This window comes from Phacochoerus africanus, chromosome 12 (genome assembly GCF_016906955.1).
Source record: "Phacochoerus africanus isolate WHEZ1 chromosome 12, ROS_Pafr_v1, whole genome shotgun sequence".
Taxonomy (NCBI): domain Eukaryota; kingdom Metazoa; phylum Chordata; class Mammalia; order Artiodactyla; family Suidae; genus Phacochoerus; species Phacochoerus africanus.
Genome location: NC_062555.1, coordinates 73,640,064 through 73,761,959, shown reverse-complemented (window position 1 = coordinate 73,761,959; position 121,896 = coordinate 73,640,064). Strand labels below are relative to the sequence as shown.

The 121,896-nt window shown below is 58.9% G+C and overlaps 1 protein-coding gene across 1 annotated transcript; it reads right to left on the bottom strand.

Annotated features, from left to right (window-relative positions):
* Positions 1-8,240: 8,240 nt before the first annotated feature.
* Positions 8,241-112,478, bottom strand: ADARB2 (adenosine deaminase RNA specific B2 (inactive)). The gene is made up of 16 exons (XM_047754654.1): positions 112,305-112,478; positions 111,970-112,099; positions 111,716-111,844; positions 111,348-111,618; positions 111,203-111,293; positions 110,955-111,027; positions 110,693-110,776; positions 105,265-105,351; positions 99,838-100,712; positions 49,419-49,533; positions 41,763-41,931; positions 39,256-39,407; positions 32,947-33,115; positions 22,629-22,810; positions 12,471-12,649; positions 8,241-11,383 (listed from the first exon to the last, which is right to left on the bottom strand). The coding sequence occupies exons 1-16, from the start codon at positions 112,476-112,478 to the stop codon at positions 11,207-11,209; spliced, it is 3,057 nt and encodes a 1,018-aa protein (XP_047610610.1). The 3' UTR covers positions 8,241-11,206.
* Positions 112,479-121,896: the final 9,418 nt, after the last annotated feature.

The following is a 121,896-nucleotide window of genomic DNA, read 5'->3' as shown; positions in this document are numbered from 1 at the left end:
GGGGCTGGCAGGTGGAGGGCTGCGGGGTTCAGTAACTTGGCCGGGGTACCAAACAGCTGCCTCGAGTGTTTGGAAGGTCACGGTTTCCTGATCTTGTGGGCGTTTGTCAGGTTCCTGGTCTCACCCTGGACTGTGCCCTCCGGTCCCAGACGAGCTGCACGTGGGCGGAGAAGGCCTGGGGAAGGGCAGGCACAGCCCTGCCCACTGCGTCGGGTCCCACGCTTAACGGGTCTGGTCTTGGGCGAGACCAGCTCTTCTTGCATTTTGAGTCTTCATTCCCCCCTCGGCCGACTGCCCCCTGCCCTCAGAGGCCCCCTGGCCCAGTGAGGCCCTCCGTGCTCTAGGGCGGCTTCTCTGGGACCAGCCCGGCTCCTGGCATGGACCCCTCGTGCCTCGTGACAGATGAAGATGCCTGAGGCCTTGAGCTGCTTGACCTCACGTCCGGCTCACCTGCCGGGTCTCCAGCCCTGGCTGCTCTGTGGGCTCCGGCTCTGCTCGTCCCACCCGGGTCAGGATGCGGCTTCGGGGCCAGAGGACAGAGGCACGCGGCCCAGCAGACTTCAGAGCGCAGGAGCTGGCGGAGCTGTGTGGGGGCGTGCTGCTGCCTGTGGACGAGGGACCCCAGGGATTGGTTTAAAAAGAGGAAACAATCAACTATTAAAAAACATATGCAAAATAAAAGTAAAATGAAGAAGCTCCCCTGGCCTTTCAGCCACAGTGCGCGTTCCGGACGGCGTCTGGGAGCAGCCCTGGCCCCAAGTCACCTCGTGCTTGAGCGCCACTATGTTAATAACAATGTTAGAACATGAAAGAACAGAAGCTCCTAGAGATATCATCGCTCTGAAAGGTACTAAACTACCTTCAGAGCGCAGTACACCCTGTCTGCACAGCAGTGCTTCACTTTGCATGTCCGACCACCGGCAGGCCGTCCGGCGGCATCTGCGGGGGACAGTGCCCCGCTGGAGTTAAGACGTAGAAAGTCACCGGGACCCAGACCAGCCCCGTCTTTCTTCTGACCTTGTCACTCTCCCGATTTCCCGTATTCATCACCCTCCCGCCGTGGTGGCCTGGGTGCACCCATGAGAACATGGGCATGGAGTCTCACTGCAGGTGCCTTCAGCCTCCGTGCTGCTTAGAGACTTGCCTTTGGGGACAGGCTGTAGGGACACCGGCTGTGGGGACGTCGGCCGTGGGGACATCAGCTATGGGACGCGGTGTGGGTCTCTTTGGGCCGCCTGGGTTAGCTCTGGCCCCTCCACGGCCGGTGGGCGAGGGCGAGGCTCTGGCTGCCCCCTGGACGAGATGGGCTGTGTTCTCAGGGTGTGACTGCGGCGAGGGGAGGACCTGCGCCCTGGGGGCGGGGAGCCGCTGTCCCCCAACCCCTGCATCGGTGCTGCCTGTTGTCGGCTGGGAGCTGGTGGGGGGCTAGGAGCAGCGCACCCACCTCCCAGCGGCTCTGGACCGCACCGTGGGGTGCCTGGTGGGTGGGTGTCCTGCCCGCGAAACTGGCGCGGGTCACCCCGGGCCGCCTTGGCGTTTTCTCCGGGAGGGCCTGCATCCTCACGTCGCGCTGTGGGGGCGGAGCTGGTCCGGCCGCCGCTGTGACACCAGCAGGGCCGAGTCCAGCAGCCTCCCTGCAGCCTGGCAGCCGGTGGTCTCTCTCTTGCTTTGCGTTGCCTGATTCCTGACAAGCCTGGAGGTCTTCTCGGGTCCTTCCTGCCTGTGCCTCCTCCTCCTCTCTGACCTCTCTTCCTGTTTTTGGTTTTTGGTCTGTTTCCTGTTGGCTTGTGCTTTTCTTCCTGGTTCACGGGTAACCCCTTGTGGATTAGACATGTTATACGCGAAGCCACTCTGTGGCTTTAAAAAGTTTTGATGCAGTGAAATTTCTCAGTCCTTCCCGTCGTGGGTTTTGTCTGCTGTTTCTTATTTCAGCAGTCCTTCTGCTCCCAGGTCCCGGAGGAAGCTCTCTGTCATCTTGCAGAGGGTCTCATCCTTGGGGTATCAAGCGGGATGAGCGTTTGCAGACAGCGCGAGGTTGCCGTGCAGTCTCACCTCTTCCGTGTGAGCCTTCACTTGCCCCTGCACCAGTGACCCGGCTGGTGCAGCCTCTGTCATTTATCAAGTGGCCGTGCGGTACCTGGGTCTCGTTCTGTCTGGGCCTCTGTGCCGGTCCATTGTCTGTCTGTCAGTGTCTGTGTCACGATCTTAAGTCGTTGAGCTTTATGTAGATCTTCATATCCAGGAGGGCAAACCTAGAATTTACAAAAGAGAAGCCTTTTGGGGTTTTTGATTGGCATCTCATTGGATCTGGGGATCCGTGCGGTGAGGTGAGCATTGACAGTTTAAAATAGTGTGTGTTCCCAGACGTGGACTTGGGTCACGCTCGTGTACTTAGGCCTTTTTAAATTCTTAATGATTCTCAGTAAAGTCTCATAATTTTCTTCGTAAAGATCTTATATGTTTCCTGTAAGAGTCATCCTTGGGTACTTCATTTTTTTTGCTTTTTAAAGCTGCACGCGCAGCACATGGAGGGTCCCAGGCTAGGGTCTCATCAGAGCCGCGGCTGCCGGCCTCCGCCACAGCCACAGCCTCGCAGGACCTGAGCCGCGTCTGCCACCGACACTGCGCTTGCGATTGGTCTGGATCGCTCTTTCTCCCTGACCTGTGTGTCTGTCTTTGACCAGCCTCGCATCGTTCTGGCCACCCGGCTTTACATCTGGAAACTGGTAATATGAGTGCTTTGACTTTAACCTTTTTTTTTTTTTGCGTTTTCTAGGGCCACTCTCGCGGCACATGGAGATTCCCAGGCCAGGGGTCCAGTTGGGGCCGCAGCAACTGGCCTACGCCAGAGCCATAGCAACATAGGATCTGAGCCGCGTCTGCGACCTACACCACAGCTCATGGCAACGCCGGATCCTTAACCCACTGAGCGAGGCCAGAGATCAAACCTGCAACCTCAAGGTTCCCAGTCGGATTCGTTAACCACTGCGCCACAACGGGAACTCCTGACTTTAACCTTTTTAGAATTGTTTCGAATATTCTAATTGCTTTGCTTTCTCACTTTTATCTTATTTTATTTCTCTTTATGGCTGCACATGGAGCATATGGAAGTTCCCAGGCCAAGGGCTGACTCCAAGCCACAGCTGAGACTTTTGCCATAGTCGTGGCAATCGTTTAACTTATGTATGTTTTAGAATCAGCTTGTCTAAATCTGCAAAAAAATAAAAATAAAAAATAAACCCTAACTTGGGGTGGGTCTCTGCCCACATGGCACCTGGGGCCCCCGGGGGCAATGGCTGTGCCCCTGGGGGGTGTCTGCCCGCTCCTGTCACTCCTCCCCCAAGCCCTGCACCCCACTGAGGGGCTCCTCTGATGAGGTGCACAGGTGTGTCACCCCCAGGCACAGGTGGGGCGCCCGCTTTGCTGTCTCCCACCCCTGGTCCTGCCAGCCACTCTCTGCGCTGCCATGTCCTCCTCCAAGCTCTCAGACACCCAGGTTGCCCCCGACACCCCAGTTCTTTCACTTGTCGGCGGTTTCCAGGTCTCACAGCCCCTTGGCCCGAATCCAGCACTACTCAGGTTGCTCCCGCTCCGGGAGGTGGGGTGGGGGGTGCGTGCGGTGTGTATGCAAGCTGGGGGGTGAGTACTCCATGCCCACCATCAGCCACGGTCTCTGCTGCAAACCCACGCGAGGCCCACAGGGGCGGGACTGTCCTTAGGACTCTGCCCTGAACCCTAGGGTGTCTGGGGCAGTGCAGCTGCCACCGCCCCCTCGTCCCGTCCAGCTGCCGGTGCACAGCACAGTCAGGAAGGTCAGTGGATGTGTCAGGTCTGGTCCTGTACAGTGTTGGTGGCTTTCTCTCCAGCTCCCTGGACACTTCCCCCCCTGCCTGCCTCTTGAATTAGTTCCCTGATCTGAAACTAGTGTTTATAAACCAAGGTCTCCTGGAGGGGGGACGGCCTGCATTTCCCGTTGCTGCCTGTAGGGGCGCTGTGCCCGCCCCCGCCCCGCCCAGGAGAGTCTGGGCCTCTGCCCCTCTCCCTGCTCTGCGGCCCCTGCTTTAATCGAAAGCACAGCCGTCCAGCGGCTAATGAGGTCCGACCCGGCGACAGCTCTTTCGCTTGTAGACGTCGTTTAATTTCTTTTTAAATTGCTTTGTGTTTGGTTCTGCCGACGAAATCCCCTGTCAGCTCCTTGGGGCCAGAGATCACGCACGTATTTTTTATTGTCTCCAAGGATGGAGGACAGCGGCTTGTGCGTAGCAAGGCTTGGTAAATAGTCTTAGTGGAGAACCTGGAGAGCCGTTCCCGGGTCCCCTCCTGGAGACAGCGGGAAGGACGATTTCCAGGCGGCAGAGCCTTCCCCGCTGTGGGCGTCTCGGCCGGGATTTACCCGAGGTCAGCTCTCCCCTTGGCAGGCGTATCACACTGAGGCCCCATGACGCTCCTTCGCCATCGCGTGGAAAGATTCTGTTACTGAAAGATCGGACCTGGGGGTCAAAGGCAGCAGGGCTTCGGGCAGAGCTCTGGGCCACTGCGTGTCTTCCTGATGCCAGAGTCGGCGCGTGGAGTAGGCTGGGGGCGGGGAGGGCTGCTGGGGGTGGGGCTGGATCCTTGGACCCCAAGGCCTAGGTCCCTTTCTGGAGGGACCCCGGCCCAGCACAAAGTCGCCTTTGTTTTCTGCGTCCGGAGTACTTTTTCCTTTGAAATGCAAATTAGTCCTTGCTAAGGAGCTGCGGGAGACCTCGGTCACCAGATTTCTGCGGAGGGGCTTGGTGGCTGGAGGGGCGAGGGCGGCATGAAGTTCCTGCACAGGTGCCAGGCCTCTCCTTCAAAGAGACACTCAAGGCAGAGGGGGTGGAGGTTTGGAGGTCTGCGAAGAAGAGAGGATGAAAACCGGCTGGCACAGCCAAGGTGGCGGAGGTTCCCCGTGGGAGCTGAGCCGCCTGTCTGGTCATAGAAGCCATGAGCTTTCTTCCTTGGCTCGGGCTGCACACGCTAATTTGGGAGAGGCGGCCCTTCCAAGTCGTGCCTTCCCCAGCGGGGGCGGGGGTCCTTGGTGGGAGGTCACCGTCTGCTGGCCTCCTGCTCTGCTCTCTCTCTGGGAAGATGCGGAGGCTCCTGGCAGCCACTGGCCTGGGATGCCCCTCCCCACCCCCACTCCCGGCCCTGGACGGTCGCCTTCATCCCAGGCTTGGCCAGCACTGGCCTTGGAAACACCCTGGACAGCTCTGCAGCCTGGGGAGGGTCTGCTGTAAACACGGACGGCTTAGCCTCCTCCCTCTCAGACTCGGAGGATGAGACACTGAATGACGTCTGAGGCCTCCTGGGGCTGGGCCATCAAGGTCATTACTGGCACATGCTTCCCTTTGCTGACGATGAAAGGGCTTTTCCGGGAAGCTGGCTCGGGAGGTCACGCCTTGGTCGTCCAGTTAATCAGTTAAAGGAACCCGAGTGGACACAGCAGTGACAGGTTAGCGCCTGGCCTGTCCCTTGACCTTCAGCCGTTGTGTGGACCCACTAAACCGGAGGAGTCCGGGTACTTTCCTTAGGAAATGAACTCAGCTGAAAGCTTTTACTGAGACATTATGTCCTAAACTTCCTATTTTGTAAAGAAAACTCTCAGCAAGAAAGCAAAATACCACAAGAAATGAGGCAGTGCTGCAGGTGAGCCAGGCCGGGACGGTTCGGGGAGAGACGCAGGCCCCCTAAGTGCAGAGGGGCTTCCCAGGAACCGGGGGAGGCCCCCCCGCGTGCGAGCCCGCGCTGGGGACCCCTGACTGGGGGGCTGTAAAGAGCTCTGACCAGGAGCCGGGCCGCCACTGCGCAGCCAGGTCTCAGGGCTGGGGCGTTGGGACAGGTGACTTCCGAGGCATGTCACAGTGGGGTCGTGGATGCTATTCCACATCCGTGGCATGTGGAAGTTCCCAGGCCAGGGACTGAGTCGGCGCTGCATCCGCAACCTACACCACAGCCACGCCAGGTCCTTGACCCGCTGAGCGAGGATCGGACCGGCGTCCTCATGGACACTAGTCGGGTTCGTGACTGCCGAGGCAGACACAGCTCCCTGTCCACAGTTATGCTTCCGGGTCTCTGCTGGTAGCTGTGGCCCCAAGCGTCCTCCTCGCTCGTGGGGCAACTGATGAAAGACTTGAACGGGGGGAAGCTGCCCAGCCCCCCGACCCGTGACCCCTGACCTGAGGGTGGGGGAAGCTCCGATCACCCGCCTTCCCCCCCCCCAAGATCTCACAGCCTCCCCGTGCCTGTTGGGAACTGAGTCTAGACGGAAGCAGGTGTAAGAAGTCCCCGCCCTGCCTGGAAGGAATGTGTGTTAGGATCCCAGACTCTGATGGGAGAGCAGCTGCAGTCAGCCCACCTGCAGCCCTGGAACCACAGCACGCCAGCCGGAGCGGTGCCGTAATTCTGCTCCAGGCCTAGGGTGATGGGTGACATAGTGTGGTCCCTCCCGCCAGCCCTGGGGAGGCACTGGACGTCGTTCGGAGACATTTGAACTCTGGGACGTTTGCTGCGTGGTTTTCTGCAGAACTGCTGGCCGTGCCTATCCTCACATGCAGACTTGGGGGGACCGTTCAGAGCATCTTAGGTATTTGCAGTGCTTTTCAAAGCACCCAACAGCCCCCAGTTCCCTTTGGGGGCGCCCTGGGCACCAGGGGAGGAGGGCCCAGCAGTGAGGAAACCAGGCAGAATCCACAGGCATCTTCACTCCCAGCCCCCTGGCACCCTGTGTGGTTCGTTTCCAGTCAGTCCACGGGGGCCAGAACCCATGCACAGACAGAGCTGTTAGAAGACAAGAGTTTTGTCGTGGGCCCTGCCATTTCCTTGAGGGGGGCAGAGCCTTTGTGGGCTCCGAACCCCTAACTTTGCTTGATGAAAGAGGCCCAGCACTCCAGGAGAGCAGAATGGTACTGGATGTTTTTATTCACTTAACAGAAACATTCCCTTATCAGATTTCACTGAAGTGCAATTTACAGAACTTAGAGGCAAATTAACATACATAAATTCATATTTTAAGGTTTTGGATTTTTTTTTTACAAATATTACAAATGTACACGCATGGGTACAATACTGCCATTCAATCATGCTTTTTATGTACATACTTTCACTTAAGAATTACTATTTATTAAGTTCATTTTGCTTAAAAAATGCTGAATATTAAGTGGGCACTGCTGGGCAAGTTTTTTTCTTCCTTTTTTACTGACACGTATGCTGCCGGGTGTAGGAATCTGGGGCCTGCCTGGAAAGAGGCCCCAGAATCCAGGTCACTTGTCTTCCTCTTTGGAGGGTGTTTCATTCCAGCCAATTCTGATTCTGAAATGAGTTGGGAGCTAGGCGGTCCCTTCTGCAGGGGCCGCTGCTGTCAGCACTTCCCTGCAGGAGTGATGTTTGGTCTGAATGTCCAGAGCTGTGGCCTCCGTGTCCCTTTCGGTGGGCGGTCAGGCTGGACAGGCTCGGGGGCCTGAAGGGACGCTGGCAGGTCTTCTGGACAAGAAGTCACAGGAACACACCAGACCTGACCACAGGTCAGCCAAGTGGAGCTCAGGGCCCTGGACTCAGTCGTGCCAGGAGTTTAGGGCCGGGAGGAGCTGGAGAGGGAAGGGGTGGCCCCGGTGGCTCTGCTTTTCCGGTGCCCACGGCCCGCATCCCGCCACCCGTTTCTGTTTCTCCGCCTCCCCCCGCACCCCCTCCCCCGCCATCCTTTCCTCCATCCGAGTCAGAACTCGTGGGTCATTTGGGCGGGAGCCGAGCGCGCCCAGCGGTCCCAGCACCAGCCCTGCCGCGGCCGCGGGTGAGTCAGGACCGCGGACAGCGGCGGGCACCCGGAGGCTGCGTGGCCCCCCGCCTCCGGGGGCAGGGCGGCGCCACCCCAGCGCCTCCCGCATCCCCCGCGCTTTCGCTCGTTGCCTCCACCCTCGCAAGACTCAGCTGGGCAGCCTTTGCCGCCGCGCAGGACCGGGCCTCCCCATCCCGGACGGGGCCAGGGACGCCGCGGCCGGCGCGGAGGCGCTGCGGGCTTTGCTCAGGGCTGAGGAGACCTCAGCGCCAAGGGGTCGCAGCGGCCAAATCGTGGACATAAGAAGAAAGAATCCCCCACCTTCCCTTTGGTCTTTTTAGAAAGGGGTGTCCATTGTACTGGGGCCAAGTAGATGATTTCATTTGAACGGCTTCTTAAAAAGTGGGTGTAGAAGTTTCTCTAAATTAAAAAGTCTATTTAGGTTTCAAATGTCTTTTTAATTTTTTTAAACAAGGTACTATAGACACATCTTGAAATTTTTAATCTAAAAATAGGATTTCATCAAAATACTCTATTCTATTCTGGGCATTGATATACCATGTGTTTGCTGTTTATGGCTCTCCAGACGTGATAAACACTCTACCAAAAAGAAAAGAAAGCATTTAACTTTATTGGTAAGAATAGATTCCTTTGAAAAAGAAATGCTGTGTCTGCTTGAACAGTAACACAAGGTGACGGCTCTGAGGGACAGGGCTCTGAGGGACGGGACGCAGGGCAGCGGTGGGAGGGGCAGGCGGAGCCAGAGGAACAAAAGCAGCAAGACCCGCAGGCCCTTTGCTTGGCGAACACAAGCCCGTAGCTTTGCGTCCACACATCGCTGGAGTCCACGTGCTGGGGGCGGGCCACTCCAGACCCTTGGTGGCCCGTCCCGTGGGGGCTTTTCCGCGGACAGCTGCCCAGGGGACCTTAACTGGCTCCCCCTCCCCCGGGGGGGAAGTGGCGCGCACCCGGGAGGAGGCAGAGGGGCTGTGCACGGGATCTGGCCGGCTCTCTGCCCAGGGTGGGTGTGCGGGAGGGTGGGTGTGAACGCGGAGCAGGGGGACAGGAGGGCTGCTTTGAGGCGATGCGGCCGCCAGCCTCCCTCTCGTTGACCCTGTCCTGTCAGGGCGACTCAAGCAGTTGTCCTCTTCACAGAGGCAGGTGCAGGGGCGCAGGCTCCTCTGGGTGCTGGTTCACCCGCTTTTCCTACTTAGAGGATGCGGGTGGCGCTGACTCCGTGGGGTGGCCCCCGGGGACCTTGGGAACAGCGTGCGATGCACCTGCCCCTGGGCCAACCCGAGCCAAGCCCACCAGCTGCGCCAAGTACCCACTGGAGCCCCTCTCAGGCTCTGGCCAACCCAGCCCTGCTCCCGGCGGGATCTCCGCCCTCTGCGTCTGCAGCCGGGGTCTCTCCTCTGCGGCTCCGTGTCTGTTCCCGGCTCGCTCGCTCGCCCCAGCGCCTCTGGCAAAGCTCTAGGCCCTGGACGCCAGCCCGCTGCACTGGGCAATCTCCTCTCCCACAGGCCTCCCGCAGAGCCCCCTCTCTCCTGAGAAGCACCCCCTGACCCCACAGACGGGTCCCCACGTGGTGCTCATGGGTCGGGGCGGGGGGGCGTTAGGGTGCGGCTTTCTGCAGAGCAGACGCTTAGGTAGAGGGTGTTTGGGTGGTTCCTGGAGCCGGCGCCTCAGACCAGAGTGAACAAGTAGCCTTGGCCCAGACCCCGTGGGTGGGTGGGCGCCATCCGAGCCCCCAGAGCAGGTCCTGAGGGCTGGGCGCATGGGGCCCATGTGCGGTCGGTCCAGCCCACGTCTCTCCTGCCGCCTCGCTGCGGGAGGAGCTGGTCCCTGAGCACATGGACACGGCGGCAGCTCAGGGCGCTGTGAGCTGGGCTTCCGGCTCCCCTCCAGGCAGGACGCCACGGTGCCTCCGGCTTTCAGAGACCAGCGTCCAGAGGGTGGACACACCAGGCACCACCAGCCTCCAGGCCTTTGCTTCTCTGAACGTCGTCCTAGGGACACGTCAGATGATCAGAAACTAACATAAACTGAACTTTTGATCCTAGCTTTTGTACGGAATTAAGATTTTATTTCCTCAGTTTTTTATGAAAGATTAAGAGGGGTCATCTTTTTGCAAAAGCATTTTCAAGCTTTACCAGTTTCAGACTCAAAGCTCTACCCTGAGGTTGTCTGCCACTGCGCCTGTTTTCTCAAAGAACTTGGGTGATAAGTTTGACCTTATATTAAACCCTGGGAAAAGTTTCTCTCTCCACAGTTAGTATCTCTGTTTCCTGTTCTTTTGTAACAGACACCTACAGTCCTTTTGTTTCACCCTTGCCCCGAGCTAGGAGCTCTGAGGTCCCGTTCCTAATCGTGGGGGGAGGGGGGGGGCGCGCAGAAGTGAGTTCTCAGAGGTGAAACAATTCAAGTTGTATGACCCTGGGGACATTACAGAGGCTGCATGAATGGCCTCAGGGGCCTGCCCTCACCCTGAGACGCCCGTGCCCTGCTCTGCGCTGGGGATCTGAAGGTGGCAGAATCCTGCTGCTTGCACTCTTGCAGTTGCTTTCTGTGGATTTTCTGTGTTGTGCAGGGTTGGGGGTGGGGGGGCTCTGGAGGCTCCTTGGCTGCCAGGGAGGCTGAGTTTCTGTGTTTCTTTCGAGAACTCAGTTAAAAGGGAGGACTTGGTCTAGGGGCTCAGTCTCCTGATTTCCCCGGGGGACCCTATGAGCTTAGACCGTGTTCACGGTTGGGTCATCGTCTGCCAGAGAAGCAGCATGTCCAGCAGGGAGCTCCGGGGCCGGGGCTGACCTCGTGACCCTCCAGGGTCCAGAGGTGGTTTCTTCCCGCCCCAGGCCCGGGGGCTTCAGCCTCCTTCTCCCTTCCCGCTGTAGGATTCTTTAATGTCATGCATCGCATCCCAAATCCTTCTGGAAGGAGGTGGAGTAAAAACTCAAAGAGCAGTGAACATGGTCACGCGTCCTCACCGGCTTCTTTGGGGAGGAGCCCATGGCTTTTCCCTTCACTGTGGCTTGTCCGTACACGCTTGTGCGGGAGCCCTGCACTTGGTAGGCGTGTGGCGGGAGGGGAGCGGGTTGGGCCTGGTTTCTTCTCACGGCAGCACCTTGGCACCACGTTTCGAGGCGGCCACGCAGCCCCTCCAGCTTGAATGGAAACTCGCCCTGGGACGCACGGAGGAGAAGACCCTCTGTGCCCTCGGGTGGGTGGGGTGGGCGCCTGGTCCTCGTGGCCTGTGAGCCACCTGAGAAGCAGCACATCCCTCACTCAGCCGAGCCCTGGACACGCGTTATTTCTGCAACACCAAAGGAAAACGCTCGCACAGCCCAATCCGTGCCCCACGGCCCACCACACGCTGGCACGGCCTCGCTCGCCCGCGCGGAGCCTGGGTCCAGGGTCTCACAGAGTCAGTAGAAACTGCTCTTGCTCCGGCGGCTTCCTCACCCAGGTGCCCAGACCCGCCTTCTGAAACGCTCGGAACAGCTGCTGTTTGACCGACTGGTAGGTGCGGGCCCCCAGCTTGGCCTCGCAGTACAGGGAGGGCGCGTCTCCATGGCTTGGGATCCGTGCGCTCAGCTGTGGGACAGAGCGCGAGAGGAAGTGAGCCCCCGGGGATGGGCCCCCCCCAGACCCCCAGGACATGTGGGCTCCCCAGCCCAACGGGACAGCGAGCAGCCTGAGCAGCAGGCAGGGGCTCCTGGCCCCGCCGGGTGCTTCTTGTCTCCGCCCTCGCCCCGCACAGGTGGCAACGGTGTGGCGCTGTCGCCTGGGCGAGTTACCGTGATTCTTCGTGCCCAGAAGTGTCAGGTTGTGCACTTTAAACCTGCTCAGTGTTTAGGTCATTTGTGCCTCAGTAAAGCTGTGACAGAGACATGTCTCTCTTTCTAGTTTGACCTACTGGTAAGTTAAATCTCATATAAAATCCTCCCACCAAAAAGAGGGGAGTCCTGTAGAAGCCCCCGGTTCCGTCAGCAATTCTGTGATGCCCAGACAGCCTGGTTATCAGGGAGACTTCGCTTCGCAAGAGGCGGGAGTGGTTAACGGAAAAATAACCCTAACTTGCCTACTATTAGAGACACAAGCTGTGCGCGTTTTTCTTTCTGGGGGGATCAGGGGTTCACACTGGGGTGGGGAGGCCGGGGAGGACCGTGGGGACGCGGAAGGCGGTTTCGAGTCTCCCCGCCAGCCCACCTGGAGGACAGAAGCTGTTGTTTGACAACAGAACCTGTTGTCAGGTTCTAGGTGGACCAGGCCCAGCTTCCCGGCCGCACGGCAGCCTTGGGTGTGGCCAGCAGGGCGGGGGCCGGGAGGCCAGCCTTCCACCCGCTGGCCAGTGGGTCTCTGACGCCCACTGCCATGTCACTGGGGGGGAAGCTAAGTCTTGTGAGCACCTGTTTCCTTAATTCTGAACTGGAATAGCACCGACTCAGAAGCATCCTCTGCTGCCACAGCTGTTCTCCAGTACGCTCCCTTCTCCCCTTTCCGGGGCCGCAGCTCAACCCTGCAGCTGGCTGGGGGCCTTGCTCGGAGGGGCCGTGTGTGAAGTCCACGGGGAGTGGGTTAAGGATGCGGCCGGTGTCTGTGTCATGTGTCGCCCTTGCTCTGACCAAGCTTTTGGGCCCCTCCCTGTGTCCAGTGGCCCCAAGGAGCCAGCGCCACTGACCTTGCCGTGGAGCCGTGCCCACCAGGCAGAGAGCCTGTGCTTGCATAGCCGGGAGGAGCGGCCGCAGCTCCGCTTCCCAGTGGTGGCATCAATGACCTCCACGTCCGCGGAGCCCACCACCCAGTTCATGCTGAAGTGGGGTGACTTCCCAGGCTGGCGTGCCTCGGCCTGACTCACTCCTGCCGAGAGAGGAACCACGGTGGCGGGCGTGAACCCTCCTGGACCAGGGGGACCCGGTTCACCCGGGGTGGGGGGATGGGAATGACCCGTCTGCGCCGGGGCAAGGGTCCCGTCATTCCACTGTGAAGCTCGGTTGTGCCAGCAGCCCACTCCGGTGGACGACTGTGCCAGGGCAGTGCTGTAATAACTGAGCTCTGCCCATTTGTTTCCTGGACCAGAGAACCTATGGAGCCACGTAAAGGCCATCTGAGAATGTGCCGTCATGAGGCACTTGCTGTATGCCCGGCTGTGCATGTATGAGGTACTCGCTGCATGCCCTGCTTAAGCACTGCCAGCCCCCAGGGGTCCAGTGGGGTTGGAGAGAGAAAAACCCAGTAGAAGCGAGAGGTCTGAGGGTACAGGGTAGCTGAGCAGGGGCCGGGAGTGCGCCCTTCTAATCCTCGTGGCCACCTGCTCCGTCCTCTTGTGGCCTCGGCCACATGCCCTCCATGGTGGGAGCCCAGGTCGTGTTGGGTTCGCATGAGCAGAAAAGGACCTTGGTATCGTGTTTTTTCTGCCCATGATGCTGTAAGACACTCAGGCAGAAGCTACCACGCACCCCGATTCTTTCTTCAGCTTCCCCTGGAGCGCCCCCCACCCCGGGCTCCTCCCTCCCGAGCTCCTCCCACCCACTCTCGGCTCCTCCCCCGGGCTGCCCCCTCCCCAGCTCGCCCACCCTCCCGGAGCCCCTCCCTCAGCCCCTCCCCTCCAGCCCCTCCCTCCGCCTGCTGCTCCCAGGGGAGGGCGCGCTCGGGTGGCAGTGGGGGCCTGCCCAGGCCACAGCAGCGCCCCTCGGGGTGGAGAGGCCTGTGTCCCAGGGTCCGTGGGGGCCTGTGGCCGACGCCCCGCGAGGAGCCAGCCCTGCGTCGTGACGGCCGGCCCGGGTGCCTTCCCTGATGCGCCTTCTCTGCGGCCCAGAGCCCTCCCCCTGTCCTAGGGTCCCCCCTCCCAGAGGCTTCACGGGCAGAGTGCACAACACCTGCGTCTGCCGCCTGTGCAGCCTACTGCAGACCAGTGTCGCCTGGTCCCCTTCCCCTGGTCATGGACGGGCAGTGCCTGGTGCCACTCCATCCATGTTGACTCCTTCCTTTTCCCTAAAGTGACCCTGTGGCCGCTGCCCATGCTGGGAGCCGGGCGGGGGAGCTGTGGACAAGGTCTTGGTGACTGGGCGCGAGGAGAGGCCGGCGGTGCTCAGAGCCACGTAGCCAGGCTCGCCAGGCCTGCCCCCTCCTTCCCTGCCCACCGCTACTCGTTCCTGTGGTAAATGCTTCAGTTACCACCGCTGTCACCGCAGGCACCGCTGCGCCTCTCAGGAGAGCAGTGAGAGGGACCCGCGATTTGTCCCTGCAAAGGCCTTTCACCTCTGCTCAGTGGCAAGGATGCTCACTTTGAGAAAATCCTTTCCGCCTTTTTTAAAGCAGCACAGAAGAGACATGGCAGCCTTGCTTTAGCAGTAGTGGACCTGCCTGACCTCAAATGTCGTTTGCATTGCTCACGCCCGCTGCGCAGGACCTTCGGGGAGGCGGTGTTTAACTTGCAAAACGAACGAGGCAGAATCCAGGCCCGCGGAGTCCTGAAGTGGCAGGACTGGGAGGGCTGCTTGCTTTCTACACCTGTTGGGCCTCGAGGGCTCGTGGGCTTTTGTGCGCATACACACCCACCCACACCCACACCCACACACCCACACACGCACACAGACATACACCCACACCTACCCTCGCCCTGCGCGCACTCTGCTGGAAGAAGCAGGACTTCCTACATGCACGCTCGGTCTCGGGTAACTGACTCTAGGTTCATGGCGTTCACTCCTTTCATTAGCACCTCGTCACCCTAATCCACGGTGACCTCCTGGCTCCTGCCTGGTCCAGGGAAATGGGCAGATGGCGGTGGAGGCTGGATGGGGGCGTTTCAGGCTGCAGGTGGAGGCACGGACTGCCATCCAGGGTGGTTCTAGGGGGCCTGGGGGCCGCGTCGTCCTCACCGGAGGCTCCCCTTCTTTCCTGGGACAACAGGAATGCCACCTGATGTGTGATCGTAACTGACTGTGGCCCGGGTTCCTCAGAGTTTGGCACCCATGTGCTCACGGGACGTGGCAAAGATGTGAAAGTTCCTCCGTGCAGGGGAAATCTGAACGTTTCCTTTTCTAACCTACTAATGGCATGGCTCTTGGTCCCGGTAAGGAATGCCCGTCTTTCGACATGTAGGAGACAGAGGGACTTTGGCAGAATATGGTTGATTTTGTTTCAGATTATACATTTTCACTGCTGCTGTAGCCAAATGTAGTCATAAGCCAGGTTTCGTCCTGGACGAAAGTGGATATTTTTCACTGCTCTTTGTGCTGCATTATCCATTTGGGGTGTTTTTCTTACACCCGAAAACACACTGAGCATTGAGGGAGGCCTTCTTCTCTCCGAATCTTGTGTGTCCTCATTTTTTTTGGTCTTTTTTCTTTTCTTCCCCCTCGTTTTTCCCCCCTTTTTTGGCTGCACCCGCGGCATATGGAGGTTCCCAGGCCAGGGCTTGAATTGGAGCCACAGCTGCCAGCCTACACCACAGCCAGCAACGCCAGGATCTGTGCTGCATCTGTGGCCTAATGGCACAGCTCATGGCAACACCGGATCCTTAACCCACTGAGCAAGGCCAGGGATCGAGCCCACATCCTCATGGATACTAGTTGGGCTCTCAACCTGCTGAGTCACAGTGGGAACTCCTTCCCCCTCATTTTTAAAGGGCATTTTCACTGGGTCCAGGATTGTAGGTTGAGATTAATTTTCTACCAGCATTGTAAAGACCTCATTTCCTTGTTTTTTTTTTTTTTGTCTTTTGTCTTTTTTTTGTTGTTGCTGTTGTTGTTGCTATTTCTTGGGCCGCTCCCGCGGCATATGGAGGTTCCCAGGCTAGGGGTTGAATCGGAGCTGTAGCCACCGGCCTGCGCCAGAGCCACAGCAACGCGGGATCCGAGCTGCGTCTGCAACCTACACCACAGCTCACAGCAACGCCAGATCCTTAACCCACTGAGCAAGGGCAGGGACCGAACCCGCAACCTCATGGTTCCTAGTCGGATTCATTAACCACTGCGCCACGACGGGAACTCCCTCATTTCCTTGTTTTTGTCTCCCAAGAATCAGCTCTCAGTCTGATTTTGCTCCTCTGAAGTTGATCCGTCTTTTGTTTTCTGACAGCTTTTATGATTTTCTTTAGGTCTTTGTCTTCAGCAATTTTACTGTGAGGGCAGGTCACAGAATTCTTCTTGGGGTGCGAGATGCTTCTCGGTTCTGTAGATCGCCACTGGAAAGCTCTTCGTCCTCAATATGGCTCTGGCCCTGCTTCCTCCCTTCTTCTGGGGCTCTGTCTACACCTGCGTTCAACTCTCACCTGCCGTCGTACTTTCCATTTTCCTCTGAAATGGATAATTCTCTGTGTCAGCCTGGCTGGGCTGTGGCACCCAGATGCTTGGTCAGACACCTACAACTTATGTTGCTGTGTGGGTGTTTTTAGGTGGACAGACGTTTCCATCAGGGACTTTGAGCAAAGCAGGGGACCCTCCATGACACAGGTGGGCCTCATCTAATCAGAACCAAAGATCAAGGTCCCTTGAGAGGAAGGGATTCTGCCTCCAGGCAGCCTTTGAATACGACTGCAACAGCACCTCTGCCCAAATTTCCATCCTGCCCTGAGACTGGAGACATGCCAGCCCAAATGATCACATGAGCCAATTCCCTAAGATAAATCTTCGTTCCAGCACAAAGTTGAATCTGACCCATTGGCTCTGTTCTCTGAAGAACCTTGGCTAATAAACCTTTGCTCTGTTTCTGTGCCCATTCTGGATGTTTCCTTCAGAATAATGTCCCAATTTACTAATTCTCTCTTCAACTGTGTTGAATTTGCTACTAGGCCTGTCCTTTTACCCCACATGCTCTGTTTTCTCTCTTTCTGAAGTTCCCCTTTCGTCCTTTTTTTGGATTCCACCTCTCCCCCCCACATCGTCCATCCTGCTTTTTAAGTATCTTTTACCCTGTTGAGCATAGCTGTATGAAAGTCTGTGTCTGAGAACTTTAATCTCTGAGGCTGTGGGTCTGTTTTTATTGTCTGTTGTTTCTGCTGGGTTTTGTCAATGTGGTCTTATATCCCCTTGTGCTTGTTTTTGTTTTGTGCCCTTGTATTCGCAAATTTTCTGTGGGATTGTTCTGATCTAACTTGTAGTGGGACCATCTTGGTCTCAACTCACAAGTGGAGATAATGTCAAGCTGCATTTACCTGGGGTTGAAACCCAGTACCGACTTGCTTTCTGCGTGCACTGCAGCTTCGATCCTGCCTGTTTCCTGAAACCGCCCTGAAAACTCTTCCCCAAGATCTGCCTGCCACCCTCTTCTGCTTCCACCTGTCCTTCCTGCAGGATGTGGCTTGGATGTTGCCCTCTCCGTAAGAGCCTTCCTGACCCTCTAATTTAGAGTTAGGGTCACTTTTTAGTCCCTGTTGGCTTTATTTTTCTGTAAAGCATTTGCATTTTGTCTATCTCTCTTTCTATTAGAATGTACACACCTTGGGGTATGGATTTTCAAATATTTTGTTCACTGCTCTCTTCCCAGTGCAGAATTGTGCCTGGCACATCAAAAGTGATCAATACATATTTGCTAAGTGATTAAATGAGTGCCTCGATTATGGTCAAGTTCTTAATGTTTGGATAAATTAAAATTATTGACAACAGGAGTATTACTTGAAAGGCAAAATTCTCAGGAGCAGTATAATTAAGTTTGGTGTTCAATCCTTTTATGAAACAATTCCTTAAAATCATGATTTCGTTAAAATCATGGTGGAAATTAAATAAAAATATCCAAAAATTTTAAAAGAACTCCCCAGAAAACTAAAACAAGATTTTCCCATAATTTAAAATTTATCGTAGGCTGTGGTCCATCTGATTGCTTAGGGAGATCTATACCAGTGTATGGAAATGTCTTATTAAATAGTTCTTTGTTGAATCAAACTTTTTTGATCTTCGTGCAAAGATATTAGGATTATTTTATTTTTAGGTTATTCTAGAAAGATCTACAATGATTGTGTTTTCTATGAAGAATTCCTGCAGGAGCACAGGAGGATAAATTCCTCCCTCTAGGACAAAGGTGCCTGCTCAGGTATTTTTTTGATCCAGTGAGCTGTATCCTAAACATTTACACAAAAGTTATGGTTTATAATGTACTTGTGTTTTTGGTCACTTAAAAATAATATTACAAATTATGTTGCATCTGCATAAAAGAAAGCCATTGCTGCTACCCACTGGGTTGTTTTGCAGGATACTATTTTTTTTGGTCTGCCTCCACGGCACGTGGAAGTTTCTGGGCCAAGGATAGAACCTGTGCCACAGCAGTGACCCAAGCTGCTGCAGCAGCAATGCGATCTAGATCCTTAACCTGCTGCACTGCAAGGGAACTCCTGCAGGGTACTATTAATGATAATTAATTTCAGGAATTTCTCCTGAACAAAAGAGGCCTGACTCCATGTCAGTTCTATGGCTGAGTGTGACCGTGTTTTGGAAACTTTAACTGGCACAACAATGAGGACGAAAACGGCGCAGTCGTCCCCGCTCTGCCCCCCTTGCGGAGATGCGTGCAGCATGCAGCGCCTGTGGTTTGGGGCAGAATTCACAGGCTGCTGCTGGACATTTCAATAAACATCCAGCTTCCTTCTGGCAAAGTCAGTTGCTTAGGAAACATGGAGGTCTGAAAAAAGGCTCCTAAAACGCCAGCTTGTCATTTCTACTATTTCAGGACGTTATGTGAAGCAAGACCACTGTCATTCTTCCCTGTCTGTCGCCAGTCCTGTGGCTTTCGTCACATGAACGCCCATCAGGACTGGCAAACAGCCCGTGGCGCTGACACCCGTTCCCTCTGGTCTGTCTCCGACGCTGTCTTCCTTGCCCAGACCCCGACCTCGTGAGGTTTGTCTTCAGTGTGGACTGGGGACGGTCAGCACTGAAAAACACCTGCAGAAATGCCGTTAACGCGACCAAGAAGGTCCGTCTCGGCCAGGTCGCCTCCTTTGTTGTGAGTCCTTTTCCTGAGGAAGGAAAATGAGAGTTGAGGCTTGGGGTCGAGGGAGCAGGTGAAGCCAGGCCCCTGGTCTCACAGAACAGCCAGCTCGCCTTCTGGTTCACTGGTGTTTCTCTAACACGCTGAGTGTTCCCAGCAGGTCTTTGTCAGTTGCCACTGTCACCTTTTTTTTACCTACGGAAAACCCTGAGCGAGGCGGGAGGTGGTTCCTTTGCGGAAGGAGCCCTTGTGGGTCTGCCGTGCAGGGTTCACGCAGCCGGACTTGGCCCCGCACCTGGGTTCCGCCTGCAGGTTCAGCTGGCCTGTGTAGACTATTTCAGGCGCATCTTAGAACACCGTCCTGGAACCGTGTCCGTAGGGGTGTCTTTACCAGCGGGGCTGCCCCCGTGAACCCGGCCTTCCGCGCGGCAGGATCCTGCACCGCGCAGGCCGCTCCCTCTGGGCTGTTGTGCAAGCTGCCCTCCAAGGGCCTGAGCAGGTCCATGCGCTGCTCACCTCCACCCCTCTCAGTCCTACTCTCGCTTCTTTTTTTGGCTGTGCCCCTGCCGTGCGGAAGTTCCCGGGCCAGGGATCGAACCCATGCCACAGCAGCGACCGTGCCAGATCCTTAACCCACTGTGCCACGAGGGACTCCTCTGCTTGCTCTTCTGTTGCAGAAAAGCCTTATGATTTCCTTTTAAAATCTGCATGGTGGGTTTTTAAATGCCCTTCGAGGGCTACTAAGTTGCTGCCTGCAGGCGAGACTGAGGTGTAGGCCTGTTTGCAAATCTACGGCAGTGAAACCCGTGGTCAAACAGGTGTCCAAGTGTAGACAGACAGATGCAGTCGTGGGGGTGCCGACATCACTGGGGGCGTGGGGGGCAGGTGCTTTGCCGTTATGTCAGACCCATCAATGACTTCGGGTGGCTCTGATTTTCTATAATTGGGTTTTTAAACAATTCCTGCTTTTACACTTACAATTCAAAATTCCTGTTTTAGTCTATGTTTATATGTTCCCAGTTGAACATGTATATTAAAAAGAGCATTGAGGAGTTTCCTGGTGGCTCAGTGGGTTAAGGATCTGGCATTGTCATGGCAGTGGCTCAGGTTGCTGCTGTGGTGCGGGTTTGATCCCTGGCCTGGGAACTTTTGCATGTCATGGGAATGGCTAAAAAAACCACCATTGAGAGAGTTCCTGTTGTGGCGCAGTAGAAACAAATTCGACTAGTATCCGTGAGGTTGCGGGTTTGATCCCTGGCTTTGCTCAGTGGGTTGGGGGGCCGGCATTGCCCTGAGCTGTTGTAGGTCGCAGATGCGGCTTGGATCTGGCATCGCTGTGGCTGTGGTGTAGGCCAGGAGCTGTAGCTCTGATTCAACCTCTAGGCTGGGACTCTCCATATGCTGTGGGTGTGGCCCTAAAAAGCCAAAAAAGAAAAAAACCAGAAAACAAAAAACAAAACGTTGAGAGAGGAACAGGTGCCTGGGAGGAAAATGCCGGTGGTGCCCAAAGGATGCGCGAGAACAGCCGCTTCTCAGGGCTTCGCGAGGGTCTGCGGGTTTTGTTTCTGAGGGCTTGTGGTGTGGGATTAGGTTTCCGACTAGCAGGTGGACGTGAGCAGTGAGGCGTCCCGAGAACTGGATGCGTGGAGCTGTCGCGGGACGCCATCCACGCGCGACGCGGGAAGTCCTCCGATCTCTAACCTGCACGCCGCAGAGCTGCGCGTTTGCTTTGGGCTCCACACCGGGACCGCTAGGTCTTTTGGGGGGGGGGGTCCATCCAGAGCCGTTGCTGCTGTTCAACCACAGGGAGGAAATGAGCCTTCACCATTTTAGGAAAGAACAGGAGAAGGAAGAGGAAAAGTGAAAGAAAGAGGTCGAAACTGGGCCCCAAGGGATAGCTTCTTGGACTTAGGGAAATTGCTGACCAGTGAAAAGATGGCTCGTTTTGCTGACGTTGACTTTGGCCTTTCTGTCCCTCACTTGACGACAGTGAGTCAGGAGTGAGCGCCTCAGAGACGGGCCTGGGTCTCGGGCTCCACCTTCAGCTCCCAGAGGGTGGATGCTGAGGCCTCTTGAGCGGGGCCCGTTTCGCACCATTAACTCTCAGGCGATCAGGGGCCGTGCCGTGTTGCCATGAGCCACAGCGGGGTGGGTTGGGAGAGCTTCAGTTTCTGGTCACACCGAGCTGGTTCAAATCCTTGCTCCACGGGGGTGGACAGAGCGCCCTGGCCCTCAATTCCCAGAGTCTGTTTCCACGAGGATGGAAGGAGATAACAAGTGCTACCCGTGCGGCAGGTGCATGCCTCACGCTTGACGTCCACAGGGACGGCTGTCCTGTTGTCAGACCCCTTCCCTCAGTGATGGGGCCGTCGGGGGCGGGGGCAACTGTACCATGCAGACCACGCTGTCCTGGCCGTCACCTGCCAGGCTTCAGGTTGGGCCCCACAACCCTGGGCACAGCAGGGGGGCAGATCCAAGGCAGCTGTTTGTGGCCAGGATGATGGTGAAAGAACCCCCCATGGCGGGTGGCCCGAGGTCCCGGGAAGGGCGGTGGCGCCCGAGGTCCTGGACTACCTTTCCCAGGCCTTGCTGTGGCTTTGCTGACTCGCGGCCACGTGGAACCTTACGTGGTCCGTGGACTGGGCAGAGGGCCCTGGGTCTCAGGAGTAAAGAAAGGCTGGGGAATTCCCGTCATGGCGCAGTGGTTAACGAATCTGACTAGGAACCATGAGGTTGCGGGTTCGGTCCCTGCCCTTGCTCAGTGGGTTAACGATCCGGCGTTGCCATGAGCTGGGGTGTAGGTTGCAGACGCGGCTCGGATCCCGCGTTGCTGTGGCTCTGGCGTAGGCCGGCGGCTACAGCTCCGATTCAACCCCTAGCCTGGGAACCTCCATATGCCGTGGGAGCGGCCCAAGAAATAGCAACAACAACAACAACAACAAAAAAGACAAAAGACAAAAAAAAAAAAAAAGAAAGGCTGGGATGTGGCCCCGTAACACCAGGGCGGTGGCCCAGACCCCTGGCACCTCCTCTTCACCCACTGTGAGCTTTGGGGTCCCAGCTGCTGTCTCTGGCTGGTGACTTGCGGATGGAGTAAGGAGCCGGGGGCGGCCTGAAAGCTGGCTTGACACCCTTCTCTCACCGCTGCACCCGCGGGCACCAGCACTGCCCCAGTGTCCTGACCCAGAGCTGGCCTAGAACCCCAGGAATAGCCCTTAGCCTGATGCCGGCCCTCCGGCCGCCCTTGCATCGTCCTGTCTTTGTCTTCTGGACCATCTGGTCTAAGAGCCGAGCCAGCAGGTCCTGGATCTCAGCCGCCCTTGCCCCCACCCAGCTCATGGCCACGCATCCCCTCCAGAGGGCCAGGCGCCCCTCACAGCCGTGGTGACTTCCTTCAGGCCCCCAGACCTGGATTCCAGGAGGAAAACCCTCCTCCTCCCTGTAGAACCGGCCAGTCTGGAGCCAGGCGAGGCCCCTGACTCCCGTCCTCACGTCCACCAGGCTGGTCTTCAGATGGCCAGGCTGTGTGCGGTGGCCTGGTGGGGGGGGGGCTGGTGTCTGTCCCCATCCCCCAGGGGGTGGGGGGTGCTCGGGAGGTTTGGTGCTGGGGTCCGCTTGGGAGTGCGCTCCTGGGTGGGTGCTCACACAGGAGCAGGTGGAGGCAGCGCGTGGCGCTGTGACCCCCGAAGTGGACTCGTGTGTTTATTGTTGTTATTTTTCGGGGCCCTGGGGACCCTGCCCGGAGGCACCAAGGTGACGTCGGACTCGCTCCGTCCTGCTACACGGTCCCCGGAGCGCCGCCTGCTCCTTGGTCCAGAGACGCCCTGCGCCTTCTGACCTCCCAAGGGTTTGGGCGAGTCTTCCCCGCCAGCAGGGTCACCCCAGGGAGGTGGCGTGTGGGGATGGCTCTTACCGCTGAGGAGGGGCCGGTTGTGCCGGTACGAGGCAGGCAGCTGGCCGACGTCCTCCGTCCTGCGGCTCATCACCCGGGAGAGGTGGCCGGTGTGGCGCAGGCTCCCGACCACGATGCTGTGCAGGTACACGGGCTCGATGAAGTGGCAGAGCAGCGCCCCCTGCAGGCCCAGCACGTTCCACCTGCGGGAGAGGGCGGTCAGGGGCGCCCCTGCGTGCGCGGGGTCCCCGGGGGTGGGGCCGGGGGCGGCGCATTCGTGGACCGCGGACCCTTCCCTGGAAAACAAGCTGTCAGAAGGAGCGGTGGCCTGGTCCTCTCTGAGGGACTTGAAATCAGGTGAAAAAAGAGACACTCCCGGTGAGTGTGGTGTGTTGTTTGTGGTAGGTGGGAACCGATTTCTGTTTAGGGAAAACACATCTCCTGCCTCTCGGGTCCCTGGGGTGGCCTGACCTCGGCCCCGAGCGGAGGACAAGCCCTGCTCTTGAGATGAATGCAGCTCTGGGTGGGGGTTTGCTCCTCCCGGCTAAGAGGCGGGACTTTCCCCCTAAATTTTGGGGGTACGAGGTCACACGTATCTGTTACTTAAGACATCGTTTTGTGGTTTCCACTCTAAACACCAAGCTTAAAATCAGCCTCCCCAGCAGCAAGCGTGATGCAGCTAATTTCGTCCATCATTGTTCTTTTCATTAATTAACGTTTCTCCACTGTTGGAGCAGTTACCGTGGGGCCTCCAAGCCGTGCGTTCCTTTTCATGATTAATAAGGAGTCACCCTAGCTCCCTTTCCTGAAGCAGTCAATTAACACACAACTCTTCCCATTAATTACCCAGCGCAGAACCCAGCAGGCCCTACCTGGAGAGTAGTCTGCTCGGAGAACCTGTGACACCAATTGCCTTAAAAAGTTCTCTTTAAATTTTATTCCAAAAACAGGCAATTTAGCTGGCGATATTAATTTGCCTCGGAAGCATCGAGGTGAATGAGAAACATCTTTTAATCTCATGCAAGACGAGGCAGCCATCTGGCGGGCGAGGGCTGGGGGGCGGGTCCCCCCCGTCGGTGCAGGCCATTAAAGTAATGTGCTCACCCACATAAAACTCAAGTGGAATATAAAAGGCGATATTTATATACAAACAATTTAGTCCTACAATTTAAACCGTCATTGGTTTTATGAAACGTTTACTTTAGTCTATCAGATTTGCATAACTTCACTTAAAAAAATAATTGTGGTCATTTGTGTGAGTCGTCGTGCGTCTCCCTGGAAGGGGTGGACGTGGTCTGGGCTCGCCTCTGAGCACGCGCCCGGGCGGAGGCCGGGACGTGTCCTCAGAGCTGACCTCGGGCCTCTCCGCTGGGCGCCCGCGCTGCCGCCCGACCTTTGCCTCCAGCTGCACTGGACGGGCCGGGCTGCGTTCTCGGGAGCCTGTCTTTTCCCCACTCTTCGCCGAGGAGTTAGAGGATTTTCACAAAACCCAGGTCTCTGAGCTTTTCCTGGCAGGCACTGCCGGCGGTTTTGAGGGCAATTGAGGCACTGGGCTCCTGGCCTTAAAGCCAAGACCGGTGCCTCCTGGCGGCACCGAGGAGAGACCCAGGGGTGAGGGGAACCCCCGTCCGGCAGCCCCTGGATGGCTCCTCGAGGCGCGCGAGGCTGGAAGGTGGGCCGAGGGAGGCACGCGGGTGCAGAGGCCAATTCCCTGCGCGCTCGGCGTTGAGGTTACGCCTCACCCTCTCCCCCCGGGACCGTGAGGCCCCAGCACAGTGGGTCTGCAGTCCCGCACTGGGTCCGGGGTGGGGACGGTGGAAGGGCTGTTTCTTGTTGCGCACGGTTCGTGACTCCTGAACCCTCCTCGTCAGCTGGAAGCAGAGAAGGGGCGGCTTCCCGCCGATGACGAAGCCCTTCTTTCTTTCCTTCGGGCCGCGCCCGCAGCACACGCAAGTTCCAGGGCCAGGGACCGAATCCGAGCCACAGCAGTGACAACGCCAGGTCCTTAACAGCTAGGCCACCAGGGAACTCCTTTTTTTGAAAAGCTCGTCCCCACATGATGCAATGAGTATTCCAGAGGGGACACCCCTGTGCTGCAGGCTGTGCCCAGGTTGGCTTTGAACAGAACTTGTGGAGCGTGTGTGAAGGGCTCTGATGCTGTGGGGTTTTCCAAAGGACAGCCAAACGCTGCGTGTGGTTCCCTCCAAATAACCTTTGCAGTCGAGAGAGAGTCGGCTCTCTCCTTGCCCGGCTGCAGGAATTTAAGTTATTCAGACAACGCATCAGTAGGACCAAACGTCTTCCTCGGTATAAACCTGAAGTTTTCAGGACTGAATGGAAAACGCCTCTTCTTTCGTTCAAACAGCCAATATCACTGTCGTGTTGACAGAGAAAAAAGTCCCATGTCTAGTTTTCATTGTAGATAATCCCTGAATACACATATTTTTGTCTGTCAATCACTCAAATACCGAAGATACATGAGGGAGAGATCTCGGACGAGGCTTCTTTCTTTAACCAGAGACCCGACCTCCAGGCCTGGGGCACCGATGGCAACCATCCCAGGACGGCCCCCGCCCCCGCCCCCTGCGAGGCTCCTGCGTGTGGCTGGGTCTGAGGCCACACCCCACGCTGTGGGTGGGCGGCTCGTCTGCCGGGCTCACCCCGCGACGCGGCTGGGGAGACGTGGCCCCCGTGGCGGCGAGAGCATCACCGAGGCCCAGGTTTCCTTCCGTCCCGTGTTGTCTGTGGGCAGCTCTGCCCGTTACCTGAAGGTGCAGCCACACCCCTGCGGGAGGCCCGAAGGCTGTGCTGGACTCGCCAGGCCAGGGCCGGACCGAGTGGCAGGATGGAGTGAGGCTTTGAGGCCCAGCTGTGGTTGCAGCGCTGGGTGCCTTGGGCTCGTCTGGCGGGGCGTGGGAACCTCCAGCTGCTGGCGCCCCCGAGACGCTCGGGTTGGCTTGGGTGCAGCCCCCACCAGTGTCCTCAGGGTGCCTGGGCAGGTCTAATGCGAGCCGGGGGCCAGGGCTGGCTGCACAGGTTCCGGAGCCCCAACTTCAGGTCACCTCTGAATCCCGACACCAGGGGCAGGGTTACCCTGGCCACGCTGCTGCCACAACAGCCCACACCGAGGTCCCCGAGCAGGGCCAGCACCTCGCCACCATGGAGACTCCCTGGGCACCCACCTTCCAGTCTGCCAGCATCTTCCTCGGGCTTCGTGAGCACAGGAACGCCGATGGCGGCTCTGGGAGCTCACCGTGTGGACTCAGTAAAACGCCAGCGGTGCACAAGCAGGGTCATGAGAGGACCGTTTGCAGGAACAAGTCACAGGAGCCAAAAACTGGACGGAACTGAACCGCCTCTTGGAAGGGCGTCGGTTGCTTGAATTAGGTCACATACGTGGACAGAACGTGGTCTGACCGCCCAGGCTGTCCGACCTCGGGGTCTGCCCGACCTCGGGGTCTGCCCCTCTGCTCGCTCCTGACGTCCCCCCTGCCGCCTGCTGGCCGTGAACTGGTCAGGTTGGGGCGCTTGCTGCCACAGAGACAGTGTCACCTCCCTTCCCTCACCTGTGCTGTCACCTCCGTGGCCCCCCCGGGGGACATGCCACCGTGCCATGGAGGATCCTGGGGCTCCACGCAGGGGCGCCTGGCCCATGGCAGCGCTAGGGTGCTGTCCTGGAAGTGGGTACCCTGTCCAGCCCTGCGCACCCGGAGGCCCAGGGCAGAGAGCACTCAGCTTCTTGGTTCCAGCCCCGAGAGTGAGGCCACGGCAGAGCCCTGGCCTGGACACATCTTGCTATGGGCCCGAGATCCTGCGATGGTGTGACCTGTGGCTGCGGGTCACGTGTCGAGAGTCTGTGCGGGTCCTGCTGACATAGGTGACCTGATGGGTGATGCCGGGGTGGCCGCCACTGCGGCCTGTGAGCGCCCAGGCCCGTGGGGTCAGGTGGAGTCAGGATGGTGTTTGTCTTCAGGTTACTTTCAGCTGGAAGACGTCCCTTCCCGTCACACAGTGAACAGGTCCTCTCTCCGCGTGACCCTCTGGCTGGCCCACACCCAGCGAACTGGCCAGTCTGCACCCAGGAAAGCAGGCTGGGGCTTCTCGGGAGGCCAGCACCATGGCATCAGGCTCCAGGGCTCTTTGTTCCAGCCTCCCGCTCGGGTTGGGTCCTGGCCTTGGGGGCGAGCGTTGCCCAGGCCAGGGGCGGGGGCTGCGTCTCTGGGGTCCCACCTCAGCAGCCACCAGCTCTGAGCCCCTCTCAGAGGCACGGCCTCTCCTTCCTGTGACGGACTCTGTTGCTTGTCTGTTTACTGGAGACACCCCGTCACCCGTTCTCACTCCTGCGGGGACAGAGCGGTGGAGTGGAGCTGTGGGCACGCTCCCGGGTCTGGCCTCCCTGTGCCCCGGGTCCGGGTGACACCTGTGCTGTTGGGGAAACATCGGTGGCCTTGTCTTTTGCCGCTCAGCCGCGCTCCTGTTGCCCTCGACGTCCGCGGACATCCGCGAGGTCTCCTGTCGCCTCGTTTCCAGTCCGTTTGGCAGAGATGGTCCTTCTGAGTGTCTGGGGCGTCCGTGGGCTGATGCGGATCTGAGCGGCCTCCCAGCGCTGCTGCCAAGATGACGCTGGAGAAGCCTCGCCGAACTTGCCCCGCGGCGCTTCCATCCCTGGAGGTCATGGCAGGTTCCCCAGAGGCTGCAGGCGAGGCCCGCGGTGTTCTCTGAGGAGGAGCAGTGATTCTGAGCGATGCCCAGAACCTTCAGGGCTGGGGGTTTGGTCAGCAGTTGTGCATCTCGAGGTTGGAAACGTGAACGCGCTCCCACCTGGTTTCAGTCGAGCCGTAGGTAAAATCACCTGGCGGCCAGTGAACCTGGGGGGGGGCTCTCCCCGGCTGGGCAGGGCGCGGGGCCGAGAGCCCCACCCTCGGGGAGGGACTCTCCCCAGCCTGGGGTCTGCGAGCCAGAGGCCGGCGGTGCCCGTTCCCCGGGGAGCTGCCGTCATTTCTTAGAGTCCATTTTTATGGAGAAAGCGTTAATCTGTTCCTTTAAAGACGCTGCAGTCAGTCATCAGGCTCAGGTACTTAAAATTAGAAACCACATCTAAAGGGACATTAGTTCCAGGAGATTTAGATTTTATATGCACTCAGATATTGATTTTTAGAGACAAGAGCAAAACTCCCTCCCTGGTTAACCACCCCCCTCCGGAGGCCGGGGCGCTGGCCTGTCGGTGACAGTTCAGATCAGCTTCTCACGGCCAGACACCCAGGGCAGGTCCCCGGGCACGTGGGCGGCGCGTGGGCGGCGCGGAGACGCACGCCTGTCGCTGTCCTTGGCTCAGAGAGGGGTGGGGCTGGGGCTCTTTTACCTCTGAGCTGAAGGAAACGCCCCTGCCCACGGGTGCGATAACCCGCCTTCAGCTGTGGTTTTGCAGGTCGGCTTTCCTGGCCGTCGTGGTTGTGGTCGCTGAACAGCCCACGTGGTTTGGTTCCGTCTGCACCAGCCTGGGAGGGCGGGGGCATTTTAGGAATTGATTTCACTGTCACTGTATCTGGCGCTGTAATTTTTCTGAGCCCACACGAGAGGGGCTGGAAGAATCCCACGTCCCTGGAGGCCATTCCACAGAGGGGGCTGAAAGCGTCCAAGTTTGCTCCCAGGCCTGGGGCCCGGGGAGGCTGGGCCTCTGGGCCCCGGAGTCCCTCACAGTCTCGACAGCCGTCCCCTGTGCGTCTGTGTGACCCCGAGGCCCTGGGGCCTCTCGTGCAGGTACAGAAGCTGCGTTCAGAGCCGCCTTCGCTTCCCATCCTGGGCTCAATCCCACCTCCTAAGGTCATACAGTCACACTGCCTGGTTCTGGACACAGGGACGAGGCAGCTCTTGGGCAGCCATTCAGCCCGTGCCACCTGCTGTGGGGCATTGGAGTATCCCGCTGACAGTTGTTTTCAAGAACGCACTGTCTGCCCTGTCCCAGGGACTCCGAAGCTCCACTTTGGGAATATAGCCTAGTAAGCACTCAGAGATTTGGAGAAAGCATCCAGTGGCGTTTTGAGGTCGAGACTCAGGCACATCCGTTGGAAGCACCCAGGTAACCAGCAGCAGGAAGTGCCCTTGGCGTGGTGCCTGCATGCACATTCTCAGGACGTGAAAAGGAGCCTGAGCACCGGGTCGGACTGCACGAAACTGCTCCAGGCAGCAAGAACCTGACATCAGGGAAATGCGTGCAGGGAAGAGGTCGATGCCCACGTGGCCCGGGTGCTGCTGCGGTCTGTCTGATGGGACGTCGGCTCGTGGGCTTCCTGCCTTCCCACGTCTCCCAGTGTTTCCTGTTGTTTCCAGCAGCAGGTATGAGGCACGGCCTGGTCACACCTTCCTTTCACCTGGAGGCACAAATGTGCAGCTGCAGGTGGTGTGTTCGGGCCTGAGCCACGGTTTCTCGGTTTCTGCGGTTTGGTTCTGTTTGCGGAGGAGCTGTTCACCTCGGCTCCCCCACCTGCAGCGCCCCAACCAGGTTTCATCTGCAGCATGGAATTTTGCACCAGGCTTTAGCTAAAATTTCCTTTTGGCTGAAAATCTCACTTTCAAAAGAGTTTCATGGCCCAAGAATTTTCCTGGCAATTCCAATGGCTCTGTTCTGCACAAAAGAAGTCAGATTTTGCTTTCCGCTCTGTCAATATCAACTTGTGTTTCAAGGAAACCGAGTAGCTGGCCTACTCCAATTGAGGCCTCGGGTGTCTTTTTCCGTCAAAGGGAAGAAAGCTCTCACTGTGACTGTGCCTTCTGCCCGCATTGGACCTGCCGTGTGGGGCGCTTGGAGCAGGTGCATCAGACTCTGCAGCCACCCAGAGCCCAGAGACGTCCCAGGTGCTGCTTCCCCCCGTGGGTGGGACCATCACCACCCCCCATCGCGGCAGCCCGGGTCCAGGCGTGCTCTCGGACCCCGTCAGGGCGCCCTGGGGGCAGGCCTGGGCTGGGCAGCCTGAGCCCGGACTCCCTTGTCTTTGAGGTGAGTTTGGTCACCATGACATCACGTGACACGGCAGCCTTTCCCCGTGGAGGCACCTTGACCACTGACGACACTGCCCAGAGTCTCCAGCCCAGGTGCCACCCTGTCTGTGCTCTCGGGTCCTGGGCGGGTCCTGCCCCACTGCTGGGCTGTGTGAGTTCTGCTGAGCATCCACGGTGGCCCAGCACTGCCCATGTCCACGTCTGCACAATCCTGCCGTCCCACTCAGCGCGCGAGATGCTCCTGAGAACCGAAAGGCCTCCGAGGAGGCGTCACGCTGCCCACCCCCCCATAAAGGGCTGGGATGGACAGGGGAGCCCGTGCCCCCACCCCGCTCCCTGCAGATTGAGCGACAGTGGCTTCAGGGTCATAGCAAGTCCAAAGCCCTGTGGAGAGGGCCAAGGAGAGGCCGCCAGGAGGCTAGGTGACAAGCCCGGAACTGGGGAAAATGACTGGGGGGTGGGGCTCCTGGAAGAGCTTCTCGACGCTTCACGGCCCGCCCCAAACCACGAGAAAAGCTCCAGGCTTTCTGTAGCGTGCTTTGCGGTGACCCTGTCTCACAGGTAACTTTGTGAAATGATTCCAGTTGCCATTGGTGGCATCCCGCCCTCCGAAGAACGCGGCTGGGTCCAGCCTATCCGGGCTCGGCTTCCGCGTAACTGATGCAGGGTGGTACCCAGGCACTGGGAGTGGGAAGCACTGCAGTGGGCGGGTTGCTTGGGTCTTTTATTGTAACTGGCCCAGCTGACTCTCCGTGGACGGCAAAGGGGCCGGATGCACGGAGAGTTACACCTCCCGCTAGTGGATGCACTTGCTCTGACTTAATTAAACGAAACCATTTCATTCGTTTGTTTCCACTTTCGTACCTAAAAGTCTCATGAAATGGCTGATGAGAGACGTGCAGACAGAACCCAGACTGTGAACAGAGTCTCCGTTACAGGCGCGTGTGGCCTGGGCCCCGAGCGCACCTGGGACAAGACCCTGGACAGTCCCTGAAGGAGGACCCGTCGTCGTGGAAGGTCACAGACACCCCCTGACGCTCGCGGGCGGAGCGAGCGACGGTTTAGCTCTGGCGCCAAGGAGGGCAGGAGTTGGGGCGTCGGGCTTTTAAAAGGGCCTTGGGTTTGCTTTGTTTACGCGTCCCGCGCCGTCCCCGGGTCTTGGAGGCACAGCAGGGCCTGGCTGCGGTCACGGTGCAGAGACGGCGTCGCCCGGATCCTGCGCCTTCACGGGGGCTTCGGAGCAGAAGGACCGTGACTTGCGGAGGAATCCCGAACCCCCGGCCGTGCGCGGTTTGGCGCCCCTGCTGCCTTTGTTTTAATGGAACTTCGCGTGTGAGCGTATGTAATTCAGGGTTTAGTAACTGCTGTACCCGACACCTGACGTTCCCAACGGCCTGAACACACGAGCTCCCCGGGTACAGGCTTTGCGCGCGGGTCCCGCAGGCCGGCCCGGCGGCTCCACGCCTTCCCGGCGCAGCCTCCCCTCCGCACACGGAGCCCGCTGTCCCCTCTGCGTGTGTGTGCCAAGGGCCCTTCCCTTTGACCGGTATGTGAGCCCCGCCGAACGTCCCTTCTGGATGGAAGAGGAAACCGACGCGCCCGTCCTCCAGCGGGTGGTCTGCGTGCTGCGTTCCGCCCCGCCGCGCACCCCACCCGCTCGCGGTCCGGAACCGTCGGCGTCCCGAGCTCCTGCCCCACACGCCCGTCTCGGTGCTCCAGCAGCCCACCCTTGGCGAGACCAGGCGGAGCGCCCCCAGGCCGACGAGGTTGTGAGGGAGCCGGGCCTCTGCCGGACCCCGAGCTGCTGGCGTCTCGCCGCCAAGTCCATCGTCACGCACGCGCGGCCCCGCGTGGCGGCACCGGCGACCCCCGGGGGCCAGACCTCAGGTGCAGAAGCAGAGGGTGCGGGCGAAGGGGGTCATGCGGTTCCAGAGCAGGTCACGGGGTGCAGGGGGAGGGAGGATGACGGGCGGGGGAGGTGAGGAGAGACAGAGACAGAGGGAGACGGAGAAGGAGGGAAGTGAGAAGAGGGGGGGGAGGACGGCCCCTGGGGACAGCCCCCGGGAGCTGGGCGGGGCTCCCAGGAGACGGAGTTGGGGGTACGTGGTGCCAGGGCTGCTGCCTCATTGTGCCCCCGTCTGAGCACCACTCACTGTCCACCAGTTTGGGGACGGGGACCAGGGGAGTGGCAGGGCCACCGTGGATGAATCTGGGGACCCCAGCCCGCTCAGAGCCACTGCGTGGCAGCATCTCCAGTGTGCACTCCCCTCCCCCGCCATCTAGAACCCTCCTCAGTCCAGGACCGAGGCCCGGACTGCGTTTTCTGGTAGATTTTGTTAGAAAGAGCATCCTTGTGAAGCTGTGCATGCCTGTATCACGCGGGCTTTGTAGCAAGTTTAACTTGCTGTCTATTAAAGTTTAAGATCCTCTGGCATTGTCTCGGCAGAAGCTCAGGTTGCTGCTGGGGTGTGAGTTTGATCCCTGGCCCGGGAACTTCCACATGCTGTGGGAGCGGTCCCCCCACCCCAAAAGTTCAAGGTCCTAGAGACAGTGCAATTTACATTCTGTGTCATTAGTTCCCTTCACTTTCCTAGGGAGTCAGGGTTCATTCAGAAACCCAGTGGCACCTTAGGGCAGCAAGAGGATTTCCTTTAGGGTGAGAGTTGCTGATGTGCCCCTTTGCTACAAAGGAAGGGGGCCCTTCTTCTGACAGATGGGCCAGCTGGTGCAGGGAGCAATGCAGTTTTACCGTCACTGGCCGGGGCGGGGTCCCTCTCGGAAGTAAATGGCCTGTCGGTCCTGAAGTGTTTGCTAATTTCCCTCGAGAATTCGGACCCCTGTTGGCAGAGGCTGAGGATGTGCCTGCGGGGAGGCAGGAGGCCTCCTGCAGCACGGGGCACCTGGCTGCTGGGCTGCGGAGGTGGGGCTCCGAGTGCAGGTTAGTCTGGCCTGGGCCCCAAAGCCCCGCCGCCACGGCTCTGGGTCCGCCCACTCTCTGATGGCTCTGCCCTGCTCTCTAGGGCGGTGGGCGGTCTGGGTCACGGGCTGCAAGCTGACGGGTGCAGGGGCTCAGCCAGCCTACAGCCGTGCCTGGGGTCCAGGGGTGACTGGGCTTCCACCCGCAGGCCAGAGAAGGGAAAAGGCGGCCTGGGGCGCCGTCGAGGGGGCCAGCTGCCCTGACACCCTCCACGCATGTCCCAGAGACATCTCATAGAGTGACACCTGGGGCAGGGGGCTCGGGGCCGACCCGTCCAGACCCCCATCCCTCACGGCAGCCGGGACCTCAGAGTGTCTGTGGGGCCAGGGCAGCTCCTGTGTGGGGAGAAGAAGGCGGCCGTACCTGGCGATCTTGTCCGTGCAGGACATGGTGACCAGCTGCTCGCCCAGCAGGACGCCGTCCCACGTCTGCACCGCGCCTGGGCCCCGCACTGGCACCGTCCCTTCTCCAGACTCGATCTTCGTGCGCAGGTGCCCCCGGAACTTCCTGGCCAGGTGCTTGCTGCTGGTCACTAGGAGACAAGAGGGCGTGAGGGCGCGGGGCCGGCCAGAGACACGGGGTCCCGGGCAGAGTGGACGGGAGGAGGGGGTGCCTGCAGGGGCTGAGGACGGGCAGTGCGCTTTGGACGTAAGGGCCGGGGCGGGAGCCGCGGGCTCGGGGCTCCACGTCTGGGCCAGGCTCAGCCGGCTCTCAGCAAAGGGCTGGCCCGGGACCGTCAGAGGCCTTGCAGCCGACTGGTCTCCTCTGCCCGCTGGACCGGCCGCCCCAGCGCTGAGCTGCATGCAGGTCGGCCAGCGTGGCGCCTCGATGGGTGACGCTGTTCACAGACACCTCGTGTGGGCTCCGTGACGTTTTCACACGTCATGAGAGGTTCCTCTCATCCTTTCCAGCCGCTGAAAAGACGTCCGTGCTTGGTTCTCGGGCCACACAAAACCGGTGGCGGGAGGGGTCCTGGTCGACAGCTGGGGTCTGCGCGCCTGGTCTAGATTTTCACCCCGCTACACTGTGCCCTAGTTGCGGAGTCTTGGAAAAGTTACTTAAAACCCCTGTGATAGTCATTTTGTCTGAAAATGGGGATAGTGACAGTACTGGCCTCGCAGGCTGAGGATCAAATGAGACGGGACAGGGGAGCGAGCTGGCCGGTTCCCGCTGCGCTCCAGGGTCCAGCTGAGGCTGGCACCTGCCACGTGTGAAGCGACGCCCCCAGAGGGGCCTCAGCACGCACGCCACCTGTGCTGCCGCCTTTCCCTCCCGGAGCCCCCGGGACCTGCACACTCACCACAGTTATCTGGAGAACTAGCTTGAAAAAGAGAAAGATTGAAGTTTTTTCTTTTTTTTGAAATAAAGTTCTGTACATTTAGTCTGGATTATATTGTATCATGGAAAGGCTCAACTGCTTGGCATACAAATGTACACAGCATGGCAGAGTGATGCACCAGCATTTATGAGCCCATGAGGACATGGGGGACACTAAGTGCCGTCTGTGAAAGCTTTCTGTAGAAGCTTTAGAATTTGTGGAAGTGGAGTTCTCTTCTCCCTCGTTTACCCTCACCGAAGGCACCAAGGGATAAAAAGCATTTGGGTTTCTTCTCTTACGGATCTCGAAGGAGGGCCTAGTACCTTTGCTCATGGTTTCTAAGACCCCAAGTTCCTTCGCTTCGTATTCGTAGTCCCCAGAGGCATCTCTGGGGACGAGGATTGCTGCGCTCCTGGGAGGAAGCAGACTGGAGAGGTTTCCAGCTTGCTCCCAACCCGGTGGGGGAGGAGAGCCCGTGTGGACGGGCCTCTGGGGGACCGAGCCTGGGAGGCCACAGCCAGAGCATGTCCAGGCCTCCCTTTGCAGCTGTAAATGGCACCAGGAATCAGACGGCAGTGACGCTGCTGCTGCTGGTGACAGTGGGGATGACAGTGAGGGGAGGGTGGCGGCGGTGGTGATGGTTTTGGTGATGACTCTGAGGATGGTGGTGACGAGGACGAGGAGATGACAGTGAAGATGGTAAACTGAACACCGGAGTCCCCGTCGTGGCGCAGTGGTTAGCGAATCCGACTGGGAACCATGAGGTTGCGGGTTCGGTCCCTGCCCTTGCTCAGTGGGTTGGCGATCCGGCGTTGCCGTGAGCTGTGGTGTAGGTTGCAGACGCGGCTCGGATCCTGCGTTGCTGTGGCTCTGGCGTAGGCCGGCGGCTACAGCTCCGATTCGACCCCTAGCCTGGGAACCTCCATATGCCATGGGAGCGGCCTAAGAAAGACAAAAAGACTAAAAACAAACAAAACAACAACAACAAAAAACCTGAACATAAACTATTTCACGTGACTTAAAAATATTTGAGCAAAACTTTTGTTTGACCTGACGTTTTACATGGTCCTGGGAGCTGTGTATCACGTCAGCTTCCTGGGGCAGGCGGCACTGAGGGAGGGGAGGCCTAACTAAGTTTCCATCCTGAAAGGCCTCTGTGTGGGGCTGTTTTCTCCAGGAGCACAGTACCTGCTGTCTCTCCCTTTCTGGTAATTACAGTGTCCTCATCCTTCTCTCCATGCTTCAAATTTTGTGCCATTTTCTAGACACTGAAAGCTGCTTATTATAGTGTAAGGCTCCTCTGAATTCTTACCCAGTGCTTCTGCTTCTGTGCAGCTAACTTGCCATGAAGCAGACTTTATAGCCTCTTAGTGCCATGGCAACCTGGAGGCCTGGCTTGAATAGCAACCGGTTTCTAGGAGTTAACTTCAAGTTTCCAGGTAGATTAATTTTTCCTGAAGAGCCAGGTGCACGAGGTGCTCCTAAGAAGTGTTTATTCTTGGGGGTGTCAAGCCTCGGCTGCCCTCTCCAGCACACGCCCTGCTGAGCGCGGGCAGCCCAGGGGGTCTGAGTGTGGGGCTCTCACAGCCCGTTCCCCCCAGCGCTTTCCTGCCTAATTGCAAGAGGCAGGAGGGAGCTGAAGGAGCCACTTCAAGCAGAACAAAATGCCAATCCAACCAGAAACTGCGGGAACTGACCTGAAACAATCTGCAGTGGATGTATCGTGTGCCCAGACAGCGGAGGTGTGACACGTTAAAGTCCTGCCTGCCTGGATGGGTACCTGCTCCCCAGCCCGTGAGCATCCTCTGGTCCAACGCCAGTGCTCTGAGCCACTGGGCTGTTGACAGGGGTGGTGGCTGCTCACCGAAAACCCTCGCCTCTGGAGACGGATGTCAGGATCAAGTGGGGGAGTCGGTGATGTGCCCGAGAAAACTGCTGAACGGGGGGTTTTAGTTTCTGGAGAGAATCATGGAGACGGAGATACGTGGTGCTCGAGGACGTCACGGGGGAGCAAAGATCTGGCTGAAACGGGAGGCATGGCTGCTGCACGGGGAGGGGGGCGGGGGGGGGCCGGAGAGGAAGGTGCTACTGTTAAGCAGCAAGTAGAATTTTAACCTTAACACCGTCTCCAAAAGGAGCATTGCAGCAGCTGTACCTGCGCAGCGTCTACTCTCTGGGGTAGGCGTGAGGTCTGCAGGTTGTGTCGTGTGGTCACGTGCGTGTCCGTTGCGTCTACCTGGGGAGGACGGCGGAGTGATGAGGGCGGATTACGAGGCCTTGGAGAATGGGGGCCAGGCTTCTGCTGTGCGGCGCCGGCGTCCACCCTGCTTCCTTTACCCTCGAGCAAGGGGACAGCGCAGCAACTCTGTTCGGAATGTCCCTACCTACAGTTACTGCGCAGGTGTGTCTGTAGGTCCCGTGTGTCGGGCAGCTGTTGTGGGGGCCGGCGGGTGCGTGAGACAGAGGGCGGGGGAGCGCGCACCACCCCTGCCGCCCGAGCGGACAGGTGTGCAGGGGCTCCCGCAGACTGAGGGGCAGTGAGAGCCAAACTGGCCCAAGTGATGGGGACCCAGCCGGCGCCGTGCTGGCCAGAGGAGGGGGCTCCTGCTGGGTGGGGACCCCTGGGGGCAAGGGCCCAGCACGTCTGTGCTCTGCGCCTGGGGACCCGATGACATTGCCGTGACCTTCAGGGTCGGGCTCCCTGGGCCGCTCAGAAGCACCGGCCCCCGGGTCGTGGGGCAGTCAGGCTGGGCTTCTGTGGCTGACTCTAATGCTGCTGTCGCCTCTGCCCTGGCGGGGGTCCCAGGAGCAGGGGTCCCGACCACCTGCGCCCTCCCCCGTCCGGCAGAGGAACCCCCCCCGCCCGTGGGAGTGGGCCACTGGCGGGCCGCCGTCCTCTGTGTTACCCAAGTCTCCCTAAAGTGAAGTGACCCCTGCGCGGCTGTGCCGGGGGCGGGGGGGTGGGGGCGAACACCAAGCAGGCAGCCGACAGACAGATGCGCCCAGGGCCACGCTCAGCCCTGGAGGCCCTGGGAGAAACGCTGGCTGAAACTGCAGGGGCCTCTGCCCATTTCTGCAGGCACATCTGCAGCAAAAATGAGAAAAACGCTTCATTCTGCTCCTTCTACCCATGCTTGCCACGTCTTAAAAGCACCACAAAACTAAGGACCTCTGTGTCTGGAGGTGAACCCCAGGGCGTGGTGGGAACTCCCTGCTTGTTTTTCTTTTTTCTTTTTAGAGCTGCACCTGTGGCATATGGAGGTTCCCAGACCAGGGGGTCTTATCGGAGCTGTTGCTGCCGGCCTACACCACAGCCACAGCAACGCGGGATCTGAGCCGAGTCTGCAATCTACACCACATCTCAAGGCAACGCCGGATCCTTAACCCACTGAGCGAGGCCAGGGATCGAACCTGCAACCTCATGGTTCCTAGTCAGATTTGTTTCTGCTGCGCCATGACAGGCACTCCCTGCTTGTTTTTCTAAATGTCTGGTTTTGCAAGCTGGAATCAAAGGCCAGGAAGGCAGGTGGGCTGGGCCGGCCCTGGGCAGAGACCCACGATCTGGGCACAGGAACTGGCGGGAGGAAGGGCCACCCCAAATGTCCGAGGGACTTTTCCTCCCAGAACCGGAGGGCGGGGGCTTCGTGAAGCCAGACTTTGGAGAGAAAATGTGAAGATGGTTCCAAGCAGCCGTCTGTCCCGCCTGTTTCACAGCTGCATGTGGGGAGCAGGTGCCAGCAGATCCAGCGACCCCGGGGGCGCTGGGGGGGCGGCCCAGCCTCCCCGCGGAGGGACTCCTTGAAGACGCTGACGCTCAATAGGTTCCCTCTCGTCATTCGCAGCCCGACTGGATTCTCCTGCTTATTTTCCACAGGGTGTTGTCCTGGCCTCAGTGTCTGCATCTCCCACATTCTGGATGTTGAAACCTAACTCCCAAGGGGGTGGTATCAGGAGGTGATGTGCCACGAGGGTGGAGCCACCACGGGGGCATCAGTGTTCTTGTAACAGAGACCCCAGAAGAGTTCCCGTCGTGGCTCAGCAGTAATGAGCCTGACCAGGATCCATGAGGACTCGGGTTTGATCCCTGGATTTGCTGAGTGGGTTAAGGAGCTGGCGCTGCCGTGAGCTGCAGCATAGTTTGCAGACACAGCTTGGATCCTGTGTTGCTGTGGCTGTGGTGCAGGCCAGCAGCGGCAGTTCCGATTCAACCCCTAACCTGGGAACGTCCATGTGCTGGGGTGCGGCCCTGAAAAAAAAGAGGGGCCTCAGAGAGCTCCCCCCCGCTTCTTCCAGGTGAGGTCACAGCAAGAAAGCGTGAGAATAAACACCTGCTGTTTGTAAGCCGCCAGCCTGTGGTGTGCGGAAGGGCAGCCGGGCAGACTCATGAAAATGTTCCTGGGACGCTGTTAGGGACACGTCTGTCCCGCTGCTCCCCAGAGGGGAGAGCCGTGGGCTTGGAGGAGAGTTGGCAAAAGCAGAGGGCACTTTTCTGGACCTGCACCCACTGCGTTGGAGAAAGAGGTCAAGTCCACGCAGGGTTTGTGCAGAGCTGTTTTCCTGTACCCCTGCTCTGTGGTGGGGGCGCTCCCTCTCCTCCCCTGGGTCAGCAGATCTGCACAGGCAGAGCCTTCCACGGTCGGGGGCGGGGGGGGGACCTCCTGCTGCAGGTTCCGAGCCCGAGCCTGAGCCTGGGGGGCCCATGTCTCAATCGGGAGCCGACCCCTGTGTACGTCGGGCCTGCCTCGTGCTGCTGCTGGGGTGGGTGCGAGTGCGTGTCTGCGGGTGCACTGCGTGTACACGGGTGTGTGTCAGTGTGGACTCTCCTAAGGGCACGTGGGGAAACGCTGACGTCCCGAGACAGCGCAGAGGGGCCACACCGTCCTCCCCACGGGAACACAGGGTCGCTGTGCGGGGGACGCACCATCTGTGGACACCTGCTCTCAAAACTCCTGGGGGGGGGGGGCAGGTCCCGCCAGCGCTCACACCGCCTTTGCGGACGGCTCTGCTGGCATCACCTGCCACCGGCTCAGCTGGAAAGCCGAGCTGGACTCTCCCCAGGGCGGAGAGGAAGGCGGACGCGGGCAGCCTCAGTCTCTCCACCCCCACGCGGCTCTGTCTGTTCTGCTGCAGTCTGTCCTCCGTCCTGGACACGGGGGCTCCCTGCCCTGCTACGGGGGGTCGCCCGTAAAGAGCCCTCCCTGCACGTCTGGCTTCTCGGCGCCCGGACGCGGGGGCATCACAGCCGGGGCTGTAGAGGCCAGTGCCACGCTGCAGCACGGCCGGCCCGGCCCAGCCCGCCGGCCCCGGGCCGAGGGGCGGTTCGGGGCCGAGGGCCAGGAGGTGGGGGCGCTTACGGTCGGCGGTGAGCTCGTGGGGCGAGTTGAGCCGCGCGTCTCCGCAGGGGGATGCGCTCACGTAGAGGTGGAACAGGACGTTGTCCCTCAGCCGGTAGCCGCCCTCCTTCAGCCGCACGAAGATGGAGCGCTCGCCGTCCTCCCGCCGCTTGCTGGGCGGAGACAGGGCCCAGGTCAGCCCGCCGCCCGCCGCCGCCGCTCCTTCCCGCGGCCCTCCGCCCTCCGCGGGCAGCCGCGGGCCTGGCGCAGGGCCCGTGTGCAGGCAGACGGGCCGCGGAGGCGACCGATGCGCTGCCCTCCCGCCCACCCCTCTCAGGCCCTGGAGCCCTGCAAGCCGGGTCCTCCGCAGCCGGGACCCGAGGGCATGGGCGTGCCCCCTGGCCGACCTGGGGTCCTCGCGGGCTCCCGGTCCACGTGGCCACTGTGGGCAGCCAGCTTCTGGCTCAGGAGAATGGGCCGAGGGCAGGGCTTGGCAGGGCGCGGCCAGGGGACAGTGCGGGGACAGGCTTCTGCATCGGCCGTGCCCACGGCAGCGCCCAGGCTCCCGCCGGGCTCAGAGCAGCCTGGCTGCGGCCCCTCCCGGCCCGGTCTCACCAGCCACAGACGGCGCCTTCCTGCTGGTCCTGCTGTTTTTACACGTTCTGCCCCATTGGTGATGGATTCTGAGACAGGCAGCAGAAGAGATATTTTCTCCCCGGGAAACCCTTGGGGCGTCCCGCCAGCCTTTCTGCTTCCCTGCCTCTGCTCCTTCTGCTGCCAGCCCTCCCACCCCCTCTTTCTCAAAGCACAGGACCCCCCGCCCCCCTCCAGGACCCTGGAGCAAATGCCCGGTCCCGGCGTTCTGTAGCCGTTCCTCCGCCAGGGCAGGGACCCAAGTGCCTCCCGCCTTCAGCCTGGGCCCCGTTGGCCTGGGCCACGGTGACACATCCAGAGGTAGGGGTATTGGGAAATAGTTGCGACCCGGCAGCTGGATATTTAGGAGAGAAACCCTTCCCACACTTGGAGAGGTTTCCAGTTCTCTTGCTACAGGCGGCCAGGAGCAGGGGAGCAACACGGACCAGGGCTCGGACAGAAACACGCCGAGCGCATCAAGGCATCGCTGTCCCATGGGTCCGCTTCGTGCCTCTGAGCCTCCCCTCCCTTCGCGGGGCTGCTGCGCAAGCCGAGGGCAGGCACGAGACCCTCCCTGAAGCCCCCAAGGTCCCACCACGAGTGGGTTTGGGGACCGCTGCTTCGAAGGGTATGGAAGGACAGCGATTCCGGCAAAGAGGTGGCCACCCATGGCATGTGCCCACAGCCTGCAGGGCTGCTCCTGCTGAGTGTGTTGTAGGGGAGATGCCCCACCGCAGGGGACGGCCTGCAGCTCCCTGCCCTCGGCACACTGCTCCGGGTCATTACAGACCTCCCGCCCCCGCCTCCCGGTCAACAGGCAGGGAGGAGGAGGAGGCAAGAATCGGGAGAAAGAGCCCACCCCCTGCGCCGGCGGCTGTCGGGTGCCTGGGGACCGTGTCCAGGAAGGGGTCACACTGGGGCTGGGGCAGGGGCAGGGACAGCCTCCCGGCAGGAGGACAGGCTGGGGCGGACACCCGGAGCTGCTGCCTGGGCATAGGATGGGGGTTCCGGGGCAGCTGAGCACAGCGGTGGGGGTGGGGGAGCCCAGGATGAGGCCTGGGAGGGAAACAGCCGTCGCCTGGCGTCTGGGAAGGGGGACACCATGAACCCGCCCTGGAAGAAGTCTCCGACTGAGCAGTTCTCAGGATGAGGCTCCGCCAGGGCGGAGGGAGCACGGCTCCCCGGGTGCTCCTGCGCTCAGACGCACGGGCTGCGGGAATGCCAACCGCAGGCCCCTGGGACACGGCGGTCGCGCTGCCATCAGCAGGTGGCTGGCAGGGTCTGAAGCGCGCTCTTCGGCACAAGCCCGGCTGGGGCTGAGCAGAGGGAGACCGTGGTTCAAGCTCGGCCGGGGCTGCTCCTCTGGGGGGGCCTCTGTGCCCCGTGGCCCGCCCCACACTTGGGGCCCTTGCCGCAGACCAGCCTCCTGGAAGGCTGCCTCGGCCCTGGGCGGGGCCCTGCCTGTGTTCGTGGGCGCCGCGGCCGTGGGGAGCACCCCCGCCCGACCCCCTTGCTCTGGGCTGAATGTGCCTGGGATCTGGGTCCCCATGTGGAAGCCGGGCCCCCAGCGCGCGGGGTCGGGGGCAGGGAGGTCATAGGGAGCCCTCTTGACAGACGAGTGTCCTTGCGAGGAGGGGACACGGAAGGGGCAGCCCTCTCCAGAACCGCCCCCAGCTCTGCGCCCGGCCTCTGGCCCAGGCGGGGGCTGCCCCGCTGCAGCTCCCCCATGGCCCTGGCCGTTTTCAAGGGGCGGCCCCGTGAGCAGGCCTGTCCCTGCGTGCAAGGCAGGTGGGCACCGGTAAGTCGTGTGCTGCGGTCACTTGTGGGCCCGAGGAGGCCCAAGGGCAGGGCCACACAGCGCGAGGATCCCGGGCCCAGCGCGTGCTCTCGCTCACCTCAGGTGCAGCTCCAGCTGCGTGTACAGGAAGTGGAGCAGCGCCCGCCTAGCCAGGACCTCCGCGTGGCCATCGTTGACCACCAGCCCCCGGTCGTTGAGGTGTTCGCCACTGATGCACTTGGTCCCCGAGGACAGCACGACCACCTGGGCCTGCCTGGTGTCCAGACCTGGGGACCGAGAAGGCGTCAGAGCCCGGGGCCCGCCCGCCCGCCCCTGGCCCGGCCGAAGGGGCCTGCTCCGCGTCCTGGGCTCCGCTTGGGCCTGGGGGTCCTGCGCCCCTGAATCTGGGTCACGCCTGGAGCCCCGCCCTTGTCAGGGCATCGCCAGCGGCCGCCGGGCACCCAGCCACCCCAGGCCGTGGCTGAGGAGCGCCCCTGGATTGGAAAGTTCACTGATGGGTTGGTGTTGTGTGGGGTGGGTGGCGGCTCAGGATGAAGACACTGTGAGGACAGGCCCCCCTGTGCCACTGAGACACCGGTGCCAGCCGGGACCCCGTGCCGGCTCTCCAACGTGGAGTGGCTGCCCCTCAGATCCCCCGAGACCCTCTCCTCTCGGGCCTGCTGGCCTTGGTGGCTTTGCCCTGAGTCTGGGCTGTGGCTCTGACCCTGCAGGGCAGGGCGGGCAGCTGAGTTGAGGGGTGGGTGCCAGGTGCAGCCGCCTGCCCCGAGGCGCTTGTGAGAGGACAGCCTGGCTGCGCCCCTCTTCACGCCTGGCTGCGAGCAGGACCCGCGGGACCCCAGCCAGCAAGTCCCTCTCAGAGCCACAGCGTGCGGGCCGTGCGGGATGCGGGGTGTCCAGTGGGCTGGGCACAGAGCCGAGCGCGCAGGACCCGGCCTCGGCTCTGGGGCCGCGTTTCGGCTCTGGAAACAGGCCGAGCAGCGCGTCCCCAGCAGCGGGGACGGCGCGCCACGCTGCCCGACTCATGCCTCCCTCCCCGGAGGCCCGTCCAGCACCTCCCGTCTGAGATCCCGCAGGGCCCTCCACCGCGGCCCTGCCCGCTCCCTGGGGGGCTGTGCACGGCGGCTTCGGGGGCCGCTCAGGGCTGCTGGGGGAACCAGCTTCCGTCTGCGGCGGCCTCCGCTGCAGCGGCGCTCTCACGTCCGTGTTAACGCTCTTGTGCTCGGGGAGGGTGGCAGCACAGCTCCCCGGTCAGGCTCACCCACGGGGCCGAGTTCTGACCCTGAGCCCTGGTTCATGCCACGGCCACAGCCGGGTGACGGGCCTGTGGCCTGGAGACCCCGCCCTCCCTGTCTTGGTCTCAGTTTCCCTTACTCGCCACAGAAGGGACCTTTCCGCAAGAAAGGAGCAAACCGGCAAAGGAGCACACCCGACCTTGGTGGGTCTGCAAGGCGACAGGGCTGCCAAGGCCCAGGGCCTTCCCTTCTCTCTGTTCACTGGCTCTTCCGGGCCGTGTCCCTGAGTTTGGAACAGTCTGACATTCCGGGAGCTCAGCCGGGGCCCCCGGGACGCCACCCGGCACTGCCACCTGGCTGTTCACAGGCTCTGATTCTGGGTGGTCAGTCTGCCCGCGACTGCTTAGCAGCTGGCCGCACCCACTCCTGGGGCTTCTCCAGCAGGTCCGCGTTCGGGTGCTGTGTCCTGGGAGGTGGGGAGCGGGCCGAGGGCGGTGACAGCAAAGTGCCCCCATGCTCCCGAGCCCGCTGCACGTGCAGTCGGCTCTTCATACGAGGCGATGGCTCTGGCTCGGAAATTCTACCTGGAGGAGCTGACCCCAGAGATCCCACCTCTGCCGTACGTGTCTCTGCCGGGGGGAGCAGGAGCCGCCTGCCCGCTGAGACAGTGACAAGTGACATGCTGCAGCCTGAGAAGCAGCTACCAAGGAAGCCGTTCAGGTGGGCAGGCTGGCTGGACAGAGGCAGGCCTCTGTCCTGGAAACGGTATCTCAGCATTTCTCAGCCACCTTGCTGCCAGGTGTCTATGCACGTGCAGCTCAGCGCAACCCCACCTGAGAACCAGGACCTCCTCTCTCCAGGCTCGGGTCTGATTGTCCGCTTTTGATTCTGCCAAGTTAGAGCTATGACCCTCCCCCATCAGTCCTCACTGTGCTGGACTCCAGGCTCTGCCCCGTTCAGAACAGCTTGTGCCGAGAGACGCACCTGTCACAGGTCCACCACGCCGAGTAACACGGGGACGTTCAGACACCACACTGTCCCATCCCAGAGACTGCCCAGAGCCTGGGGAGGTGGCGCCCGGGAGAAATGTCTACTCAGCAAAGTGCTGAGTGACAAGCAGCATGAATGCTACCCTCAGAGTGTCCCTGGAGAGACAGAGACAGAGACAGAGAGAGACAGAGAGACAAAGAAACAGAGGCAGAGACACAGAGAGATGGAGACACAGAGAGACGCGGGGGCTCCCAAGCTCTGTCTCCGGGCCACCTCTGGGAAGCGCTGGCGTCTGTTCAGCTGGGGCTGAGCAATTCTTAGCCTGTTCTGACTCTGCTATATCTGATTACGGAGGAAAGTGATTACCCAGTTTCTCGAATAAAACTGACGGTAAAACATACCAGCCGGCGTCCAAGAGGCACACGTCCAAAGCTCAGAAATTAGCGAGCGAACAAAAGCGTCTGTTTTAAGCAGCACAGACGCCCGAGGCCGTGCTGTGTAATTGACCCCACTCCTGTTTCCGGTGCGTGTCCGCCGAGTGTAATGACCCAGGTCATAGGGTTTCCGTGGCCTCCCTGCAGGAAGCTGGGCTCAGCATCAGGAACCCCCGGCTCTGTCTAAAGGTCCCCAGTCCCCAGCGCTTTGTCCCGAGGACTTGCAGAGTTTCCTGCCATTTCACATCCAGTCATTATTTGGTCGAGTCTGCGTTTCATTCTCCGGCTTTTCCTGCGAATCAATCCCTTCTCAGCTTTCTATTCTCTAAATTTCCTCTAATCAGATTCAAAGCAAGCAGATTTAAAAATGCTGGCTCAGGAGCTCCTTTCGTGGCTCAGTGGTTAACAAACCCAACTGATTGATATTCATAAGGATGAGGGTTCGATCCCTGGCCTTGCTCCATGGGTTAAGGATCCGGCGTTGCTGTGAGCTGTGGTGTAGGTCACAGATGTGGCTCAGATCCTGCATTGCTGTGGCTGTGGTGTAGGCCAGTGGCTGCAGCTCTGACTCGACCCCTAGTATGGGAACCTCCATATGCCATATGACTCTAAAAAGGCAGAAGCCAAAAGGAAAAAAAAAAAATGCCGGCTCAGACGTGCCTGGTCTGTGATGCACGCACCTGGCTGAGACCCAAGGGGGAGATTTTCACTTTAGACAGGTGGGGGTGGAGGGGCCTCCCGTCAGGGTCCTGATTTTCTGTCTCCACAAATGGGAAGATTCCAGTGTCCCCACACTTTCATGCTCTAAATATTGCAAACGCACGATTTTAGGGAGATGGTTAGTTATATGCAGGGTGTGTGCGTTGCCTTATGGATGACGCTACGTCTGCAGAGGCGCTTGGCCCACGAGGGCAGAGCCTGACCCCCCAGGGAACAGGGTTTGGGGTCTTGAAACTTGGGCAAGCGAGCTTATCCGATGTGTCACCTGGAAAATGGGGACAAGAAGCACCCCTGGGATTTCGAGGATGAAAGAGATGTCAGGGGTTTTACGTGTGCCTGCAGCACAGTGACGGGGTGGCCACATCTCGCAGGTGCTGCAGTTACCCTGCTCTGTTGCTCTGCAGACACGCCGTTGCTAGAACAGCGCGAAAGAGCATGCGCTCCTTCACTGTTTCCGTCCACTACAAAGCACACAGTCTTGTGTGAGAGCGAGAGGGTGTGTGTGGAGTAGCCGACATGCAGAGCAGGCTCAGGAACATCTGAAAAATAAATCGGACTGTGGCTCTGGGCTGGCTGGGAAACCAAGATGCAAGAGAGTTCTAGCTGGTAGCTTGGGCCTTATCATCTCAGAAGCGTGTCTTTTCATTCATTCATTCATTCATTCATTCATCCAACACGTATGGAGCACCTGACGTCTGCAGAGAGAAGGAGACGGGCACGCAGATGGGCACGTGGTATTCCAGGAGCATTTGGGGAAGTCTGGAGGCTTGACCCACCCCTAAGTGTGACGTGGTTTAGAGCTGGTGGTGGGAGTGGGAGGCTGGGTGTGACTTGCCGGGGGTGGGGTGGGGGCCCTCTTTCTGGGGCGAGGCCCTCTGGACCTGGAGTCGTGTTCTCCTTGTGCATGGCTGGGCTTCTGGAGGCGACTGTTACAGTGTCCTGACCGCGTGGAGGCTGCTTAGCGGTTTCAACGCTCAGGCTCGTGGCACAGGCAAAATACAGAAGACTTGGCCATGGTTTGGAGAGAGTATAAATATCATCAGTTATGACAACATAATGATGCACTTACGGTGCAGAGAAGCTGGCCAGGACGTGACGGTTACCATGGAAACGAGAGGACCCAAAGTAAGTGTTACGTGCATTATCTAAAGGCACAGGAATTATAATACAGTAATGAAAAGGCCAATTTTAATCGTGTGACTCAACAGATCTTACTTGGAATGGAAAAATCTAGAAAGATAGAACCAATGAAGTATCTGGAATCATCAAAACAAAGATTAAAAGTGAGTAGAAACGTCAGGCTCTGAGTTTGCTCGGGGCCAGAGGGTGGGTGGGCGGACACGGCTTTTCATCCGAAAGTTCTCTGTCTGAGTTTTTACCGATGACTGCATTATTTTAATCAAAGTAAAACCTGTTGTGTTCCTAAGTACACGTTTTTGCCATCGTATTTCTCAGAATGGCTACAAAATGGTCGCAGCCCCTGATGAAAGACTCAAGTGAGCTCACTGATGTGAATAAGCTGCCATCCCTCCTAAACCCGGGGCCACGGACCGTGTTCTGTTTCCCCATAACTTTAATGATGCAACATGGTAATTGATACGTGCCTTATAAAAGCCAGGAGACACTTCACTCCTGCTTCAGGTTTCTTAGGTGTTTGCTTGAACGACTGAATGAGAATTAGGATTAAACTGCACATCGACTTTAAGTAAGTGAATATTTGAAAACATTTCTATTAGGAACTTTGTGCACTTCTCCCTAATCTCTGTTTAATCAATAGGTGCATTAAATCTTCTCTTTATAACAGGAAAATAGGTTTCAGCAGTTGATTCTTCCATGCTCATAAATTACTGATTAGCATAGGTTTACCTCGTAATGTCTCACTTTGTGTAATAAATTTAGTTCATTTAGGTATATCACCTGCACAGAGAACAGTGTATTCACTGGCCACTTTTTTTTTTTTTGGTCTTTTTTTAGGACTGCACATGTGGCATATGGAAGTTCCCAGGCTAGGGGTCGAATCGGAGCTACAGCTGCTGGCCTACACCACAGCCACAGTGACACGGGATCCAAGCCTTGTCTGCGACCTACACCCCAGCTCATGGTGACGCTGGGTCTTTGACCCACTGAGTGAGGCCAGGGATTGAACCTGCATCCTCATGGATGCTAGTCGAAGTCGTTACCGCTGAGGTGCGACGGGAACTCCCTCACTGGCCACTTTTAGGTACCACTTCCCTGCAAGTCTTTGTAAAACATCGCTGTCCCCAGGGGGTCTGAGAGTAGCTTTATAGACCTCCCAGCGTGGAATTTCCCAGAGAAGTGGGAAGACACTGGACAGTCACAGCTCCGCATCTCAGAAATATTGAAAAACTACTCACTAGTCTTGCTGACGAGTGCTTGTGGGGTTGGAATTACTTGCAGAGTAAAGAAGCAGCATCAGCTGGTGGCCCCCCACTTCCCGCACATTCATCTGTCAGCCCAGATGAATTTGAGCACATTATTCTAGAACCTGTGCAGACACACGCCTCCAAAGCGCAGAATTGGCCCCAGTCTGTGCTGTAGCCCCACAGCCTGCCCGTGCCCCTTGCGCCTTTTATGTGGGTCTAACCTGCAGGGTTCTCGAAGGTAGCCCTGAGGTGTTTTGTTCTTTGCCCGGAAGCGGGAGGGCTCGTGGCCCATGGCAGGCACGCGGGCATCCCCTAAGAAGGGTGCTGGTGTGGCGTGATCACCGTGGGCTGACGTCTTTCTAAGCGCTGGATGTACACAAATACCCCTAGCCTTCCTGGGACCCCCAGGTGCGCTCCCTGACACCCCGGCCGGAAAGGTGGGGACGGGGCCCCAGGGAGCCCACCGGCCTGGCCACCTCGCTAGTTGCAGGAGGTGTGGGGATTTAAACCTGAGTGCCACCCCCAGGGCATCCTGCACTGCCACAGCCCCCAGGGGACGCCCAGTGGGGGGTGGGGGGGCCCTGCCGGAAGCGCCTCTCGGCTCCGCCTCTGGAGCCTTCCTTATTCTACAAGGGCTGGCGTTGGCAGAGGCAGGAGGGCGCGCCAGGGCCTCGAGCGCAAGGCCTGCCCGGGATTCAGCCGCGTGGCTGACGGAGCAGTCACCTTTGACTTAGAACAGGGTTTTCCCCTTTCAAAGCACTTCAGCCGCCGCGTGACGCTGTGAGGTGCCGTTTCCATTTCACTCCGACGCCCGGAGGGGAAATTGAAGTGACGTGACCTCGCTAGACCTCAGACAGTGTCCTGAGCGCTTCTGCTCCGACTCCAGTGGCCTTGCCCTGAGGCCCCCAGAGGAGTCCCTGGGTGTCTAGAAGGAGAGGGAGGCCGGGCCAGGCGCCGGGCCAGGTGTGGCCTTCGAGCACCTGTGCTCTCAGGCATCAGCCGATGGTCTCCTTCCGGCCTGAGGCTGAGCTACACTTGCAGAGAAAGTGTGTCTGTGAAACTTAGCCCCCAAATCAACTTTTTTTTTTTGTCTTTTTGCTATTTCTTTGGCCTGCTCCCATGGCATATGGAGGTTCCCAGGCTAGGGGTCGAATCGGAGCTGTAGCCACCGGCCTACGCCAGAGCCACAGCAATGCAGGATCCGAGCCTTGTCTGTGGCCTACACCACAGCTCACGGCAATGCCAGATCCTTAACCCACTGAGCAAGGGCAGGGACCGAACCCGCAACCTCAAGGTTCCTAGTCGGATTCGTTAACCACTGCGCCACGACGGGAACTTCCCAAATTAACTTTTTTAAACAATACTTATTTTCTGGTAGGCCATTACCAGCTCGTCCAGAACTTTGGAACGAGGCACAGTTGAATTCAGATGGCCAGCTGGCTGGTTCCCACCAGTAGGTCCGTGTGAGATGCTCTCAGCAAGCGCCATCGCTCACAAGGAGGCACCGCTTTCTCCCAGCCTGCTCTTCAGAGCGGCCACGACCTTGGCGGCTGGCCTGGGCGGTCAGCACGGACTGTTCCTGAGTCTGAGAGGGAATATTCCATCAGTGGGCAGGGCGGGTGGAGGGCCCCTGCGGGAGGGTGCCCTGGGCTCCGGGGGCAGCGCGGGAGGTAAACTCGGCCCTCTGTGCGCAGAGGGGCAGCCTCGGCCTGGGTGGCCCACGGGCACGGACCTCGGCTCAGCTTCTGCAGCTGGGACCCCAGGGGTGCGGAGACGCCTCATGGAAAGGGACTGCCGGGCCCCGTTCCCCTCTCCCCTGGAGCGTTGCCAGGGGCGCGCCCGGGGATGGCTTTGGGGCTGCGGGTCATCTGCTCTGTCACCGAGTGTGACCCATTTTTGTTTCTTCTGTGTCCCCGTGGGAAGAGACGCCTCGGTCCCTGGGCTCAAGCATATGCGACACCCTTCCTGCAGCAGGAGGCCCGCGGGGCATTACCTTGGGTCATGACGATCCCTGCCAGCGCCTTGTGGCGGGCGTGCGCTGACGCCAGGCCCACAGTCAGCTCGCGGAACTTCTGCGTGACCAGCTGGGACACCGAGTCGGCGAATTCCTGAAAGACACAAGCAGCAGGCGTCCTAGGCGCTGCGGGCCAACACGGAGTCCTGCCTCCTTCAGCCAGGTCCCCACGGGCGTCCGAGGTCACCCTGCCACGCACTGCCCCCCCGGGCGCGGTGGCCCCTGGGGCCTCAGACCCGAGACTCAGCCCCTGTGTAGCTGGGCGCAGCACTGGAGCCCTTGGAGTCTCGGCAGTGGAGTCACCCCGCCTAGCAGAGCTTCCCCGCAGGGGCTCCCTGGGTTAGATCTTGAGAGGAGCCGGGCTTGGCACCCCAGACAGCCGTGCCCACACATCCCAGGAACTGCCCCCCGGCTCCGCCCAGCCTGCTCCTGCCACGCTTCTGCACACGTGCACGTGTGCACATATGTGCAGGCAGACACGCAGCACACACCCACGCACACTCATGTGCACAAAGACTCACACAGGGACACATGTGCACACATAGAAACACACAGTAACAGACATGTGCACGAGTGTGTACACACACACGCACATACAGAAATGCACGTGGCCACTGTGCACACCTGGGAGAACACACACTCGCATGCACATACACACATTCAGACAACACAACCACACATGCATGCGCACACACACGGACACCTGCACACGTGCACACACATAGCCACCAAACTGATCTAACGCCGGCTGCTGAGTTTTCTGTGGTGACCCAGGGTTTCCAGGCAGCGGCACGCGGCGGACGGGGGACGCGTCTCCAGAGAGCGGGGCCGCCCTCCCTTCCACCTGGCCTCTCAGTTGACACCTGCTTTCCAGCGGGAGGCGGGCTGGTGGCAGGGGCCTTCCTGGGCCCTGGAGTCAACCCCGGGCGTGTGTCTGCGGGGGCCCGTTTCCTAGTCCCCGGCCGTGCTGTTGAGAGGACGAGATTTCATGTGCTCACACACCTCGCACTGCGTCAGGGCTCAGACACCGAGCCCCTTCCTTCATTGTTGGTGTTACTATTATCTTTTCTCCTGCAGCCAAATCAAAACGCCACTTCTCCATAAGGTGGGCACGTGGCTCTCTGGTGACGGATGGGTTTTCACTGTCCTGCGCGGCACGGTCGGACGTTGCGCTGCAGAAAGGACTGTTCTCAGATAACCGAAGGTGCGGAAGAGGCATGCAGAGACGGTTTTGAGAACCCCACTTGTAGGCGGTAAAGGAAACATGTGAAAACAGGCCTGCCTCTTGGACGCTAGAAACCTGCCCAGAAAACAGCAGAGGGCGGGCAGGGCGGGAGTGCCGGGTCCTCGCCCTGAGCTGCGGCAGCTTGAGCGGAACCCCCACGGCTGCCTTCAGGACCGGCTGGAGGGAGGGGGCCCGCGCAGGGGCTGGGGGCGTGTGTCCTGGGGTCTCCTTGAATCCGCTCCCAGAGCCCAGCAGCCTGCTGGGCAAGACGCCCACCTTGACTGGCGGCTACGGATCATGGGGCTTTAGGGACAAGTCCTGGAGGACTTCCTGTCCTTTCGTGACTTGGAAACTGAGGTCCAGAGAGGGGGCAGGTCATGTCCCCAGGCACCCGTGTGCCATGTCCCCAGGCACCTGTGTGCCATGTCCCCAGACACCCGTGTGATATGTCCCCAGGCACCTGTGTGATGTCCCTACACATGACTTAGAACAGCATGAACCCACCCTCCCCCAGCCCTGGAGCCCGGCGCCTCAGGTCAAGGGGCCCCAGGGCCACGCCCTCTAGCAGCTCCAGGGGAGGCTCCTTCCTGTCTCTCCCGCTCCTGGGGGCTCCGGGCGCCCGGGCTGGTGGTCGCCTCCCTCCAGTCTCTGCCCCCATCTCCACGTGACTCCTCTGTGTCTCCTCTTCTGTCCTGTGGTGTGTGTCCACCACCCAGGATGGCTGTCTGCTCCCCTGGGGCCCTTGGAGGCCCCAGGAGCACTGCCTGGATCAGACTCTGGGCCTGTCCTCCAAGGACCAGCAACAACGGCATGCGGGGCCCATGTGGGTCCAGCCGCGATGCTGGGAAGCAGGGCTCTGCGCTGGGGAGGGAGCGAGGCCCCCCATCCAGGCGGAGGATCAGGGCGCTTCTGCAGGTCAGCCTGGGACCCAAACGGTGTCCCCCTCCTGCAGGGCGGCCCCGGCATCCGCGGGCTGCACCGCAAGGCTCCTCCGTTGCTGGCTCTGGAATTAGCTTCTGGGGCCTCGTGCCGCCTCCCGTGCCCAGCACGTCCAGGGCTTTGCGGCCGGTCTTGCACCCTTCGCTTCTCCGGGAACTTTCCAGGTGCTTCCTCTGCACCTTCCGCCATCCTCCTGAACGTGCAGGCCGTGATGAGACAGCAGGCTGCTGCGCCCGGGGCCCGGCAGGGCGTCCCAAACCTTTGACCCGCCACAGAAAACACGAAACCCAGAAGCCAGCGACTCCCTCCGAGACGGGGCAGGACTCTGCTGGAGCCATCCACGCGGCCCGCCCCACCGGCGGGGAGGTGCTGGTGCCCCTCACTGCAGACGGCAGGGCGGGGACGGGACTCAGGTCTCCCCTGAGGCCACATCCCGGCTTCCTTGGTGGTTTTCCTTCCCCAGTTGCGCCGGAGTTTCTGACTTTAACCCTGACCCAGTCTGGGGGCTGCTGCCACATCGCCCTGAACAGGGGCTTGCACCACAGACCTTTGTTTCTCACAGACGTGGAGCTCATGGCCCAGGAGGGTGGGCTTCTCCCGAGGCCCCCCAGCTGAACCCACCCCTCTTCAGGCTGTGGAGTCCACGCCAGGCTTCCCGCAAGGCCAGCCTCCCCTTCCTGACCGCACTGAGCCTGAATCCCTTCCTCCTGCTGCAGCCGCAGGGGTTAGAGATCAACGCAGGAATCTGGGGACACGGGAAAGAGCGCCCTCCTCTCCTCCCTCACCCCTCAAGGATGCCCAGGCTCCCCGGAGGCCGCCAGGGTCCAGGGACCGCCTCAGACAGCCGTGGGCTTCTATCGGAAGTGAGGCCCTGACTTTGGGGGGTGCGGGTCACAGCGACGGCATCACTTCCCCTGAGCCACAGAAGGGAGGAGTCATCAGAAAAAGGCAAATAAAACGTGACAGTCAAGAGAAGCAAGTTGTGCACAGAGTCAGCTGCTGTGTCAGGAGCAGCAGGTGGGCGCCCGGATGTGTGGTGGGGCTGGGCCACCGGCGGCCTCTAACCTGTGTGCCGGCTGTGGGGCGGGCCCCTGTGAAGGCGGCAGGGGCCAGCCCTCTGCACAGCTCCACCTGCCAGGTAAAGACCTTCCTCGCAGGTAAATCGCCTTCCTGGGGCTCGGCTCCAGGAGTGCTGGGTCTCTGGTTACCCATGGTTTGTGGACTGACTGTGAGCAGGTGCCAGCGTGGGGCCCGTGGCGAGGACAGGCCTCTCGGCCTTGGCAGCTCTGAGCGGTTCTCGGACCCTCAGCCTGGCCAGGCACCTGCCGCCCCTCGCTTCTGAACACGCAGGCTCCCAAGACCTTTGTCAAAACATCGCTCTCCTAGAGTCCTCTTTCCTTCCATCATTTTTACGGGTCCTTGACATTTTCGTTGGGGGTAGTTCTCAATTTCATGGTGTCCCTCCCTGGCCCCGCTTTGAAGACTTGCCCGGGGTCTTCCCAGGGAGGAGTTTATGGAAAGTTTATATGTTGAACTATGACCCTTAGTCTTCCTGGGTTGAAAAGTTGAAGGAAGCGAATGTGAATAAATAACCACCTCCATCAGGAGAAGAGCCTCTGGTGCAGCGGCGGGAGGTGTCTCCTGGCGCCTGCTGGGGTCTCTGAGGACTGAACCCTTGGGGCTTTGGGAACGGCTGGAGAAACACAGCCTGGGGGCTGTCCCTGTTCCCCCGCAAACCGCCCCGCGCCCGTCTCTCCTCCGCCCCCCGTCTGCTGGCCACCCGATCTCAGCGATGGGTTTTAATTGAATCACACACAACTGCGGCTGAATGTCACCTTTCGTGGTGGACGTGTGCACGTAATGACCGTGTCCTGATTACGGGGAGCGTCAGAAGCCAGAGGCAGAAACTTGGAATTCGCGTTGGGGAGAAATCCGTGCCTCTGATTGAGCACTGGGGGTTTGCGCGTGTTTTAATCACTTGGGGTTTAACATATACAGTCAGCTTTGGTTACTGCAAACCCAACTGCTTAGACCCTGAAGTAGTCTGATCTTGCCCCTCCCAGCGCTTGGTTTACGGCAGACGTGGCTAAAATGCTCAAAATCAAGTTTGTGTTGGGAATTATTTCCATCGGTTCAAATTCCAGGGCGTGTCCGTGGCTGCGTGGAGCGCGGTCCGTCTCCTCGGCTGGCTCCATGCGTCCGAACTACCAGAAACTTCTTAAAGTGTGCTTGTCCCGCGCACGGCCGAGCGGCCTGCACCCCTGCTTCTGGGTTTCCTTCCTGTGACCCTCTGGACGGTGAGTTCGCAGAGCCTTGCCGTGCGTCCCAGAGAGCCCGTCCCTCATTGGCACCTCGCTCAGGCCGGTGTCCGGCTGCCATCTCCTGACCGCCCAGTCCAGCATCTGGGACTAGGAGGCCTTTTTCCAAGTGCAAGTCCAGCCCCGCAGCGGCTGCCCTGCACCCCGCAGAGGCTGCACCGCATGTGCACCTGCGCGCCACGCCACTGCCCCCACCCGCTGAGGTCTTGCTGGGCCGAGGCGATCCTGGGACCGGGGATCAGTCCCGCCTTACAGCCATACAGCCTGAGGCTCAGAGGGTCGGGGAACTTGGCCTCCTGGTAAAGCCTGAACCCTCTGCACCCACAGCTCCGCTGCTCCACTGAGGGCCGGTTCCCCAAACCTCACAAGCACCCAGATCCAGTTCCCTGGCCTCTGAGATTGAGCTTGGGGTGGCTTCTCCGCTGGCAGGTGGGCAGCCCCGTGGTAAGCCTGGGGGAGACCCAAGCAGGTGGCTGAGACCCTGGGCCAGCCCCTTGGGGCCCAATCAGGGGCTCTGAGCAGGGATGGGGGACACCTCCGACTCCAAGGGCAGGTCTGGCAGAATGTGGGGATCCCTGTGACATAGCGAAGCAGTGGGGCCAGGTGGGGGGACTCGGGCTCAGGAACAAGCCCCAGGGCACACCCTACCAGCTGTCAGGATGTGCCCCGGCCTGTCACTCCCTCCTCATCCAACCCCTGAAGGGTCGCCGAGACGGTGCTCCCGCCTCAGGATGGAGGCTGTGGGGACCAGGGAGGCGGGGCAGAGGAGTGCCGGCTGAGCCCCGTCGGTGCCCAAGGGCCACCTGGCGCTCGAGAGGGAAGGTGCTGTGGGGAAGGGGGTCCTACAGACCCCCCCCACCCCCCACCGTGTGTGTGGTCCATTCTCAGGGGCAAGCAGGCTGTTCTGGTGGCCCCTCCTGACAGGGGGCATCTGGCCAGCAGGACGACAGGCAGGGAGGGTCTGGGGGGCAGTAGGGGATGCCACAGCTCTGCACAGAGAGGTTCTAAAGACCCCCCCACCCCCCAATCCCAAATGACGAGCTGAAGTGTCATTTGCAACATAAATTCTTGCTTAAGTACGAATAGGACAGATACCCACTGACTTGTTAGCGCTGGTGACTGGGGGACCCCTGGGAGCAGGAGGGGTTACTGTAGCTGTCACAAGCTTGCCTGGGCCCCGGTGGGCATCCACGCCCTACATGAGAGGGGGTGGGACCTGCTCAAGGCCCCTCCCAGAGGCCTCACCCCCCCCCCCACCGCCTAGGGCTTCCGGACTGGGGGGTGGGGGTGCGGATCCCATGGTAATTCCCTGGCCCTGTGTCCCCGAGGAGCGGCCATCTGAGATCTGGTGATGCGGCTGGGGCACAACTTGGCACAGGCTAGACCCTTGGCCAGAGTGACCAGAGGAGGCTCTGGTGTCTGGGGGAATGGAAGTGATAAGCAGGTGCTTCTGCTTCCAAAGGCTAAGTGGGGACGAGGCCCATGGCTAATGAGCTGCGCGGTGCTGTCTTAATGAAACAGGGACGTGGTGCTACCTCGGCTTGCGCACGCTGTCTGCACTCGGCCCGCAGGCCCAACCACCCCGGCACATTGCCAGCATTATTCAAACAGGAAAAGCAAACTTTAAATAGGAACACCAAAAGACTTAAACTTTACTCGTCTCCAACACTAATATTTTGCGTGGCCTAGGGACACAGAATGTGTTCAGATTGGCGGTCGTGGTCCTCAGGGGTGAAACTGACATTCAGCCAAAGGGGAAGGATATTAAAATCGCAGATGATGAAGGAGAGAGGCATCAGTAAATATTTTCCTGCTGAAATCCCGTCTTGGGGTTTAAGATGCTGAAACGTCGGAAATGTTAGATTTGCATATGGGCGGGGCAAGGCGGCGCCAGCCAATACCGACACGTCGCCGTGCGGGTCCACCTTGTCCTCCGCGCTGGGCGTGCGGGGGCGCGGAGGGAGGCCACGTGCCTGCGCTGCCACGTGCCTCCCCGGGAACAGCACTGCGGCCCTGTGCCCCCGCCCCCCACCCCTCGTCGACAGCCCGCGCGGCCAGAATTGGGAAGGAGAAACGCTGCCGGAATCGTCCTCCGACAGCAGAGGGCAGGCCACGCCCCAAGGACCCTGTAAATGGGCTGCAATCTTGCCCGAAGGTGGTCTCAGCATTCCCCCCTGAGTCCGAGAAAAAGGCTCGTTTCTGGGTCTTGGTAATGACTCCTGTTTGCGGACACGGCCGTAAAACCTCACTAGTCTCAAAGTCAGAGACAGGGAGCACCAGCGCCCAAGTCGTAATTCAGATTACCTGACTATCCAATTATTCTCTATGTCAGATTACTGAGAGGCCCATAAAGAGCTGAAGGAAGCATGAAGGAGAAGAGCCCTCACCACCCTTCCCATGGCATCGCGGAAGAAGTCCTAGACTTGCAGTCAGAGGACCGGGCTTGGGTCCCTCCACCAACTTCTCGGAATCGGAATCCTACCGCCCCGCCAGCAGTTACTGCTGAGCCCTCGGTCTTCCCGTGAAAGAGGCGTCATAGGAATTAGCCCTGAAGTCCGCGTTCCAGTTCCCAGCTTGGGGGCCAAGCCTGCAGCCCCATGACTTTTCAGAGGATGCATCTCCTTCCATGTCACCAGAAGCAGGTGGCCAATGGGTGCAGACTAGGCAGGAGAGGCCCTCCCTCCAGGCGCCGTGACCGGCGGGTGCAGCTTGACTGCCTCCTGTGTTGTTCCCGCTCTAGTGCTCCTGCTGGAAGTGCCGAGCCAGGAGGGCTGCATTCCCGCAGTTGGCACTTTCCAAGGATGGCTGTGCCATCGTCGCCACTCCAAGGGCTCTTCTCCCCAGGGACCTCCGCCCAGTGACCTTGTCCTGTCCTTGGAGACTGTCCCAACCCTCAGTGAGGGGGACGGTGCCAATGGGGGCCACGCACTGAGTCAGCGTCTTGGGATGTCACCTCCTGGGTGCCAGTGGGAGGAGCCCCATGGGAGGCTGCGGTGAGCCCTCTGCCAGGGTCCTGAGCGCCTGGTGCCCTGTGGAGCGTGGGCGCCGCCCCTGCTGAGCCTGCCCACACGGCAGCATGAGCACGAAGGCATGGGCGTTTTGTTCCACAGCAATAACGCCTGACGCAGATGCAGCCAAGATGCTTCTGGACCACAAGGGCTTTATCCCACAGGCCCAGAGTCCGGCCTGGCGTGGCTGCGTTACAGCGGCCTGACTCTGTGAATGGGATTCGGGCCGGACTCCCTCCCTCTCCAGCTGCGTCGTAGCAGGCGCTTGAGCCCGGCTCCGCCCTGCGCACCAAGCCCTGGGTGACGCTGCTGGTTGTCTGCAGGCCCACGCTTCCCACTTCCCCACACCGCTGTTGCCTCCGCAGGAAGCTGTTTCAAATGCAGTTTTGATGCCACCAGGCAGGCGACGGGTGTCTGTTAGGACAGCAGTTCCTGCGATGCTTCTCTGTGCTGAGGGGTCTCTCTGGGCTGACCTCCCCCCCCCCCTGCCATGCTGGCCGGGCAGACCCTGAGCATGAGGGGTGTCCCCTGTGGGGTGCCCTTGCAAAGAACCCGGGTCTCTGCTGAACAGTGAGGAACTGGGAGCTGCACGGACTCAGTCTACAGCCCGGGGCACAGAGGCCGGGGGTGCTTAGGATCCAAAGCCAGCCTTGAGGAGGAAGCAGACCGTGTCGGCGTTTCATGCGGCCCCTTTCAGTGAAAACATGCTGTTTTCGGTGAGGAGGTGCTCGCCAGTTAAACTATTTGCTGGATCTTTCATCGGCTGCAGATTTGCTGGTATTTTTAATTTGGAAGACAATCCCTTTAGGGCAGTGCACTTGAGCACTAACGAGTGTTTGGAGCTGGGCGGGCCCGCCCTGCAGCGACCCGGCCTGTCCACACTGCTTTCTGATCTCAGCCCTCCAGGTTTCTTCCCGGCCACCGTGTTCTGGGATCATTGCCCAGCATCTCGCTCATGAGCCCAAGGGCCAGCGCCCTGCCTGTCATCTTGGCAACGGCAGTGTCCACTCATCCACACGCACAAGCACACAAGCGTACATGCACAGACGCACAGGCACAGCACACCCCAGTCAAGTGTGGGTTTGCCTCTGGGGGCTCAGGCGGACCCCCCAGGCGGGCAGGAATGGAGTGGAGCCGAGCCTGTCAGAGCCCTGCTGGGGCAACTCGCCGCGTCCAGAGCAGCCTGGGGAGCAGCCGAGTGGAGACTGTTTCTCAAGCGTTTCTACTTTTATTTCGTCTCTGAAACTGTCCCTTGGGGAAAGGAATCAATCAAAATTTATTGAGCAAGACACTAATAAAATACCGAGTGGAATCAGACGGGGTCCTAGATAGAGCGCCTGTACCATGAAACACCGAGTGACAGTCGGCTGAGGACGTCCCGCCAGGGCTGGAGCCTGCCAGGTGCTCACTGCCAGGGAAGCCCGTTGCCCTTGAGCTGCGTGGTCATTCCACCTGTTCACGGATGAGCAAGCTGAGGTGGAGGCATATACCTCCCTGCAGGGCACAGGGTGGCTGTGGGTCCAGAGCTCACGTGGTCTGGCTGGACCGCAGGCAGGCGTGAGCTTGGTGTGGTCGGAGGCCAGGCGGGGGTTGGAGCGCTGCCCCTTATGCTAGTTTGGGTCTTACTGCTGCCTTCAGTCACAAGGTGACCGTGGTGACTGGGGGGCAGTGAGCTGCCTGGGGGGTGGCATCTGAGTCCACAGGCCCAGAGGCGGATGCTCTGAATCGGTGGTGAGGCTGGGGCGCAGCTGTTGTCACACACGGCACAGTTTGCCAACCTTGGGACAAGGAGGCCCTTTCTCAACAAACGGCACTGGCTCCCCGAGCTGTTGTGCAGCAGGCCCGTCTTTGGGGCTTTCGCACTCCTCTCTGCTCTGTCCTGTTTTAGCGGGAGTCCTTTTGGGTCGGTTTCGCCAGAACCCCCTGCCCCACCGGACGTTTGCTCTGAGTCACTGTCCACAGCTGACCCACCCGGCCCCGGGCGTGTGCAGATTGGGCTCTGTCTCTCTCTGCAGATCCAGCACCATCTTCCTTCCCGTGAACGAAATCTTGCTTTCTGTGCTGTGGGGATGTCTGAGAACCAGAGAGGGTCTGAAACAAGCACTGGGGCGGTGGGCGGCGGGGGCGGGGGCGGGGGGAGGAAGCAGAGTCCAGCTGGATGCTGAGCTGGGATCGACTGGGCAGTGGCTCCGCCTGCCTCTCGTGGCGCCAGGACACCAGACAGACTGACATGGCAAGTGCTGAGCTGAGGGTGTGGCGGGACGTTAGCCTGTCTGTCTTGTCATCTCCATCTGCGGCCTCCATGTGTCCCAAGTGGCCCCAAGCGGCCCTACACAGCCAGCTGCCTGCTCCAGGCTGGGCCCCTTCTCTCTCTGTCTGTGGTCTACACTGGCCTCGCCTCACAGGGTGCTACTGCGAGACCCCCACAGAACTCCGCCCCTAGGAAGACCCCCGCCCTCGCTCCTGCCTCTGAACAGGCTGAGACCAGTTGAGACTGCCTCAGAGCCGAGCAGCGAGGTTCCCTCCAATCTCCCCCCCCCCGGCTGGGGTGGGAGGGGCGGTCCTGGCTGTGGGTCATTTGCTGAACAGAAGAAGGTTCGTCTGTGGACCGGAAGGTCTCTCCATATGTGTGATGGCATAGATCTGGATTTGCACAGACAGGGCTGGGGGCTGGTCTTCCTTGTAAATTCCAATTTTATGCATACAAATAATCTGGTATTGTTGGCTCTAAAATTCTACATGATTAGTTACATTAAAGAAACAGGGGAAATGAAGAAAAGCGGGGGGCACAGTTGTACGAGGGGCTCGTGCTGTGCTGGTGACAAAGGTTCAGCTGTGTTAGGAGGTCGACCTAACCCTGCCCCTGACAAAGAGATTCCGTCCTCTGCTTTCTACTCCTTATTTTGTGGTGTAGCCCTGCTGTCTGGCTCACAAGCACCTCCCATGAGAGTGAGTACAGGCCAAAGGGCTTGACCTTCAGTGGGTCACTATGAACATGGCAGGTGGTTCCCCTTTCTTGGCAGGTAAGACGGGGGATGATTCCAGCAACAGCACTGACCCTGGGTGGTTCCCTAGGAGCCACGTGGCGACAGGTACGCCCACCTGCCCAAGGCAACCTGGCCGAGCAGCGGCAGGTTTGGAGTTCCCATTCAGATGTTTGGATTGTAGCACCAACATCTGGGCTCTTGACCACGTCAGAAGTGGCTTTCAAGGATTTTTTTGTAATTGAGGGTTTTAGAAAAGCCCAAGATAAGAGATCCCACGTTCGTTATTGAATACTTGAGAGTCAAGGGTTGTGGACACAGATATCTGCATGTCTACATATTGATGTACATTTGGACTCACTCGCAGTTACCTAGATTGTTAGAGGTCCACACACTTATTTAAAAATATTAACAGTAATTACTGCTTTAACAATTAACTTCAAATTGGAATTCAATAAAAATGTAGAAAATAAACTAAAACCACACTGGAAAATGTAGCACTTCTGTTTTTGTTGAACTGGTGCTTTCCGACGTGCTCAGGAAGATATTTTGCATCTGGGCTTAATTAGAATCTTTAAATTCTCATTAGTGCACTAATATGAGAATGCTAACAGATGAGGCCCTCTGCTTGGGGTTGATTCATGGTTGTTTGAGTTCATCTGGATTTAAAAAGATGTAAACAAGAAGAATTACTGCAGCGCATCATGAGGAAAAGAATCTCAATAGGAGAAGTAGTTGTTCCACAAAGGAAGTAATATTTACTTTCTTAGCCTCTGTTAAATTCAAGAAGAGTTTTTTAGCCATTGCCTCAATAATAAGGAACTAACACTATTTTATGAAGTTCCCAGTAATGTCAATGTCACATTCACTTACAGATGCCATAAAGGATGAACTCTCAGACCCCTCTGTCTCAAGACTGGCCCCTAATTTGCTTCTTTACCCTGAAAATAGGTTCCATAGAGGAGACAGAAAGTAGATTAAAATTGCTAAATAGTTCCAAACAGTACATCTGCAGCACTCACTAAAGCAGAGCCAGGCCATCACTGTCATTTCTTCAAGCTCGTGGAGACCCAAGGCCAGAGAGATTCAGCACTCCTCTGTACTTGTACCTGACAAACAGGAGAGAGAGAGCTTGGAAAGTGCCCATTCTTCCAGCCGAGCTTCCATGGTCAGCAAGTCATTGTCTCCAGACCTGGCCTCAGTGCCACAGTGCACGCATCTAGGACCTGAACCTGGTGCTGTCACGCTCCTGGAACCAGTGCCTAACCCAGGGCCACCCCACACCCCTGTGCCTACCAGCAAACAAAGGTCTTTTGGTGCTGAAGCCAGTCCTTAAAGTCTGGAGGAGGGGACTGTCCCTTCAATGCAGAGGCCAATGCAAGGCCAAAAGGAACATTAAAAATCACAGAAACATGACACCACCAAAGGAACACAAAACCTTTCTAGCAAACAACCCTGAAGAGTTGGAGATCAATGAATTTCCTGACAAAGACTTCAAAGTAATTGCTTTCAAAGAAGCTCAGTGAACTACAGGAGAATACAGACAACTCCACAAAATCAGGAAAACAAATCATGAACAAAATGAGGAGCTTAAGAAAGAGATGGAACTCATAAAATAGAACCAAACAAACTCTGGAGCTGAAGAATACAACAATTGTGGTCAAAATAATACAACAGAGAGCTTCACTAGCAGACATGATAAGCAGAGGAAAGAACCTGTGAACTCAAAGACAAGTCAGAGGAGAAAAAAGAAAAAAAAAAAAAAGAATGAAGAAGGTGGGATTTATGGGACAACATTAAAGGAATGATGGATGTGTTATGGGAGTCCAGAAGAAGCAGAGGAAGAAAAAGGCAGAAAGTGTATTTAAAGAAATAAAAACTTCCTAAATCTGGGGAAGGAAATAGACATACAAACTCAAGAAGCCAAAGGACCGCAAGTAGGTCAAACATGAAGATGTCTACACCAAGACACACTGTAACTATACTGTAGGAGTCAAAGACAAAGACTTGAAAGTGGCAAGAGAAAAGTGAGCCCTCACGTATAAGGTGGTCACCTATTAGATTCCCAGTGGATTTTTCAGCAGAAACCTTGTGGACCAGCAGAGAGAGAGTCGAGATATCAAAAGAAAGATAAAGGCCAATCTTCAAAAAAGAAGATGGGAGAATGTCCTTCCCTGACAAACAGAAACTGAGAGAGGGTGTCACCAGCAGACCCGCCCAACAAGAAATGCCCGTTACACACACACACACACACACACACACACAGGAATATTATTCACCCTTCAAAAAGAAGGAGATCCTGCCATTAGTGACAATGTGGATGCACCTGGAGGATGTTGTGCTGAGTGAGATGAGCAGGCACAGAAAGACAAACACAGCAAGACCTCACCCTACGTGAGAGCTAAAACAGGAAAACTCACAGAAGCGGCGGGTGGCATTTCAGATTTGTTTCGAGCAAACCTGACGTGGAGACAGCCATGCTGGGGTGTGTTCTGGGGAAGCACGAGGTGACCCTCTGGAGAGAAGGGTGAGTACGTTCTTATTAGACTGACCTCGGGGGTGAAAGGGGTGGGGGAGCAGCATGAGGACCGAGGAGTCAAGCTGTTTGGGGGACGAGTTTTTCATGCAGGCCCTCCGGAGCCCAGAGGCGGAGGTGACAGTTTCCCACGGCTCGTGCCCGGTCTGCCCGCCTCCGGGGAAGGCGCTGCGGCCGTCTGGAAATCAGCGGTTTTGCCCCATCCCCTCTGTCACAGACGCGGAATCTGATCGCACCAGGGGCGTTTTCGCTGGTCGCCCTGACTCCCTCTGAGACCGGCTCCAGTCCACACCGCTCAGCAGCCGCAGGTCTCTGGTGCTACACTGACCACTTTGCCTGCCTGCTCTAGGTGTGGGGACAGAGGCAGTGACCTTCCCTGTGCAGCCACTTCAAGGCCATCAGCTCGTCTGCCTTGGGACAAGCCTCGGGCCCGTGGGTGTCTGCCAGGCACCTCGCTGCCCAGGATGGGACTGGCTTCCCTCCCCAGAGAAGTGCGGGTTAGAGCCAGCAGGACACTCGCTGGGGCAGAGGCCCTGGCCCTGAAAGGGGACCTGCTGAAAATCTCACGGAGGGTCTTCCGTCTGCAGCCAAGGGACTTTGTTTCCACGTCCCTCAGGCGGGGATGAATGGCCCTCAGAATCGGGGGACAAATAAAGGACACTTGTTGCAGGTCCTGGGTCCCCTGGGCTTCCTCTGAACAGAGCAGATGCTGGGTAGCTGCTCTGGGGACAATGGGCAGAGATGCCCATCCCAGGGTCCCCAACGCCAGGGTCCCCAGCTCCCGGGTCCCCAGCTCCAGGGCGTGGCTCAGGAGGGTGGCTGAGCTGTGGGGGCTTCTGGGCGGGGGGCAAGACTGCATGACAGCCAGGGTCTGCCCTGGCCTGGCCACCGGGCTGCTTGGCCACAGGCTGGCATCCAGGCCCCACAGGGCGTGAGGCTGTACCCGTCTGTCTTGTCACCACCCCTACGAGGCTCCCCTCAAGGGCTTTTCTGTCCCAGCAAGACAGCCCCAGCCCGTTCCCAGGCCCCAGACGCTCCCACCCCTTGGCCTTGGCGCCTGGCGGGGCTGGCGGGGCTGCAGCGACCTGGGGTCCTGCCCCCCCCCCCCGCCCCCGTCCATGTGGCACACCTGGAAACCGGCCCTGCTCCGCGTTTCCCGTCTACACCCGCCACAGTCCCGAGATTCCTCACTGGACCGGGAGGGGATTTCAACTAAATGAGAGGAGCTCGAGGGCCAGGGCAGGTACTTTCAGTTACCAGAGAGTGTGCGGGCTGCCCGGACAGGCAGAATTGACACGAGAACTGTCCGTGAAGGTGAAATGTTTAGAAAAAAATGGAAAACATGACGAAAGTTACTTTTGCAACAACCGTCCCCGTGAAGCCCATTTACCCCTGATCGGCTTTGCTCTGAGGCGCTGCTGTGGGCCTTCTCTGTGAGGACGGTGGGAGCCTTCACAGACTCAGAACCAGAAGGTTTGTTTTTGTTTTTGTTTTTAGGGCCACAGCCGAGGCATATGGAGGTTCCCAGGCTAGGGGTCGAATCGGAGCTGTAGCCGCTGGCCTACACCACAGCCACAGCAACACCAGATCTGAGCCGTGTCTGCGACCTACACCACAGCTCACAGCAACGCCGGATCCTTAACCCCCGAGCGAGGCCAGGGATCGAACCTGCGTCCTCATGGATACTAATTGGGTTCTTTAACCACTGACCTATGATGGGAACTCCAGAACCAGCAGTTTTCACTTTTTTCTGACTCAGGAGGCAGCCCTCTATCTGCCTGTCATGTGGCACCCTGAGCGGAAGAGGCCTGGGCGTCCTGGGGGTGGGTGGTAAGGCCTGGTGGGGTCGTGACCACACTGCCGGGAGAAGCACAGACCTTCCAGCTGCACAGGTGCATCCGGGGAGGTGACCCAGGTCTCCAGTCTGTGGGTCTCGGCTGCGGCCAGGCTGGCTGTGAGCCCCCCAGCAAGTCTGCAGCGCCCCCTGCCCCAGCTAAAGGACCCAGAGGCGGAGGCGGCCGCCCCTTCTCCAAATGAGCGTCTTTGTTTCGGGGATGATTCTGACAGGAGAACCATCCTGGCTTTTCTGCAGTAACTTGTGGGGAGAAAAACCCCCAAGCCTTTCCTTAGCAGGTATGTGGCTAAGAAACCAAGATGCTTCGACCGAAAAGGTGAATCTTTTCAGAAAAGTCTGCGTCACCTCCAGAGACAGCGAGAGGCAGAGAATGAGGACTTCAAAGCCGCCGCGCCTTTCGGGGTGGCGGGGGGGAGGTTCGTTCTTTTGCCCTCGTCTTCCTCTCGTCTTTCCTCTCGTGCGCGTTAAAAAACCGCTGATGGGTCGGGGAGCAAACCTGGCCTTTGCTGTGAGCGTCTCAGAGTTTCCTGCTGCGTCTTCGGGGCCCTCCGTGGAAAGGCTTGTTGTGCCAGCGGAGGTGTGTGTGGGTCCCGGTAAAAGCGGGCCAGGCGTGTGTCTGGGTCTCCTCCGCCGACAGGGCCCTCCGCCTCCTCGCGCTCAGCTCCTTGCTTTGTCATTTTTTGGCTTTTGTTTTGCAACTGACAAGAAAAAAAAAAAAAACCTGACACCAACCTTGGAAGATGGCAATGCGTTCAAGGCTGTGTTTTCCTCTCAGATCGGATAAAAATCTTGCCTAAAACCACGTCCAACCTTTCCAGCAGGAAGTCCAGATGGCTTTGCAGCCTGTGGAACGGACTGCACCCATGGGCGCTTGGCAGGGCGTCAGGAGGGCAATGTTGCTCTCGAAACAAAAGACAGCGTCTGTGGTGCAGGCGTGGGGGGAGGGGAAGAGCAAACAAAGGAGAGGCTCGGACCCTCGACTGCAGGTGGCGGGGAGGCGGGTGAGGGGAGAGGCGACGTCAGCTGCAGATGGTGCAAAAACGGCTCCTGTGAGACCAGGGAGAATGCCACTTTCCTCCCCTGTGGGTGAGCTGCCGACGCGGTCGGCTGAGTGTGTCTGGCACGTGCCTGCATCTCGGTGCCAGTGCAGAGGCCGGCAGGGGGTTCCGCTGGCACTGACGGTGAGGGTGTGGTGGTGGGTGCGGCGGGGCCCGAGCCTGGGAAGGAAGGGGACGACGAGGCGCTGCTGGAGGGCCGTGCCCCCACTGGAAGGAGACCACTCAGTCCTGTCCTCTGTGGCCACGGCTGGCACCTCCCCGGGGGCCGAGGGCGGCTGCGCACATGGCCGTCGGGGCCGTGGCCCTGGAGAGGCGTGTGGGTGTCTGCAGGATGGACGTCGATTTGCAGCAGGAGAAGCGGAGCCAAGGCGGCGGGTGCACTCCTGAGTGAGGCCCAGGAACGCCTGCTCCTCCAGTTCCCCTCCAGCACCTCTCCTTTGCACCAGCGTCTCCCCAGCTGGGTGGTACACTGAGCAAAGCTTGCTGGCCTCCCCCGCCAGGCTCCGAGCTTTGTGGGCTCCGCTGAGGCCCGTGCTGGGACTCCTGCCAGCCGCACCCTGCCTGCAGGCGAGCCTCTCCTCCGCCTCCTGATTGGCACCTGGCGGGTCCGCCTCCTGATGGGCACTTGGCGGGTCCGCCTCCTGATTGGCACCTGGCGGGTCCGCCTCCTGATTGGCACCTGGCGGGTCCGCCTGTCATATTCTCTTGGGTCGAGTTAAAAACATCCCAGGGCCAGGCCCCAACCCACACCAACTCTACGTGGATGCCTGGGGGTGAGGACAGGACTTGAGGCTCAGGGACAGGGCGCAGGCCCCTGCAGGGGCCGAGGTGGCCAGCTCTCGCAGGAGCCGCTCAGGTCCCTTCCGGAGGGGAGGTTTTCAGTGTCTCCGTCATGTGTGCCTCTCGCTGCAGCTGGTTAAGCCTCAGTGTCCCTGGAAGGCCAGTTCAGGCCTCTCTTTGGGACGAGGTCTAATCTTTGGGGACAGAGCCCGGCACAGGGTCCCCAGCACATGCTGACGGGCTGGTGGATGGGGCTGGGGGCGTGGATGTGACTCGGGGTGGGAGAAGTCAGAAGAGTGAAAAGCCAAGAGATGACCTTGAAGATGCTACGCAACCTTGCGAAGGATCCTGCCAAATGCAGGAAGCTGGTGGGGACTGCGTGGCGCTGGGACGCAGGTCAAAGGCGTTGACACGAATTGATTTGTGCTTTTTGGCATTTTGAAGCCACTCGGGAAGCGCCAAAGTGGAGGACTGTCATTTCATTAGCAGGAAATGGGAAGAAGTGAGAGGGCGCGAAGCAAGGTAGGAGCCGGGACTGCACCCTGAACCTCGCGGGGGGAGCGCCACTGAGATGCTCCTTTGTCTCCACACCCGCTGGGCCCGGACGGGGCTGCTCTGTGGCTGGAACTCGGGTTTCTCCAGAGAGCGGAGCGTACGTGGGGCTCATCAGGGGTTTCTGATGCTTAGAGTTACCTCAGCTCTAAAATGAGGGACAATGATAAACAGATTCCTTTTGTTATTTCAAAACATTCTTCAGAGCAATAACCTCCAGTGCTGCCTAAGGTGGGAGAACTACAGCTTCTTTGAAGCTTGGTCAGTTAGACTTAACGGCAGCAATGGCTTTATGCGCATCAGCAAGAGCTCTTTGTGAACCGAGCCGCCCCTGGACCCAACGGCCTCCCCGGGGAGCGACTGTCACTTACACCAGTGACTGGCGGAGGCCGGCCTGCAGGCCTGGCTTCCTCCCGAGCATGCTTCTGGTGGTGACGGCAGGCGTGGGGCCAGGGGTCCAGCCCGACTGCCCAAACGGACTCGGGTCCCTTCTGGCCAGGCCCCCAGACCCCCCGGCCTCGTGGAGAAACACAGGTTTGGGCATGTCCGCAGGAGGACAGCGTGTTCCATCCACGGAGGAGGAGGAAGGCAGCGCTCGCTGGTTTATACCGGCTGGTTTATAACCTGATCCGGCTGGCTCGACAAGCGTGGCTGCCGCGGAGTGCTGAGCAGTGTCAGGCCCCGCGACGTTTCTGCCTACGGACGGTTCTCATGCATTAATTCACCTTTTTTGGGGGGGCCATGCCTGCAGCATGTGGAAGTTCCAGGGCCAGGGATTGAACCCATGCCACAGCAGTGACAATGCTGGATCCTGAGCCTCTAAGCCAGCAGGGAACTCCTCTTGCAACCCCGTTACCAGAGATTTCAAAGTGCTCTGGGCGATGGCTTCGTTTACTTGCTGTCTTCCTGGCCCCCACAGGCCACCGGCTGGCGGGAGGGAAGGCGAAGTGGCAGGTCGGTGACAGGGCCTTCCCGGGGCCTTCCGGGGTGCAGGGTCAGCCGGGGTCTGAGCGCGAGAAGGCGAGCGGGAGGGGTCAGGGCGGCTGTCACGCCTGTGCCTGGATGTCCTGCTCTCGGGGTCTTTCTGCTCAGGACGCATCTGAAGGCGGTGAAACCCCTCGGCCGGGGCCACGCTGGGGGACAGCGGGGGCTCTGACCACCTCTGCTTCAAGCTGAGAAGCAGAACTGGAGAGGATCACGGCTCACGATGGTCCACTGGGTGGGTCCCCGGGGCTGATCCGGAACCTCTGCAGCCACCGCGGGTCTGACGGTTCCCGTCGCCAGCGCCTCTGGCCTTGGCTCGTGGTCTCCGCAGACTCGACAGCGTTCAACAAGCTTTGCTGAAGATCGGCTGGGGGATCGTGCACCTCGCACCCCCGGGGTGTGTGGTGGGGTTTCTCCTCTCGACCCGCCACCTCCTTCCCGGGGAAGCACTTTTCTGAAGCCTCCGTCCTGACGCTGCATCTCGTCAGGTCCCCTTCTCGCCCGCAGGAAAAGCATGCCTCCCGCCTCTCCGTGTCCCTCACGGGGGGGCACGGCCATCTGGCTTTCCCGACTCGGGCTCTGCGTTTCCGCCTGCTTGTCTGCACTTCTTCAGCGGTTGTTTGTTTGTTTTTTGCTTTTTAGGGCCACACGCATGGCCTATGGAGCTTCCCAGGCTAGGGTTTGAATTGGAGCTGCAGCTGCCGGCTACACCACAGCCACAGCAACGCCAGATCACAGCCACTTACACCAAAGCTCAAGGCAACGCCGTATCCTTAACCCACTGAGCGAGGCCAGGGATCGAACCCACGTCTTTGTGGATACTAGTGGGGTTTGTTACGGCTGAGCCACGGTGGGAACTCCCCAGCGGTTGTTTCTTATTTTCCTCCCACACAAAATGCTTTGTCCAAACCGTCCAGTGAGTAGTGTCCCCGCAACTTTATGTCCAACTGAACCTCAGGAGGTGGCCCTATTTGAAAACAGGGTCTTCATCGAAGTGGTCATTAGGACCAGAGATGAAACAGCCCTGGGTTCAGAAACTCCAAGAGCAGTGGCGGTGTCTTTGCAAGAGGAGGGACGGGGGCTAGGGGACCGTCGCAGACGGCCTCTGTGCGCTGGCGCGGGCTGCGTCCCTGCACTGAACTTGGCAGCTGCCAGAGCCGAGGACCAGCCCTCACACATTCAATAACGTGGAACAGCCCCAACGAGCGGATTTAGGGCTAGAGATCGGCTGCTTTGCCTGCGTGTCCCCCTGGCTTTACCCATGGATGACATGGGTCCAAGCTCCAGGGCATCTGGTGCTTACTGAGCGGAGACCCCTGCCTGCTGGGACCCCCCCGCTCCGAGCCCTGTTCCCCTGACCTCCTCACCCCCCTAGGCCTGCAGCCCTGTCACTGCTCTGCCCAGGTGACCTCATGTGGCGGCCACCACCCCATGTCCCCCTCTTCCCCGCCAGCCCAGGTCTCTGGGAACCTCTCAAAGATGCAGACGCAGCCCAGACGGGAGGGCGGCAGAGGCGGGAGACGCCCAGGCCATGCCAGGAGCCGCTGGAGGATGGCCCCCGGCCTCCTCGGCGCGCCCAGGACCGAGCCTGCTGGATCTTGCCTCTGCCGCTGGATTTCCTTGTGTTTCAAGCCACTGAGTGTGTGTTCGCTGCTCACGGCTTTGACAAAAACCTATCCTTCTCGTCGGCTCAGTGCTGGTAAAGGCCCTTGTCCTTCACCATGATCCTGACAGTAGATCACGGAGACGAGTACTGGCAGAGACACTGGGCAGAAGACAAAGCAACATGCACACAGGACACCTTCCTGGCAGCTGAGACCTGCCATGGAATCAGGGCTTGTGCGGACAAATGTCTCCCCGGTTCCCAGGCTCTTCAAAGCCACTGGCTCTGCTGGACATTCCTCAAAAAACCCCCAAACAAGACCTACCACATGACCCAGCAATTCCACTCCTGGGAATGTGACCAAAAAACCAAAAGCACCAATCTGGAAAGATACGTACAGCCCAGTGCTCACTGCAGCAGTATTTACAACAGCCAAGAAGCAACCTGTGCCACATATACTCAGTGGAATACTACTCAGCCATGAAAAGGATGACATAATGCCATCTGCAGCAACATGGGCGGACTTGGAGGGCATTATGCTCAGTGAAATAAGTCAGACAGAGGAAAACAAATACTGTATGATATGGCCCAAATGTGGAATCTAAAAAATACGAAAACAAAAAAGAAGCAGACTCACAGATACAGAAACCAAACCAGTGGTTACCAGTGGGGAGGGGGAGGGGCCACAGAGGGGGGAGGGCTATTACGAAAGCAGGTGTGTGAAACTTTTGAAAATTTGTAAAGCACTAAAGAATTTTTAAAAAGCCACTGGCTCTTATATCCCAAACCCACCGCCCAGGGCAGTTAGTACTTGGTGGAAAGCCGGAGACTGGTGGTAACAGCAGAGGGACTCACCCCCCCCCACCCCGCCCCCACCACCCTGCGCACAACACGACCACAGGCCCTGCGACAGCATCAAAGACACAGGACAAAGGCTCTGAGCGATTCATCCAATTGCAGTAAAAATCCAGAGCGGGGCTGGGACTGGCGTGTGCACCCTGAGGTCTATGTGTGGTGGGCATCGGGGACCCGCTCACACCTGGGAAGGCTCCCCAACGTGCTGCGAGACTCTGCTCAGGAAAAGAATCTGAAGCAGAATGGATATGTGCCCGTGTATAACTGAACCACGCTGTCGTACAGCAGAAATTATCCCAACCTTGTAAATCAATGACACTTCAATAAAACTTAAAAAAATCAAACAGCGGAGCTACCTCACTTTTGAACAGCACAGATGTGGACAAAACTAAGTGGCCCAAGAGGAAGCTGTCAGCATGGCCGCCAGCAGGGGCGAGAGCAGCTAAGGCAACAGATGCATTTCAGAACCCAGGCTGACGGCAGGGAAGAGCAGACATTATTAAGACAGAAACCCTGGACTAGAGAATACGTGTCTGTCATAAAATCATCAAGACAAACAACCTCGAAGACTTGGGCAGACACAGGCAGATCCTGATTTTCTTGGTGTTTCTCTCTGTCTCTCTGTCTCTCTCTCAGGGTTCATTAGATTGGCTGATTAAATACTAGGGGGACTAATTAGAATCTAGAGTGAGTATCAGGCAACACTAGGAAATCATTATGGAATTCCTGGAGTTGTATCTCCTGTCATTGAATTTTGTGCTGATGGTTCTGGTATAATCCTGTCAGGTAACTCATTTTTAAAAATGGACTTTGTTTTTAGGTTCACATAAACAGAGGGGAAAGTACACAGATTTCCCAAATCTCCCCCCACCTCCCATGCACAGCCTCCCCTATCTACTTCCCCACCGTCAGTGTCCCCCCCTTCCCCGCCAGCATCCCCACCATCGACAACCACACTGTCAGCATTCCCACATCAGCATCCCCACCGTCAGCATCTCAACCATCAGCATCCCCACCGTCGACATCCCACCATCAGCATCCCCACATCAGCATCCCCACCATCAGCATCCCCACCATCAGCATCCCCACATCAGCATCCCCACCATCAGCATCCCCACCATCAGCATCCCCACCATCAGCATCCCCACATCAGCATCCCCACCATCAGCATCCCCACCATCAGCATCCCCACCGTCAGCATCCCCACCATCAGCATCCTCACCACCAACATCCTCACATCAGCATCCCCACCATCAGCATCCCCACATCAGCATCCCCACCATCAGCATCCCCACATCAGCATCCTCACCACCAACATCCCCACCATCAGCATCCCCACCATCAGCATCCCCACCAGCAGTATCCCCACCAGCAGCATCCCCACCATGAGTATCCCCACCATCAACATCCCCACCATCAACATCCCCACCATCAGCATCCTCACATCAGCATCCCCACCATCAGCATCCCCACCATCAGCATCCCCACCAGCAGCATCCCCACCGTCAGCATCCCCACCGTTAGCACCCCCACCGTCAGCGTCCCCAGCAGATGGTCCTTTTGGTACAACTGACAGACTACACTGACACGTCATCATCACCCAGAGGCCACAGTTGGCATTAGGGCCGCTCTGTGTTGCGTGTCCTGTGCTTTCGGGCACATGTATGATCACGTGTAGCCACCGTTACAGTGTCACACGGATTAGTCTCACTGCCCTACAATCCTCAGCCCTGCACCCCAGTGTCTGGCAACCGCTGCTATTGTTACCGTCTCCATAGACACGCCCGTTCTGGCACCTCATAAACTTGGAATCAGGCAGCGTGAAGCCTTCTCAGACTGATTTCACTGACTTACACGTTTAAATGGCCTCTATGTCTTTTCACGGCTCGTAGCGCATTTCTTTCTGTTTATTTTTTCGGCCATATCTGCAGCATGTAGAAGTTCCCGGGCTGGGGAGCGACCCCTCACTGACAGCACTGAAAATGCTGAGCCACCAGGGAACTCCAGTCATTTCCTTTTAGCTCAGAATAACGTCCCATTGTCCTGACGTAGCGGTTATTTACCCATCACCTACTGAAGGACATGCCGGTTGCTCCCAAGTTTTGATAATTAGGAAGAAATTGCTATAAACATCCACGTCAGATTTTTCTCGTGGATATGTTTTCAGCTCCTTTGGTTAAATACCCAAAGAGCACGGCTGCTGGGTCACAGGGTGAGGGTATGTTTAGTTTCATAAACCGCCCCACTCTCTTCCAAAGCAGCTGCTCCGCGTGGCAGCCCCTCGCACCCTGGGTGGCGTCTGTGTCCTGGGTTTTGGCCGCCCTGAGCGGTGTGGGTGGCTGTCTCACTGTCTTTGTTTGCGTTCACAGGTGACTCATTTTGGAGCCTGCAGTTCATTTTTGTGGATGAGCAGCAGGCTGGGGGACTGTTTGACCTCAATTTTCTCTTTGGAAGAATAGGCCGGACAGAGAGGGGAGGAAAGGCCTGGCCTTGCTTTCATTTTCTCAGTTGGGAAAGTTATAAAAGTGGTTTTCTAAGACAAAAAATGTGGTTTCTTATAAGTTGGTTTTGGCAAGGATCAAATTCCATCAGGCCCATGACTGAGATTTCCTGTGGGAAAGTAAACAGACAATAATTCTTTGATGAAATTAGGTTATTTTGCGGATCTAGACTAAACCCCATGCCAAGCTCCATCCTGCTCCTCCCCGGAGGAGGGCAGGATGAGCCTGCGGGAACGGGTCTGGGATGTTTCTGAGGCTGCTTCCGGGACGCTGAGGGGGGTAGTTGATGCTGTCACTTGGGAGATGGTGAGCAATGAACTTGAGAAAAAAGTCGGCCACTGCCAGGGCTGCAGGTGGGTCTCCAGTTGGTGCCTGACCATCGAGTCTCGTTTCTGCTCACAGGGTGCCCCGACCTTTGGCTGCTCCCCCAAAGCATGTCAAAGAGCCTTTGAGGGTCTCGTGGGAAACGGAGAAGTCACACGGGGGCTCTTGTTTTCGAGGAGGCTTCTCACGCCCACACTGCCGCCTTCAGCCGTGGCCCCGTGCAAGCCTGAGGGCCAGCTGGTGGCTCCACACCAAACAAAGCGAGTTTGCCCCCAGCGCCCGCCGCTTGAGCAAGCAAGTGGACAGGACACAGGGCTTTGCCCCGGCAGCCGGCCGGTGACCCCCTGGGTGGGGGGACCAGGCTGAGCGGGCGTGGAGGGCAGCCGAGGGGCAGCGAGGCCTGGGAGCAGCTGTGGCTTTGACCCGATTCCTCTCCAGACAGAGCAGGCAGGTGTCCGCCAGTGTCTGTTTACCTGAGGGCAGACCCCTTCAGCTGGGGCTCCGCTGGGGCTCCTCCTGGGTCCTCTCGGGGGCCCTCCCACCCACCACAGTCAGGCCAGCGACTCTTGGGGACAGGACCCTCTGCCCCGCTCCTGGCCGGCCCCCCCTGCACCCAGCCATCCCCCAGGCCTGGGCCTCGCTCGCCCTGAGATGATGGAGGTGTGGGTAAATGAAGTTCTTGCTGGAACCAATGGGCCGGATCCTAAGCCTTCCTGAGAACTGAAGTGTAATTTAAGAAACTGGAAGAAATTATCGAGTCACTGTCCTAATCCCCTGAGAGTCTCTTCTCACTCCGGCGAGCAGCCTAATCCCGCCGGCTCCCCGACCCGGGCGGAATCCTTAATTACCAGAATCTCATTTCTCCACCGGCACTACCTGAGTAGCATCTGTCGCTCAAATAAACTCATGTGAACATAAAGCACTGAAATCAATAATTCAACTTGGAGGTGAAATGGAACAGAAAAATAACTTTCCTGTTTGCCTGCTCCCGGATTCCCAGGCAGCCACTTTTCCCCGATGCGATGACCTGTTTTCTGTCCCGAGCTGTCAGCAACCAGGGCGAAAGCCGGTGGCTTTGAGGTGACCCTCTGCAGGGGCAGAGGCAGCTCCTGCCAGATGCAGGCTCTGCACTGTAGCTTCTGAGCTTTACAGAAATCAAGGGCAACGTGTTCCCTCTTCCAGGATCCAAAGTGATACCCCAGCCCCGAGGGTCCACGGGCCACTGTCAGCTCTAGTCAGCAGCCCCCAGGAGGGGCCCTGGCAGAAGGGACCCCGGCAGGAGGGACGTGGACAGGAGGGGCCTCACTGCTGCCTTTCTTGAGCCTCCTCATGTTGCTCTTTCAACACAGATCAGATTTCACAGCTTTGTTGACACTGGAGGTGCACTCAGGGGTCCTGCCCACATACGGTCATGGGGACCCAGTGGCCCCACTTTTCCTGATTTTCCTCTGGGTGTGTCCCTGCAGAGACCAGTCACTTCTGTGTCGTCTGGGTTTGTGGGTGGGGTCAGTCACAGGCGCCTGTTAATTTGCAGGAAGGGACTCCTACATGTCCCTCCAGGTGGCAGAGTCCCTGCTGTCCAGCGAAAGGGCGGCAGGGCCAGCAGGCGGACGGCCTGGGTTCTGTGGGTCTGCCAGGGCTTTCCGGGAAAACAGCAAGAAGACAAGTGGAAGACGACAGGCAAGATGCAGGCAGGGGGCGTCCTCGGCCCACCGTCCAGGGAGGAGCGGACTCAGGGCCCCAGGAGCAGACACCCCGCCCATCATCCAGGGCCGTGGCCGGAAGCCAAATGCTTCTCGTCTACACAGGACGCTGGCAGGCAACTGTGCGGCGGGCCGCTGTCAGTGGCAGCCTGTGCAATTCCCAGTCGCCCGTGGCCAGCCTGCTTCTCCAGCCAACTGGCCACGCTCAAAATCACAGCTCGACCTTGGCTGTGACCCCATTTCTGACATCCGGGGTCTGGATCTGCTGGAACTTTCGGCAGGGTTGTTTCTAGCGTCAGCTCTTGTTGGAGAAAGGAAAGACTGAGCTTGGTGAGAACTCAGGGCAGCGACACAGGACGGGCTAGTGACTCAGGGCTGTTTGTACACCAGAGGTCCCGCTACGGTCGTCAGAACATTGCTCGTGTGTCCACACTGTGGCCCAGTCTTTCGGCAAAACCATGAAGCAGCCGGTTCCTCCGACGCCCCCTCTTAGAGCAGTGGCGTCTTTCCGACACTCCTGGTGCCCACCCTGCCTGCAGCCAGCTCGTGCCCACACTTGGAGACCACTGCTGCCCTGCAGGAGGCCTGGGAGGAAGTCCCTACAAACGGCGATCAGCCCAGCTGATGAGTGGCTTTCAGCCCAGCGTGCCCCTTCCTTCGGGGATCCCGCCCCCCCAGCCCGTGGTGAGGCTGCGCACTCCCGCTGCAGACGGGCGGGGGCAGGGTCTCCGCCTCTGAGCTGAGCGTACCCCCCCCCCCGTGACATGTGAATAAAGTCCCCACAGGGCTGAGACACGCCGCCCACAAACGAGCACAGCGGGAACTATTCCTTCCGAAATGTGAAAGGTTCAGAGGTTCTCAGGGAAAAACAAAGCAAACCTCAGTGGGCCCAACGCGCGGGCTGCTTCCCTGTGCTGCTCAGCGTAAACCTCAGGGGGCCTCTTGGCTCCCGCCTATTTCACAGCTGGTGTAGAACTTTCTGGAGTTGATGATTTCCTCTCGTGATGAAAAGAGGGAACGAAAGGGCCACCTAGAACAATTCTGATGGGGAAGCCACAGGACCTCTGCTCCTTAGAGGCCGCCGGCTCCTCTCCATCTGTCAATCATCCTCCGCGAGGGCGGAGGGGGCGGGCCCACTGCGGAGCCCCTCCCCTCCCGGCTCTGCTCGGGGAGGGTCTGGGAGGAGGCCCCGCCCCCTGCAGGCCTTGCCCCACGGAGTCTCCGCCCACCTGAGCTGCGAAGCAGAGGAAGGGCTTTATTCAGCCTCTGCCTTCCTTGCATCAGGGGCCCACGGTTTCCACACTCACTGCCCGCTGCCCGGGGCGCTCCAGGTACCCTGGACGCCAGCGCGGGCCTGGACGATGTTCCGAGGCCGCCCAGCGAGCCCCACGTGGTAGAATATTGATATGGTTCCACCAGGCTTGCACCTGACATTTGATTTATGGCTTTAGGTGTTCTTTTTAAATTCTAAACAGTCGATGAAGGATCAAAGGAAATGTCATATTTGCAGCGCTGAGCCCAGGGGGCACCTCCGCAGCCGGTGCGGGCGTCGCTCGGGTGCGTGCCCGCCGTGGGGGTTCCGAGCGGCCAGTGGTCAGCCTGAGCACCGCCCCCCGCCCCGACATTTCAAATATTTATCACATTAAATATCACCCTCCAGAATCTTGCCTTCGTTTAAGCTTTTCACGTCCCAATGATTTTTTATTATTTCCATCGACCAAAATAAATGAAGAAAATGTTTTAGACTACACTCGAAAGCATGTAAAAATCAATAACTGGATTTTAAAAGATTTAAAATGTCTTGAATACATTCATTTTCAAACATTTCCCTCTGATCTTTAAATAGCTTTTCTTGGAGCATAACATTTTTTTGAAAAGTCAAATATGGCGCATTAAGGGTATAATTACCATTTTAATTATAACTCAATCATCCTATCTGCTTTGCATAGAAATTAAAGCTTTTATGTCAGGATTTGGGGCACTCACAAATGTTCAGGAGCAATTAATGTTAAAAGTTTAATTTTTTTTAAACTGAGCATGAACTCTGCAGTTCTTAATTTCATTCTTGCTCAGACTGAATAACACAGATGCTCCCACTTGGCATTTTATTTCCAAAGTGGATTTGTTTCCACCTACAAGTCAGGCGTCCCTGCCAGAGGCAGGCCGGTGGGTGGTTCTGGGGCCTGGAGCCAGGCTGTGAGATCTGGAATCCCGGTGTGGTGTGCCGTGGGGAATGCGAGGTGCTGCGAGCAGCCCTGGGCGGGGGCACACGCCTCATGCCAGTGTGATTGTCGGATGAGCCCCTCTTTGCTGGAGGAGCTAAAATAATCCCAAGCACTCTGAGAGTTATTGATTTTCCTCCTGCCCCGGATAGGAGTTCAAAAATTGTCATACCTTTAGCTCCTTTGTGTTCAAGAAGGGGAGGGCGGCTTTCATTCAGTCACACAACAGGGCAGAGCCTCATGAATCTTGGGGACGAGAGGTCCCCCATGAACCCTGGTCTGGGCCTGAAGAAGGTGATGGGGGCTTCGAAAGTCTCCATTTCACGTGAATGAAAACACTGTTTGGCTGAAACTCAACTAGCTCTTCACTGCATTTAGCCCTGAAAACGAAGTCCTGAAATGACAGATTTCCATGGTTTTGCTGCAAACGAGAGCTGTGCTGAGCTCTGTGTCCTGGAGCACGGGCTGCAGGTCTGCGTGTGTCTGGACATGCGTGTCGCTGTGCGTGTGCATGTTGTGTGCAATGTGCAGCCCCACCATCTTTCTCCCCGCACACCCCTGTCTAAGAACGGGTCCATTTCCTCCCGGGTACGCTGCTCGGGCTGCAGGAAAATCATGTTTATGGGCATTGCCATGGCAAAAGAAAATAATGCCATTTTAGAAAGTCTGCTGCCGGGCCCATCCTGCCAGCAGTTTTTGCTGACTGCCTCCCCCCTTTGCTTTGCACTGGAGCCTATTTTTGTGGTTTGTATTTTTCTCCCGGGTGCTTACATCTCACTTTTCTGCTTTGTTAGGAGACATGGGCAATGGAGGCAAGCAGACGCGCAGTAAAAATGACGACTCCAGCCCGTCCCTCTCCTTGAGAGGACGACCCTGACTCACTGACTGGCCTGCCCGCTTGGGGACCCCAAAGGTCACACTGTCACCACAGCCCAGTTCCAGGCACCGGGCTTCCTGGGTGACCCGCGGCCTGGACCCTCCAGCACAGGGGGCACTTCACACCATTCTGCTATTTCTAGGGAAGGAAGAAATGGAGAAATCTGGGCAACTGACAGGTGTGAGGACTCTGGAGGACTTTACCCGGGCACCCCCTTCAGATGTGGGCCCAGATTTAGTGGCTTTGGGTAGACTGAGTCTCAAAGCCTTGCTGGGGCTTCCCTCTGCTCTCCTAGGGTCCGGGGATCCCACGGGCCGGGGGCGAGCTGGCGGCCTGGGAGGGAGGGGGGTCCATTTCTCCCCGGCTCCCGGCATCCCCTCCCCCATCCCGCATCCCCTCCCCCCATGGAACGTGCTCCTCGTGTCACCCCCTAGCCCCCCCCGCCACATCACGGTGAGGGTCTGGTTGCTCTGAAATCCTTCGCTGCCCGTGAGACCGCGCGGGCCTCCTGCTGGACACCCCCCCCACCCCCCCCATGAAAACGTGACTATCAGGATGGCCACCCCATCCGAATGGGTTTGAACTGTTTGCAGCGTCATTCCATGGAGAAAACGCCATAATTTTGTTAGACAAAGTAAAACACCTCCTGTCTTTATTGCTCCGAGAGCTTCCTATAGGAGCACGAAGAACAGACACGCCCGCCCCTGGGAGGGCGTCGGGGCGCAGGGCCCGCCGCTGGGGAGATGCCACCAGCGGCGAGGTGGGCGGGCTGGGCACCCAGGCCGGAGCGGAAGCAGCGGACGCCCCAGAGCAGTGGGCGACTCCCCCTCCATCCGTTCTTTTTCCTGACCGACAGCCCAACACGGTCCAGGCCTAGGCCAGGGCACCCTTCGGGGCTGGGGAGGGCGGAGGGACAGGCCTGCTGCAGGCGCTGATCTCCGGCGGCCTCTTCCCCACCGTCCCCGGCAGGTAGGAGGGGGGCAGACTCCCTCCTGCGCTCAGGGCAGCTCCTTTGGGAGAGCTCTGAGAATTCTGACGGGCTGCTGAGCGTGAGAAAGGCGGACCAAGCATGGGATCCCTGCGCGGGAGGGAACCTGCCTCCACCCGGCCACGGAAGAGTCTCTCCCTCATGCCCGCCAATTCCAGCGGGGCTACTGGTGTTACCGCCTCCCACGACAACTGGTTTTTTTTTTTTTTTTTGCCTTTTGCCATTTCTTGGGCCACTCCCGCGGCATATGGAGGTTCCCGGGCTAGGAGTCGAATCGGAGCTGTAGCCCCCGGCCTACGCCAGAGCCACAGCAACGCGGGACCCGAGCCGCGTCTGCGACCTACACCACAGCTCACCGCAACGCCGGATCCTTAACCCACTGAGCAAGGGCAGGGATCGAACCCGCAACCTCATGGTTCCTAGTTGGATTCGTTAACCACTGTGCCATGACGGGAACTCCGACAACTGTTTTAATAGAAAAGCAAGAATGGACAGAATCAACGGCTTATAAACAGGACACGTGACCTTGATTTCTGATGTCTGCCATATAGTCCCTTCCAAAATCCTGGCTGAAGACTATAAAGAAAATTCTAGAAACTAAGACTAAAAAGGGACAGAGGCTGACACACCATAAAGTAACAGCTACTACAACAATGTGAAACTAGCTCAAGGAGCAGCCCAGACCCATAAGACAGGACATTACTGCCCATCGAATGCACAAGGGGGAGAGCCGTCCTAACGAGGTAAGGCATCATCATTTGGAAAGGTTTTAGGATGACAGGTAGGCCAGCGTACTCTTGCCTTTGCCTCGCCGTCTATCGCAAGAGGGAGGAGATCTGAAAACAGCAGAAGCAAACCCCAGTGAAGGTTTACCAAGCTTCCTGCGGTGAGATGGAGAAGATATTTCAAAGCTAAAAAGCAGACCAATACATCATAAATTCAACCGACTGATGACATAGAAATTAAAAATTTGTTTCAAACACCCCTCGTCATAATCACATGAAATGAAAGAGGTATGTGGCCAACGACGTGGATTAGCAAGATCTCCAACAAAACGGTCAAACCGGCGTAACTCCAATGATGAGAACTCGCCACAAAGCTCCCTCTCCGGTCTGAGCTGGAGAAAAGTGGGTCCTCTCCAGCGAATCACAGGTGGTGCTTTTCCTGGAGGACTGGGGACAAGCGCGCTGTGTCACCTCTGCCTTGAACGCCAGGCGGCTGTGGCCTAGGCGTGGCCCCTGCCTTTAGCTGCTTCACTTGTTTGCTAGGACATGCCTGGCCCTCTGGGGATGAGAATGCAAGTACAGTGGAAGGGGGAGCTTGAATTCCCGGCTGGTTTCCTTTCCGCTCACCCACAGCAATGATTTCCTTTGGAAGGATGCGCGTGCCGCCTCTGAGATTGTTGGCAGGTGTTGACACTGGGCCCAGGAGGGTCCCTCGCCAGCCCTCCCCCTCCTCCCACGGAGACCAGAGCTGGTCTCTGGAAGGAGGTAAATGCTGTCCTCACCGCAGCAAAGTGGGGCTCCGGGGGTGTCTGAATTTTCAAAGAGAGGAGGCAGTGATTTGTCCAAATACATGAATCCACCAGCCTTGGGGTCTGGTGCCTGCACCTCTCCAATGACTTCACACAGGTGTCGTTTTGGTTCTGCGCGAGCCTTTCGAGGAGGCCAGGCTCGGAGCCCAGGTGAGGGCTGGCCTTGGTGGTGGCAGGTCCTGTCCCGCAGGCTGGGAAGAACGACCTGGCCGGCACAACCGAGGGTTCTAGCCTCGAAACACCTGCTGATCAGGGTCTGCGCAGGGGTCACAGGGACCGGTGTTGACTTTCTAGCCCCTTCGTCTGGCTAAGGTGGGGTTTGCTGACAGGCTGCCGAGCCTCTAAGTTCCTTTCCTTTCTCCGTAACGGGAGAGATGATGCGGTGCCGCAGGGGCCAGGTGACAAAGCTGCTCCCCGAGGGAAAGACAGAGCACAGAAGGGCAGGGAGGCAGGTGTCGGGGACATTCGGTTGGGGGGGGGGGGTTGTAGCTATGGGGGTAACGAACTCGCTCAGGTTGGGCCCCGAGACAGCACAGGCTTACTGGAGCTAGTTCTTCAGTCGGAACTTATTTTACTGTTAAGTGTTCTGATTTCACTAAAAAATGTGAAGTCCCATCTCCTAGACAACAGGCTTCGATTTGACTTCCATCTGCCAGACTGATGGGCTCCTGGCTCTGAAGTTAAAACTGACACGCGTCACCTGGACCCGAAGCCCGGCCCTGGCTCCATGCGGTCTCCCACGGGACTGGGACCCCGTGGGTCTATCTCTCGTCCCCGTCTGCAAGGTCCTAACCGTTTCTCTGCAGAGTCGTGGTCGGTGGGGCGGGGAGCCTGTCCAGGGCGTCTCCCTCATTTCCCAGGCCGCACCCAGCCTGCGTGCGGTACTGGGAAAGCCCACCGGGAGCCATTGCTGCCAGGCACCTGCTGGTCTCAGATGCCCGCTAAGAATTACACTGCAGTGTTGACACCCTCCTGCGAGCAGAAAACTCATGCTCCGTCCAAGTGTTTGGGGACCGAGCTCTATCTGTGCACATCTGCATCCGGCTTCTGACTATGGGGGTAGATGCCGGGCAGAAGGAGAGACGGGCTGCGTCCTCCATGCGGTGGGATGAAAGCTGAAGCAGAAGCAGATGCTCCTGCTTTGCTGCTCTCTCTCCCCAGAGCAGCCCAAGCTCTGGGCTCCATCCGTCCCTGGTGGCATTTCTAAGGAGCTCGGTTCCAGAGCAAAGAGCGGGCCTCTGCGTTCCTCGCCGTCCCCTGAATGCCAGCCTGCGCCGTGCGGGGAGTGGCGCCGAGGGTGGGTGTCATGAAGGACGGGCCACAAACCCCCTTTCCTGAGTTCACTGCCACACCACTTTTTAGCTGGTGAGAAGAACTCAATATCGTGTGACCAAAGCTTTGGTGAACACCGTCCGTCTTGGAAACTATTTTGTCTTTTGCAAGAGACTCACTGCTGGGTGCAAGAAAACAACGGGGCTTCAGAGCCAGCTGGACTTCAGTCTGAATTCAAAGTCTGCTTTCACTTTCTCGCTCTCTGCTTTTTCTCACTCTCTGAACTATTGCGCATTTGAGTTGGGTCTCTTTATTGTGTCCTACCTGAATTTTGGTTTAGGCAAGAATATAGGGGTCCTTCTAGTTGGTTAAGGCAGCACCACCATGTCAAGGAATGATGAGAAGAGAACGGCGGTGTCGCAGGCTGGTAATGGGAAGGAGAAAGAGAGGAAATTTAACGCCTCGGCCCCTTGGGACCTTTTGGGAAACGGCCGGATCAGGGTGAACAGCCCTTGACAGCGTCGCTCAGTTGAAATGGGGTACAATCTCCTAGGTCCCAAACGATGGGAGCTCGAGAAACGGTGTACTTGGCACACTCGCTTTAAGAAGAAACAGCATTGCATTTATAATGAATCCTATCCAAATTACCTCAAAACGTTTGGCTAAGAATGTAGTTTTCAATTATTTCAATACTCAGTGTTGTGGGACTTTCAATTCTTTTCATATTGTTCGTAACTGTGAGGGCACTGGGGACACGGAGGGACCTGATTCGGGCTCAGGGCCTGTCTCTGGCACAAGGAGAAAGAGCTAACACCGCTGAATTCATCACACTAGCATGAGAAGAAAGAAGCTACCATGTCTTTTAGTGGATAGAGCTTTAGAAGGAAAGGTGGGCTTGAGGCCCAGGGAAGGAGGGGACTCCTCTTCCAGGAGCCACGCTGTCTTCTGAGCTGATACACCCATGCACGCGCCGGAGAGCTTAGCGCCCAGCGAGTGCCCGGAGGCGCCAGTTAACCTTGTTGTCATCGTCACTGGATGTCACCGATTCCTTAGGATGCTCTGAATGATTACAAAGCCACTGTCAGGATCTGCACACGGACAATCAGCCGGCGCTACTGGGCGACGTCCAGGAAGACCTAAGTGAGCGGGAGGGCGCGCTGCTCACGGACCAGGACCCCGGCTGTGACGGCGGCGGTGCTCCTGCGCCGACCTGGAGCGCCGGGCCCTTCTTCCCAACCCCCAGCGGGCATGTCTGCAGAGGGGCACAAACTTGTTCTAAAATTTGCATGTGAAGGAGCACATCCTGGAGGAAGAGGAAGGAGTCGCTGCTCGGCCCTGGGGCTGTCCAGAACCCCACGTGACCACGGCTGGGCGGCAGCGCTCAAAGCACAGGTGCACAGATCCGTGGAGCACGACGCGAGCCTGGAAAGACCCCCCACAGCTCTGCCCCAAAGCGCAGGAGCCGGTCCACGGAGGAGGATCGCCTTCCCACACAAGGTTCTGGAGCAGCTGGGCTCCCTCTGGGCTCCTGCGGCCCAGCCCCCGGCCCATCAACGGCTTCCTCACACCTTGCATAAAAATGGAGAGCAGATCCTAGATTCGGATTTTTAGAGAAAGCACAGGAGAAAATTTGGGGGATCTAAGCAAGGCGAAGAATTCTTAGACCTGACACCCAAAACACCATCCATGAAAGGAAAAACGGAAGGAGTAAATGTCATCAGAACTGTGACAAGCCCTCCTAATAGGATGAACTATGAGCCACAAACGGAAGAAATACCTGCAAGTCACACATCTGACAGAGAACTAGTACCAAGAGTGTACAAGGGACTCTCAAAACCCATCAGTGAAACCATACAATTGAATTAGAAAACGGGCAAGAAACAGCAGGAGACTTTCTGGCGAAGAGAAGGTGCAGACGGCAGGTTCGCCCGCGGCAGGATGACCGCCTTCACCGGTGATCCGGGAACGCGGCAGCAAAAAGGCACCGCTGCTGCATGCGGCCGCCTGCATCGTCTCCGAAGAACTGCGCTGCTCGTAGCAACCCGCCCACAAGCAGACTCTACCGCTGGCGCGCTTGCGATGAACAGCGCGATGCAGTTACCGACCGGAATGAGAGGGGACTCGTGGTGGCCAGGATGAAGGCTGCGGCTGGCGTGGCTCTAAAGGGGCAGCATGAAGCACCCTCGTGCTGATGGATGTGTCCGGACTGTGGCACAAACCCACACAGAACTGACAGAAGCACAGCCGGGGAAATCTGAGTGAGAGGAGTGGATGGGAACGGTGCCAGCACACGGGGGTCTGCAGGCAGAACCGCTGCGGGATGCCGGTGGAGGGGTCCCTGCCACCTCCCTGGGTCACATCTCCTACAGGGCTGTGTGGTCTACAGCCGTGCCAAGTGAAGGGCATGCACGCACACACACGCGCGCACACACACACACACAGACTCACCCCAAGCCGTCCCGTCGGGGCGTCTGCAGAGTGGAGGACCCTATGGATTCTGTGGGAGGATCCAGGTGGATACCGACCCCAGACCATTCAGAAGCCCAGCCGGCAGAGTCCTGGCCCCGGGTCCATCTTCGTGCGTGATCCCCAGGGCGGGGCAGTGACAACGCCCCACATAAGGATACAGCTCCGTCAGCTCTTGGTGAGGGCGTCTGGCCTTCCACACGCCCGGCATTTGGATCCCGTGGCCACGGCCAAGTGCATTCTGTTCTCCTCCCTGTGCTAAGCAGCTGGACGGCTATTATCATTACCTGTAAGTATTGCCTCAACACACACTGCCAACCACGGGTGTAAGATGTGAAGTGATAATTGGAAGTTGGCTTTAAATATTTCTTTCTTTCAGGAAAATGAATCAGAAAGGGTATTGAAATAACATCACAAGACTCGTGGCTTTGGGGGCTCTGCTTGTCTCCCCAACAGTGGCCCCTCGCCTGGCACCGTCTTTCTCCAGGGAGATCCTCTGACGCCCGGCTCGGCTCTGTGCGGGGACACCACTCAGAGAGGCTCTCACTTCCTCCTCACTCCTTGGGGAAGAAAGGACGCCCAGGACGCAGTAAAGCCATGGGCGTCCGCACGTCTGAAAACACGCGCCCAAGAACACGCTGGGGCGCGGGCGTTGGCACTGGGGGGCAGCGCTTGACTCTGGAAGCCGCTCAGCCCCCGGCCCGCAAGCGCCCGCCACTGCCACGTCGGCGGTTTCTAGCGCTTCGGGGAGTGTGCTTTCTGGGAGTTTAATGTGCACCGTTTGCTTTGAAGATGTAGTTTACCCATCACATCTCTCCCAGAAAATTAGCAGAAACGGAAAGGCAAGAACCAGTTAAACCAGCAGATTGGCAACTAGTAAGACGTTCTAACTTGGGACATCGAACACAAGCACACGCGACCTCTTCCACTGGGTCAGCTCATCCATTCTGGTGTCTCGAATAAAGTGAAAACCACAGAGAAGATGTCATGTCCTTGAGCTAAAGACACACTTTCAGGAACTGTTGTGTGCAGTGGGCGCAGCACACGTGAGACCGCAACGCGTGATCACTGTGGTTGAAGGGCGTTCTCGGTGGCTGCTTCAGTTGACTCACTCGGAAATACCCAGGTTGCCCAACGACCCCGAGTGACGGTGCAGAGGGACGGGGACAGAGCTGTCCTCCATCTCCCGCGAGCCGCCTCCATCTCCTCACCCTCTTCCAGGTCCTCACTCGCTCGCTCGCTCTCTTTTTTGGCAGCACCTGTAGAAGTTCCAGGGCCAGGGGTCGAACCCGTGCCACAGCCGCAGCCAGGCCCGATCCCTAACCTGCTGGGCCCCAAGGGAGCCTCTCTTCTGGACCTCTTCTCTGTGCTTTTCTGCTTTCTGGGCTCCACACACGCAATTCTTACAAGAGCAGCAGAGGAGAAACGAGGAGGAGGGGAGGGTGAGCCCCTCCCTCAACTACCGTGGGGACCCACACTTAGGCTAAGTGACCAATGCAGGTGTGGGGGGGTGACAGCCCCTCCTGCAGGGGACACAGGCAGGAAAGTGGGTGATACTGACGCATGGGGCCAGAAACGGGTGCTGGGGTCTTGGGGAGACAGGCAGTGACAGGAGGAGGCCCAGGCCTGGCGGGGTCGGCAGGCTCAGGGGAGCGCTGCTCAGGCAGGGGGACGGCAGGGGGATGGGAGGGGTCCGGCTCACGACGCGCAAACCCACGGCCGCCGGGTGCAGATGCCCAGCGCTGGCTGCCAGAGGCCTTGCGTTCCCGGAAGCTGTGGTTTTGTGATGGGAGCAAAGGGAGGCGGGAGGGACTGTTGAGCAGGTGAGACACGTGATCAAGAACGAAATCTCCAGGCTGGTCCGGCGTCTGGCGGAGTCACGACACCTTCAGGACGTGGGCGAAGGGTGGGGACCGCGCTCGGGCGGTACCAGCACGCAGGGAGGCCTGCCCCATTCCCGGGACACGGAAAAGGCGGGACCACGTGTGCGGACGTGGAGGCCGGTCCTGGCCGTGAAACTGCGGCCTCACGGGGGAGGTGGGGACGCGGGGCTCAGCGGGGGAATCGCCGGATGCCCGAGGTGAGGCGGGGGCGGCGACCGTGCTCGCCGGCGGTGGAGATGGGCGCTCCCAGACCTGCGGGGGCTGGCAAATTCATGACCCCCGGCAGCCTTTCAGGAGCGGGAATGTGATCAAAGCTACAGCCCAGCTCCAAGCTGGAGCTGGAAACTCAGCTAGAAGGGTTCACTCCTGCACGTCAAGCCAGCTAGTGTGGTTGTGGCTGTTGTGGAACAGGTCAACCTCACTCCGTATTTCAGGGCTCACTACGACCCTCCCGCTCTGCAGACGTTGCTGGACCCGAGCCTGGTCCCCGGGGTGCCTGTCACCTTCCCCTGTGAGGTCGGGGTCACAGTCGCCCCGCGGGCTTTGCATGTAAGGCTCTTATTTCACCTTGCTTATCAAGAAACAGCATGAGGGGAGGGGGCTCCAGAAGTTTGTCGCTGTGCTAATTTATGACACGTCGCTCAGATTTGGTACCCAGTTCACACTCTAAAGCGTGCAGACGGTGGCACCTTTGTAGATAAATGATTTAACAAAACGCTGCAATACCGCATTTCGGCAGGACAGAGAGCTTCTTGGCAGCTGCCTCCTAGTCTGTGTCTGCTGCCAGTTGAGATGTAGAAATTGTCAGACTATTTCTAATGGAAATTCAGGCGTTAGCAATAATGAAAGCGTGAATAAAATAATAGGAAAAACCTCTGCTATTAAATCTGTTCCAGCAATTCTTAAGGGTTTAAATAATTAAATCTGCTAAATGTATCATGTGTCCAAAATAGCTCAGATTTGGAAACTGAAAGCCCGGCATTTTCAGATACCTGGGGAGGGGGCGGCGGCCTGGGGGGCACCCTCACAGGCTCCAGGAGCAGGACTTCCTGCAAAGGCCCCTCTCGCTGTTCCCGGCTCCACCTCACACCCTCTCCCTCCCCGGGCTCCTACCCCTTGGAGGCATTTTGGTAACTGTGCTCAGGATCACAGCCTGGGGGCTGGACACAAGCCCCTGGCGGGGGGGGGGGGGGGGGGGGGGGGGGGGGGGGGGGGGCTGGAGTGGGGGGGGGGCTGGGGCCAAGGCTGCTATGCTGTTTCTGATTTCAGCTGCTTGTTCAGGATGGAGGCCTGGGGCCTGGGGCTTGAGCTCAACAGGTCAGACTCCTTCCAAGAAACAACTTTTTTCTCTGTTTTCCCCAAACATACATAGATGTGACCGCAGTGATTCTAGGACCGAGGGGACAGGTCCAGTGTTCAGCGGGCTCCCCCCTGGCAGGTGCTTTCTTTCTGGGGCTGTTCCGGAAGTACCGAATGGCCTGAGAGTCGCCGAATTTTATCCCCGTTCTTTTGTGTCCTTCAGCAAAGAGGGCGCCCGAGGGTCTGTCTGGCCCGCTCCTTCGGTTTCTGCCCGGGCATTTGGACAGAGGTCAGCGGGGTCTTGGCGTTCCCGTCATGGCTCAGTGGTAATGAATCCAACTGGTATCCATTAAGATGTGGGTTCGATCCGTGGCCTCGCTCAGTGGGTTAAGGATCCCGCGTTGCTGTGGCTGTGGTGTAGGCTGGCAGCTGTAGGTCTGATTCATCCCCTAGCCTGGGAAACTCCATATGCTGTGGGTGCAGCCCTAAAAAAAAAAAAAAAAAAAAAAGTGGCCAGTGAACACACTAAAAAGATAAAAACAAACAAAAAAAGTCAACAGAGTCTGGCACCTGCTGTGTGCGGGTGTGGGACACTGGAAGATGCAGTGTCTGAAACCAGTGACCTCCAAACTTGGTCTGCGACTGCATGTTCTGAACAGTCACTCCCCATGTGCTGCTTACTTCACGTCTAGACGTTGAGATTACCCTCCCTATTTATGTGACCTGTACGCAGACACGCACATTAAAAAATAAAGGGATCCATGCCACAGATGGGGGATGGCAGGGAACTTCCTCAGCCTGATCACGAGCAGCTGCAAAACCGGGGACTCACATCAAGTCCACACGTGTCCGTGTGGACTTGGTCTCAGGACGGGACCGTCTCACATGTCCATGTGCTTTCCCAGCACGTGACAAACATGACGCTGTGTACAGGCAGACTGTGTGCGTCTAACAGGGACGCTCACAGGCAAACACACACGCGCCGTGGGGGGAGGCGGGGAAGGGGGGGACGAAGGGGGGGACAGGGTGAAGGTCTCACAAGGGGGGTGCTGTCTGTCTGCACAGAAGGGGTCGGAAGCTGGGTGTGCCTTCTGTCGGTCCCCTGTCCACAGGCTGCTCGGTCCTGCTCACCCCAAGCGCTGTGGCCACGGCCAAACCCCCAGTGCTACCCTTGCCTCTGTGCGGGGTGCACCTGCCCTGCTCGTGGGGGGGGGGGGCGGGGCAGTGTGCCATGGAGAATAGAGTGGTTCGCTGGCTCTCCAGCAGGTGGGCTGCTTTTCGGTTTCTTACTGATTAATACGCTAATGACCTGTAATATGACAGTGAGCAGGCCCTCTTTTGGGTCAGACATTTGATGATATTTTATCCAACTTCTTACTGACGAACCTGGCTGGGGTGTCATTAGCAGGAAAGTGTGGAGTCCCAGGAGCCTTGCAGATCAACCCCATATACTTCTGAAAGAGAGCAGGCATCAGGAGGGGATGGTTCTATCTGTGTTCCTGGGTATACGCAACACATGAAATTATTTGCATATCACATGTGTGTTTATACATGTAATTATGCTCATCATTCACATTTGCCAATATGGCTACTTCCATGTGGGTCCTTTTACTAAGATCTGCAACCTCGGTAGATGAATCTTGGTAGATTCCTAGTAGATGAATCAGAGTGGGTCCTCTTCAGGAATTCTGAAGCTCTCCTTTCATAAGAAAGTGCTCCCCCCCACAAAGCCAAACCTCGTGAGCTAGAGTAAGAACCAACTTCTTATTTTATCGTGTGGATTTTTTAAAGGCTGTGTGGAACTTCTTCGTGCCGCTCCTCTGTGTAGGACGCGAGCTGTGCCATCGCCGAGGAAGGCTCCTTATTTAGGGGTCCTTGGCTTTTACAGAGCCCCTGGCCCGTTTCTACAAAGCACAATAAAATGTACTGTAATTATTTGCTCTCATTTGACCCCTTCCCCGAGTTTAATTCTGAAATGTTAGCAGGACTGAGAATTCTTTGGGATGCTTGTAGAGAGGCAGCCAGGGTACTCTGATTTGGTAATTTCAGGGTCAGCGCCCAGGCTCTGTGCTCTTAAACGTGGTGCCCAGGCCAGCCTCAAGCGGGGGTCCTTGGGCCATCGACCAGCTATGAGCACCTCTCAAGGGCAAAGGGCTTTGCCTTGCGGCTTCTGTGTGCTCCCAGCACCTGGCACACTGCCTGGGCGGAGTTCTGCTCACTGAGTATTTGTAAAATGATGGGTGGCTGGGTACGTGGAAACCCGTGTCTTTGCCAGGAGGTCTGCTGTTGGCAGAAGCCATTGGTGGGGCTGTGGACAAACTCCGACGATTATTCATGCGTTTTCTAAACCTTAAGAAATGTTTCGATAGGTCTTAGGAATAAATACGTTCCTGCTTGCACAGGAAAAGCTGTCATTTTTCCTGGATTTCAAAAGTCATCAAAGCAAAGTCTGCACATCCGGATCATCTGTTTCTGCAACCAGCTCGGGGCCGGGCTCATCCACGAGCACCACGGGCGCGTCAGCGCGGCGGCTGCGAGCCGGGAATGCGGATGCGGAGGGCGCTCGGCCGGCCCTCGCGTTTGGCTGCCGTGGTTGATGACTGCTCATGGTGTGTTTCCATGTATCTTCATGACAAACGTAAACACAATTAGCTCGTATTCAAAAACAATTTGGTTGTAAAATCCAGTGATTTCCAAGTGTTCCCACGTTTTAGGGGGCACCAACGTGCCGGCGCTCCATGTGCGGATGCAGAAATTCAGGAGCTATTTCATCTCCAGCTGCGCTTTGCTTCCCGAGGACGAGGACGCACTGGGGGTCCAGCGGGGGTCTTGACGCAATACGTGCTACCCTTGCGTAGTCGGCCCGGCCCCAGGGAGGGCGGCAAATTACCTCCTAATTGTGTGCTTCTCGTCATGCCTGTCTCTCCTGCTTACTGTGACTTTCTTAATGAATTTTATCATCTTCATCTTGTTGCTTCAGGTCTGAAAAGCTTGGTGCCTATTTAATGCTCTGAGCATCTAAAGGACATGACCGTATCCCTTCCAATTCCTGACACTTGGCGGGAACCCCCCATATTTATGAGGTGACTCTCGGTGCTGCGGAAAGGCGGACGGGTCTGTGCTATGATGTGTGGGCACCACGGGGCTGCGGGAGGAAAGTGAAGGGCTTGGCGGGTCCTTGGACGTTTCTTCTTGTTATAAAATAGGAATGACCTTTGCAACTCCATTTAGGTGCAGCTGCTCATGAATTACGAGGTGTTCCTCGTGGAAAGGACATTTCCTGCAGCCTGCTCGCCCCCGGAAGACCACAGAAGTTCTCCGCAGAAAAAATTACACTTTCTCAGTCCACGGAGGGCTCCCCACGTCAGGTGGAGTTTTATTATTGTCCTTAGCGCTGGGGAGAATTTCTTTCGGGAAGTTTCAGCTCATTACTTCTGGTCTTCATCAGCGGTTCTCAGGGGTGGTGGCCTTTACCGAGCAGCAGCCCCCTCCCGGCTGTGTGCCTGCCCCCTCCCCACGCCCCACGGAAGCAGAGCAGTAGCCTGACAGCGGAGAGCCCCTCAAGGCCCCAGCAGCCAGGAGGCGGGAGACGACAGAACGGGGTGACTTTGGAATGACTTCCACGACGCTGACCCCTCCGACTTAAAGATCTGTGTTGTGAGTTTTATGTACAACCCAGCATCGACTGACCAAGTCAGTTCATCCCTGGGAGAGAACGAGAGCGGACCTGTAGGCTAGAGGTGGAGGGAGGGTGCGGGGGGTCCGGTCTCTGGGTCTGGCCAGCTCGGGGATGCCCTCGAACCTGTGTGCACGTGGGCAGGTGTTTAGGCCCCAGCCTCCCTGACATCATCGTGGACGTCGGGGGGTGGGGGTTAAGAGTGGAATCCGACACCCATCCTTTTGTCCATCACCTCATCATCCAGACCTTTCGCGACACCCTTGTCATGGGTTTTAGTTCCCACCTTCAAATACCAGGAGACGCGAAGGGCCTGAGGCAGAGCCTCGCAGGATAACGGCCAGGCTGCAAGAGGGGCAACCGTGGAGGTGCCTCCCAGGAAACAGCCTGCCCAGCCCTCAGGGCATCACATGCGCTGTGAGACCACGGGTAGCATTACTGGCCGGGGCTGACGTTTGCTCTGTCTTGGCATTATTATTATTGGGCATCACTATTATTTAATCCTACTGTGACACCTGGCAAGTGAATTAGAATCACTGGCATGTGTCATCATGTCCTGAACACAAGCATCTATTTTTTTTTTGTCACTTTCAGGGCCACCCCTGCGACATATGGAAGTTCCAGGGTCGAGGGTCAAATCAGAGCTGCAGCTGCTGGCCTCCACCATAGCCAGAGCAGCCGGATCCTGAACCCACTGAGCCAGGCCGGAGATCAAACCCCCATCCCCGCAGAAACAACATCGGCTTCTTAACCCCCTGAGCCACAAAGGGAACTCCAAGCGTCTATTTTAAAGGACAGAACTCACTGAAACAAGCCCACATGGAGGAGACGATGGCGCCCACCCCACGGGCATTTCATCAGACGCAGGAAGCGCATTAAAACGTGACAGACCTTTCCTTCCTGTCACGCCACCTAATAAGTACTTAATCCAACGCTCCGTCAGAGGCTCAGCCTCACGTATTTAAATTGATTCAACCAGAAGGTGCGCGCCTTGGGCTGCACAGTTTCGGTGGGCCGTTCCCAGTTCACTGCTTCTGGACCCTAATAACTGCATTGCAGCGAAACTCCGTGTTTTGCCGCGATTTCCCCACTTCCATTTCTGTTCTTCAGATCTCTGGCGAATGACGTGCAGTTTTAGCCATTCCCTCTTCCACCTTCCCTCGCCCCCAAAGCCCTGGCCATAGGGAAAATATGGGGACAAGAAAATCAGGCCCAACCGGTCCTCCGAGGCCTTGTGTAGAAGGATGAAGCACTTTTACATTGCACGACTCTCCCATTTAGACAGCCCACCCCGAGCAGGGTCTTCTGGCACGGCTCCCCGCGTTCCCAGGTGGATGGAGAGGTGGGCGAAGGCCTTTCCAGGCCGGAGGAAGACACGGCCACCCGCCTGCCCACTCTCCAGACAGTCGGTCCCGTGAATGGCGGGTGTGTGGGGGGGAGCTCTCCATCCAGGTCAGTCCTGCCTCATGTCCCATCCCCAGCAGGCTCTGTGCTCCCATACTCCGGACGCGAAGCTCCTTTCTTTCCTGAGATCCTCTCCAACTCTTGGCCAGATGGCTCCTGGCTCTCCTGCCTGCAGTGTGTCTCCTGCCCCGGCCCCGCGGGGCTGCGGGACGCACGCCCGCCCCACAGCCTCTCTCCAGAGCAAGCCCTGCGGCCCTGGAGAAAGTGGACCAGGTCGGCTCCGCAGCAGAGCGGACCCGCCCCCGTCAGGACGGCACTGTCTGCCGACCTGGGTCAGGAGAGCAGGCAGAAGACACATCGGGGGGGTCACGAGCCTCGGGGAGCCAGTCAGAGCCTCTATCCATCATTTCACAGTTTGTGAAGATGCATGCAGCCCCGAACGGTATTTCCACTCACTTTCCTGCTTGCCTCCTTCTGTTTTGATTATAAAAAGGATGAAAAACAGACAAACACCACCAAACAAAGCAAAACCACCACCAGTCTAGGGCGGGGCGCATTTGTGCCAAACTGAGAATTCCCCAGGTGGTATTAAGCAAGAGAGCGTCCCTCGCATTAAAGTCGAGCAATTTCCATCCGCACGGCTTGCCCTGGTCCATCTGTGCCAGCCCCCACCTCCCCGAGCGCACGTGCCCAACACACAAAGGTTTGGCACAATCCGCTTTTGGCATCAGTTGCCAGTTGCGGAGCTGCCGGCGCCAGGACAGTTTCCTGAGGACGCGGGCGTGTTGCTCTCAGGCCAGGGAGGAAGGGAGCGGGTCGCGTGTGTGGCTGTTGACCTTCACGCGTGCTGTGGTCCCAAACAGGCCGAGGACCAAATTGGTCGAGAATCCAATTAGCATCCACCAGAAGCTCGCCTGTCTTACAGTACCATCTCCCCGGGCTGAATGTCACTCTCCCGCCATCAATTATTTCCTGCGACACTTTTGCCCTCTAACTGCTCCTCTGGGCATTCGCATCCCAGGCTCCTTGATCAAGGTGATGCTTCATGCATCTTTCAGCCCGATTTTGGCCGGGATTTAGCCGGAACGACCGGGCCTCAGCGAGCAGGAATGTGGAATTTGCCAAGGATGCCACACGTCCTCTGTGCCTGGTTCTCTGTGCCCTGTTTCTACCGCTGACTCGCGAACATGGTCAACACCTAACCTGTCCTGAAGGCTCACCCTGTGCCAAGGTGCCTCGTTTACTCACCTAGCTGCCACCTAGCAGCATCCCACCTCACAGAAAGGCAGGCAATTCACCCTCTCACGTGAGTGGTCGCCCGCATGCCCAGGACCGAAACACAAACGTGTGCCCTCCAAGCTGGCCCTGCTCGCCAAGCGTTCTTCCCTCATGGTAACCGGCCCGGCTCCAAGGACGTCGGAACTGGGCCGGAGACTATGTGAGGGATTCTGTTTACTGACCGAGCAGATTGCTGCTTCATCCGCCAGCTTCGTTCCTCTCCGCTGTCTTTCTCTTTCTTTTTTTGTCTTTTTAGGGCTGCACCCGAGGCATGTGGAGGTTCCCAGGCTAGGGAATCAGAGCTGCAGCTGCCGGCCTGCACCACAGCCACAGCAACACGGGATCGAGCCGCGTCTGCAACCTCCACCAGAGCTCACGGCAACACCAGATCCTTAACCCCCTGAGTGAGGCCAGGGATCGAACCCTCAACCCCTCAACCTCACGGTTCCTAGTCGGGTTCGTTTCCGCTGTGCCCTGAGGGGAACGCCCCCCCCTTCTGACTCCAGGCTGCAGGAAAGGGAGGGAGGAGGGTCCCACTGAGGAGAAGGTCTCACGTCACGCCAGCTTCCTGCTGCTGGCTCCCGGGGGGCGGCCAGGGGCAGGTCAGGGACTAGAGAGGCCGGAGGGGGGTGGCCGGGTTATTTAAAGCCGATTTGCTCCCACTTAAAGGCAGCACACAAACACCCCGTGTGCTCCTTTCTAGTGAAAGCTGGTGATGGAGAGATTGCTCTGGACCGAAAGAGTCACCTCGAAATTCCTGTGTGGGATCCTCAGCCCCAGACGACGGTGGCAGGAGGTGGGGCCTGTGGGAGGGGACGAGGTCATGAGCTGGGGTCCCCATGGGGGGGGGTCAGTGTCCTTTTAAAAGAGGCCCCAGCGAGCCCCCGCCCCGCCTCCAGGGGAGGACACAGCGAGGACAGGCCGTGTGGAAGCAGGAGGAGTCCCCACCCGACGGGGAACCTGCCGGCGCCCGGACTTCCAGCCTCGGACTGTGCGAAACCAGCGGGTGCTCCCTCAGCCCGGGCCGAGGAAGGCGGCCCACGGCCTGCGTGGACCAGGACAGAGGTGTGCTCTTAGGAGAATCCCGCACTGCGAAATTTCAACCGCGGGGGCGGTGGTGGTGGAGCCGAGCATCTCCGCCTGTGTGCCCACGCACGTGACGGGCGTCCTCTCCGCCGGGGCCGAGACCGTGGAAATCGCCACTTCCTCCCAGACACTCACCGCGCCCTCTGGACCCCGGAGTGAGCCCGGCCTCCGTCCGGTAGGACTTGCAGGACCGCGCCTCCAGGGACCACTGCCCTGGGCCCCCAGGCTCACCGCCAAGGCCATGCGCCGCTGTCTGGTGGTGAGGACGAAGGAGCCTTGATTGGGAAAGACCAAGTCCTGGAGAGCAGCATTCGTGAGGCCAGGGCTTTGGGGAGAAGCGGCGGGCATGCGTCCAGGTGGGGGGAGGGGAATGGGGGAGCAGGTGCCGTCCCGCGGGGCTCAGGGGTGTCCCAGAGGCCAGGTGTGTCTCTCCTCAGAGGCTCGGGCCTTCGGCTCGGTCTTTGTGGCTAGAACCGCTGTTCTAGGTGGAGGCTGGCTGTGCCCTCGGGTCCCTGGATGGGGGGGGGTCTGCTTTAGTCCCCCCCCCCCACCCCAGGGAGACGGTTGGAAAGCAGCCACGAGGGAGGTCTCGCTGAAAGAAACCAGCCCCTTTCGAGGGAGTAACTGGACCGAGAAAGGTCCCTTTCTCTCCGCAGGCCCCGTGAAGCTGCAGGTGTCCTCCTGAGGTCGTTCGGGAGTGGCCGGGCGGGACGCATGCCAGTGCAGAGCTGGCTGGGCCACCGCTCTCGGGTGTCCTCCGTCAAACATCGCGGACAGCGTGAGAGCATCTCAAGGCCGAGCAGGTGCGATGTCCACACGCTGCGGTTGTGATTTAAGCCCAGGTCAAGTCTGAGGACCCCTCCCGCTGACCAGTCCCAAGGTGCAGCCGTGCGGGTGCCACCTCCACTGAGGGAGACAGGTGAGCGGGGGTCTGTCTCAGGAAGGACAGGGCGGTCATTCGTGGGGCAGCTGCTGAGAACGACTGATTCTGCAGCTGGTTCTGGGGGCAGAGTCCACGAACCGGACCCAGATTTGATTTGCTGCGAGATGCTGAAACTCTAAAAGCGTCGCTCACGTCTGCCACGTCCCCCGTTCCCGTGGTTCTCCGCTCCCGGCGGCGCGCAGACGGCAGGGCCGGGCGACAGAGGACGTGCAGACCAAGGGCGCTGGGCCCCGGACCGGCGGCCCGATGGGCCTGGGGCGTCTGCTCCTCAGAGGCCCCCGCGAAGGCAGCAAAGCGCCTTCGAGCGGCCTGCTCTGCTCCCGGGGAGAACGCGTTCTCATCGCTTTGACTAAAGCTTCGCGACTCTAGTACCGCTGCTGCCTGACAGGAAACGGAAAACAGCCAACATGGGCACAGACGGGAGCATCCCCAGGGCGAGAGAGAAACGGACCGGACCACAGACCCGCGGCTCTCAGACGAGCACACCGCGCGGCACCGCGCGCCCTTCCTGCGTCACCGCAACGCCACCCACTTGCTGCTCCGTCACACGCGGAGGCTCCCCTGTGTCCACGCAGCGGAGACGCGGAGGGAGCAGCCTTTCCGGCTGAATTTAACGCCGATGGGAATTCGGTTTTCATGCTGGGGTGGGGAGTGAAGAGCAGGAGATGCAGATTTGGTGACTTGACCCTTTTTTAAACGACGCTGTCCCAGGTCGTGAGCATTTATATTCTGACTGGTCTCCTGGTTGCTTCAAAGTTTCTCGTTAACCCAGAGGAAACTGAGGATTCACCCCCGACCCCGGCTCTGCAGTCTCCTCAGCAGCCGGCGTCTGCAGAGCGCCCGCCACTCAGGGCTGCACCGCGTCCTGAGCATCTAATCAAGTCACAGTCCTTCTGGCTGAGAGGCCTGAAGTCAGATCTCATGAAGCCCAAGGAACAAACGGCCTGCTTCTGAGAAGACCCCTGGGTCGAGGAGAAGCTGGAAATCAGATAGCACAGAAATCGAGGTCTTTTGCGCGTGTGTGTCATTTTAGGGCCGCACCTGCTGCATGTGGAGGTTCCCAGGCTAGGGGTCGAATCGGAGCTGTAGCTGCCGGCCTACACCACCGCCACAGCAACGCCAGATCTGAGCTGCAGCGGTGACCCACACCACGGCTCACGGCAATGCCGGATCCTCAACCCCCTGAGCGAGGCCAGGGATCGAACCTGCATCTCACGCATCCTAGTCAGATTCGTTTCTGCTGAGCCACGATGAGAACTCCGAGGCCTGCGATTTTAACCTTTATTGAAAATGTTATTCTTCAGGACTTGCTCTTTCCGAATCGAGGCTGAGACCAGTCTCAGCTACTCCGTCTTTACCGCCGGAGAGCGGCACGTGGCTGTGGTGGTGAGATCGGGGACCAAGGGCAGTGGTCCCTGGAGGTGCGGTCCTGCAGGTCTTACCTGAGGCCGAGCTCGCTCAGTTGTCCTAACGACAGGGTGAGCGTTCCCCCACCCCCACCCCGCCGTGATCTGCTCTGAGCGGGGGCCGAATAACCTGGGGCCTCTGGCGCACCTGCATGGGACTCGGCTCGAGGATCCTGTCTGGATCCCTCGCAGCCCGGCCCAGAGCTGTGTTTTAAACACTCTCTCGCCCGACCACCACATTTGCATGTTTTCACTGATTTTTCCGCCTCTTAAAGAGGGAGCTTCTCAGGTGGTTCTGATGAGTCATCTGTACGAGACTCAGATTTTGGTTCAAAGTGCTGCCCAGAGATGCCAGCTGTTCTTCTCTCCTGCCGTGATGGGGCCTGGACCCGGGCCTGCCCCACACCCTGTGGGGCAGAACTCGGACTTTGGACAGGGACCCTTAGACACTGAGCTTCTAGAAGCTCTGTTGTGCCAGGAGGGGATGCTGCTGCCACCTTCGCGGTGGCCCCAGGAAGGGCCCTCGGCTCCACGGTGGGGACCTGCCCTTTCTGAGAGGTTGGACGGCGGCTCTGGGGGCCCTGCCAGGGCTGGCAGCGCCTGGCGTGTCTCCCGGCACAGGTGCTAAGGACCCCGTTAGATAACAAAGGTGGTGTCTCGGGGACCAGGACCTGCATGAGCGGGAAGCATGCGGTGGAGCCAGCGCTGGGCCGGGGAGGAAAGCAGGCAGCATGTACAGGGATCCCTGGATTTTTTTTTTTTTTTTTAAGCTCAGTCCCTGAATCCAGTCCAAGGTGGGACTTGAATTTAATAAAGCCGTGGCGGTGCCTGGTCCTGCGCCCCTACCCACCCGGCCCCACCCAGCCCAGGGCAGAAGCTGGGGTGGGGAGGGAGCCTTCAGGACGGCCCTCGTGTGATGTGTGACGTGCCGGGGGTGATGCATGGTCTGCAGCCCTCCCGCTGCTCCACGCCCTCCATCATCCACGCGGGGTGTTAGCGGGCTGTCAGAGAAAACTAATTTAGTGGCTGCGGCTTTAACTGATGTGCTGCATTCGGGGGTCAAATGACTGTTACAAAGCAGTGGTGCCGCCTGGTTCCTGCTCCGTGAGAACTCAGGCTGACAGCATGAAAGGAAAAGCCATCACGGCCTGGACTCACCGACATCCTTCAACTCTCACCCGGGCTGGCGGCACGGGGGGCGGGAGGAGGCCCGAGGCCCACTAAACGGTGTCAGGCAGAAGAGGAGGGGGCGCCCACAGCCCATGCGGAGGGGACCTTCTGGAGAGGGCGGTGGGGGATGCAGGCGCTGGGCAGCCTTGCGGGGGTGGCAAGGGAGCTGGTGGCAGCTTTGAGCTACAGACGGTGGGTAGAGACACCGTGCAGGCGGGAAGAGGAGAGGACGAGAGGAGGTGGAGGCGGCAGGAAGGGAAGTGGGGCTGCAGCATTTCTGGCCAGGGCTCCTGTCAACGCCGGGCTTTCTTTGCAAAAACCCATTTTTACCTTGCTTGTGCATTATTGGAGGGTAGGTCGAAAGGCAAGACACGTGGAGGTTATGGGCTAAATCCCTCCAACCTGCTCCTAGAATGTTCAGTAAATATTCAAAAATAAATGAAGAAATTGGGGGCAGAGGTAGAGGAAGAAACGTCTGCCTCCTCTTGGGGTTCCCTGTTCGATGGTCTCTGTCCCTCACACAGCTGAGCTGTGGGGAGCAGACCGACGGCCACCATGCCCATGCATGCGCTGCACTCGCCAGAGTCAGACGAACATTTGTTGGACAGATGGATGGCTGGATGATGGACAAATGGATGGATAGATGGATGGGTGGGTGGATGGATGAGGGATGGATGGATGGGTGGGTGGATGGATGACAGATGGATAATGCACAGATGGATGGATGGACAAAAGGATGGACAGATGGACGGACGGATGACTGATGGATAGATGGATAATGGGTAGACGGATGGATGCTTGCTCCCAGTTGTGACTTGACAGAAGGGTTCTGTCTGAGTGCATCTGTTTGGTTTGCTGTCCAGAACCCCTCAAGGTGCCCGAGTCTGGATGGCACCCTAGTTTCTCTGGTGGATGTGTGACGTCCTGAGGCCAACGCAGATTCTACTCGCGGGGCTGTGAGGCGAAGACGCTGTGGTCTGAGCGATAACTCACGAGCGCCTGTTCTGACTACAGACCCCGCACTGGGCTCCAGGTGTGCCTCCTCCACTGGTGCAAAAGTGACTCGAGCTCCTGTGTCTAATCCATTGGCGCTGCCCTCCAGTGATTCTCACAACAAAGACAATTTGCATGAATAAGCAGCTACGAGAGAGGAAGGACCGGCTGCAAAGTGGTGTAAGAACGCTTCCCGACGCAAGCGCACAGGTACTTCCCAAGGGAGGGGTGGCGGCGCCTTGAGAAGCGAGCGCGTGACTGTGCGGGGCGGGGGCCAGGAGCAGCTGTGAGGCGGGGTCCAGCCCGGCTCTCCTTCCTGAGGCCTCTGCCTGGCCCTTGCTCAGCAGCAGCCGCTCGGCCAGGACCACCAACGTGAACGACGTCCAGTTCCCGGGCTTCCTCCAGCCTCCCCAGCCAGAAACTCAGCCCAAACCACCACCTGACACGTGCTTCCAGCACAGGCTCCCTGTCCCGGCCGCGCAGAGCTCTCTGCCCCCGCCCGCCCTGTCCCTGTGCCGCCAGCGTCCCCGTCACCACGGGAATCCCATCCCTGGCTCCCGGTCACCTCTGCTCGGTCGGCACCACCCTCTCGTTCTCAAGCCTGGGCGGGTCTGGGCGCAGCCTCAGGGGCCCGCGCTCCCCTCCGCCCGGCTCCCCGCACCCTGAGCGTCCTCACCTGGGGCAAGAGGTGGCTTCTACTCCTGCTGGGGACCTGGCCGGGCAGCCGGATGTCGAAGAGGGCCTGGAGGGCGGCCTGCGCGGCCTGGCCCTTGGCCAGCTTCTTGCTCCGTCCCGAGCCTTCGAACGTCCTCCCATCCACGCTCACGGCCATGACGAAGCTCTTGGGACGCTGCTTCTCGGGCTCCGAGAGGCACACGTAGCGCAGCCCCGAGCGAAGCTCGTTCAGCAGCACCACTGGGTTCCTGTCGCCCGCGGCCGCCGGGCCCGCCAGGTCCAGCGCCCCGCACAGCAGCCGTCCCCGCCGGCAGGCCGCGGACAGGCGCTCGGGGCCGGCGGGGCAGCGGCCTGGGAAGGCTTCGCTGGGCGCCCCCGGCTCGAACTGCTGGAACAGCGTGTCGGGGAAGTCGGCCTGGTCGGAGGTGAAGTCGGGGGCCGGGCCGCCGCTGCCACCCAGGGCCAGGTGGGCCTGGCAGGCGTTGGGGAACTGCACGAAGGACCGGAGGGCCAGCTCAGCCGCCCGCATCTTGGCCTTCTTCTTGGTGGGCCCGGTGCCCTCGAAGGTGAGCCCGTTCACGTCCACGGCCACGGCGAAGACGGGCGCATGCACCGGGCCGGTCTGGGACACCGTGCGGTACTGCAGGCCCGGCCGCAGCTCGTGCAGCTGCACCAGCGCGTTCTTGGGCGCCACGGACCACGACAGCTTCCTCAGCACGAGCTGCAGCTGGCAGAGGCGGCCACCGGTGCCCTCCTCCAGGGGCCTCTTCCTCTTCAGGCCGGCGCCGCCGCCCCTGGCCCTGTTGCCCGCAGGCAGCGGCCTGGTCTCCAGGTTGCTGACGTTACGGTTTTCCTTCACGTCTGCGCTGCTGGTACCTGGAGGTGAGAACAGACAGTGTGACCTGCGGCTTGGGCCGAGCGCTGACCACAGGCTTCTGCGCATGCCGGCTGCCCCTGTGCCAGGCCCTGGAGGGCCACAGGACCACAGATGCAGCTCCCTGGTCCTCAGGCCCACCCACCCAACCTCACGCTGCAGAGGGCGAGGCCCCGAGGAGGGTCTCGCCCTCTGCAGCAGCACCCAGACTGAACCGACTGGGCGTGGGGTGCACTGGGCGAGGGTGTGTCCCTTCACGGCGGCCCCGGGGGCACCCAGATGACAGACCCGCGGCCCTCTCCCCCCAGCTGTGCGCGGTGCCGAGGGCGGGGCCGGGGGTGCTGGGCCAGGGGTGCTGGGCGGCTCTGCACTCAGGGAACTGGCTGCACACGCGGGTGTGGGGATGTCAGCAGGGTAACAGCACGTGCTAAAAGCCGCTTGTGTGGCAGCACACAGAAGACACCTGCAGCAGCAGGGGGTGAAAGCGGGAACACACAGAGGGTGCCGCCCGCAAGCTCCTGCGACACCGAGCACGTCCTCCGCCCACGGGAGGCAGAGCACAGCACCCCGCCCTCCCCGGGGACAGGTGGACACGGGTCAGGGGGCGTCTCCTCTGCAATCTGTGCGGTTTCGAGTCTTCTGACGACGTGACGCAAAGCGAATTTAGCCCCGTTGTCATTTGCGGACGTGTGACGGATGGACGTGATGCTGACGGAACCTCCTGGGCCTCTTGGAGCACCTTCTCCCTCAGGCTGCGCCGCTGAGAGGATCTCAGCCGTGGGTCCCCACTGCCCGGACGCGCAGCTTCTCCGAGAAACTTGGGGCGCGGGGCGAGCGGGTGCCCTGTCACACCTTCTTCACTCCGGCAGCTCACGTGTTCCTAAGACCCTCTGTGCACTGGGTCTCAGCACTGGTTTCTGGGGAGGGGGCCGGGGGCCCGCGGTAAAGCAGCTGCCCTGGTCACGCCGAGGGTTAATGGGCGGAGATGCGGGGGCACCAGGAACCCTGGCTGTGGCTGGAAAGGCGATTTTCCAGAAGCGCGGTGGTCTTCTTGTCCGCTTCAGACTCGGCTCTGTGGGGACGAGGATGCTGAGTCTCTCTGTCACAGCCTTGCCAACAAAAGAGGAGCCGGCCCGGGTCACCAGGGGTGACTTTTGAAAATGGTGGGAATGTCCCCCGCTTCTCCCTCTGGTCCGCGAGGCAAACATGGATTGTTACGGAGGCAGCGCCAGGATCCAAACTTGGCGCTGCCACAGATGCAGGGGGAAGCAGTCTCTGCTCCTGGGGACGCTGGGTCCTGGGGAGACACCCCGACTCTGGGCCTGCACGGTCTTGGTCGGCGAGCAGGGGCCCTGCCCTGCTGGTCTGGTGCTGCTGGGATGAGCACCCAGGCTGCAGGTGGGAGGTGCAGAGAACCAGCTGGCAGACCCTACGTCCACTTGGGAAGGGGGCTGTGTGCTGGAGAGTCTAGGGGTCCCTAGGGGAAGGCTGCGCTGCAGGCACAGGATGGCACTGGCCTCGTGGTCCCGGTGCTGCTGTGTGGAGGCTCTCGGGTTGGGCTGGGCAGCACACAGGGACGGCCCTCCCTGACTGTCCTGCACCATCCTGGAAAGAGAGGGCAGATGGAGCGTGTGGCCCTCCTGCCTCCAGAACCCTGGGCACACGTGGGTGCCGCAGTCCTGCGGGGTTGGCATCTTGGCTCCTCCTTGCATGCCCAGGCCTCACAGCCTGGGGTCGGAGGTGGGCACGGCAGGGCCAGGCCGGGCCAGCGAATGGCCCCTTCTAGGGGTCCAACGAGGATGGCTTTTGGAGTCAGCACAACTCCTGGCAGGAGGAGTGAGGAAGCTGCATCTTCCGTGGACTCAGCGAAGACCACCTGCCGATTGCCCGCCTCCAGGGGCTTCCCGGCTCCGTCCTCACTCAGGCCGAGCTGCCAGCCGACCCCTGAGCCAGCGCTGCCCTGCCCTGGGCTCAAGCTCCTGGTGCACAGAGTGAGGGCGGCTGGCACGAGGGCTGCGGGGCCGCCGTGAGGTCCCAAGGCTGACGCCACCGCACGGGAGGGGCAGGGGCCTCATCCCCAACCCAACCCAACACCCTCCCAGCACTGAGCAAAGAACAGGGCTCTGCTGGATCCACACCACTCCTGCCACCCCGCCTGTGTGCACACACATCACACACACAGAGTACACCCATCCCACAGGCAGCAGACACACCACATGCATGACACACACCACACAACTGTATACATCGCACACCACACACAAATGACAAATGTCACGCACCTATCACACACATCATAACACCACAGAGGCACACACCATGCATGTATTACACACACCCACATCACACATGTATTACACACACCCACATGTACACACACCACATACTTCACACACACACACACTACATACACTACACAATACATTGAACACATCACACACACACCATACACGCTACACACATCACACGTCGCACACATCACACACGTATCACACACGCCACACACACGCCACACACAGGCTACCAGGTGACATCCCTGCACTGGCGACACTTCTAAGACGTCGTAAGACAAGTGCATTAATCTGGAGGCTTATCTTCAAACACTGTACGAAAGCAGGGTTTTCAATTAACAAACAGCACATGTTACAAAGGGGGTGACTAATCCACCGACAGCAAGCAAGACTTCCCAGCTCCCGAGGCATCTTCAGTGGCATAAACAGACGTCGTCCTCGACTCCGAGTCTCTGCCTCGCAGCCCGGAGCCGAACCAGGAGAAGCGCCTGGACGCCTCCCGTCAGCCGACCTGCTCCAGCTCTTGGGGTTTTCCAGGTCCTTGCCGGAACCACCCCCGCGCAAAGCCCACCTGATTCTGACCCGACGCCACCCCCGGGCCCAGGCTCCCGGTGACCGACTCACGGCCCAGGCTCGGGGCTGGAGCTTGGGGTCCAAGAGGCGGTCGCACCCTCAGCCGGGCTGTTCGACTCCTCGCCAGCGGCGGCCCTCAGGCTGCTGTGCGCTCGGTCAGAAGGGAAGGGGAGCGAGACCTCCCACTGGGAGAGCAGACTCAGCCAGGGTCCCGGCGGCTCAGGCAGGAAAGGGGGGAACAGCGCGCGGTTTTCTTCCCAAGGTCTTTATTCCACGTGCTTTGCAAATGGCTTTGTCCGCTCCTTCGGTCAGCTCAGGGCACATGTGTGTTTACAGATGTGTGCGCGCGCGCATCTATATGTGTGTGTAGGCGTGTGCACACACACAGGCACACCTCGGCGACACTGGGGTTCAGTCCAAGCCACTGCAGTGAAGCAGGTGACTGGAATTTTTGGTTTGCCGGGAGACCAAACCGAGCCTTCATCCTCTGCTCACAGGTTCTGCCTACCTGCAACTGCAGTCTAAGTGAGCAACAGTGCTACTTCTAAAAAGCCACGTCCACACCTTAGTTAAAAACAACGCTTTTGGGAGTTCCCGTCGTGGCGCAGTGGTTAGCGAATCCGACTAGGAACCATGAGGTTGTGGGTTTGATCCCTGGCCTTGCTCAGTGGGTTGATGATCTGGTGTTGCCGTGAGCTGTGGTGTAGGTTGCAGACGCGACTCGGATCCCAAGTTGCTGTGGCTCTGGCGTAGGCTGGAGGCTACAGCTCCGATTCGACCCCTAGCCTGGGAACCTCCATATGCCATGGGAGTGGCCCTAGAAAAGACAAAAAAAAAAAAAAAACAACGCTTTTGGAAGACGGCGCCGAGAGACCCTCCCTGCAGGGCTGCCCCAGCCTTCTGCGGGTGAGCAACAGCGCCTGCAAAGCGCCGTGACTCGAAGGGCAGCAGAAGACGTGGCTGCCTGTGCTCAGTCCTGGGAAGCTTCCAAGGCTGGGCCCCAGAGCAGGAAGCCCGGCCCACACTGGGGACCAGCAACAGCCCGCCCCCCCATAAGAACATCCTTAACTCTGCTGGAAAGGTGACCATCTGCCAGGTAACACCGAGAGGCAGGAGGTGGTCTTGCGGTCCGGGACGGTCACAGGAGTGAGGGGGCACACGCCCATCTCTGTCTCCCACCCGCAAGCCCGCATGTGCTCTGGGGTCACTTCCGTGCTCTCAGCCGCGTGGGGGTGGGGGACCCTGTCCGAACCCCCCAGACCAGCTTATCCGTTCCCACCCCACAGCTTGGTGTCTCTCTAGTGTCACCTGCCAGAACCTGGGTGCCACAGGCACGCGCCCGCCCAGCTCCTTCCTTGTTAAATGGTTGGACAGACTGTGTCCAAAGAGACTCGTTTTTCTGTTTCTGTTTCTACTCTTTTCTTCCCTTTTTGGTGTGGAGGGAGAAACAAAGGGAAGAGAGGAGGGATGGGCTCAGAGAACTGTTTTTTCTTACAATCCCTGGAGGTCTCAATCGCACGGTCGCTGCTAATGCCGGCCCCCTACGGCGGGGGCGGGGGCAGGGGACGGGATTCCGGGTATTTAGGGGATTCTGCGGGGAGGGGATTCTGGGGGGAGGGGTCTCAGCCTGTGGGGTCCCCCCCAGGTGGGGCGGGGACCCCTCGCTCTGGGGAGGGAGGGCCCTGCTTACTGAGATTGTCTTCGTCCTCCGCGTGGGCGGCCCCGGGGCTCACGTGCTTGAAGGGAGCGATGAAGGCTGACAGCAGGCTCACCTTGTCTGCAAAGGAAAGAGGAACAGGAAATGCACTTCTGACATCGCGTTTCGGAAAAACCCAGCGCTTTCCCGTGTGCCTGCTGCTGAGGGTTTGGACTAGGGAGGCCGGAAGGGCGTTTTGGTTTCAGCCACTTCATTCCGGTTCAGGCTTTTATGGAATTTCTGACAGCATTTTATCAAATTCCCTCCCTATTCAATTTTAAACTTTATGATTCCATCTTTCTTTTCTTATTTTTGGCATCTCCCCTCCTCTTGGTCCACGTCCCTCAGAACTTGAAACAACTGCCTGCAGGGCGAGCACCTTTCCTCTGCCCGTCGAGGTCACCGCTCAAGCAAACGCGCTTCTTCCACCAAAGGAGAGCCGTGCAAACAGCGCCGAGACGTCCCCCATTAGTGCAGAGCCTGCTTTGTGGGTTTGAATGTGTTTTTTTTTTTAAAGGACCTAGCAAAACTGTAAAATGTACTTTGTGTGTTTGAGGGAAGGAGAAGGACCAGGCGGAGGATGTCCCCCAGGCACAGGGACAGTAGTGGGAGCAGTGGGGCCCAGGGACCCCTCTGCCTGCACCCCGGCGGCAGCGCGGTGTGGGCACACAGGCCTGGCAGCAACGGGCTTGGGACCAGCGGGTTGGGCTGCTTCCCTCTTAAGCAGAGACTGGGGCACTGTGGGTCGACGGCAACCAGGAGAAATGAAAGAGCCACTAACGCAGGGACCCAAAGGAAGCTCCTTGCTTCAGAGCTTCTGCCGCTGCACCGGCGGGAGATTCGCCCGCAGGGCCTCGTCGGAGCAGAGGGGCGCCGCCTCCCCCCCCCACCCCCGGAGCCCCCTCCGCCCAGACTGTGGGCCCACCAGCCGCACCCGTCCTGCCGTCTGCACACATCTCGCTGACGTCATTGGAAGCACCCAGGTGGAAGGTGACCACGGCCCCGTGGGCGGGTCACGCGGCCGCCCCTGCCCTGCCCGGCCTCCTGCGGGTGGCGGTCTGTCCCGGTCCGGGCTCTTTCCGGCGCCTGGGAGTCCCCGCGCTGCGGGCAGGCTTCTTGCGGGCCCTGTTCTCACCCCGCTGCCTGTCGCCTGTTTCTGTCGTGGGGAGGGACCGCCCCGGCCCAGCGCTCAGAGTGCTGTCTCGTGGGGACCTGACCGGTGGGTTATCACACAGGTAGCCCCCCACGTCCAGACCAGGCCGGAGTCGGGCTCTCTGGCTTTCAGTTCTGAGCCCGTTTCCTCTTCAGCCAGCTTTCCGGAGGCCGGGAGGCTTCGCACTGAAATCCGTTCTGGAGCCTGTCACCAGCTGCTGTTTCCAGGAGGGACGGGCACCGTGTAATGTTCACTCAGGGAACAGTAAATAACTCAACCACCGGAGGCCCGCCCCCCTCCTCTGCCCACCAACAGGTACAAGCCAGGGAGGGGCCGGCTCCCCGAACCTCACGGCCGAGCTAATTTACTGCAAGAGAATGAAATCTCTTGCTCGAGTTATAATTTCATTACGGGAGCCCAGTAGTGTTCTGCGAAGAGGGGGAGCTCCCATGATTCAGACTCCGGAGCGTCTCAAAATGAAATTAGTTTTCTAATAGAGCGGGGCCACCAGCCAGACACCCGCAAAAGCACGCTAGACCATTTCAGAGCTCACCTCAGCCAAATCGTGAAATATTTAAAGGTTGTTTTTGATTGCTCAATGTTCTTGCCTTCAAGACACCTTGCTTAGAACTCAGTCTCAGATACACAACGCACACCTTTCTGTGCATACCTCTCTCTCATGCTGTGCAGACACACACTAAAAATATCCATCGTTCATCTGAAATCCCAATTTAAGGCAAAGGATTGAATGAACATTTCTACAAAGGCGGCCAACCAGTCGCCCATGAGCATGAGAAAAGACGCCCAGCCCCACCGGTCCTCGGGGATGCGAACGGGGCTCTGTGAGCTGTCATCCCACACCCACGGAGCAGCTGCGGTGAAAGGGCCTGCAAGGTGACAACGTGTGGGAGGACGTGGAAGGACGGGAACCCTCGCGCTCTGCTGGCGGGAACGTCGGGGGCAGTTCCACGCAGGGTGGACGCCCAGACGAACCGAGAGTCAAGCGGGAGGCCTGTGGGACGCGCGGTGACAGCAGCACTGTTCACAGGAGGAGACGGGCGTCCGAGGCGCACCAGGAGGTGTGTCCTCACAGGCGACCGGCTCACCCTCAGGAGGGCGGGATGCTGACCCCGGCCCCGACATGGATGAGCCCGAGGCCGTCACATGAGGCTAAACGAGCTGGCCGAAGAGGGTCAGGAGAGTCGGACGCCGGCCCAGGAGGCAGGGAGGGAGTGAGAATTAACGGGGAGGCGCCCGGGAGGGGTGGGGAGGGCTGTTGAGTGAAGACAGAGTTTCAGGTTGAGAAAAGAGACCCTTCTGGGGGCGGACGTGGTGGTGGTTGCGTCACAAGATAAACGCACGTGGTGTCGCAGGACTGTGTGCTTAGAAACGGTGGCGATGGTGAGGTGTACGCTGTGTATGCCTGACGACGATTTGAAAAATAAAGACGATTCAAAAGTTACTGGACCTCCTGCAGCTTTTCTGGTCACTCTGCCCCTTTTAGGCCCCACCACTTGTCGGGTGTGGGGGTTTTGGATTCCGGGGACCAGTGGAAACAACCTGGGCAGGACCCGTGCACCCGAGCTGTCGCCAGGTCAGCCCACCGGAAAGGCCCACCAATCTCTCGAGGGCATCGCTCATGAGCGAGAAGCGTTCACCACCGGGGACTCAGAGGATCCCAAGGGGGCGGCCTGGGTCTTGGCAGGCCATTAGACACGGACAGGGTGAGGAATGACCCGTTCTGTTGAGAGAGCGAGCGAGAGGAATGACTTGCTGTTCCCTTGATCCGTGTCCATCAGGCCGGCCTCTCCCTCGACTGGGTCCAGGCGGGCGCGGTGCCCTGGCTCTGATCTTCGTGTTTGCCGTGTCACCACCGAAAGTCTGGACTCGTGAGGTTGCAGCCCTGATGGAAAACGGGGCCCTGCTTTTGTTGGTCTCACTTGGGACATTCTGGGTGCGCTGAGCAAAGCTGCGGTCGGGACACCCTCCCTCTGGCTGGGGAGCCTTGCGGGGGGACAGTGTGTTTCTCCAGGGAAAGGGGGGGCGTGGAGAGGGGCTGGGCTCGGCTGGGCAGGGCCTGCATGAGGACAGCACCCAGGCCACCCAGGCAGGAGCCGCTTTCGGGAGGCTCTGGTCAGCATCGCGTGAATGGCACTCACGGCCTTGTGCTGTTCGTGGATTATTTGGGTGGATCCGGGCGTTTGAGCTATAAGCCTTATAACTGCAAAGTAAATGGCCCTGGCCCACGCTGAAGGGGTGGTGTACATTTCGGAGCAGTGGGGAAGCTTCTCGGGGGGGGAGCCCTTTCCTGGAGACGGACGAGAGCACACCGGTTGAGAATGTCGATAAGGAAGAACAGATGCAGCTTGGTAATGGCACGAAGACAGATAAACGGAACAAGATCGAGGTTCAGAAGTAGAATTACGCCCGTGCCATCCACCGATTTTCAACAAAAATCACCAAGCCATCCAGGGTGATGGAAGGAAGTCCTGTAACCAAGGAGTCCTGAAGAACTTCCCTGAAAGGGGTTCCTGGGAGGGCAGGCCCAGGCGCTGAATTGTCCTAAATTTATACACTGCACACTCTCCACAGTAACAGCGATGGAAAGATTAAAATGCAGCATGAGGTGGAAGAATCTCTAGAACTGCGTGCAGAACAAAAAATTGAGACATCAAGGGAACGTGCTCCACCATTCCACAAGAGACAAAGGAGAGCCAGCCGGCCCTGCGCCAGGGCGGGTGCCGACGGGCTGGGAAGGGGCGCGGGGTCTTTCCGGCAGGACGGAATGTCCTCTGTGGGCATGAGGTGTGTGACACACACGTGTGCATCCTCCCATCAGGCCAGAGGGCTGTCCGTGAGAAGACAGAGGGAGAAAGACCCAGAGTGCGTGGCGTGGGGCCACAGGGTGGAAGTGTGACGTCGGGACTGCCAGCACCAGGCCCAGCCGCATGCCCCGGAGCCGCGGACACTCAGCGCTCCTGAGACGGGGACTTGGGAGCCATGAACAGGATAAACTTTTGGAGCCTGCTTTTTTGAAAGCCATGTGTGCTCTCATAGACTGTTTTGTTTAATCAACAATTTATGAAACAATTTGTACCAAGTAAGATGAAAATTAAAAAAACCTCTGTGGGGCACGAGCCCATGTCAGTTTCCCAGAAAATTCATCTTTGAGAAATAACATGTTTGCTGGAACTTTGAAGAACAACCGTGATTGCTAAAATACCTAAGGATTTGATCTTAGACGCTGCCTCCTGAAAAAGCACAAAATAGCTCATGGTCTAGGTTATTTTTGAAAAGCGAGATCAATGGAGGCCTTCAGTCCTGCCCTATTTCAACCATTTAGAGAGAGCTCTGTGCTGTGTCTTCCGTGTTTGTGGGCCACACGCGGCCCCATCTGGGGCGGCTGTGAAACAAGAAAGGAGGCGGCGGTTGGAGGCTCCGAGCACAGTCGGTACCTTTGGGCTACAAACCCAGCCTCTTCATACGCTCCCGTCTTATTCTCCTTTTGCCCAAACGCACTGTGACAGATGGCCGGCCTCCGGCCTGACCCACTTTCTTCCCACAGCATCTTCTGCTGGAACATAGGTAGGTCTTTAATGGATGCAGCTTCTAGCCAAACACAAACGCAAATGAGCTTGAACAGGTGGGCCACCCTGGGAAGCAAGGAAATAATTAACCTCCATGCAGGCAGGAGAAGGGATAACGTTTTGGAGGAAAGGCCAAGATGTTTTCTCGCGGATTTTCAGGAACATGTATCTTAAGGACCATTTTCAAGCGGGCGGCCGGCCGTGAACGAGGGAGTTTGCGCAAAGAATGGCTCGGGGTCTGCCCTGGGCTTTGAAGCACAAGGTTTGGCTCTCACGAGGCGGAGGGCTCCTTCTGGTAACTCCCAGGTGGGAGAAACTCAGGATCTGTGCCTTGAAACGGGCAGCCAGCGCCAGCGTGTTCCTCGCTCCTTGTGTCCTTCCCCAAAGTTCACCTGGAGTCCGGGTCCCCAGGGCCTCAGGAGGTGACTGCACTTGGAGACGGCGGCCTTTACGGAGGAAACGAAGGTGAAACACGGTCTTTGGGACGGGTCCTGATCCCCGGGGACGGAGAAGAGGACACGGACGCGGGGGACTCGGCGCCTGCACCAGCCGAGACGAGCCAGTCCTGCCCCCGCCTGGGCCTCGGACGTCCAGCCTCCAGCGCCCTGAGAGATCCAGCGCTGTGCTTTAAGCCCTGCCGGTGGTGCTTTGTCATCGCAGCCTGAGCAGACTAATAACTCACTCGGATCTCCACTGAGTGCAAGTAGCCGCACCCAATCGATAACTGTACACTCGATGCGAAGAAGGAAACACGCCGAGACCTGGCCTGTCGGGCCCCAGAAGAGAGGGGGCCTCTTGCGGGAGCCAAGAACGTCTAGCACTTGCTAGGCGCAGAGACGGCCTTGGAGCCAGGAGGTCTGCAGAGCCAAGCATCCTTCTGCTGAAAGGGGGGGTTTGTGATTATCCGTGTTAAGGGAGGGGACGGCCGTGCCTGGCGGAAGCACCGGTGGGAAGGCTCCGAATGGTCCTGGTCACCGGGCCTGGAGCCTTGATCATGAACTGGGGGTCCCAGCGGACCTGAGAGCAGCAGACAGAAAACGCCTGGATTGTGAGGGGGGAGAGTGGGGGAGGGGAAAGGGAAGGAAACGCTCATCCAGGAGAGTCTGAGGCCCAGACCCGGGTCCCAGCCTCACCCATGCCCGGGGGACGGACGGCCAGTGTTTGGGACAGAGGGGACACGAGGGCCAGTTACGGCCTCTGGCTGGACACACAGCAGGCGCCCCCGTTCCCGGCCCCGGATGGGCTTGGGCTCGGATCCGAGGTGTCGAGCTCGGTGGGCTGGACTGGGTTCACAGGGCAGAGCAGATTGGAAGGTTATAGGCCGGCCTGAGACTCACTGAGGGAGGAGACGGCAGGGAGCTGAGCGTGGCTTGAAGGAGGAAGACGGAAACGCCAGCCTCCGTTCCGTGCCTGTACCCCGGGGTCGAAACTTCTGCGCCAACCAGGGCTCTTGGGTGTCAGGGGAGGACCCTTCGTGCTCGGCTGGGAGGATGAGCGGGAGGGAGGCACCCTCTTCATCCTTTAATGGCTCGAAGGACGTTGGGGACAAGCCATGCCTGCCTTCCTCGCCACAGTTCCCGAATTTCTCAGGGACGAAAGGACGGACCCCTAAAAGAAAGACACGGAGGCTCCTGGGCGGGGAGAACGTGAAAAACAGCATGAAACGACGACGGCAGGTCTCAGGAATCGGGAGCATGGCTCTCACTGAGAAACACGAGAGGCTCCCTTATGGAACCCATCCTCTCCGCCTGGCTCAGCGTCTCCGGGGCCTCGTCCTCCTCCGGGAAGCCTTCCCTCGACGTCAGGGCGCAGTGCGGGCCGCCTCCTGGGGGGGCTGTGACGGGGCCGGGAGTGGCCTCCAGAACCAGGAGGCGCCTTGGCCCTGATGCGCTCACCGCATTCCAGCTACTGTGGACTCTTTTGGGACACAGAGGAAAAGCCTACAACTCAGCAGCTCACACCAGACGGCGCGAGGTGAAGAGCAAGCAGAGACGCCGGTGGCTGACAGGGGACTGACACGGGAGGTGGCGTCGGGGGGAGTGCATTTGAAGAAGAACCTGCCTCCGAAGGCGCTGATGCTGCCCTCCGGCTGGAACCGCCGAGGCTCAGGGACCTCGCAGGGCCTGCAGCTCTCGCCCCTTCAACTCCAGGCAGGACGGCGAGGGCCGCGAGACGCAGAGCTCAGCTCGGCACCGTCTGAGGCCTTTCTAGACCCCGAGGCCCGCGGGCGAGCAGGCCTAAGCTCTTCCAGAAGGTCTCCCTCTGCCACCGCCGCCCGCGAGGTCCAGGTCTACCAGGCTGTCCAGGTGCTGCGCGTGACCTGCAGGAATCCGGCTCGGGTGGGAACGGCACGCTGGCCGAGGCTCACAGACCAGCCTGTCACCTGCCGTTTCCTTGTTGCCGTCGGGTGTTGGGTCCACTGTGGGCCGTCTGGAGCGGGAGCTCCTGGTCAGAGTGGACAGCGTCATGGGTCCAGTCACAGACCCAGGGCACCAGGTTCATTTTATGGGTCGGCTTGCCTGGCCTTAGTTGCCCAGACGTCCAGTCAGACGTTATTCTGGGTGATTCCGTGGAGATGAGCAATGAGTCAGCAGACTGGGCTGAGCAGGGCCTCCCTGAGTCCAGTCTGGAACCTGAGGGGGTGGGGGGGGGACAGTGTCTCCTCCTGGCCGCCTGGTGTCAGGCCCTCAGCCCACGGGAGCCTGGGGACGGCACCGCCTATGCCCGCAAATCACGTGGCCCCCAGGGAGGCCTGCTGCCCTGGGGGATTTGCCCAGAGCCCTTGCTCGCTCACAAGGTGCCCGGGTTTGGGTGGTGAAGAGAGAGGTCACCCTGCCGACCAAGGAGGCGCCGTCGCGGGTGGCCTGAAGGCAGCAGGGCTTCCAGCCTCGACTCCTCTCTGATTCGAAGCCCAACACCTCGTCTCCTCCCCAGAAAACCCTCCTGATTATTCAGAGCCTGCCCTGGCTCTGCTCATCGAGGGATGCTGCTGGCACACCCGGGGCCACAGGACCGCAGCTGCATCCGGACCGAGGATGGCGAAGAGGACTGGGGGGCGCGGACGGAGCGCCTTTCCTCCTTCAGGACAGTGCTTCCTGCGCCCACCGCCCTGTCTTAGCGTCAGTTCGGACGCAGGCGATGGATTTTGAGTCCCACCCGGAGAGAGTGCGCGACCTCTGTCCCCTGAGTGTCCCCTCCCTGGTGCTCGTGGTCCTGCCAGTGCCTCAGGCCCCGCGTAGGAGCCCACTGTGGTCCCACCTCCACTGTCAGGTCTTTCCAGGCCGGGCCCAGCCCTCTGATTTGCCCCGTACTGACCACCCGGGCCTCACTCAGTCCCTCGTGTCCAGGCCCGGCGCTCGCCTCCCCTGCCGGCCTCCCATCTGCCCGCCAGCTGTGAGGTCCTGTCGCGGCCTGACCGCCTCCGGTCACCCTGTCCTCTTCCCTCAAAGGCAGGGCACTGTCACCACCGGGCCAGGGCTGCTGTGAGGATCAGCGAGCCGAGGACACACGTGCGGTGCCGTTGGCGGTGACTGCTGTTAATGTGATGACTGGGGGGCCCAGGCCACAGCCCCCCACCTTTCTAGGCCTTCGGTGCAGAGCTGTTGCCTTGTCCTGACCCGGGGACTTTGCTCTGTCCTCTGGCGCTGCTCTCATTACTTAAGTAATGAATTGAGCTCAGTGGGAGCCTGGAAATCAGGTCTTACCGACCCCCACCCCACCCCTGGTGCCCTGTCCTCTCCGCCAGCTTTGTTTAGTGTAGCCCTGTTGTCAACACCACTGCCTTCCCCAAAGACGCCGGAAATTTGGCTCATGTCTCATAAGGATCAGATACTCTACTAACCAAAAATAGGACACTGATCACTTAAGTAATTGTTTAGAGAGCAGGTCCCAGTGTCAGTGTCTGAATTTGCACACTTAATGATTTCTCCTTAAGCAGAGTGCGGGGCTAGCGAATGAAATGCTACGTATGGCTGTTAAGGCCGTCGCAGGCCCAGTGGCGGCTGTGGAATCACCCTTCCAGAGGCTGGCCGGCTGCCCTGCCCTGCGGACACGTGCTATAAGCTGTGCAGTTCCCGTGGGACGGGGTCCCGGGCACTGACAAACCACGGTCCCGCAGGGTTGAGGAGACCCTCGACCCCTGCCCGCCCCATGCCCTGGGCACGACGCCCTTTGTGGCAAATACTGGCCCCGTCGGTCAGGTCACTCAGACCCTGGTTGGAAAGGGCCGGTCAGTCATTCCATCTTCTGTTTCCTCGGCAAAGACTTACGGAGCCCTCACTGTGCCCCAGGGTCTAGAAGGTCCAGAACAGTCTAGGACAGCCTGGAGCTGCCTGTTCCTGCTTTATGTGCCGCACAACCTCCATCGGGGCCTTCGGCACCACGTGTGACACGGGTGAACTGCTCCTCTCTCCCGACTAGGACGCAGGCTCCGGCGGCGGCGGCGGCGGAAGAGCCCTTTCTGCGCCCAGGATGAGACCCTGCGATGTGCACACCGGGCCGTTTGAGGGGACCGCGGGCCTGGTCGGATGGGATGGAAACGGACGGTTGCTCCTAGTTTTCACTATGTTGCAGCCCCCTTCCCGGCTGAACTCCCGGCTGAACGCCTGCGGCTGGGGCCTCCGCCTTACAGCCTCCGGTTGAGCTTGGAACAAACACGCATCCGGCTTGGGGGCCGCCCGCAGGCATCGTGCTGGGGCCGTGCGGAGAACTGCGCCCAGACCGGGGCGTCCTTTCCACGTCCACGTGTTGGGGGCTTCCTGATGTCATTGCGGACGTGCCCCAGCCTCTCCAGCCACCCTGAGGACACCGGGGAGGTGGCTGAGCGGAGGACTCGCGTGTCCTGTGACAGGGCTGTAAGGGCTGCTTCCAGAAAGAGAGAGAAACAGGGCCTCCCAGCCTCGAGCGTCAGGGAGCCCCCGACGGGGCGGGGCAACGAGATGGCCACGCCCCCTCGATGTCGCGGGAGGGGCGCCCGTGTCTGCAGCGGAGACGACACTGAACGTGAAGAGGAGTGTGTCCTGGGCGGGGACCCGTGCGGCTGGCTGGTGGGACGGGGTCCGGGGACGGCTGGGCTCCGGGGGGGCCGTTCCCAGCGCCTTCAGAGCGAGAGGCCGTTTCCTCGTGAAACGCAAGGCTCTGGCTCCCCCGGCGAGCAGCGGCTGAGCGCACAGCCGGCTGGCGCGTGGGTTTTCTGTGAGGTGGCAGCGTGCGTGTTGTCCGCTAGAGTCCATGAACAGCCTAGCTCGGCCTGCTGAAATTAGATCTAAAACTCTTGAATTTTGTGTCAAGAGCGTTTTCCCCACCCGAGGGTCTGGCTCGCGGCGGACACGCGGTGACGAAGCCCCTGGAGGGACTGCAGTCTGTCTGGGCGGGACGCACCCGCGGTTATGCACCTGCTCAGTGGGCTAGTGCACGGCCCAGGGGCAAGCCTTCCCTCACCGGGAGGCTCGTGGTTCATGTCTTACTTTGCATTCCACGTGGTTTGGTAATAAGACGTGGCAAATGGATGTTTTTCATTTGCCCGAGTGTTTGTTACCGTGTTTTTGGAGTCAGACCCAGAACCACCAGCGCTAGAGTACAACTGTTTGCTGCTGAGGCTGGTAAAGCCTCGGTGACACACATAGCAGTCAGGGGACTTGGAATCGTTGCTCCTTCACTGGAAGTGTCTCCTGTTGGGGCTCTGACAAGAGCTGAGGTTGGAGAGTTCCGAGAGCGCCTTGTCCCGCACTACCCGTGCACTTGTCCCAAACACCTCTGTTAGCACCTTGACGACAGAGCTCGTGTCACTCCTAGCTGGGGTCTCAGGCATCCCAGGGCTCTGAGTGTCACCCAAGAGGCCCCTAGCCCTGACCATCAACCCGCCGCCACCCTCCCACCTGCAGGCAGGGCCACTGGAGGGCAGGCACCTGCGGGCGGGGGTGGGGGCATTGGGGGGGGGTGGCACCAACTGGGCTTCAGCCTCGGTTTTCTACTTGCCAACAAGCTGTGGGGGGAATTCTGCCGAGTTCAGGGGGCCTGGGGGCCAGGGACTCAGCTCTCAGCTGGGACAGTGGGAGGAAGCACTGTTTCCTCACAGCCCTGGGGGCTGCAATGCCTTAGCACTGTGCCCAGCACCCAAGTCACCACCCTTCCAAGTGCTGCTGCCACCAGTGCAGGGCCTGCCGTCCACCTGTGCGCCTCCCCGGCCGCCTCCCTGTCCACTTCCTCATCCACCTCCAGGAGGGAAGTCGCGTGGGAAGAAGGGATGTGGACACCACGGTTCAAGGGTGGGGGTGGGGCGGCCCCAACCCCCTTTCCACGCGGCCTCGGAGCCCTTCACCTCTGGGCCCTTCACTTCTCTCCACGCACCCCTCCTGCTCCTAGTGCGGAATCAGCAGACAGCCGAGTTTGGTTCTCTTGTTTGTCTTTTGAAATTTGCAGTGAGAACCTGCCAAAAAAAGGACAAGTTTTATGACCCCCAGATGTCTGTGAGCAAAATGCTCTTGTGACTGCTGAGCCCTATAAAGTTAAGCAGGTTTCTTTACTGGAGGGCTTCTGAAGGCTTCGGATGCGCCACATGCTAAGGTCACTTGGAATCTCAGCGATGGTGCAAACAGCCACTCCCGCAACCTCGGAGTGTGACTTCCTCGAGCATCACGTGGGACGTCCTTCCGGAAGGCGTGACTCAGAAGAGCTGACAGATGGGGCCGTGGAGCCCTCGCTGATGTGTCCTCGCCACAGCCCTGTGATGTTTCCCAAGTGACGCCGTGAGAAGACTCTGATCAGCTGTGAATCTCTGAGCCTTGGGGAGGGAGGGCGTGGACGTCCATGTGCTTCTGTGCTTGGTACAGAGTCTGATGAGCATGTGCAAAGACGTGGTCTCGTTAGAGACATCTGCTGCAGGAAGGCCGAGCATCTCCTCTCTGGAGGTCTCTCCGTCAGCTTCCATCCCACGGGCGTCTGCCGAGCATCTCCTCTCTGGAGGTCTCTCCATCAGCTTCCATCCCACGGGCGTTTGCGGAGAATCTTATTTCTGGAGGTCTCTCCATCAGCTTCCATCCCACGGTTTTGCTGAGAGCCTAATGTGCCAGGGGCTGTTCTCTGACTGAACCTCTAGGAGAATGTTCTTTCCTTCTGGACCTTGAGCTCCAGTCTGTTTAGGGTCCAGATGTAGTTCCCTTGGTAACCAAGCAACACAGATTTTGGTCCGGAGGTTAATATCCACACACACCTGGCCAACCTTACATCTAACCGGTACATAGAAACCGAATTAATCATTCACAGCCTTCTGCAAAGAGGGGCTCGCATCTGAGAGTCAGATCAGGGTCCCCCACTTTAATGGGGTACAAGTCACTTAGCACCTGTTTTCCTTCCAGCCATTTGAGCCCCCATGTCCTGACCCCTGACCTACTGGACAGCAGCCTGGACAACACCAGCCCCCCGCCCTCTTGGCCAGAATGGACCTGGGATTCGCCAGGCTCAGTGCAAGATGGAAACGTGCTCCTTGTTCAGAGATCATTAGATGACCAAGGAGGTGACCGTGGAGCATTAAGCCTGCTCCCGGCAGGTCCACAGAGCCCCCCCTCCTGGGGGGGGGTAACATGGGGTCCAGGTGACAGCTGGCGAGAGGACAGGCCCTGCGTCTATGCGTCAGCTGCTGCCATCAGCCGCCCTTCCGTTAGTAAGAAAACCCTGGGTGGCGGATTAAGCCATTTGCTCTAAAGGCCAGTTTTCGCAGAATAACAGTCTCTGTGGAGACCCCCACACATCAGGACCGGCGAGCCAAGTGTTTGGGGAAGTGTACCGCCACACACCCAGATGTTCACACGCCCAGGTAAGCCCGTTTGCTAACCCCCCTGCCTGTGCGTTCTGCCTACAGGTCACTCTGCAAAACCACCGGCCTCATCCTGCTGATGGCCCGAGTGGGCGGGGCTCCCAGCACGGTTCTGTGTTTCCCACCCTGTGACCCTCCCTTGGGGCTCCCGGCAGACGTGGGTCCATCCTCCAGGTCTCAGAACCCCCCTCAACCCTCGGACCTGGGGCTGCCGGGTCACACTTTCACACCAGGGTAGCACCCGTTTCTACTCGGTCCTACAGCCGTGGGCACAGGCTCCCGGGATGCACGACGGGACCTCGGGCAGGGAGGTGACAAATCCACACAAGACCGTCTTCCCACAGGGTCCCTTTCCTCATCTCTGCAGCCTCCCCCACTGACCCTGACCCTGACCCTGCAGGTCCAGAGATAAGCGTGGCCGCGGCTTCCCTCATGGATTGCTGGCTCGTCCAAGCTCAGAGAAGCTCTGGGATGCTTTAGGCCACGCCCACGAGGGCGGACAAGGCCGCGAGCTGAGCCCCAGAGAGCACGGCGGTAGATGGAGCGTCCTGCTGTTTCCCGGCTTTTCTGAAATGAGGCTGCCTCGGGTCAGGCAGATGCCCTGGGACTAATCACCCGTGATCCACTCGGGTCCCGCGGCCAGACCTCGCCCTCCGCGGCGTCTGCGGCCCCAGCAGCCCCCTGCGCCCCATCAGCCCTGAGGCCCGGGGCCCGTTCCCGCCACACCCGGCCGGGACAATGGGTTATGGGCTCTGTTATTTGAAGAGATGGTGGACTGGATGGAAGAGGGACAAAGTGGGGGGAGGGGAAGCCGCTCACACCAGGGCGCCAGCCCACTGCTTCCAAAGGAAACCGTCTGCAGAAGGGCCGGGAGGACCGCGTCCCGCCCCGCACCGCCCAGTCCTACCCTGCATTGACGCCTTCGCGCCCGGCCGCAGAGCGCACTCGTGTTTGTGACTTTGCCTTAATCAGTGCATCATCTCATCCGAGCACTTAAAACACTTAGAAAGCCCACTAAGCACCACAACTGGCCACCAGTCCCCGTGGGGGCCATCAAGCTCGGGGGCCGGGGGGGCTGCTTCTATATGGCGGTGCCGAGCGGCCCAGCGGGGAAGCCTCAGAGATTGAGCTGTCTCCCCCCTCAGGGGCCCCCCAGGAAGCTGGGTGATGGCCTGGGGTGGCCTCTTGTGCAGGTGACACGGGAAGGGGAGCCTGGAGATCTTGTTCTGGCGCCTCGTCCGGAGGAGGGGGGGTGCTGGCCTTTCATGAGGACACTGTGTGTGTTGGGGGGGGCCTCGGGGGTGCCTGGACCCACTAGCAGGATGGCGGGCGCTGCCTCTCCGGGCAGACTACCTGATGTGACACTTTCCTGACTCCTACTCACTTAAACCCAGAGTCAGGAATCTGATGCTCTGGCCCATCCAGTAACTGTCGGCAGAGCCCCAAAGCCAACAGGTGCTGCAGGTGCAGGCTTGGGCTGTGGGCGGGGCAGTGGGTGTCTGGACCCACCGTCAGTGCTCCCGGACACGTCGGGTGTGTTGTGGACTGTGTGGTCACGGGGGCAGCTCTGTGCCCGGGTCTCTGTCCGCCATACCTGCTGCTGTGTGTGGGGAGGCGCTGCTTACAGGGCTGAGAGAGGGGCAGCAAACAGCAAATGCCAAGGACATGCTCACAACACCAGTTCTGCCCGGAAAGCTAGTCTGTGTTTTTCAACCGAGGTTTCAAAGCTGTCGCTTACGGCAGCCAGTTTAACTTCTCTACAGAAACGCTCTAAAACTCCTGCTTAAGACACCTTTTCCCGGAAATTGACTGAGAGACACGACAGAGATGGTGACCCCTCGAGGCCTGGCCTTCCTCTCTGCTTTGCTTGGCCGTCACCAGGGATTTCCAGGAGAGCACTTGTGTTCTGAGAAAGTGCCAAGGACCCAAGGCGGGCGTCTTGGGGTGACGGCCGTGGCTGAGACGTGCACACCTTAAGGGGGGCCCTTGAGCTTGGAGACCGGCGGGCTTGGCGAGGGGATCAGGGCAGGTCTGGACTTCTCTGCTGCCCTCTGTCCAGTCTGAAGTGGGCATTGGAAGGGAGACCAGGAACATTTGCAAAAAGGCAAGTTTGCTGAACAAAGGAGCTTAACACAATCAATGTAAATTTAAATTAAATTTGAACTTTGGCTCTGTGGGTTTGGGACTTTGCTCTTGTTTTAAAATTGCTCTCCATTTCCTATAAAGCTATTATATCTATAAATTCAAAGAAGACCAAATGGCAGAAGGTATTTCTTCTGAGCCCCTTCAAAGAAGACCCCAACAACCCCTGCTCTCCGAGCAAATGTCGACCAGTCAGAGCTTTGGTGACCAGCTCTCCAGCCCTGGAAGGACCTAAAGAGCATCGGGCTGGAATCCGGCCAGTGAGAGGGTGCTGGGTGCACCCTGGGCTCCGGGCGAGGTGGGGGTTTCAGCCCCACTGCTGCAGCTGCACCCATCACCTGTCGCTCCTGGCGAGCCAGCCACCTCTCTAAGTCTCAGGTTGCCCCCCTTTCTACAGAAAGAGCAGCTGTCGCGTTCTCATGGGCACTGAATATGGCAATGCCATCCAGCTTGCGAAGGTGCATTTGGGGGACACTGAATGCTCATTCTGGCCTCCCCCTCTGAGAGCCTGCCTGGGGAGGGTGGCTGGTCCCTGGGCTGGGGACAGTGGCACAGCTGCTTCTCAGCAGATGAGGCTGTTGGCAGTTTGGCTGAGATCCACCCCCCCACCCCCTGAGCTGGGACCCCAAAGGCACTGGTGTGGGGAGGGGGCCGCTTGCAGGCTCATCAGGTGCCCATAAAGGTCAGCAGTGCAACGGGAAGAGCTTCAGGAAGGAGACAAAGCCTGCAGTAGAAAGCAGCTCTCGGAAGTGGCCAGAGTCCGAGAAGTGGCTTCCATGTCACCTTTCACGTAGCCTCAACTCGGCCCTGGGTCTGGTGAGGGCGGTTTGGAAACACACTCAGAGCCTGAGCTCATTTTAGGTTGAACAACAGTGATAAATAGTTTAAAATAGTAAAATACAGCGAGCATTCCAAATTTCTGTAAATCCATCAAGTCTTCCGAAGTTTCCAAAGACATTCAGAAAAACCCATCAGGATGTGCCTCGTTGAAGGCACGTTATCCAGTTGTTGGCTTTCTGTGTCATTCTCCGTGTGGGAGAGAAGCCCACCTCTCATTGTGTTACGGTTCTGGGACAAGTCCCCTTTCCCGGTGCCTGTGCTTTACCCACAGGGCTGGGTGTCCCGTGCGCCTCTCCCAAGTGTGACAGTGTGGCCTGGGACGCTGAGTCACCGTGAACCGTGGACTGAGGGCACATACTGGGGTTTAGCAAACGGGCGTGGAGACGCAGCTGGTTTAAGAAAAATATGACCAAAGCAGGGTTCCTGTTTACAAAACGTGACACCACGTGGCTCCTGATCACCCCCTTTTTGCTGTCTAGGTAGCTCCTCAATTCGATATGTAACTTGAATTAAGAATCCAGTGTACGGAGAATGTGTCAAGCACTTAAAACATCCAGAGAGGATCCGTGTAAGAGCGGGCTGGGTTCTAGGGCACCTGGAGCCACTTTCTGGAGGAACAGCTTTGCAGCCAGTGAGTCTGGAAGGCTTGTGGTGCAATGATGTCCCTGCGTCACCCTCGATAGAGACGCCCGGTGACACGGCCATGTGGTTGGCACAGCAGTTTCCGCACCTTCTCACAGGCCTCTCTCCCTCTAAGCAGCCCTGCGCCCAAGGCCACTGCTCAGAGAACCTGCTGAGAGGTTCTCCTCGCTTGCCGCTGGACACAAGCTAAGCGGAGCACTCATCGGCTCTCCCCACCGCGTCCGAGGGACACTGTGGGGGACCAGCCCCCGCGTCTCTGGTTCCTTCTAGAGTCTTTAGATGAAAGATGAATCAGGGATTCAGTTCTGTAAGCTGCAGACTAGAAATCTGGGCCTCTCTGGACACCACCCAAGTGTAAAACGCAGCACAAATTACCTTTAAAAATTAATAATTCACAAAATCTGTGGGCTAAGCCTGGTCTGGCTTGAGAAGATAAGTAAAATAAATAT

Bases quoted from the DNA above. Each gene is read 5' to 3' on its own strand.
- ADARB2 (XM_047754654.1), bottom strand. From the start codon at position 112,478: ATGACGCTGTCCACTCTGACCAGGAGCTCCCGCTCCAGACGGCCCACA. The intron at 105,352-110,692 runs GTGAGTTATTAG...TTTCCTTTGCAG, and splicing joins TGCACTCAGTGGAGATCCGA to ACAAGGTGAGCCTGCTGTCA. The intron at 100,713-105,264 runs GTAAGCAGGGCC...TCTCACCTCCAG, and splicing joins GGAGGACGAAGACAATCTCA to GTACCAGCAGCGCAGACGTG.